The following is a 144179-nucleotide window of genomic DNA, read 5'->3' on the forward strand; positions in this document are numbered from 1 at the left end:
CTTTAAATATAACTTAAGGATCTTCCAGTGAGACTTGGAAGCACTCAATTTGGATTTTTATAGAATTAATTATGAATTTTCAAAGTTGAGCAAAAAGTCTGGAAATTCTGCGTGAACAGTACCCGCGAAGCAAAATTTCCAGATTTGGTATTCTTGAATCTAAGGCCATCTAAAGTGGTCCTAATTGACAAGAAATGGATCTTAAGGATGGGAAATGATAAGATTTGTGTTAGAAAAGTTAGAAAGAAAACCCTAAGACTAAGAGAAAGGGTTGAGGTTCAAGAAAGCTAGTCTTGAACTTTATGTAATCTAGTGGTCCTAATGGATTGTATGATCAATGTGACTATGTTTAGGACCTTTGGAACATCCAAGAGGATGTTTGGTGATGTTGACCGAATGTCCACATGGTTGGAAAGACAAGGGAATTAAAGGAAAAGCAAGGGGAAAGCCGTGTTACAAGGTAGTGAACTTACCTATACTGTGTGCTTGATATGTATGCTTGCATGATGTGATTGTGTTGCCATGATGTGACTAAGCTATGATGAAATGTTTGTAAAGTTATGTTTGCAAGTTTATGTTATGTTTTGCCTTGGCAATATGTTATGGAAGCATGAAATGCTTTAGCTTACTTTCCATGGCATTCATATGTTAATGTTATAACATGTCATGCATGTGCATTATGTCTTGCATGCTTATGGGTAGTGTTTGCTACTGAGATTCTCCCGAATCTCACCCCTCCCTAACCAACCATTTAGGTCAATCAATAATGGGCAATAATGGCATGAGAAGCAAGGAGAAGTAAGCGGAGAATTATTCTTGTTAATGGATGAGACTGTTGAATAATGTATAATTCTACTATTTTGTGAACTATGTTATGGATGCCAATGATGCCATGTATTAATTATAATATTTATGGCATGAATGAAAGTGTATGAGCATGAACGGGAAAGAGTAAGGCCATGTTATGTATACCAAAGAAATAAAAAGAATTAAAGAGATATTAAGGGATAAAACGTAAGTCCTGGAGCAGTGGGTTTGTAGCTCCAGTTTGACCTATCAAACGAGTGAGTTAGGTCATAATATTTGGTAACCAAAGAGATCTGATGTTTCTCTTTAAAATGAGGGGTAGTTTGCCCGATTCCGATAACCGAGCAGAAAGTTATGCCTTTCCAAAGTTAGGCAAAAATACAGTAAAATCCGAAAATGACCAAATAAACAGTAACTTTTTCAAAGGAAATTGAGCTCGAATTTCAAGGCAATCAGTTCAGAAACTATTTTTCCTCAAAATTTTATCTAAATAGCTTTCTATAGAACTTGGAATCACTCAATTTCAATTTTTCTACAATTAGTTACGAATTTTTGAAGTTTGTCACATTTTAAGGTGACAATGAATAGTAACCCGTAAATGAAAATTTTCAAACTTGATTTTTCATCAATTGTAGCCTTCAAAAGTGATTCCAAATGCTTCCGTAAGAAAATTTAATTGATTTAAACATGAGGTGTTACAGCGAACAGAGCACACATGAAGAAGACGGAAGCGCAGGAGGGAGCTGACGGCAAAACCAGCTTGACAGCGCTGGAACACGAGACAACGAGAGCTGAGGCGCGGCGGAAGCGGAACGCGAGGTGGAGACGCTGAATGAGCTTGGAGGCGGAAGTGGAACAAAGGAGGCGGCACATGCGACGTTGAACGAGTTGGGGCGGCGAGCGACACACTCTTCATCATCATCTTCAGCGTCCCTTCATCACCATCGTCTTCATCCCTTCTTCTTCTCAGCGCGACCACAGAACCAGAGGTGAGCAGGAGCTGGACGGCACGAGCATGACAGATTCAGCGTGAACAGTGTTCTTCCATGGGATCTTGTAGCAAAATACTGATTGTGGCATTTTTCATGGCTATGCGTAGCTAGAGCTCTGAAATCCTCTAATTCAACAATAATGGCAGGAGCTCAAATCTTCAAAGGGGAGTTTTAGTTACTTTAATTTCTTGTCTAATAGTTGATTAACAATTCCTAGGTCTTAGGATAGTTATTCTAATTATTAGAAAATTTGTATTGTTAAATCTGATTATTATTTGGAGATTATTGTGACTGAATTATTGTTTAGCATTTGACATTGAGCTGTTTATAGCTTTGATTTCAATTATAATGTTGTGGTTATGACATTTGTATTGATTTTGGAGTTAATATATTGTGATTTTCTAAGGTGGCTTGGAATTTTAGATCATATTGTCTCTTGCTAGCTTTGATTCTGTTTTTTTGGATTTAAGAGTTCTAATTAAGCATTGGTTTTTAGCATCCTTAATCCCATTTTACTATTCTGGTTGCAGTTAGTAAGTTGGGATTTTAGGAAAATATTTTGTGGCAACTTGAGGTGGCTCGGTTGTTGGATTAAAAGCTTAATTATAATTCTAAATTCATTATTTTAACTCCCGTATCTTTTAGAGTGATGATTGCCTGCGTTGTTGAATTGGAGGATTGATTATTATCATTGTTATTCGTGTTTCATTTTCATTTCTTTAATCTTCTTCATTTTAATCACTTTTATATAAAAAAAAAAAAAGTATTTTAATTTCAATTTAATTCAAGGTGTTTACTTAGCAATTATCAAATCAAAAATCCCTTTTTATAATTTAGGTTACTTGCATTTATTTACTAGGATTTAATTTCGTTTTCGGCTCCTCAAAGTGAATACGACCCGGATTGTGCACTATATTGCATTAATTCGGTTAATTTTTGGAGTAACCCCAAAGCGACAAATTAAGGGCAAGTTAAACTTCAAGTGGCGCCGTTGCCAGGGAGCCAAGAAATTGGTTCCCTAGTAATTAAGTGTCAAGTAGCCTTGATTGGGGTTCATATGTTGAGCCTTTTTAGTTTTCATTTTTGTTAGTTTTTGCATTTTCTTTAGTAGTCTGCATTTGTTTCTTTTGATTTTTCATAGCATTTTTTTCCTTTGCATAGAAAAAAAAATTTCAAAAATACAACTAAATATCTTGATTTTTCATTCATTGCATTTTTCATTCTCATACACATACACTCGTATTGCATTGCATTCATCTGTTTTCTTTGCTTAATTGCTTCTGGTTGATTGATTGTTTATGCCAAGAAAGGGTAGGTCTAAAACCCTAGTTCCTTCCAATCTTGAGCTTCAAAGTTCTTTAAGAGAAGTTAGACAAGATCAAAGGGTAGAAAGGACTAGTGAGGTTGAACTAGACAATTTAACTGGTCTAGATTTGGTGGTTGACTTAGGTGACATAATGGAAACAGTTAATAATCCTAATGGTAACAACAATGGTGGTAATGAGAGAGGGGGCAATGGACATAATGGGGAGCATGATAGAGTAGGAGAGAATAATGGAGATAACCCTAGAAGAAGAACCATTAGGGAAGCCACTACTTCTGATGCAAATTATGATCCTTTTAATGTTGCATGCCCTAATGTTGATGTTAATTTTGAGATTAAAGGTCCACTGCTTAATTATTTGCCTAAATTTTATGGTTTGACAGGTGAGGACCCGTACAATCATTTGAAATCTCTCTCTATGGTATGTGCTAGCATGAAGCCAATTGGGGCTAATCTGGATGAGGTTCTTTGGAAGGTATTCCACTTGTCTCTGGAGGGCAAAGTGTGAGAATGGTACATGAGCTTACCTAGTTATATGGCAGATGCCTACCATAACTGGAACAACCTCAGAAAAGCATTCTTGGAGAAGTATTTTCCCTGCTTCCCGGACTTTTACATTGAGAAAAGAGATCTACTCTGCAAAGCAAGATTATGATGAATCACTTTATGACTACTGGAACTGTTTTCAGGACTTGCTTTCTAGATGTCCACACCATCAGATTCCAGATGAGCAGTTAGTCCAATACTTTTATGATGGACTTAAGACCCAAGATAAGGGGATGTTGGATACTGCTTCTGGGGGTTCTCTCATTGATTTAACTACTGAGGAGGCATGGGAATTTATCAAGAAAATGGCATTGAACCATCAACAGTATAGCATCAAGGAGTCTAAAAATATCAATGTAATGCATGCTAATCCTTCTTCAGTCCATGTTCCTTAATTGGACACATTCACTTCTCAAATCGCTGCTTTGACTACACAGTTGAATAAGCTTGCATCTCACACTCCCCCTGTTGACACTCGGACTCCTAATTCTATGGAGATGACTGTACCTAGTTGTGAGCATTGTAATTCTGTTATGCACATCTCTGCTGCTTGCCCTCATAGATATGAGGAAGTTTCTGCCATGTATCACGGAAGGGCCAATCAATCTAAGCAATGGAACCCATACTCAAACACATATAATGAAGGATGGAAAGCTCATCCAAATTTCCGATGGGGAGGAGGTGACAATAGGCAGGTTCAAGAAGGGTTTCAAGGGAATATGGTTCCTCAAGGACAATCTTACTATGGAGGGTTACAAGGAGAATCTTCTAGAGCCATGTCTACCCCCCAGCAATCACAGTCTAAGGATGATGAGCGGTTCTCTCGAATACTCAAGGGCATTAAGGCAATGACTGAGCACATATCTAAGTCTGAAGCTAAATCTGAAGCTAGATTTGCAGCCCTAGAGAATAGGATGGAGCAATGGGAAACTAGAACCTCTAATTTGACTTCTTATGTCACTAAGTTGTCAAATGGTGTGAGTGAACAGCAAGCTAAGGCTAGTGGTTCAATGCCTTCAACACGGTGATAAATCCTAAATCTTTGAATGCAATTACATTGAGAAGCGGTAAGGAAATTGGTGCTAAGACAGTGCAATTCAAAGATGATGAAGAGGGTGAAGAACCGGTTAACGAAGAGATAGAAGTTGAGTCTCCTCCTTCTAAAACCACTCAAGACATTCCCAAGACTACTCAAGAGACCTCCATTCAATCCAAAGAGCCAATAGAGAAAGGATCATCTTCCAAAGGTGATGAGGTAAACATTTCTGACTTGCCTTTTCCTCATTCATATCTCATGAGTAAGAAAGTTGTTGAAAAGAAAGATAATGATGAGCTTTTTGAAGTGTTTAGCAAACTTGAGGTTAATGTGCCATTACTTGATTTGATTAAAAAGATGCCTAAGTGTGCTAAGTTTCTAAAAGATCTATGTACAAACAAGAGGAAGTATAGGCATAGTGAGAGAATCCAACTGGGGTCTAGTGTTAGTGCTATCTTCAAGCCACAACTACCTATTAAGTGTAAAGACTCGGGTTCCTACACTATTCCCTGTACCATAGGCAAAACAAACATTTCACATGCCTTACTAGACTTAGGTGCAGCCATAAATGTTATGCCTACCTCTATCTATGAGAGTTTGGGTATTCATGCCTTGAAAGACACTAGTGTTGTGCTAGGTCTAGCTGATAGGACTGTGAGACATCCTAAGGGCTTTCTTGAGGACGTTCTTGTGCAAGTGAAGGGTCTTGTGTTCCCAGCTGATTTTATGTGCTAGATATGACTGATGAGATTAAACCGATAGCACTTTGATTCTAGGAAGACCTTTTCTTAGAACAGCCCAAACCATAATTAATGTGAAAGACGGGGTCATTACCATGGGCTTTGGGGACCAACAGATTACCTTCAACATTTCTGATGCTATGAGTCAAGGTTATGCAGATTGCTCTTACTTGGGTGTTAATTTGATTGATTGTGCTGTTAATGATGTTGATGATTTGCATGAATCTGAGATGCATGAACATGACTGGTATGGTGAGATTGTTGAGCATGATGATGCATTTACTTGTTTATCTACCCCTTATTCTTCTTCTTTTTGCTCATGTTATGGTGACGTGGTGTGTGTTAACTGTTTAGAAGTTGATCACCTCCTTTCCATCTCTCATGATTTTGATGCATCATCTTGTCTTAACTGTGATTCTGCCTTGAACATTACACTTGATGATAGCCTTGAGAAAGGCGAGTTTGTTGATTCTGCAGGTACGATGATAAAGGAGCTGTTACACAAGCTACACCGGTAGCTTCTCCTTTGAGTGGTGCTGGAACATTAGAAGAGGCTAGCAACAAGATTGCTACTCACTTAGTCACTTCTAATCCCACTCTTCCTTGTGATTTACTTGATGTTTCTGTTGATAAAATTGATACCGATCTTTCTTTTTGTAGGTCATCCAAGAATGGCACTGAGTTGGGAAGTGGAGGACATACACATCATGATGAGCTTATATCTCCTTCCCAAGCCATATGGACATGCCGCTTGCATTGAATGCACTTGACATAAAAAATTAGTTCCTTCTGTTGTGCAACCTCCTGATTTAGAACTAAAACCCCTCCCCTCTAATTTGAAATATGTCTTTCTTGCTGCTGATTCTAAATTGCCTGTTATTATTTCCAGTTCTTTGAGTAGTTCTGAAGAAGAAAGATTGATTTCTGTGTTGAAGAGTCATAAAGGGGCTATAGGATGGTCTTTAGGGGATATTCCAGGAATTAATCCATCAGTTTGCACACACAGGATCCTTTTGAATGAAGGGTCCAAGCCAGTTAGGCAACCACAGAGGAGACTGAATCCTCTCATTCTGGATGTGGTTAAGAAGGAAGTCTCAAAGTTGTTGAGTGCTGGGATCATCTATCCCATATCAGACAGTGAGTGGGTAAGTCCAGTACAAGTAGTACCAAAGAAGAGCGGTATCACAGTAGTGAGAAATGAAAATGATGAACTGATTCCAACTAGGGTTCAAAATGCTTGGAGAGTGTGTAAGACTATAGGAAGTTGAATGATGCTACGAGAAAGGACCACTTTCCATTACCTTTTATAGATCAGATGTTGGAAAGAATTTCAGGAAAGTCTCACTATTGTTTTCTTGACGGTTTTTCTGGCTATTTTCAGGTGCCCATCGCTCCTGAAGATCAGGACAAGACTACCTTTACATGCCCTTTTGGTACCTTTGCTTATCGAAGGATGCCATTTGGGTTGTGTAACGCTCTAGGCACCTTTCAAAGGTGCATGATGGCGATATTTAGTGATCTTCTAGAGCAAAACATGGAAGTTTTTATGGATGACTTCACTGTTTACGGTGAGAGTTTTGATGAGTGCTTGAATAGCCTAGAGCAGGCTCTTGAGAGGTGTATTGATAAGAAATTGGTTTTGAACTTTGAAAAGTGTCATTTCATGGTTGATAAAGGGATAGTCTTAGGTCACCTCATCTCTCAAAAGGGGATTGAGGTTGATAGGGCCAAAATTGAAGTTATTTCATCCCTTCCTTATCCTACTTGTTTAAAGGATTTGAGGTCTTTCTTAGGGCATGTAGGTTTCTATCGGCGCTTTATTAAGGATTTTAGTAAAGTTGCTCTGCCTCTTTCTACCTTATTGAAAAAGGATACTGAATTTAAATTTGATGATAAGTGTAGACATACTTTTGACACTTTGAAATCTATGCTTGTTTCACCTCCTATTCTCACTGCACCTAACTGGAATTTACATTTTGAGTTGTCTTGTGATGCTTCTAACTTTGCAGTAGGTGCCATGCTTGGACAGAAGGAGGAGAAACAGTCTAGAGTCATAGCATATGCCTCCAAGACGCTTGATTCCGCTCAAGTGAATTATACCACTACGGAGAAGGAACTGTTTGCTATTATTTTTGCTTTGGATAAGTTTAGACAGTATCTAATAAACTCTCGAGTGGTTGTCTTTACAGATGATGCAGCGGTTCGATACCTATTTAAGAAGCCTCAGTCTAAACCTAGACTGCTGAGATGGGCTTTGCTGCTACAGGAGTTTGATATCGAGATTAGAGATAGAGCCGGAGCGGAGAATCATGTAGCTGACCACCTTAGTCGGTTACCTGAAGGCACACAGGGAGTTGACTCTTCTGATCTTGTTATTGACTCATTTCCTGATTCTGCACTTTTTGCCTTGGCTGTTCATGAGCCTTGGTACTCTAATATAGTTAATTATCTTGTCACTGACCTTATACCTCCTTCTATGTCTAAATTTCAGATTGATAAGCTGAAGAGGGAGGCAAGATACTATATCTGGGATGCTCCAATCCTGTGGAAGCAATGCAGTGACCAGATCATCAGACGCTGTGTTCCAAATAATGAGATCCACTCTATCCTTACCTTTGCACATTCTTTATCTTGTAGGGGGCATTTTAGTGCTAATAGGACTGCTAGGAGGGTTTTAGAGTGTGGTTTTTATTGGCCTTCTCTATTTAAGGATGCTTATTCTTTCTGCAAGTCTTGTGATAAGTGTCAGAGGTTTGGGAGTTTGGGTAGGAAGCATGAGATGCCTCTAAGACCTATGCATTTTTGTGAAATCTTTGATGTGTGGGGCATGGATTTTATGGGTCCCTTCCCTTCGTCTTTTGGGTTTTCATACATATTACTTGCAGTAGATTATGTGTCTCGATGGGTAGAGGCAGTGCCAACTAGGAAAGATGATGCTTCTACTGTTGCCAAGTTTTTACGTTCTCATATCTTTTGCAGGTATGGCATTCCAAGAGCAATCATCAGTGACCAAGGAACACACTTCTACAACAGGACCATCAAGTCTCTATTGGCTAAACATGGAGTCAATCACAAGTTGGCCACTCCTTATCACCCTCAAACGAATGGGTTAGCTGAAGTCTCTAACCGAGAAGTGAAGCGAATACTTGAGAAGATCGTGAAACCATCACGTAAGGACTGGAGTGAAAGGCTTGAGGAAGCTCTTTGGGCTTACAGGACTGCCTACAAGACCCCTATAGGCATGTCCCCCTTCCGGTTGCTCTATGGCAAGGCTTGCCATCTACCTATGGAGATCGAGCACAAATCTTATTGGGCAATCAAGGCATGTGATGCAGATCTCGAATCTTCACTAGTCAATCGGAAGATACAGCTCCAAGAACTTGAAGAAATGAGACTTGAATCCTATGACAATGCCAGAATCTACAAAGACAAGCTAAAATGATTCATGACAGACAGATTCTGAGGAAGCAGTTTTATGAAGGTGAAAAGGTTCTAAAGTTTAAAGCCCGGTTGAAGCTGATGCCCGGGAAGTTTGTCACCAAGTGGGAAGGTTCGTTTAGAGTTACTAAAGTATATCCCTTTGGCACGGTAGAGCTCGTAGATGAGGAGACTGGTATAACTTCACAAGTCAACGGCCATCTACTGAAGCACTACTATGAGGATCACAGACCTCCCTAATCACCCGGTTGTTCCCTTCCACCCTACTCTTTACTTTCTGTTGTATTGCTGGTGATATCTGTTTGCTGAGATAGTTAGGAGTAAGTGTGGGGGAGGGAACTTTTCCAGTAGTTGTAGTTGTAGCTGTTTATTTCTGTTTAATAGTTGTGTGTCTTGTTTCCTCTTGATTCTGTCATCTCTTCTGATCACTTGATTTATACTTGTCTATTTTCATTTCACATTATCTTATCCTACCTCTCCTTCTCTCTTCCTCATGATAGTGATGTGTTGTGCTTCGATTTCAAATCGGACTTCACAACTTCCACTTCACCCAAGAGTTTAGGTTAAGATAATGTTGTTTTTCTTACATTGAGGATAATGTATTGATCAAGTGTGGGGGAGGGATTATTGTTGGGTTGTTGAGTTGTTTTGAAAAAAAAAAAATTTGCCTTGGATTTGCTCCTGTTTCCTAAGTATTGCTGCTATAATTGCTCTTTTTTACCTTATTGGTTGATTTCTGAATTGCATCGCATGATTTGAGAGTAATTCTTGCTTAGGAATTTTGTTGTTGGTTTCTATGTCCTCTTGCTTTCATTCGCCTCAGTGTTCTGCACTGCTGTATGCGAGTTGTTGTTTCTCTCAATTGTTGAATTTTGACTTTTGTAATCCTTGGGCATCTCTTTTAAAATCCTTTTGCACAATGCTTGTAAATGTTGCACTACTGAGTTTGATTGCACTTGAATTGAGTGATTTCTGTTCTTAGTTGATTAGCATAGTAGAATACTTTTGGTGCAGTGTTATTAACCTTGTTTCATAGCTTGATCCTTAAGGAGGAAACATCTTGGAGAAAAGCCATGATGGAAGGATTGTTGAGCCATATATTCTTTCTCATTTTGTGATTTTCATCTAGTTTTGGTTAACCTCTAGAACTTGTTTAGATTCTTTTTCAAAGCTGCATTAATACCTAGATTTGTGAAGATGATAGGGGCATTCATTTCTAAACCTTTACCCAAACACAAACCACTTCAATTAACCTTTGTTCACCCCTTTGAGCCTTCACTTTCATTCCATTCATCACTTTTTAGCAAGTGTTTTGCATGAGTTACATTTGGCTTTTCATTTTGAAAAGTACATCATTAATGTCTATATCTTTGCCTTCTTGGGTTTGGATGCCAAAAAAAAAAAAAAAAAAAAAAGAAAAAAAAAGAAATAGAAAAAGGCAAGAAAGAGAAGAAAATGTTTAGAAAAAGCCAAAGAAAGAAAGTTATAAAAAAAAAGGAGAGAAAATAAGTTGCAACAAAAGAATAAATTTGAAATAAGGCATTCCATGGTGGTTTGAAGAGCAAGGATTTCTGTCTCAAAAGGTTAAAATCTACACATTGGTGTTGTTTCATGATTGTACTTTAGCTCATTTTGAGTTGATACTTTATTACTCATGCATTTCACTTGTTAGTCCATTCATTCATTTGGTCTTGTTTTTCGACATTACAACCCTTCAAGTCCCCTTGATCATGAGTCTAAGGTATGTTAGTAGTGGAGATATTAGAATTTCTACAAGCTTATGGTAGGTGCTAATCTAGGTGGATTGAGTGAAATTCTTCCCATTAAAGAGATGAGTGAAACACTTGTACCATATGTGAGCTCTATTATGTTTCTCTTCTTTTATCCTGATATGTTTCTTGTGTTAATTTCTTTGCACTGAAGTATTCTATGATTGTTGATTAATTAAGAATAAAGGTTGCTTAAGTTAATTGCACATTCATGCTTAGTTAGTTTTATGTTTTCTTGCATTGAGTCTCTCTATTGAATTCTTCTTTAACGAAGTTTTGCCCAGGAGTGCAAAAGGCTAAGTGTGGGGGAGTTGACAAACTCAATTTTTTTTTATATATTTTGATATCTTTTATATGGGTTTTGTCAACTTAATTGGTCCCTTTTTGCCTTAATTGATTTAATTTATTTTATTTTGAATTATTATTTTATAGGGGCAAAATTGTCATATTTTGGTTTAATTGTGACTAATTGATTTTTGAGGACAATTAATGCTACCTTATCCTTGAATTTTGCTTGCAGGTTCTTGGAAGATTCAAAAATATAAAAAGAAAAAAAAATAAAGAAAAGAAAAAGAAAAGGGAAAATGACAATAAAATACCACTTGAATTCCAAAAAGACAAATAAGGCACCTGAATAAGCAAAATGACAAATAGGGCACTGGGTACCAATCTGGAATTCATATTTTTGGCCAAAAGACCAAAATGCCCTGATGAAATGTGGGAAGACAGATGCTGAAAGTGAGAGAAAAGAGAGAGGAAGACCGACGCAGTGAGAGAAAGGAGAGAGGAAGACCGATGCTGATGAAATGCGGGAAGAAGGAAAGAAGAATGTTGGAAATGCTATTATCTTACTCCTTCGCATCACCATTCTATAGAGATTGTTGATTTTGGTTGTGGGAAAGAGGATTTGTAGTGAGAGAGGGAGTGAACCGAAGCGGAAATCAGAAAACAATGGCAAGCAATTACGTAACATAACTGCTGTCATATGCCTGCTGGTTTTTGGTAAATCCCACTACGTGAATGGTAAATTTCACTATACATGTAGTTAATTATGAAAGTTAATAGTTCAATGTTTATTGTGACGTACTTCAAATGCACGTTCATTGAATGATTTATTTATTCTTATAAGTTGCCTTTCCGGTGAAAACAGGTTTACAAAACCCATTGAAGAAGTAGTCACTTTCACTATAAAAGTTGTAAATCCCAGTATATGTTTTGTAAAATTCAACGTGAAATTTTATTGGTTTTTACAAATAAGTTGCCCATCCCTTGAAAACTGGTTGCAAAAGCCATTTAAGAAGTGGTCATTTTCACTATAAAAGTTGTAAATATCACTGTGTGTTTTGTAAAATTCAGCGTGAAATTTTATTGATTTTTAGAAACAAGTTGCTCATCCCCTGAAAAGAGGTTGCAAAACTCATTTAAGAAGTGGTAATTTTCACTACAAAAGTTGTAAATATCACTCTATGTTTTGTAAAATTCAGTATGGAATTTTATTGGTTTTTACAAACAAGTTATTTATCTCCTGAAAACATGTTGCAAAACCCATTAACAAAGTAGTCACTTTCACTACAAAAGTTGTAAATATCACTGTGTGTTTTGTAAAATTCAGTCTGGAATTTTATTGGTTTTTAGAAACAAGTTGCCCATCCCCTGAAAACTGGTTGCAAAAGCCATTTAAGAAGTGGTCATTTTCACTATAGTGGTTGTAAATTTCACTATACATGTAGTTAATTATGAATTTTACAAAATACATATTGTGATTTACAACTTTTGTAGTGAAAGTGACTACTTTGTTAATGGGTTTTGCAACATGTTTTCAGGAGATAAACAACTTGTTTGTAAAAACCAATAAAATTTCACGTTGAATTTTACAAAACATATACTGGGATTTACAACTTTTATAGTGAAAGTGACTACTTCTTCAATGGGTTTTGTAAACCTGTTTTCACCGGAAAGGCAACTTATAAGCATAAATAAATCATTCAGTGAACGTGCATTTGAAGTACGTCACAATAAATATTGAACTATTAACTTTCATAATTAACTACATGTATAGTGAAATTTACCATTCACGTAGTGGGATTTACCAAAAACCAGCAGGCATATGACAGCAGTTACGTTACGTAATTGCTTGCCATTGTTTTCTGATTTTCGCTTCATCTTTCCCACAGCTTCACATTCTCTGAAAATGGTTTTATGCGAAGAACAGAGACAGAACCAAAATTTTTTAGAGAAATGCTAGGCAATAACATTTTAAGCTGTGGGAACCCATCAAAAATCAGCATCTTCCTCTCTCCTTCCTCTCTTCTTCCCGATTTCATCAGCGTCTTCCTCCTCTCTCCTTCTCGTATTTCATCAGTGTCTTCCTCTCTCCTTTCTCTCACTTTCAGACAGGGCATTTTGGTCTTTTGGCCAAAAATCTGAATTCCAGATTGGTACCCAGTCCCCTATATGTCATTTTGCTTATTCAGGTGCCTTATTTGTCTTTTTGAAATTCAGGTGGTATTTTGTTGTCATTTTCCCAAAAGAAAAAGGAAAGAAAAATAATAATAATTAAGGGGGGCAAAACGTTGCGTTTTGCCCCAACCTAATAATCATCTATTCTTCATCTTCTCCAGGGGGAGGCCGAGCAAGTTTTGGGCGGCGAACAGAGCACACACGAAGAAGACGGAAGCGCAGGAGGGAGCTGACGGCAAAACCAGCTTGACGGCGCTGGAACATGAGACACCGAGAGCTGAGGCGCGGCGGAAGCGGAACGCGAGGTGGAGACGCTGAATGAGCTTGGAGGCGGAAGCAGAACAGAGGAGACGGCACATACGACGCTGAACGAGCTGGGGCGGCGAGCGACACACTCTTCATCATCATCTCCAGCGTCCCTTCATCACCATCGTCTTCATCACTTCTTCTTCTCAGCGCGACCACAGAACCAGAGGTGAGCAGGAGCTGAACAGCATGAGCATGACAGATACAGCGTGAACAGTGTTCTTCTATGGGATCCTGTAGCAAAATACTGATTGTGGCATTTTTCATGGCTATGCGTAGCTAGAGCTCTGAAATTCTCTAATTCAACAATAATGGTAGGAGCTTGAATCTTCAAAGGGGAGTTTTAGTTACTTTAATTTCTTGTCTAATAGTTGATTAACAATTCGTAGGTCTTAGAATAGTTATTCTAATTATTAGAAAATTTGTATTATTAAATCTGATTATTATTTGGAGATTATTGTGACTGAATTATTGTTTAGCATTTGACATTGAGTTGTTTATAGCTTTGATTTCAATTATAATGTTATGGTTATGACATTTGTATTAATTTTGGAGTTAATATATTGTGATTTTCTAAGGTGGCTTGGAATTTTAGATCATATTGTCTCTTGCTAGCTTTGATTCTGTTATTTTGGATTTAAGAGTTCTAATTAAGCATTGATTTTTAGCATCCTTAATCTCATTTTACTATTTTGGTTGCAGTTAGTAAGTTGGGATTTTAGGAAAATATTTTGTGACAACTCGAGGTGACTCGGTTGTTGGATTAAAAGCTTAATTATAATTCTAAATTCATTGTTTTAACTCCGGTATCTTTTAGAGTGATAATTGCCTGTGTTGTTGAATTGGAGGATTGCTTATTATCATTGTTATTCGTGTTTCATTCTTATTTCTTTAATCTTCTTTCATTTTAATCACTTTTATATAAAAACAAAAAAAAAGTATTTTAATTTCAATTTAATTCAAGGTGTTTACTTAGCAATTATCAAATCAAAAATCCCTTTTTATAATTTAGGTTACTTGCATTTATTTACTAGGATTTAATTTCGTTTTTGGCTCCTCAAAGTGAATACGACCCGGATTGTGCACTATATTGCATTAATTCGGTTAATTTTTGGAGTAACCCCAAAGCGACAAATTAAGGGCAAGTTAAACTTCAATGATTTGGTCACCGCATTGCTTTCACAGGATTAAAGCATCCCAAATATAGTATCTTGCCTCCCTTTTCAGCTTATCAATATGAAATTTAGACATAGAAGGAGGCACAAGGTCAGTGACAAGATAATTAACTATATCAGAGTACCAAGGCTCATAAACAGCCAAGGCAAAAAGTGCAGAATTAGGAAATAAGTCAATAACAAGATCAAAAGAGTCAAATCCCTATATGCCTTTAGGTAACCAACTAAGGTGGTCAGCTACATGATTCTCTGCTCTAGCTCTATCTCTGATCTCGATATCAAACTCCTGTAGCAACAAAGCCCATCTCAGTAGTCTAGGTTTAGAATAAAGCTTCTCAAATAGGTAACGAACCACTGCATGATCTGTAAAAACAACCACTCGAGAGTTTATTAGATATTGTCTAAACTTATCCAAAGTAAAAATAATAGCAAACAGTTCCTTCTTTGTGGTGGTATAATTGACTTGAGCAGAATCAAGCATCTTGGAGGCATATGCGATGACTCTAGATTGTTTCTGCTCCTTCTGTCCAAGCATGGCACCTACTGCAAAGTTAGAAGCATCACAAGACAACTCAAAATGTAAATTCCAGTTAGGTGTAGTGAGAATAAGAGGTGAAACAAGCATAGATTTCAAAGTGTCAAAAGTATGTCTACACTTGTCATCAAATTTAAATTCAACATCCTTTTTCAACAAGGTAGAAAGAGGCAAAGCAACTTTACTAAAATCCTTAATAAAGCATCGATAGAAACCTACATGCCCTAAGAAAGACCTTAGATCCTTTAAACAAGTAGGATAAGGAAGGAATGAAATAACTTCACTTTTAGCCCTATCAACCTTAATCCCTTTTTAAGAGATGAGGTGACCTAAGACTATCCCTTTATCAACCATGAAATGACACTTTTTAAAGTTTAAAACCAATTTCTTATTGATACACCTCTCAAGAGCCTGCTCTAAGCTATTCAAGCACTTATCAAAACTCTCACTGTAAATAGTGAAGTCGTCCATAAAAACCTCCATGTTCTACTTTAGAAGATCACTAAATATTGCTATCATGCACCATTGAAAAGTGCCTAGAGCGTTACACAACTCAAATGGCATCTTTTGATAAGCAAAGCTACCAAAAGGGCATGTAAAAGTAGTTTTGTCTTGATCTTCAGAAGCAATGGGCACTTGAAAATAACCAGAAAAATCGTCCAGAAAACAATAGTGAGACTTTCCTGAAATTCTTTCCAACATTTGACCTATAAAAGGTAATGGAAAGCGGCCCTTCCTTGTGGTATCATTCAACTTCCTATAATCTATACACACTCTGCATTTTGAACCCTAGTTGAAATCAATTCATCATTTTCATTCCTCATTACTGTCATACTTCTCTTCTTTGGTACTACTTGTATCAGACTTACCCACTCGTTGTCTGATATGGGATAGATGATCTCAGTACTCAACAGTTTAGAGACTTCCTTCTTAACCACATCCAGAATTAGAGGATTCAGTCTCATCTGTGGTTGCCTAACTAGTCTAGACCCTTTATTCAAAAGGATCCTATATGTGCAAAATGAGGGATTAATCCCTAGAATGTCCCCTAAAGACCATCCTATAGCCCTTTTATGACTCTTCAACACAAAAATCAATCTTTCTTCTTCAAAACTACTCAAAGAACTGTAAATAATAACAGCCAATTTAGAATCAGCAACAAGAAAGACATATTTCAAATTAGAGGGGAGGGGTTTCAGTTCTAAATCAGGAGGTTGCACAACAGAAGGAAATAATTCTTTTATGTCAAGTGCATTCAATGCAAATGGCATGTCCATGTGGGTTGGGTAAGGAGATATAAGCTCATTATGATATGTATGTCCTCCACTTCCCAACTCAGTACCATTCTTGGATGACCTATAAAAAGAAGGATTGGTATCAATTTTATCAATAGAAATATTAAGTAAATCACAAGAAAGAGTGGGATTAGAAGTGACTAAGTCAGTAGCAAGCTTGTTGCTAGCCTCTTCTAATGTTCCAGCACCACTCAAAGGAGAAGCTACCGGTATAGCTTGTGTAACAACTCCTTTATCATCAGTACCTACAAAATCAACAAACTTGCCTTTCTCAAGGCTGTCATCAAGTGTAATGTTCAAGGTAGAATCACAGTTAAGACAAGATGATGCATCAAAATCATGAGAGATGGAAAGGAGGCAATCAACTTCTAAATAGTTAACACACATTACGTCACGATAACATGAGCAAAAAGAAGAAGAATGAGGGGTAGATAAACAAGTAAATGCATCATCATGCTCAACAATCTCATCATACCAGTCATGTTTGTGCATCTCAGATTCATGCAAATCATCAACATCATTAATAGCAAAATCAATCAAATTAACACTAAGTAAGAGCAATCTGCATAACCTTTGACTCATAGCATCAGAAATGTTGAAGATAATTTGCTGGTCCCTAAAGCCCATGGTAATGACCCCGTCTTTGATATTAATTATGGTTTGGGCTATTCTAATAAAAGGTCTTTCTAGAATCAAAGTGCTATCAACTTTAATCTCATCAGTCATATCTAGCACATAGAAGTCAACTGGGAACACAAGACCCTTCACTTGCACAAGAACGTCCTCAAGAAAGCCCTTAGGGTGTCTCACAGTCCTATCGGCTAAACCTAGCATAATACGGGTGTCTTGTAAGGTATGAATTCCCAAACTCTCATAAATAGAGGTAGGTATAATATTTATGACTGTACCTAAGTCTAGTAAGGCGTGTGAAATATTTGTTTTGCCTATAGTATAGGGAATAGTGTAGGAACCCGGGTCTTTACACTTAATAGGTAGCTGTGGCTTGAAGATAGCACTAACATTAGACCCTAGCTGGATTCTCTCACTATGCGTATGCTTCCTCTTACTTGTACATAGATCTTTCATAAACTTAGCATACTTAGGCATCTTTTTAATCAAATCAAGTAATGGCACATTAACCTCAAGTTTGCTAAACATTTCAAAAAGCTCATCATTATCTTTCTTTTCAACAACTTTCTTACTCATGAGATATGAATGAGGAAAAGGCAAGTCAGAAATGTTTACCTCATTACCTTTAGAAGGTGATCCTTTCTCTATTGGCTCTTTGGATTGAATGGAGGTCTCTTGAGTAGCCTTGGGAATGTCTTGAGTGGTTTTAGAAGGAGGAGACTCAACTTCTATCTCTTCATCAATCAGTTCTTCATCTTCTTCATCATCTTTGAATTGCACTTTCTTAGCGCTAATATCCTTACCGCTTCTCAATGTGATCGCATTCAAAGATTTAGGATTTATCACTATGTTGGAAGGCATTGAACCATTAGGCTTAACTTGCTGTTCACTCATACCATTTGACAACTTAGTAGCATAAGAAAGTCAAATTAGAGGTTCTGGTTTCCCATTGCTCCATCCTATTCTCTAAGGTTGCAAATCTAGCTTCAGATTTAGCTTTAGACTTAGATATGTGCTCAGTCATTGCCTTAATGCCCTTTAGTTCATCATTAGACTGTGGTTGCTGTAAGGTAGACATGGCTCTAGAAGATTCTCCTTATAACCCTCTATAGTAAGATTGCCTTTGGAGAACCAGATTCCCTTGAAACCCTTCTTGAACCTGTCTATTATCACCTCCTCCCCATTGAAAATTTGGATGAGCTTTCCACCCTTCATTATATGTATTTGAGTATGGGTTTCATTGCTTAGATTGATTGGCCCTTCCTTGATACATGGTGGAAACTTCCTCATATCTATGAGGGCAAGCAGCAGAGATGTGCATAGCAGAGTTGCAATGCTCACAACTAGGTGTAGTCATCTCCATAGAATTAGGATTCCGAGTGTCAACAGGGGGAGTGTGAGATGCAAGCTTATTCAACTATGTAGTCAAAGCAGTAATTTGAGAAGTAAATGTGTCCAATTGAGGAATGTGGACTAAAGAAGGATTAGTATGCATTGTATTGACAATTTTAGACTCCCTGATGTTATAATGTTGATGGTTCAAGGCCATTTTCTTAATAAGTTCCCATGCCTCCTCAGCAGTTAAATCAATGAGAGAACCCCTAGAAGCAGCATCCAACATCCCCTTGTCTTGGGTCTTAAGTCCATCATAAAAGTATTAGACTAACTGCTCATTTGGAATCTGATGGTGTGTACATCTACAAAGCAAGTCTTGAAAATGGTTCTAGTAGTCATAAAGTGACTCCTCATAGTCTTTGCAGAGTAGATTTCTTTTATCAATGTGGAAGTCCAGAAAGCAGGAAAATACTTCTCTAAGAATGCTTTTTTGAGGTTGTTCTAATTATGGTAAGCATCTGCCATATGCCAAGGCAAGCTCATGTACCATTCTCATGCTTTGCCCTCCAAAGGCAAGCTCATGTACCATTCTTATGCTTTGCCCTCCAAAGACAAGTGGAATACCTTCTAAAGAACCTCATCCAGATTAGCCCCAATCGGCTTCATGCTAGAACATACCATAGAGAGAGATCTCAGATGATTGTACGGGTCCTTACTTATCAAACCATAGAATTTAGGCAAATAATTAAGCAGTGGACCTTTAATCTCAAAATTGACATCAACATTAGGGCATGCAACATTAAAATGATCATAACTTGTATCAGAAGTAGTGGCTTCCCTAATTGTTCTTCTTTTAGGGTTACCTCTATTATTCTCTCCTACTCTATTATATTCCCCATTATGTCCATTATCCCCTCTGTCATTACCACCATTGTTGTTACCATTAGGATTGTTAACAGTTTCCATTATGACACTTAAGTCAACCACCAAATCTAGACCAGCTGAAGTGTCTAGTTCAACCTCAGGATCACAAAACTCACTATATTCAATAGAGGACAAGTCAAACTCGTGTGAAAAATTGTCCTCTTCAATTATAATCTCACTAGTCCTTTCTACCCCTTGGTCTTGTCTAACTTCCCTTAAAGAACTTTGAAGCTCAGGATTGGAAGGAACTAGGGTTTTAGTCCTACCCCTTCTTGACATAAACAATCAATCAACCAGAAGCAAAGTGCAAAATTGACTTACACAACAAGATTCAAACAAAAGCAGATGAATGCAATGAAATGCAAGTGTTTATATATGAGAATAAAAAAGAAAAGATCTAAATGAAAAAAGGAAATGAAATGTGCAACGAATAAAAGGATCTAAAGACTTCTTTTTTTTTTTAAGTTTTCAGTGCAATTATACGATGCTGAGTGCTAAAACTATGCAATACTAACTAAAATGCAAATGAATAAAAAATCAAGACATTTAGTTGTATTTTTTTGAGAAATTTTCTGTGCAAATGAAAGAAATGCTGTGAAAAACCAAAAACAAATGCAAACTACTAAAAAAAATGCAAAAAAAATAACAAAAATGAAAACTAAAAAGGCTCAACAAATGAACCCCAATCAAGCTTACTTGACACTTAAATACTAAGGAACCAATTTTTTTTGGCTCCCCAGCAACGGCGCCACTTGAAATAATTACCCTTAATTTGTCGCTTTGAGGTTACTCCAAAGATTAACTGAATTAATACAATATAGTGCACAATCCGAGTTGTATTCACTTTAAGGAGCCGAAAATAAAATTAAATCCTAGTAAATAAATGCAAGTAACCTAAACTATAAAAAGTATTTTTAATTTGAAAATTGCTAATTAAATGCCATGAATTAAATTGAAATTAAAATACTTTCTTTTTTATTTTTTTAATATGAGAAATAATTAAAATGAATGAAGATGAAAGAAATAGAAATGAAACACACTAATAACAATGATAATAATCAATCCTCTATTTCAACAATACAGGCAATCCTCACTCCAAAAGATATGAGAGTTAAAATAATGAATTTAGAATTATAATTAAGCTTTTAATCCAATAACCAAGCCACATTGAATTGCCACAAAATATTTTCCTAAAATCCCAACTTACTGCAACCAGAATAGTAAAATGGGATTAAGGATGCTAAAACCCAGTGCTTAATTAGAACTCTTAAATCTAAAACAATAGAATTAAAGTTAGTAAGAGACAATATGATCCAAGATTCCGAGCCATCTCTGAAAATCACAATATATTAACTCCAAAATCAATATAAATGTCATAACCACAACTTCATAATTGAAATCAAAGCTATAAACAACTAAATATCAAATACTAAACAATAATCCAGTCATAATAATCTCCAAATATAATCAGATTTAATAATAAAAATTTTCCAATAATCAAAATAACTATCCTAAGATCTAGGAATTGTTCAACAATTATTGGATAGGAAATTAAAGTGACTAAACTCCCCTTTGATGATCCGAGCTCTTGCCATTGTTGTTGAATTAGAGAATTATTAAGTTCTAGCCACAGTTTGCCATCAAAAATGCCACAATCAATACTCTATTGCAAGCTTCTATGGAAGAACACTGTTCACACTGAATTCTTCATGCCGCTGGCACTCTGTTTTCTGTTGCTACTCGTCACTGGTTCTATCACACTAAGGAGAAGAAACAGAGAAGTCGACGATGATAGATGGAGAGGAGGAATACGCCGCTACTCTATTCGTCTACGTCTGCCTCGCTGATTTGGTCCTTCTTGCCGCCAAGCTCCTTCCTCCCTGCACCCACTCTATTCGCATTGCTCAACTCTCTCGTGCCCGCGTCTCTCCACCAAGATGATGATAATAGTAGGTTATTAGTGGTTGCGTTTTGCTCCCCTTTTTTAATTATTTTTTATTATATTTTCTCTTTTTTCTCTTTTTTTTCTCTTTTTATTTTTATTTTTAAATTTTTCAAAACCTGCAAACAAAATTCAAGAATAAGGTAGCATTAATTGTCCTAAAAAATCAATTACTCACAATTAAACCAAAATATGACAATTTTGCCCCTATAAAATAATAATTCAAAATAAAATATGTTAAATTAATTAACAATCAATTAAGGCCAAAAGGACTAATTAAGTTGACAAAACCCATATAAAAGATATCAAAATATATAAAAAAATAATTGAGTTTGTCATGAAGCAAGATTTGCCTCTATTGAAAGCAAGATGGAGCTAATAGAAACCAAGGCCAACAACCTTAATTCTTATGTCACTTAACTAATCTAATGATGTGAGTGACCAACAAGCTCAAAAATCAGGAGCTATGCCTTCTGACACTGTTATTAATCATAAGTCTGTGAATACCATATGTCTACGAAGTTGAAAGAAAGTTGGACCTATTCAAGACTTGAGTGATGACGAAGAGGTGGATGAAGAGATTGAGGTTGAAAATCTACCCAAGAGGTCAGAAAGCTCTAAGGAAATGAAGCTACTAAAAAAGAGTCTACTAAAGAGCATGAAATCAAGGAGAACAAGAACCAACCAGAGACAAGCACTCATGGAACCTTAAGCAATGAGGGTGAGGGGGTAAATCTCAATGAGCTCCCTTTTCCTCACTCTTACTTAAAGAGCATGAAAATTACTAATGAAAAACAAGATAATGAGTTACTTGAAACATTTAGAAAAGTTAAAGTTAATATACCCTTGCTTGAACTGATTAAGAAGATCCCTAAGTATGCTAAATTTTTGAAAGAGTTGTGCACAAATAAGAGGAAGTTTAAACCTAATGAAAGAGTTCAGTTACCTTTAAGTGTGTCTATCTTGTTTAAACCACAACTCCTAATTAAGTGTCAAGACCCTGGTTCCTTTACTATACCTTGTACTGTAGGTAGGACAACCATTCCTAAAGCTTTACTTGATTTAGGTGTTGTAATTAATGTTATGCCTAAATCAATGTATGAGTGTTTACAAATCAAAAGCCTTAAACCTACCACCATGATGCTTCAGTTAGCTGATAGGACTGTGAGGTATCCACATGGCTTCTTAGAGGATATTCTTGTGACGGTAAAAGATTTAGTTATCCTTGCCAACTTCTATGTTTTGGATATGCCTAATGAACAAGGTGGGGATAGGACTCTGATTTTGGGTAGACCCTTTCTTTGAACTGCTAATACCAATATTGACATGCAAAAGGGTTTTATCACTATGTCTGTTGTGGATAAATTTGCATATTTTAATATGTATGAACAAATGAAACAAGCGCATGAAGACTATTCTATGTGTGATGTTAACTTTGTTGATGGGTTGTTCGTAGATAAGCTTAATAATGTTAATGAGATGCATGTTTCATCCCCTATTTTTGATTCTGCTCCCCCTCCCTTTTAAATGGTGGTGACATGGACTGTTTCACTATTCATCAATTAGATTACACCCTTTCTTCTCCATTTGATTATGTTATTATCGATGTTGCACTTGAGAAGTCTTCCACTAACCCTCATGAGCTCGAGAAAGGCTTTGTTTTTGATGATGTTGCAGGTGTTAGTAGAGCTGAAAAGACTTCTAGGGAAAAGAAATATTTCAACCTTTTTAGGGAGTTGCGTGTCCTAAATACTGTGTATGGACCTGTTATAGTTCCAGTTGTTATCCACCCACCATCTCTATACCCTCAAATGAGATAGCTTATCAAGAGATGGTGGTTGCTCCTATGGATAGCAAGAAAGTGGATTATAAGGAAGAGAGCAAAGAGCCTACATCTCTCAAGCTCTGTTCTAAGGAGAAGAAGAAAATTAAGATACCCTCTGCCACTTTCCCTCCTCTCTCCATTGACCACTATAAGGTCACTAATCTAGTTTATGAAGACCCTTTCCTATCAACTCCTGAGGAGGCTGTGAAGATTAAAGCTGGTGTTGAGGTATGGGGTCTACTGTCTACTTATCAAATGCCAAAAGCTGAGAAAAGGGCCAAATGGATGAAGTTCAGTCAACATGCCAGCATGGGAAGGTTGTGATAAAGGATGCTGAAGGCTAGTTCTTCTAAGTCAAAAAGGAGCACCTTCGTTTCTTCAAGGAGAGCTATCAGCCTCCATGACACCTCAGGTCGCTTCTTTGCTTTACCTATCTTGTTTACTATGTTTTGCTTTGTTTTGATTGATTTGATTGTTGCATGTGTTAGTGAGATAAGTATGGGGGGAGGAGCTTACCAGTAGGAAAAAGTAGTGTAGTTTTAGCTTGTAGTTTTTTATTTTAATAATTTCCCCTTTATGTTCTTGTCTTTTGCCTTTCTTCCCTTGTGCTTAATTATCTACTTGGTTAAGCATTGAGGACAATGCTTTGTTCAAGTATGGGGGGAAGGATTTACATTATGGATTGTATTATGACTTGAGTTTTGTTGAAAATTTAGTGTTTTCTTAAAAAAAAAATCCTAAAATTTTGGCTTCTTGTTGTGCTTTATTAGTGATATTTATGCCAATTTTTGTGAAAATTCTTGGCTTAACTCTGTCACTTGAATTTTTGTACTCTCATCTTTTTTAATTTGAAAATATTTTCAACTTTGATATTAATATTCTTGGGAATTTGCATATGTTTTAAGTGGATTGTCATAACTTTATTGATTGTATTCCTTTAGTTAGTATTAGAAGTAGATTGATAAATGCATTGTGATTAATGTTTTATGCATTTGGACTTGTGTATGAGCTCTTGAGATTTTTTGTCACACCTCTTTTTATATACCATTACACATCAATTGGAACTATTATAAGTCGTTTCGTAATATTTTCGGATGGAAAATTTGAAATTCAAGATTTTACTGTTCATTCTGTCCATATACTGTTCATCCGAAAATAGGCCAACTTTGAAAATTCATAACTAAATCTAGAAAACTTGAAACGAAGTGGTTCTAATTTTCACATGAAACTTGCTAAGAGTTCTATGGAGGAAAAATAATCATTAGATCCAATTTCATCTATAATAATTCCAGGAAATTCGTCAAAGTGTACTGTTTATTTGGTAAATTTTCAAATTTTCAGTATTTTTGGCCAACTTTGGAAGGGCATAACTCTTAGCACACAACTCCAAATTTAATGAATTACCTATTTTTTTAAAGATAAAAATGAGATCTATTTTCCTGTAAAATTTCATGTCCAAAATCCAACAATTGCTCATTATTTTATGTGTCATAAGTTTGACACTTTTTAGGAAATTTCTATCCCCTAATTACCATTTTCTTGATTTATTTTCCCTTTTTCCTTTAACCACATTCCTTCCACAATGCCTCAAGCATAATTCCAACATTGGAAAATGGAATAAAAATATAATTTGCATCAAAATGTCATCCATAACTTATCATAAAATCAACATAAAGTTTGGTACACTTGATACAAGTTTCTAACGTAACATAATATTCATAAAGCCATTTCATGCCAAGGCCAATTCTCTACCTTGCTCCATGCTTGGTCTACTTCCTAATTAGGGCATAAAATAACATATGAGGAATGAGATTTCAAAGAAATCTTAATAGCATATGAATTATAATTATCATGTAAATCAATGCAAATTTAATTGTGAAATGTCATGCAATCCAGACCATTCCCAACTCATAGGAATTCACACCAAATATCATGCAAGGAGAGGAACATCATATTATCCAAATTGACATACCACAAGCATTTAGCCAAAGCATAACCAATGTCAATCAAACAATTAAGGTCACCACAAAATTCCTCCAATCCAAATAACAACAATCACAACAAACAAGCAAGATAAACAATCAAATTATAATTCAAAGCTATCTTTGCAAAGCTTGTCCAATTAATTCCTCCAAGGAGCAATGTTTCTCCTTAATTCCTCCTCTCAATGCCTATTAAACCAAGTATAATCATAGGCCATATTAATCACAAAACAACTTAATTCCAATACTTAAACATTAACTCAACAATTTCCCTCATTTTTCTTTGATTTTTAACAAATTGATTCCTTCTTTAGAATCAACCATCTCATGACTTAATCCTACACAATTTTTCATGAGGAATCCAATGGTGAAATCAGATTTTTTGAAAATCACATTCCTTCCCCATGAACTCCTCTTGGCCGAATAGGGGGTATTTATTTTCCAAAAATTCTATTTTTAATTCCAATGATTTTAAACACTTTCCAATAACATATACCTATACAAAAACATGTTTTAAAGCCATTGGAATCATCAAATCAAGCAACATCAATCAGCTCTTGCATGAACAGTACTGGCCGAAATTCTCCTCTTAAACCCTAACCTTGATTTCATCCATCAATCCATACATCACTTAATCTTACTTATTCCACTTGATTATGAAGGTTTCTACCTTTCCTAAGCATCACACATCCCAACCGAATTTTGACAAAATTTTCAGCATTTTTCCAAGCCAAAATCTAGGGATATTGATGCTTAGACATACCTTAGTGTTTTCTTGAAGTAAGTTGGATGATTAATTGCCTAAAACACCTTAGAATTTTCATGCAAGGGTGCTGGATGAACAGTGGTAGAGTCTCCTCTTCTTTTTCCCAATTTTCCAACATTTTTCATTTATTTTCTAGGGGGTATTTATAGAAAAGATCCATATGCCCTCTCCCTCATGATTTGGCTGAATTAAGGGACACCTCAAGACTGTACGTGGCAGCCATCAAGTGTGGGAATGATCATATTTGAACATGTGGCCTTGCACTAGATTTTTCCAAGCATTTTCTCTTGACTTTCACTTTTTATTTAATAAAAATAAAGGAATCTGGAAAGTGCACAAAATTGGGCCTTTGATGGGTCCATTTTGGGCCCCACAAATGATTTGGTCTGGCCTAAAAAGATGGCCCACAAACTAAATCACTATCTCAAACCAATTAGAAACTTTATCAGTTACTATTCACTAGTAACATTCCACAATTTTTTCAGACCTCCCAAAATTTATTTCTCTTCATGATAATTTACCTTTTAATATGAGAATATGATATAAAAATTTTCAGAATTTTTCACCACCTCTAGGCATTTATTTTGAATTTTCTCTGATTAGGCATCTATCAGTGTCACTGTGGGAAAATAAATTCCCTAAAATTAATTCCTAAGTTTTCAAGGCCTAAAACTAATTTTATAAACTCAAATAAACATTTATATGAATTTTCCATCAATCTCCCAAATTTATTGAGGCTTCTAGCTAATTTAAATAATTATTTTCCTTCATTTTGCTAATAATTTCTCGAAAGACCTCTATCTACAGGAAATTCCGTAATAATTTATTTTTACCAAAATTCTACCTTTTGGGCCTCAACCAAGTTTTCAAAACCTCTACTCTACACTTTTCCCATTTTTCAGGGATTTTCTGGAATTTTTCTCAAATTTTTCTATGTTGCCCTTCCTAGGCCGATGATTATGAAAATGTCAGTCTGGACCTCATCGGGGTTTCATATCAAAAGTTGTTTCATCTCCTTGTCTAGTTCCTACATTGACCCTCATCCCAAGTTTTGATCCTTTATCGCTAAATGAAAATTTTTGGGATGTGACAGTTTTAACCCTTGTTGGGAGGTTGATTTGAGCCTTAATTTCTTTTCTTACAGAGTCATCCACTTAGTTCGATTATCCTCCAGAACTTGTTTTGGTTCTTAGTTGAGGCTTTGTATGCATTGTTATAGCCTACATCCCAAACACAAACCCATAATATTAATATCCATTGCTAACCACTTGAGCCTTCTTCTTTTCTCAAAGTTCCAAGCATGCATAGTATATATTTAAGTTTCTAACAACACCTTACTAGTACATGTGTGAAGTTGATATTTTTTTTCTACATGGGTTTAGAATTGCCAAAGTTTATTGGGAAAAAAAAGAGAGAGAAAAGAAATAAAAAAAGGGCAAAGAAAAAGATGAAAATGTTGAGAAAAGCCAAGAAGAAGAAGAAGAAGGCTAGAAATAAAAATGATACCAAGGAATAAAATTTTGAAATAAGGCAATTCATTGGTAGTTTTGAAGATCAAAGTTTATGATTGAAGAGAAATTAAGTGTTAGTTTGAAAATCATCTTTGAATGCTTGGTGCTTTGTCATTTATTTCATTCTACGTTCATCCCATTTAGGCCTTTTATCCATCACTTCACCCTTTAAATCCCTCTTGACTCACTACATCTTAGCATGTGTAGTGGAGATTTTAGAACTTCAACAAGCCTATGGTAAGATGTTGACTGAGTGGATTTGAGAGAAATTAACCCCAATTTGGTAAGTTGAGTGAAGCAGTTCAATCCTTTGAGAACTCTCTCTTTTGCTCATCCACATTATCTCAATTGTATTCTATGTTAATTTCTTTGCATTGTCTTTACCACTACTTTGCTTTCTTAAGAGATTTGATTAATGGGATTATGACCGTTCATTTGAAATATGTATGGATTCTCATTTGTCTTAATACTATTCTTGATTTTATTGTCTTTCTCTTTGTCCAGGAGTAAAAAGGTTTAAGTGTGCAGGAGTTGATCTAACCCATTTATTATATATTGTATTATATCATTTCATGGGTTATTATGGGTTATTATGAGCATAATTGTGCATATTTGTGTATGATATAGTTTAGATGCCTTTGCATAGAGTAATGTCTTTTGGGTCAAAATTGTCATAATTAGTGATTAATTATTATTAATTAATTTCTAGGACAATTGGTACTTTATTTAGACTGATTTTGATTGCATGACACAAGAAAAATGGAGCCAAGATCAAAGAATAAAGAACAACACAGCACTAAATGGAGGAAATATGATTTTGTAAAATCCGCCGTGGCAGATAGACAAATCCGCTGTGGCGCCTGGCATGTTTTTGAACCTGTGCATTTTACTTATAAGATCTGACTCTAAACGGTTTATCCACTCAAAATCCAACCTAGACCCGGCCAGAACACCTGAAGAATAAGGAATTTTTCAAAAACCTAGCCACATTCACTTATACACAACCTCTCCCATTCATTTTCTCTCGTCCTCTTCACTCTCCTTCACAAAATCTCCATCTTTTTCCATTTCTCCTTCATTTTCCACCATGGGTAGCCCGAAATTACTACTGGTTGTGGTGCTTCTTGTTCCAATACATGGCTAAGTGTCTGCTCTCTTGAAGATGGGTCGATTGGCATGAGTTCCAAGAGCTTTAAAGGGGAGTTAGCTTTATCCATAGTTCTAGTTGTTTATTTATGAATTCCTAGGTCTTAGGATTTGTAAATTGGGGATGAACTATTTTGATTATAGTTGTAATCAATTTTGAATGATTATCTTGTGTATTGGATTAATTAATGTTCAATTTGAACTTCAATATATGTGGTTACATATATGTTTCTATGCAACTCTTTTGAAACCCTCTTTTTTTCATGGTATTGTTTGATTGTTGAGTTAATCTGGGCTTGTATTGAACCAAGCGCATTAATTAATCCTAATACACTCACTAAGCGAGCTTAATAGGATCTTATGAGATGAGTGGCTATTGATTAAGATCCTAGATTTAAAAGGTTCTTTAAGGTTTTTCCTTTAGAAAACTTGGTGATTTTTACTTCCAAAATCATTTTAAACTATGATTGCCAAAGGTCCATTTTCAAGAGGTTCTATCACATGTTTCAACACTTGTTTCCCATCCATTCCATCCTAATTTCCCAAAAATCCAAAATATATTTACATTGCATTCTATTTCAATTAATAGTTTTAATGAAAACCCCCAACTTTTCCTTAGTCAATTTGTATTTTCATGGCATTTAGTTAACTTAGGATCAATAATTAAGGCTCCAACAAGTGAAACAACTTGAAGTTGTGCCTATAGTACAATCCTTGGTTTTAATTTTGAATTTGACCCCAAGCAAGACATGTCATATTTCAATGTGTAATTAATAATGATACTTTAGACAATGAATTATAAATTTGGAAAATGAAGTAAATTGAGATATTATATTTAATACTAGATCTAATCTCCAACTAACGATTATATTAAGTATCGAGGGTAGTGTGTGTGTGTATGTATGGTCCCTAGGCACCCTTCGCATAAGCATGAGCACATAATTTCTTTATTATACATTCAAAATCAAAAGAACACATGTTTGAGCACTATTACAGTCGAGGTAAAATTAAAGAGATTAACATTAAAAAATTTAAAAATAATCTGAGTAACAGATGGTACCCTCCTTGGTTGATTAGCATAAAGAATCTATCAAATTTGCAATATTTTAAACATAAATCAGTTTGATTATAAATGTTTTTCGTGGATTTTCATCTTATTCAAACATCCACGCTCAAGTATATTTTTCATCCTATCAAATTCAAACAGAGCTTGTCATAAACTGTACGCGTGCCAACAGTATTTCATTTGTCTTCATCCAAGAAAATACGCTTGAGGAGATTCAAGCATTTGAGGATTTCAAATTAAAGAGATCTATTGTTTAGATGTTAAAGAGATCTATAATTAAAACTTGTACTTTAATGTGTGTGGATGTCTACGTATGACATTTAATAAATTCAGCACAAAATTAAACAAAGTTATATTTGAAATTTTCAATTTCCATTTTTAAATTATGTATAATCACTTTTAAATTTTAAATTATATAATATACATAAAAATTTTAAAATTATAATTCTTAAATAATTTTTTTCATATATACTTCAATATTTTCACAAATCTCTCCTGAAAAAAAAAATTCACGTATATTAAAAAATGTTTAGAGTTAAGTTGGATTTCTACTTCTATATTATTTTCAAGCGAAATGGTCAGCTTCAATTTTTTCCCCCATTAGTGAATAAAAAATTATACATAAGACCTTAAAAGATTACATATAGTTGACTAATTAAAAAAAATCATTAACAATTAAACTTAAACTGACTAGTATGCATCTATATCTACCACTCTGTGTGTAAGTCACTTGTAGGAGAAATGTTTATTCCTAAATAAGTCATTTGTTCGGTAATTAATCACTTTTTTTTTCCAATTTCACCTTTATTCAATACAATAAAAAAATATGTGAGAGAAAATGTACAGCATATATTTTATACCCTATCTTTAATGCGGACAATGTGGAAAATTTTATCAATTTAATACATTCCATTGTATGGGAGAATGGGGTACAAGTGACTTACATACCACTAAATTTGTTCCTATATACAAGTCATTTGTAGGAAAAAAATTGTTCCTAACTATAAGTCTCTTGTAGGGTAATTAATGATCTTTTTTCAAATTCAGTCCTATTAAATACAATAAAGAAAATAGGTTAGAGAAAATGTACAACGCATTTTTTCAACACCATTTTTCTTTAATGGAGGCTAAGTGTGTGAAAATTGTATCAATTTAATGCGTTATTAACAAGAATGAGATACTAATGAGTTATGTCTATGGGAGTAGAGTGGTCCTCCCTCTAGTCCTTATTATAAGAAATCAGCAAATTAATTCACTTATACTAACAAAACTAATTAAAAGTATTAAATTTGTCATAAAATTTAAGTAATTTTCAATATTACTCTCATTAATTGTATTAGATTAATTTTTATTCTCCACTATACCCATGTTAAATACAAGCATATAAAAAAATTATTTAATACTCGTTCAAACTATTAAAAGGTCTTATGTAAAAATGATCAAGAATTTCTTTTAGAAGGGCTTCTATAATAAGCGCAAGAGGGAGCGCGTTAATTAAAAGACCACAATAACCTATTCCTATGTATCTATAGATAGATCTACGGCATTTAAGACTTCGAGCAAACGACGAAGCCGACATTAAAATTAAAACTGATTTAATTTAATGATTTGACCGCTATTTTTTGACCCTCATTTTGTATGATTCCAGTGTACATTATTTCTTTTAAGTGAGCTGCTTATTAACTATTTTCAGCTAATAAGCTTCATATATTAAGTTTGTCAGATAGGGGTTTGATTTTGAGGTAAGCCATGACAGTTAGATAGACTTGCAGGTATCGTGGGATACGTGTTAGATTATGATTTACAAACGTGTATATATATATATATATATGTATGTATACGTATATATAGGAATGAAGTATTTTCTACTTTCACTTTTTCTTGCATTTGTTTCCTTCCCAAGTACCTATCAAGCTACCGAACTGTCAACTTTCCATGGAGAAAAGAAATCCTTGCATCATCATGGTTCCATGTCCAGGGTTTAGTCATTTAATACCTCTGACTGAGTTTGCAAAACGACTCGTTGTTCACCTCCCTCATTTCCACTTCACTTTCCTTGTCCCCACACTCGGTCCTCCCTCCCATCTGCACTTTCCATCCTCCAATCTCTTCCACCGCGCATAGACTTCACTATTCTTGAACATGTCGACCAAAACGACATCCCTCGAAACACCCTGCACCCACCAACAAAAATGCATGACTGTAAAACTCGCTCTTCTGTCACTTTGTCAAGCTTTGAGCTCATTGAGTTTCCATGCTCAGCTTGTTGCTCTCATTGCCAATGTATTCTCAGTGGATGCCTTAGAGATTGCAAAGCAGTTCAACCTCAAATCATACGTTTACTTTCCCATGTCTGTTACTTCCTTGTGTTTCTGCATCAAGTTTCCCGAACTTGATGAGGATCAAGAGATGGTTTCTGCTGGATTTCGAGACTTATCACAACCTTTGAAACTTCCAGGTTACCAATCTTCTTGTTCTTGTTTAATTTCTTTTTTTCCTTTTGCCTCTTTGATTCTTGTGAACTTTAGTTCTGTGAATTGGTTGGGTGAATGAAAAATGTAAAAGGAATGTTAAAGAGCTAATAATTACTTCATTCAGGTTGCGTACCATTAAATGGTAAGGATCTGTTCGACACAGTTCAAGAAAGATCAAGTGAATCCTACAAAACAGCTCTTTATAAATGTAAGCGATTGCATTTAGCAGATGGTATGATAGTGAATAGCTTCCTAGATCTGGAACAAGGGGCAATAACATCACTACAAGAAAGTAATCATAAATAACCTCCCATTTATCCAGTGGGGCCCATTTGGAAGACTGAGTCAATTACCATAAACGAGTCAACCTCAAAGTGTTTAAAATGGTTAGACTATCAGCAGAAGAACTCTGTTTTGCATGTCTCTTTTGGGAGTGGAGGAACACTAACACATGACCAGCTTCCCGAGCTAGCCTTCGGGTTAGAAATGAGTGGCCACAAGTTTTTGTGGGTTGTGAGGGCTCCAAGCGGGTCTACTAGTTCGGCTTATTTAAATTCACAAAATGAGAACCCTCTTGACCATATGCCAAAAGGGTTCATTGAAAGAACCAAAGGCCCCACAAATCGAAATTTTGAGACACTGCTCTACCAGTGGGTTTTTGACTCATTGTAGTTGGAACTCCACATTAGAGAGTGTGCTCTATCAAATTTGCAATATTCTAAACATAAATCAGTTTGATTATAAATGCTTTTCATGGATTGTCGTCTTATTCAAACACATGTAGTACACGCAAGTGTATTTTTCATCCTATCAAATTCTAACAGAGCTTGTCATAAACTGTACGTGTGCCAACAGTATTGGCAAAGTGCATGGGGCAGGTGGTTTGTTAATCCTTGCTTAGGTAAGAGGTAACCATTTTCCAATCCTTTATACATGCTATCATGGTATTATGAGTAGTTTTGTTATTTTCTCACTCTGAGTAACAATTTATCATCTAAATGTATTTTATACATTAAAAAGAAAAATTTATCTTATGGGGTTTTGTTTGATGTTGAATGTTTTGGGAAATTTGGAAGTTATGCCACCTATTTAAGTACTTTTAAGATGTGGACTTACTCTTTGGTAAAATGCTTTAGCATGATTCATGTGTTGGGAAATGGTAAGAGACATGGTTAATACTACCATGTGGTAAAGCCTCTACTAATGCATGATGGTTGGTTTTTTACGTCTCCCATAGTGAGGGATAGGCCTTTTGCCTCCTTATGTCCCCTATAGTGAGGGATAGGCTGTTTGCGGCTCTTGAAAATCTCCCAAAGTGAGGGATATGGTTGATGGGTTACATCATTGCACTTGCATGAGTTTTGTGGCTGACGTTTATGAGATTACATGTTAATTGCCCCACTTAACACCTCACAAGTACCTACTAGTCTGTACTTTGAATTGGAAATCTTAGTTATTGGGACTTTAGTCTTACCTTATGGTTTAAAATGTTTTCAGGTAAAGGTTATAGGCATACACCGCCAAGAAGGGATGCAGAGGCTTAAGGTACTTTAGCAGTAATTCCTCTGGCATGTGCACTATGTATTGTTGGACTATATATCGCTACTCATAGGGCCATTTGGAAAATGTTTTTTTTGATATAGTAGTAATGTAAACTGGAGACACTTTTGATTCCTTATTTGGTTGGCCAGAGCTCATTTCTTATCTTTTATGAAACTTTGGTTTATGTTATTGGAAAACAATTGGATGGGCTCATGTTTCATATCTTTTGTTACCTAAGCCGGAGGCTCGAAGGCCCAATAGATTCAAATGAATGGTTTGGTTGCATGCAATAGATTTTTGGGTTTCAGCCTACAGGTTTTGATGTCAGTTTCAAATGTATGTGAATTTCTTTTCTACTATGGTATTTTTTTAGGATGGTTTTCCTTTTCTACCATAATAGTGGTTTTATGACGAGTTTTATACACGTATTTGAGAGGGAAGTTTACAAATTGGTACTAAAAAAAGTCCTTTCCACTTTTGCTCATATTAACTCTTTTCAATCATTTTGTTCTTCTAGTGGCAATATATATACTTCATACATACCTTCCTTGTTTATTTGTGTTTTCTTTCTTTCCTGTACTAATGAGGGCTTCCATCCTTAGTTGGGAAGAGGAAGAATGGTAAGGACACGCTAGACGAACCTAGGTGGTAGCAAGCCGCCTCAAGAAAATGAGGCCTTTTTGAGGCAAATGAGAGAGATGATGACGGCGGTCGTAGATGAAAGATTAGGAAAGTTTGAAGAGGACTTCATGAGGAATCAATAAGAGTCAGTCAATAAGGAGGACCAAGGAAATGATGTGACTATAGAGGCACACGGTGAAAGAGGACCAAGAGAAGGCGAAAAGGGGCTTAGAGGTGGTGACCGAGTTGGAGACATACCTTATAAGGAGGAGATACTTCAAAGGGAGTGATATGCCCTCCACTACTAAATGACATCACCAAGGCATGGAGAGAGGTGCATCGTCATGATCCTCTAAAATTCGAGGAAACTTTAGAATCATCAAATACAGAGAAATAGATCAAGCAGATGGAGACCATTTTTACTGTCATTCCTTGTCTTTCTCCACTCATGGTACAAGTAGAGGTAACCTATCTTATAGAGCAAGCAAGGCATTGGTGGGATAGTACAAGACCTTTTGATATATCTCAGTTAGATTGGGATACCTTCAAGCAGATGTTCTATGATCACTTCTTTCTAAAGGAGTTGCGGATGGAAAAGCAATTCTTGTTTTACTCCTTGAAACAGGAAGAGATGCATGAGGATCAGTTTATCACGAGGTTTATTGATATGGCAAAGTATGTGCCCAGGCGGACAAGAGATCATTCATTCTGGCTAGCTCAACAGTTGATGAACTACACAAGGCCAAAGCTGAAACAGCAATTAGCCCTATTGGAAGTCAATACTTTTAAAGAGATGTGTGTGAAGTTGCGAATTATAGCTGGATAGACTAGAGAGGTGGTAGAGGAAAGGAGGGCTGAAAACCAAGCTAGAGCTACCCGTTATCCTGAACCCACTAGAGGAGTGGGAAAAAGACATTAGTTTAGCTCAGGTAGCTTGGGAAACTCAAGAAGGAACAAGAATCAAGGACAGAATCAGAGATCAAATGCCCGGAGGGGTTTTATGCAGAGGCGTCAGAATCAGAATAATCAGGCTAGTGGGGGACAGAGCACCTGTTAGGATTCTTTAGTGACCACCCCAAGTGTTACTGGATCATGCCCCAAATACAGGGGTAGGCACGTGGGGTAGTGCTGGGAGTGCTTCCGGTGCCACAGATGGGCACATATTGCCAGAAACTATCCAGAGAGCTAGCCAATACCTCTAGTTGGTCATTCTACTGTTCCAGGACTCGTTTACGCCATGACCAATGAAGAGGCTTCTGCATACACAAACTTGATTTGAGGTAACATTCTACTCTAGGAACATGTTATTTCTGCTTTATTTGACTCGGGTGCTACACATTCCTTTATTTCTATAGATTGTGTATAGAAGTTGAAATTGCCTATGGTTGAGGCACTGTATGATTTGAGAGTATCTACTACTGTGGGAGTCACTGTCGTAACTACAAAAGCGTGCCTAAGGCTTGCAATTCAATTTGAAAATCAAGATCTAACATAGATTTGTTTTGTCTACCTTTAAAAGGTATTGATGTGATTATTGGCATGAATTGGTTAATGGACAATGGTGCAATTCTCAATTGTAAAAGGAGGTTAGTGATGATTCCAGTAGGTGTGCTATGAAACATCCTACCTTTAACCCCTCAGAGTACTCGTTTGGAAGCGTTGTGGTTCAAGCGATTCACAAAATAAGTCCATAGATTCAACTTTATGATTGCTCAAAGTTGGACTAAAAATCTACAATTTACCAGTAAACAGCAAAAAGTGTCACACCTCTCTTTATAACCCATTATACATCAATTAGAACTAGTATAAGTCATTTTGTAACACGTCTGGTTGAAAAATTTAAAATTTAGGATTCACTGTTCATCCTGTCCGTACACTGTTCATCGGCAAATAGGCTAACTTTAAAAATTCATAACTAATTCTAGAAAACTCAAAACAATGTGGTTCCAATTTTCACACAAAGCTTATGAAGAGTTCTATGGAGGAAAAATAATCCCTAGGTCCAAATCCATCCATAATAATTCCAGGAAATTTGTCAAGGTGCACTATTCATTTGGTAAATTTTTGAATTTCCAGTATTTTTGCCCAACTTTGGAAGGGCATAACTCTTAGCACAAAATTCCAAATTTAATAAATTACCACTTATTTTAAAGCTAAAAATGAGATCTATTTTCCTGTAAACTTTTATGCTCAAACTCTAACAATTGCGCATTATTTTATGTGCCACAATTTTGACACTTTTTATAGAATTTCTATCCCCTAATTACCATTTTCTTGATTTATTTCCTCTTTTTCCTTCAACCACATTCCTTCCACAATGCCTCAAGTATAATTCTAACATAGGAACATGGAATAACAATATGATTTACATCAAAATATCATCCATAACTTAATACAACCATAACATAAAGTTCATTACACATTGCATAACAATTCACCATAATACAATGTTCATAAAACTCCTTTATCCTAAGATCAACTTCTTTCCTTGCTCTATACTTGGTCCACTTCCTAATTAGTGCATAAAATAACATAGGAGGAATGAGATTTCAAAGAAATCTCAGTAGCATATGAATTATAATTATCATGTAAATCAATGCAAGTTTAATTGTGACATGTCATGCAATACAAACCATTCCCAACTCATAGGAATTAACACCAAATAATATGCAAGGAGAGGAACATTATGTTATCCACATTGACATATCACAAAGCATTTGGCTAGAGCATAACCAATGTCAATTAAACAATCAAATCACCACGTAGTTTCTCCAATCCAAGCAAGTAACAAATCACAACAAATAAGCAAGATAAACAATCAAATTATAATTCAAAGCTACCTTTGTAAAGCTTGTCCAATTAATTCCTCCAATGAGCAATGCTTCTCTTTAATTCCTCATCTCAATTCCTATTAAACCAAGCATAAACATAGGCCATATTAATCACAAAACAACTTGGTTCCAACACTTTAACATTAACTTAACAATTTTCCCCCCTTTTTCTTTGATTTTTAACAAATTGATTCCTTCTTTAGAATTAATAATCTCATGACTCAATCCTACATAATTTTTCATGAGGAATCCAATGGTGTAATCAGATTTTTAAAAATCACACTCCTTCCCCAGGAACTCCTCTTGGCAGAATGGGGGTATTTATTTTTAAAAAATTCTGTTTTTGATTCCAATGATTTTAAACACTTTCCAACAACATATCCCTACACAAAAACATGTTTTAAAGCCATTGGAATCATCAAATCAATGAAAAAATAATTAGCTCCTGCATGAACAGTGCTGGCCAAAATTTTCTCTTTAAACCCTAACCTTGATTTCATCCAAAAATCAATCCATACATCACTTAATCTTGCTTATTCCACTTGATTATTAAGGTTTCTATCCTTTTCTAAGCATCACATATCCCAACCAAATTTTGGCAGAATTTCCAGCATTTTTCCAAGCCAATATCTTAATCCAATCAATGTAAAACTTAGGGATAATGATGCTTAGACATACCTTAATGTTTTCTTGAAGTAAGTTGGATTATTCCTTGCCTAAAACACCTTAAGATTTTTGAAAAATAGAGCTGGATGAATAGTGATAGAGTCTCCCCTTATTTTCTCAATTTTCTAACATTTTTTTGTATTTTCTAAGGACGTATATATGGAAAATTCAAGTCTACCCCTTCCCCTTTAATTTGACAAAAGTGGACACCTAATAAGGTGTATGTGGCAGCCATCAAGTGTCCAAAATATTCAGATCACTCCATGTGGCTTTTCTTTAGATTTTTCCACAAAAATATCTCTTAATTTCACATTTTATTTAATAAAAATGGAAGGACATGAAAGGTGCACGAAATTGGGCCTTTAATGAGTCCATTGTGGGTCCCACAAATGGTTTAGGCTGGCCCAAAAAGCTGGCCTGCAAACCAAATCATTATCCCAAACCAATTTGAAACTTTATCGGTTAATGTTCACTAGAACTAGAACATTCCATAATTTTTTCAGGCCTCCAAAAATTTATTTCTCTTCATGATAATTCACCTTTTAATATGAGAATATGATGTGAAAATTTTCAGAATTTTTCGCCACCTCTAGGTATTTATTCTGAATTTTTTCTGATTAGGCCTTTATTGGTGTTACTGTGGGAAAATAAATTCCCTAAAATTGATTCCTGAAATTTTAAGGCCTAAAACTAATTTTATAAATTCCAAAAAAAATTTATATGATTTATCCATCAATCTCCCAAATTTATTGAGGCCTCTAACTAATTAAAATAATTATTTTCCTTCAATTTCCCAATAATTTCCTGAAAAACTTCCGTTTACGGGAAATTCCATAATAATTCATGTTCACCGAAATTCTACCCTTTGGGCCTCAACCAAGTTTCCAAAACTTCCAATTTACACTTTTCCCATTTTTCAGGAATTTTCTAGAATTTTTCTCAAATTTTCCCGTTTTGCTCTTCCTAGACCAATCATTACAAAAGCCAGCCCAGACCTTATCGAGGTTTCACATAAAAGGTTGTTTCATTTTTCCTTCTAGCTCCTATATTGACCCTCATCCCAATTTTTGATTCCCTATAACCAGGTGAAAATTCTTGGGATATGACAATGCTATGTGTTGAGATGTCTGGTGGTCCAGTTCTTTTATCTGTTGCCCAAGTGGATAAGGTAGTGAAAAAGGGATGTCAGGCTTTCATTGTCTTCTTTTCGATTAGTGGGGATGAAGCAAGAGGATATGGTGAGGTAATACCCAGAGGTGTTTCTAGATGAGGTTGCAAGATTACCTCCAAAGCAGGAGGTGGAGTTCTCTATAGATTTAGTCTCGGGAACCATCCCAATTTCAAAGGCTCCATATAGAATGACTCCTTCAGAATTGGTAGAATTGAAAATTTGGAAAAGGGATTTATCCAACCAAGTGTGTTGCTGTGGGGATCACCAGTTTTGTTTGTAAGAAAGAAAGATGGTAACTTGAGGCTGTGTATTGACTACCAGCAATTAAATAAGGTTATGATCAAGAACAAGTACCCGTTGTCTAGAGTTGATGATTTGTTGGACCAACTAGTTAGAGCATCAGTTTTCTCTAAGATTGACCTGAGGTCAGGATACCATCAGTCGAGGGTGTAAGCAGAGGACATTCCAAAAATGTCCTTTTGGACTCGTTATGGACACTATGAGTTTTGGTGATGCCTTTTGGACTAACAAATGCTATAGCCATCTTTACGGACTAGATGAATCAGATCTTTCAACCCTATTTGGACAGATTTGTGGTAGTGTTCATCGACGACATATTGATTTATTCTAAAAGTGAAGAAGAACATTGAGAGCATCTCCACATCGCACTACAGATTTTAAGGGACCATCAGTTGTATGCTAAACTATCAAAGTATGAGTTTTGGCTAAAGAAAGTGAAGTTCTTAGGTTATATGGTGTCGGCTCAGGGAGTAGCATTGGATCTCGACAAAGTAGACATATGACTTAAGTGGGAAGTCCCTAGATTAGTAACTGAGGTGCGGAGCTTTATAAGATTAGCTAGCTACTATTGAAGGTTTATTCAAGGTTTTTCTTAAATTGTTATGCCATAGACTAAGTTAACCAAAAAGGATCAACCATTTGTTTGGACAGAGAAATGTGAAGCAACATTGCAAGAGTTGAAGACCAGGTTAACTATGGCCCCAGTGCTTACTCTTCCAACCCTCGAAGTACCGTATGTTCCATACACCGATACATCACTAAAGGGATTAGGTTATGTGCTAATGCAAAACAATAACGTACTGGTATACGCTAGCAGGAGTGGTTTTTGCACTAAAGATTTGGAGGCATTATCTGTATGGCTCCTAGTTCGAAGTTTTCTGCGACTATAAAAGTTTGAAGTACTTGGTGGATCAAAAAGAGTTGAACAACAAGCAGCACCGTTGGATAGAGTTCTTGAAAGACTATGATTTTAAAATTAAATACCATCCTAGAAAGGTTAATGTGGTAGTAGATGCTTTGAGCAGAAAAGTGGTGCATGTGTTCCGTATATGAGTTTAAAGGAACTGTTCTTGCTTAAGGAATTATTAGATATTGCAATTTTGCCGTCGGGATAGGCTACTCTATGTGCAGTGCTTAGGGATTATGAATTCTATCAGGACTTTCGAGCAACTCAATAGGAAGACGATTAGCTAGTAAGGATTCGGGTTGAACTGGAAAATAGCCCAGTGCAGGACTATGAATTTGGAGATATGGGCATCCTTAAGTATAAGAACTGGATTTGTGTTCCCTATGATGAGAATATTAAGTGAACTATCCTAGAGGTGGCTCATTGAAGACGTTACGCCATCCACTCTGGTGTAACCAAGATGTACCATGACCTGAAGCAGTAGCATTTGTGGCCCAACATGAAGAAAGAGGTAGCTAACTTTGTACTTCAATGTTTGACTTGTCAGAAAGTCAAAATAGAGCATAAAAGGCCTGAAGGTTTGTTGCAAGGTTAGAAATCCCTCAATGGAAGTGGGACAGCATCTCTATGGATTTTATTGTAGGTTTATCGAGGACACCTGATGGTTATGACCCTATTTGGGTAGTGGTGGATAGACTGACGAAATCTGCTCACTTTTTACCATATAACGTCAATTATACTTTGGAGAGGATGGCCAAGTTGTATGTGGATAAGATTGTCAGGCTTTATGGGGTTATATTGAGTGTAGTCTCAGACCGAGATCCGCACTTTACTTCTAACTTTTGGAAATCGGTGAATACGGCTTTGGGTACTGAGTTGAAGTTCAGCACGACATACCACCTGCAGACTGATGGATAGACAGAGCGAACAATTCAGATATTGGAGGATATGTTAAGGGCTTGTGCCATCGAATTTAAGGGAAGCTGGATTGATCACCTACCCTTAGCCGAGTTTGCCTATAATAGTAGTTACCACTTTAGTATCCAAGGGGCCCCTTAAAAGCACTCTACAGCTGGAAGTGTCGATTACCTCTTTGCTGGACGAAACTGAGTGAAAGGACGGTGTTAGGACCATAGTTAGTGGATGCCACCATGAAGAAAATCGAGATCATTAAGCAGAAATTACTGACAGCTCAAAGTCAGCAAAAGAGTTATACTGATCAGAGGAGGTGACAGTTGGAATTTGGAGAAGATGACTATGTGTTTTTTAGGGTCACGCCTACTACCTGTATTGGGAGGTCCATTAAAGCAAAGAAGTTATCTCCTAGATTCCTTGGGCCCTTTGAAATTTTGGAGGGAATCGGAGAAGTAGCCTATCGGGTTACTTTACCTCCGTACTTATCCAATGTGCATAATGTATTCCATGTGTCCCAACTAAAGAAGTACTACCCTGATCTATCTCACATCCTAGAACCTGAGGCGGTGGAGTTGCATGACAATCTCACTTACTAGGCAGAATCAGAAAGAATTCTTGGTGTGAAGGACAAACAGTTGAGGAATAAGACCATTCAGCTGGTGAAAGTTTTATGAAAGGGGATGAGTCCTGGTGATGCCACCTGGGAGACGAAGGAGCAGATGTAATGCAAGTACCCCCTTTTGTTTTCTTAGTAAGTGTTTGGTGTTTGTTTATGTGGTTTCTTGTGTGCTTGCTTGAATTTTGGGGACAAAATTCCTTAGTTGGGGAGAATTGTAATGTCCTGAGTTTTATTTTGAGTTTTAGTAGCCCTTTAACTATGATTTTTGAGGATAGTTAGTGTTTAAACTTGAATCTTGTTGTTTGGTTTAGGATTAAAGTAAGTTGGAGGACTAGATGAACAATTCCTCTTGGGATTTGTTCGCCACAACAAACTAAGGAGTTTAGGGAGAGTTTCTTCTCAGGAAGCTTTTGCCATGGCAAAGTTAAAGGGACGTCGTGGTGAAGTTGTTCTAGTGAGCGATGTTTCTCTCTCAGGAAGGTCTCCCTGCGGTGAAGGTTGTCTATGAGCAAGAGTTTCCTCTTGCTACAGCGAAGATAGGAGTTTGCTGCCCCAAAGTTTGGTTTTCGTTCAAGTAAATCCCTCTGGGAATTAATTTGCTGCGGTGAAAGTCCCCGTGTATAAATTAGTAGAAGGGGGTCTTATACGTGAAAATTTAAATTTCTTAAGGTAGGAGTTGGAGCTGTGCTAGGGTTTCAAATTTTTAGCTTAGAGGAAGTGCTTCTAAGGGTCCATTGCCTCAAGTAAGTGATTTTAACATCTAATCTACTTTTTCTCTTGGAATTTTTAAGGATTCTATAGTGAAACCCTAAAGCTTTTCTAGGTTTTGTTGGAATTGAGGTTTTTGATCGATTATTTTGAGTTTGAATGATTGTTATGGGTTAGTCTAAGTGTTTAATTGCTGTAGTTTTCTTGGGCTTGGAGATTTTAAAGTTTTAAAGTTAGGGTTTATAAAAAAAAATAGAGGTTTATGGTTGAGGATGATAATACGGAGGTTGAATTTGAGTTTTGTGATTTAGGCTATGATAATGTGGGTTAAATTGAATGTTTAATTGGTTTAGAATGTTGTTAGGACTTGATTTATTCTCTTTGGACATTTGGGAGTGAAATTCCTAGAGTGGATCTTTGAGGTTTTGAATTCTAATTGATGCTTGGAAGGGAAGTAATGTTATAATGGACTCTTATGACTTTGGAGAGTTGCTATGATGGTTAGGCCTTTTGGAGTTGGGTAGAGTTTTGGTTGAGGCTAGGAATTTTGTATTCTCAAGTGTTGTTTTGGCCACATTATTAGTTTAAAAACTAATACATGGTGGTTGTGTGTTTGTGTGCTTGTGTAGAGTAGTTACAAGTCTTGTTGGTGCACAAGGCATTGTTAGTGGTTTGTTAATCCTTGCTCAAGCGAGGCGTAACCACTTTTCAATCCTTTATACATGCTATCATGATATTGTGAGTAGTTTTGTTATTTTCTCACTCCAAGTAACAATTTATGATCTAAATGTATTTTATATATTGAAAAGGAAAATTTGCTTTATAGGGTTTTGGTTTGATGTTGAATGTTTTGGGAAATTTGGAAGTTATGCCACCTAATGAAGTACTTTTAAGATGTGGACTTAATCTTTGGCAAAATGCTTTAGCATGATTCATGTGTTGGGAAATAGTAAGAGACATGGTTGATACTATCACATGTTAAGGCCTCCATTAATGCATGATGGTTGGCTCTTTATGTCCCCTACAGTAAGGGATAGGCTTTTTGGCTCCTTATATCTCCCATAGTAAGGGATAGGCGGTTACGGCTCTTGAAAATCCCCTAAAGTGAGGGGTATGGTTGATGTGTTGCATCGTTGCACTTCATGAGTTTTGCAAATAACGTTTATGAGATTACATGTTAATTGTCCCACTTAATGCCTCACGAGCACCTACTAATCCGTACTTTGAATTGGAAATCTTGGTTACTGGGACTTTAGTCTCACCTCGTGGTTTAAAATGTTTTTAGGTGAAGGTTCTAGGCGTGTGTCACCAGGAAGGAACGCAGAGGTTTGAGCTACTTTAGTAGTAATGCCTCTGGCCTATGCACTATGTATTGTTGCACTGTATATTGCCACTCATAGGGCCATTTTGAAAATATTTTTTTGATATAGTGGTAGTGTAAATTAGAGAGACTTTTGATTCCTTATTTAGTCGGCCGGAGGCCATTCTTATGTTTTATGAAACTTTGGTTTATGTTATAGGAAAACAATTGGATGGGCTCATGTTGATATCTTTTGTTACCCAAGCTGGCGGTTCAGAGGCATAATAGATTTAAATGAATGGTTTGGTTGCATGCAACAGATTTTTGGGTTTTGGCCCATGGGTTTCAATGTTAGTTTCAAATGTATATGAATTTCTTTTCTAGCTACTATTGTAGTTTATTGTAACGGTTTTCCTTTTCTACCATAGTAGTGGTTTTATGATGAGTTTTATACACATATTTGAGAGGGAAGTTTACACTGGATATACAAGTGGCCTAGGATTGGATAACTCTACTTGAGAAGATTGTTCAAATTCTCGAGTGTTCGTTGAAATACTTGAGTAAGAGGTAGCATCGAACTCATAATTTGAATGCTTTCTTGCTTGTTTAAATATGTTTGTTAATTGATTTATGTTGCTATGATATGATTGAGCAAATTATGTGACTGTTTCTTATAATAAATGATGGAGGGAGTATTTATCTATCTATCATTTTTTTTTTTCAAAATGCTTTCATATAAAAGTAATGTAAGACAGTGAAGGGGAAAGGAGAGGGGGAAGAATAGCAGACATACAAAGAATCAAAGAGAAACTCCAAGAGAAAGAAATTCAATGTTTAATTCTATTTCATATAAAGGTGTACAAAATGATATGTGTTGAGAATTATTTATAGCCTCAATCCTAATTTTAGCAATTAAATGTAAAATATTCTAAAAATTTCAAAAATTAAATGCCAAGGTTCTAACATATTCTAGGCTGAAAAAAGATAACAGTATCCTAAAAAGATAATAATAAGTAAAACGAATACAAGAAATAAAAAAGAACATTGTAGATTCCCTAAACTCCCCAAACTCCTCCTTATGGAGGAATATTTACATAACAATATATATATATATATATATACATATACATACACATTTATATCTTCCATCTAGAATAGCAAAATACAGTAAGTATATTTAAACAAAATACATAAGAAATCCCTCAACCTCTTCTAGCTTTAAGCTTTACCAATCACAACTCCCTTGCCCTTAGAAATACTTGCTTTTGCTGTATACCATGAAAGAAGGGGTTGTTAGTGGCAATCTCACCCAAGAGGGGAGTGAATTAGGTGAGTTATAAAAATTTTGTGAATTAAAAATAGTAAGCTAAACAGAAACAGAGAGCGTAAGTTAGAGCAATTTCATCATAGAGAGTAGACACAAAATTTATACTAGTTTGGTCTCAACAACTTAACCTATGTCCAGTCCTCAGAATACCTCTAAGTATTTCACTAAGTTCCAAGATTAATCGGGCTCTTGGTGCCATAGTACATCAATTGATTCGCTCAATCACTCCCCCTTACTGCCTGTAAGGTTACAGACCCACTCAAGAGTCCACACTCTTGAGTTTCACTCAGAAAGTGGTTAAAGATTATATGTAAAACTCTCTCACAGAGTAAATGGATGAGAAACACTGAAGCCCAGAATAAACAAGAACAGAGTATTGAATGCAACAGTAAGTTATTTGCAAAAGGTAGCTCACGTATTCAATTTTATGCATTCAATACTTCTTCGTGCCTTTTATAGTTGAGGAAGTTTAATAACTGTTAGACGGAAAAGCTTCTAGCTGTTGAGGGTTCAGTTACATGTTTTCCCAGTTGCAATAGTATTCTCCATTTAATGCTTCTGACATGGTAGGCTACAAGCTACTGAATAACCATTGGATAACGATTGAACTTTCTTTGTAATCTGTAACAATACTTCAGTCTAATAAGTTTTTCCTTCAAAATGATATTCAGGAATATAACTAATAAAATGATAGTAATATTATTATGTTAAGAGAGAAGTAAATCAATCAGACATCAGATCCAATAACTAGAAACTAAACAACCTTGATTGAAGAGATGTTCGATAACTAGTTTATCGATTACGTTATCAATTAATTAAGATGAAAGATTTGAGACAGATAACTATATTTATCGATCATGTTATGGATTAACAAATGATCGATCCAGTGATCGATAAATGGGTAGATTAACTTCGGAAAGAACATGCAGAAGTGTCCATTATGGATTAACAAATGATCAATCCAATGATCGATAAATACTTACCAAAACTTATGTCCATTATCTGTCAGTTGTTCGATCATTAGATCATCGATCAATTGATTGATAACTTTCTACAAGTTTCTTCACAAGATAGTGTTAACAATGATCGATTGATCAACACCTTTAAATAGATTTATCTATCAAGTTATTGATTAATATTTCTGCAAAGTTATCAGTTCACATATGAACTTTATCTATCAAGTGATTGATAAATCCTTGATCGATCAGGTGATCAATCAATTTACTAAAACATAAATTCCTTAATTTGTTATCATCAAAACCTTAAATCTAGCATTCTCCTCCTTTTTGATGATGACAAAACATAGGTGTAAAATTAATCATATATCATCAGTTAACAGTGTAATTCTAATCACAAAATCGGTAAAATTTGCAACAGATAAGAAAACTAACAGAAATACACTACTGATAATGGATAACAGGTAAATACCAGAATTCAAATACTGGAATTCAGATTACATATTAGAGGTACACGAATCATAACATAGCAGAAAGCATAAAGACATGAAGCACAAATAATAACTAAACAGATTAAAGACATGAAACACAAATAATAACTAAACAGATTTCTTCTCTCTTTTTTTGTCAGTAGCAGAAGGTAGGTAAGGCAAGGTGATTGAGATGGGAAGGGGGGAAGCTGAGTAAATAGAGAGACAGTTTAAGGAATGGATGGGAGTAGACTGAGGGACCGTGATAAGAGCTAAGGTAGTAGGAGGAGGAGTGGGAGAGGTGGAAGGTGTAGATGGTGAAGAAGAAATAGGAGAAGTGGATATAGGTGATGTAGGTGGTTTTGGTTGAGGATGAGGAGGAGATGGTGGGTGTGAAAGTAGGTCTTCAAAATTGAAGGAAGTGCTTGGTGCTGAGAAATTGTTGCAGAGAGAGGTCACCATCTGTTTTAAGTCTCTGTTTTCTCTTTCAACATAATCAAACCTCTGTGAGACTTTTTTTTCCAAAACTACCATGGCTTGGCGATGAAGATCCAAAATTTTAGAAAGGCCATCAAATTTCTTGTCTCATATTTCCCCAAAGTCCTTGGTCGTGGCATGTAATCCTTTCTCATACTCTTATAGCTCAGTTTGGAAAATATTTCGAATAGAGCTGCCATAAAATGAGGGACTTGAGGTTTGAGAGGGCTCTGTAGAGGATTTAGCTTCATCTTGGCCCTTTGAAGCACTTGTCATTGGTTGTTTTCCTTTGTCCTTTCTTGCCAATTTCTGGGAAGATAAAAAAGGCACAAGAATCTTCATCTTGTTGAACTGGTTAATTCCAAATGCAGGAACTTTTACTTTAACTTCCCCAGGCTCGAATGGTGCAATGTTGTGTGCTTAGAGAAAGTTTGTTACCAGTTGAGGATAGGGGATGGGAGTGGATTTGGATTTATTAAGGGTAAAATCCTTCATCTCACTGTAAATCAAGGCTCCAATGATCTTCTCTCCACTGATTATCCTGGCTAACAGTAGGTAGTCATCCTGATTTAGGTGTGAGAAATTGCCAGACTTATTCACCATGCTCCTCGAATAAATATAGTGCATTATTTTATAATAATCACACATTTATTTCGGAGGGAAGTTCAGCTCTCCTGGGAAACTATCACTCTGCATCAAAACCTTATATGCTTTTATGTCATTCATATCCCCTCTTCTGACAGATTCAGGATTTCCCAGGAGCTCATTTATCTTGGCAGAAGTGAGGGTAATGGTTCTGCCTCTAAGTCGTGTTGTGAGATAATTATTCACTAAATTATCTTGGTCATCATACTCTTTTATAGAGTCCATATTGCAATAAAATCTTTTGACCACCTCAGGGCAGTATTCACCACCAATACTCAACCAGTTAGAATAGTGTGCCAGAGGGTTACTCAAGTCTAACTTAATTTTCTCATTCCTTTTCAAATTGTCCAAATCTACTGAGACCACAAGACAGAACTTTCTAGTTGTGAAATCAGCTTTGAATTTTCATAAGCTCACATCTTGGTCTAAGTTTCCAACCAATAACTCAGATGCTTCAGAATGTATACCTTGGCTAGAAGATTGTTGAGGCACACTCTCATCCGTTCTCTATTTCTTGTGCCTTAGTTGTTTAGGTATAGGAGCTCATAATGCAGCCTCCACAACTTTCTGAACTAAAGCTTCATCATCAAATTCTGTTTCTGAATCTTCAGTCAGAGCTGTTAGTTTGGACTTTGAGCGTAGAGACCATCTCTGTGGTGTAGGTTGCCCAGCTCCTTCGACTTGGCCCTCTCTTATTCTCAGTACCCCCTTTTTCTTCGAATGATCTTGCCTTACTTTGGGTCTATATCTTTTCTTCGTTCCAGGAGTGGCAATATCTCTGGACTGGGTTTGCTTTTCTGTGTTTTCTTCTTGGTTACTTCCAGGCTATTTGACTCTCACCATTTCTTATTGTACCAAGGGATTCTAAGGATTTGATCGGTGAAAAGAGTGTTTGAAGGGTACAGTGGAGAACAAGGAAGCTTAAGGAGTGATTTCAAGTGGAAAGGGAACATCAATTAAATAGAATAGTGAGTTTTAGACCGTTATGTAAGAACAGGGGAACGATTTATCGAGCTAGGGTTGTGATAGCTGACGGGGTTTTTTCAAAAATTGAACATTATAAACACTAAATTTATTGATTAAGTTATCAATTAATGAATGATTGATCATGTGTTCAATAAATAATAAGAATATAGAAGAATACTAAAGGCAATTATCGATCAAGTTATCAAGCAATGAATCATTGATTCGATAAATGTTAAGTAAAAATGCGTATCTGGCTTGCTTTATCGATCATTTAATTGATTAACAATTTATCGATCAGCTTTTCAATAATTCTTACCCATTTATTGGAACTGTGATTTTACGTTGTTGTTGATTGATGTGTTGATCAATAATTGAGTGATCAATAAGCTTATCGATGACATTCCTTCCAACTTCTTCCTTTTGCTTTATATACCTCATTTATCGATCAGTTGATCAATGAATCAACCCTTCCTTGTAGCATGATTATCGATGTCTTCATCGATCATTCCATTGTTTCCCTCTATTGTTCTTTGACGAAACAAAGCTTCCTACAAAACAAATTTCTATACACTCTGATACTTAAGTTAGTCTCTTAATCATCAAAAACTTTAAATCTAAAGACTTAAATTAGAGAGATAATGAGAAATTTCTTACAGCTCATTGGGATTTACCATTCCTCATTCTCTTCTGAAGTAATTGAACTTCTGTTGATCAAGGGGCTTCATAAAAATGTTTGCTATTTGATACTTAGTGGGGATAAATTCTACTTTTACATCTTTCTTTTGAACATGGTCCCGAATAAAATGATGTCTGATATCAATATGCTTGGTTCGAGCATGGTGAACTGGATTCTTAGATAGGCTTATTGTGCTCGTGCTGTCACACAGAATTGGAATCTCCTTCAAGTTGATTCCCAAATCTTTTAGTTGCTACTTTAGCCATAGAATTTGTCCACAACAACTAGCAATGGCAACATATTCAGATTCTGTAGAGGATATTGCCACAGTGTTCTGCTTTTTTCTCGACCACGAGACGAGGCATCCTCCCAGGAATTGACATTGTCCACTGGTACTTTTTCTGTCTGTCTTATAACCTCTATGATCAGCATCTGAGTATCCCATTAGATATTTTGCTCCTTCTTTGGATACCAGATTCCCAAATTTTGTGTTCTGACAAGATATCTGAGGATTTGCTTGACGGCTTCTTCATGTGATTTCTTGGGAGCTGATTGATATCTTACACACATTCCCATACTAAATTGAATATCTGGTCTACTTGCCGTGAGATAGAGCAATGACCTAATCATTCCTCTATACTTGGTTAGATTTACGTCCTTACCATTCTCATCTGCGTCTAGTGAAATGGTTAAGCTCATAGGAGTCTTTACACTTTTAGCATTTTCTAATCCATATTTCTTTAGTAACTCCTTGAGATACTTCATATGGGATATGAATATGCCATTTTTCTTTTGCTTGGTTTGCAATCCCAGAAAGAAATTTAGTTCTCCTATCATCGACATTTCAAACTCACCCTGCATTAACTTAGCTCCAAAAATAATGTCATCCACGTAAATTTGAACAATAAAAAGTTCCTTTCTACTTCTTTTAATGAAAAGTATAGCATCCACTTTGCCTCTTTGAAAGCCTTTTTCTATCAGGAAATTGCTAAGGCATTCGTACCACACTTTAGGAGCTTGTTTTAAACCATATAAAGCCTTTTTCAATTTGTAAACGTGATCAGGAAAGTTTGAATCTTTGAAAATAGGAGGCTATTTGATAAAAACTTCTTCCAAAATATAACTGTTCAAAAATGCACTTTTAGCATCCATTTGGTATAGTTTAAAATTCTTGATGCAAGCAAAGGTTAAGAGTACTCCTATGGCCTCCAACCTAGCTAGTGAAGCATATGTTTCCTCATAATCAATTCCTTCTTCCTGATTGTAGCCTTTAGCTACTAATCTGGCTCTGTTCCTGATGATTTGTGCAAATTCATCGAGTTTATTTTTGAATACCTATTTGGTGCTTATAACCAGATGGTCAGTAGGTCTGGGTACCAATTCCCATATTTGATTCCTCTCAAATTGGTTAAGTTCTTCTTGCATTACGACTATCCAGAATTCATCAGATAGAGCCTTGTCAACATTGGTTGGTTCAATATGTAAAATGAATGCAAAGAAATGCACTTCATTAAATACTTGTCTCCCGGTTTTGACCCCTTTATTGACTTTACCAATGACTTATTCTAAAGGGTGATTCCTATTATGTCTCCAAACTTTAGGCTGTTCTCAATTTTCTTGTGAAAGAGGTTCATTTGAATCAACCTTGTTTTCTAAACACTCTTCTGAAAGTACTTCATTTAAAGATTTGTTCAAATTCAAGTTTTCAAAATTTTGAACGATCTCAGCATCATCATCTAAAGGCTTTAAAATCAACTCAGTTTCAGTAAACACAGCATGTATTGACTCTTCAATAGTGAATGTATGTTTGTTAAAAGCTCTATAAGCTTTGCTATGATTAGAGTAACCAAGAAATAAACCTTCATCAGCTTTAGGATCGAATTTACCAAGGTTTTCTTTATTGTTTTTGTGAATGTAGCACCTACTACCGCAGATCTTTAGATGAGCCAGATTAGGCTTTCTTCCTTTATATAGTTCGTACGGAGTTTTTCTGAGAAGTGTTCTGATGTAAGCTCTGTTGGAGATGTAGCATGTCGTGCTCATTGCTTTAGCCCAGAACACTTGTGAAATTCCTTTCTCATTTAGCATTGCTTTTTCCATTTCCGTGAGCACTCTGTTCTTTCTTTCCACTACTCCATTTTCTTGGGGAGTTCTAGATGCTGAGAAGTTGTGATCAATCCCATGCTCTTCACAATAGTCCATGAATTCATTATTCTCGAATTCTCCTCCACAGTCAGACTTGATTGACATGATAGAAATAACTTTCTCATTTTGGACCTTTTTGGCAAAAATGATAAATGCATTAAATATCTCATCTTTAGAGGAAAGAAACAGAGTCCAAGTGAATCTCAAATAGTCATCAACTATCACAAGAGTATACAAGTTTCCATCGAAACTTTTGACTCTTGACGGACCAACCAAATCCATATGAAGCATTTAGAGTGGCCTTTCGGTTGAGACTATCTTCTTTAATTTAAATGAGGACTTTGTTTGTTTACCCTTCTGACAAGCATCGCAAATAATATCATGTTCATATTGAATTTTAGGTAAACTAATGACTAAGTCCCTTTTTGTTAATTTTGAAAGTTGATTCATGTTAACATGTGCAAGTTGTTTATGCCAAAGCCAACTTTCTTCATTTTTGCTAATAAAACAATTTTCATAAGATTTTGAATCAATTTGAATAGCATAACGATTACCATCCCTTGGAGCTTTCAACTTTACGTTCAATTCTTCCTTCTTTAGTGGCAAGTCATCTTTGCTTATGACTAAGCATTCCTCTGAATCGAAGATTACCCAGTTGTTTTTGTCGGTACTTTGACTTACACTGAGCAGGTTATGACATAAGCCTTCTACGTAGTAGACATCTTCAACCTTCATTCCTTTGCCACTTCCTATTTTTCCAATTCCAGCAATTCTCCCAGATTGATTGCCACTAAAGCTCTCTTTGCCTCCTTCCCTTGGTTTGAGTGATGTGAACTTCTCGATATCAGGTGTTATATGTCTGGAGCATTCACTGTTGATGTACCATTTGTTTGTTCTGGATGCTTTGAGACATACCTGCAATAACACAATCATGTTTTAAGCACTCATATCTTCTTGGGTCCTTTTTGGTTAGTATGAATTGTCCTAGGCATATAAGTACCTTTGGGCACCCATTTTAATGTCCTATAGGTTCCGTTCTTCTTGTGATAGCAAGAAGAGATTGTATGACCTTTACGGTTGCAATAAGAACATAATGCAAAAGGGTTAGAGGAATGAATAGCACTTTTAAAGAATGTAAGATACAATCGACCACCACTTTTCTTCTTTCCTTTCATCTTATCTTGAACAGGATCATATCTTATTCTGGTTTTATCCATTGAACACCATTGAGCTCCCAGAATCACCTTGAGCATTTCACTGCCCTTAGTGAATTTTTCCAAGGTTCTTGTGAAGTCCTCGGCTTTTCTTCTATTTTGCTCACATTCCGTACATACTGGAGGTGGAGTTGTGCTATCTTTCTGCTTCGTTTGCTGTTCCTCCAGAAGCTTTATTTTTTTCTTGTAGCTTACCAACTCCTTTACAATTCTTACTAATTCTGAATGTAATGCATTGTATTCAGATTGAAATTCATCATATGAGGGTTTAGAAGTGATTGCCTCACCTGTCTCTGTATCTTCATCTTCCTGAGCCACAAGACAAATGTTGGTGGTTTCTTCATTGTCTCTTTCTTCTTCTTTTGAGGAACTATCTCCCTAGATTGACGTGACAAAGGCTTTCTTCTTTTAGAACTTTTCTTTCTTTTTTTCTTTGTCCTTTATCTTGGATAGCTGAGGACACTCTGCTTTGATGTGCCCCGGCTTTTTGTATTCGAAGCAGATGATTGGTTCCTTTAGCTCATTATGAGATGTGGATGTTTTGCGTTTTGATTGAAACCTCTTTCTGGCTTTGTTTCTGTAGAATTTCTTGAACCTTCTGCCGATAAGACCCATTTCGTCATCTTCCAAGTCCTCTTCATCATCATCTTCACTCTCTTGAGTTCTGAGAGTAATGCCTTTGTGATTCTTCTCATTCATTTCCTTTTTGTATTTTTGCTTGCTCTCATACTCTACCAGACTCCCAAACAGAGCTGTGACAGAGCCAATTGATTCTCCCTTTATTTCCTTGATGGCTGTTATTTTTTGCTCCCATTCTTTGGTGAGACCACTTAAGATTTTTCTCACTTGATCCTCTTGACTACCGAGTGCAGTAAGATGATTGATAAGGTGTGAAAATCTGACTTCTATGTCTCGGATGCTTTCTCTATCCTTCATTTTGAATAATTCAAACTCCGTGGTGAGAGTGTTGATTCTACTTTGTTTGACGCCTGTTATTATTTTGTGAGCAATCTCCAATGCCTCCCACATTTCTTTTGCAATTTCTAGACTGGAAACTCGAAAATACTCCCTTTGGTTTAGCGCACAGGTTGGTATATTGATAGCTTTATCATTCAGTGTCACTAGCCTCTTGTCTTCTTCATCAAACTCACTGGGACTCTTATGAACTTGTTGACCATCTATGGTTTTCATTGGGATGTAATTCCCATGTTCAATCATATCACACAATCTGTATTCTGTAGCTTTGATAAAGATTTTCATCCTCATCTTCTAGAAGGTGTAGTTTTCTCCATTAAAGCCAGATAGCTTTGACATTGAACATCCTTCGGGTAGCACGCTGTCTCCAAAACCTACCATTAGATTTCTCTTCGAACTGTTAAGTCTTTGCTGAAGAGACCTGCTCTAATACCAAATGTTAGTGGCAGTCTCACCCAAGAGGGGGTGAATTGGGTGAGTTATAAAAATTTTACGAATTAAAAACAGTAAGCTAAATAGAAACAAAGAGTGTAAGTTAGAGCGATTTAACCGTAGAGAGTAGACACAGAATTTATACCGGTTCGGTCTCAACTACTTGACGTATGTCTCGTCCCCAGAACACCTCTGAGTATTTCACTAAGTTCCAAGATTAATCGGGCTCTTGGTGCTGCAGTACAGCAATTGATTCGCTCAATCACTCCCCCTTACTACCCGTAAGGTTACAGACCCACTCAAGAGTCCACACTCTTGAGTTTCACTCAAAAAGTGATTAAAGATGATATGTAAAACTCTCTCACAGAGTAAATGGATGAGAAACACTAAAGCCCAGTATAAACAAGAACATAGTATTGAATGTAACAGTAAGTTATTTGCAAGAAGGTAGCTCGCGCATTCAATTCTATCTATTCAATGCTTCTTCGTGCCTTTTATAGTTGAGGAAGTTTAATAACCATTAGACGAAAGAGCTTCTAGCTGTTGAGGGTTTGGTTGCGTGTTTTCCCAATTGCAACGGTATTCGCCATTTAATACTTCTCACATGGTAGGCTGTAATTGTTCGATAACTGTTGAACTTTCTTTATAATCTATAACAATACTTTAATCTAATAAGTTTTTCCTGTAGAATGATATTCAGGAACTGATAAAATGATAGTAATATTCTTATGTTAAGAGAGAAGTAAATTAATCAAACATCAGATCCAATAACTAGAAACTGAACAACCTTGATCGAAGACATGTTCGATAACTGGTTTATCGATTACATTATCGATTAATTAAGATGAAAGATTTAAGACAGATAACTGTATTTATTGATCATGTTATGGATTAACAAATGATCGATCCAGTGATCGATAAATGGGCAAATTAACTTTGGAAAGAACATGTAGGAAAAAAATGGCTCAAGGTCATCTATGATTTTGAAACTCTTAAAATAGAGTATTAAGATAATCATCAAGGCTGAGAAAAGCTCGAAGAGAAATATTCAGAATATTCTTAAATCTCACTGTTGCCTCTGTTATGAAAAGAGCTAGATTATTGATCAAGTAAGTGATTGGAAAGTATTTGATTGATCAATTTATCGATAGAGGTAAGTAAGAGAGAATTTGATTTTCAAAGTATATTGATTGAATAATTTATCAATAAATGGATGATAGTAAAGTTGATCGATAAAATGTAGTTTGACAAAGATTTCCATAAAGAGCATAAATCCTAAAATGATCAAGTGAGTGATCGATCAGGTGATCGATAATGATGTAGTGGAGAAGTTCAGTTCAAAATCCTAGAAGCAAGTTTGATCAATCACGTTATGTGAAAGCAGAAAATTCAGTGGAGTGGATGATCGATCAGTTTATTGATAAATTGATGATCGATCAAGTGATCGAATAAAGACTTAGATAATTTCAATCAATGAAAAGTCACTGATAGATCATTTGATCGATAAATCATTGATCAATCAATTTATCGATAAATTAAACTCTAAAAAATATCAATAAGCAAGTGAAATATTATGCAATGTTAGAATAGGTTATCAATAAAGCGGTGATCGATAAAGCAATCGATAAATGGTGATTAAACAAAATACAACAAGAGTGGGAAGTTTTACCATTTATCTGTCTTCTCATCAATAACTCATTTATCGATCAAGTGATCGATAAATGCTTACCAAAACTTGTGTCCATTATCTGTCAATTGTTTGATCATTAGATTTTTGATCAATTGATCGATAACTTTCTGCAAGCTTCTTCACAAGATAGTGTTAACGATGATCGATCAACACATTCAAATAGATTTATCTATCAAGTTATCGATTAACATTTCTGCAAAGTTATCAATTTACATATGAACTTTATCTATCGAGTGATCGATAAATCCTTGATCGATCAATTTACTAAAACATATATTTCTTAATTTGTTATCATCAAAACCTTAACAGGGGTGAGATTCTAAAGAATTATTCGCTATTTAGCTTAACCATGAGCATAAAGGTCACAAGTAGTGTAAAAAGTGTCGTTCCCTCTGAGATTAAGGACAGACAAGTTAAAAATCAAAATTGTGTTCATGATTAGGTTAAGTGAAATTAAGGTATAGATATAGTTGTTTAGTTAAGTACTTGAAAATAAAGATAAAAAATCAAAGTTAAAAACTTGACTTTGGGACAAATGAGGTTATTTCTCACTATTGTGTTTGCTATTTAGCTTAACCGCAGGTGCACGAGTCATAAATAGTATAAAAAGTATCATTCTCTCAAAGACTAAGGCCAAATGAGTTAAAAATCATCATGATTAGGTTAAGTGAAATTAGTGTATAAATGAAATCATTTAAGGAAAGTACTTTGAAAACAATAGTTAATATCCAAGTTAATAACCTGATTTTGAGACAAATAAGGATCTAGGTTTATTTCTCACTATTATACTTCATAAAAATTGATTAGAAACTTCTCATCTAATGTTTTAATGATAAATTAAGTCAGCTAAAGGTTCACAAATATTAATTAAGCTTTTTTAAGTCAAAATCAAATTTTGTAATCTTAATAAAATTTCACAATCTCTTACTTTTATTGAAAAGATTACACTTTGAAAACTAAAATCCTTTTTAGACAATGCTAGGTCAATAGATATATCTCTATTCTATCAACAAACCATCCATTTAATAGCATAAAATTCCGGTCTAGCATATTTTTACCCAAGTTTAAAGATTGATTTAACTTTCTCAAGCTTCAACTAATCAAACAAATCACTATAAGTGGTAGCCAATCACAAGAAAGCACTAAGGTCAAAGTAAAAACAATACAACATTATCATTAATACTAAAGAGAGAGTTAAAACAAGTCTTAACCCATACAATAAATCAAAATAATCCTAGCATGACTACTCTAGCCACACATGTTCAGCAAAGAGCCACAAATACGAGGGTATTTCATAGCCATTGCAGAAACAAAGGAAAAGAGAAGAAGAAAACCAAGGAAAATGAGAAAAGAAGCTCCAAATCTCTTGTAAACTTCAAGTCTAAAACTCCTAAGTCTCAAAACCTTAAAACCCTAACAGAGAATCCTCCAAACAAGTCCCCAAATCAACGTCTGGCTAAGAATCTCGAGTTTCTGCTTTTATATGCACTAAATTTTTAGTTACAATGCAAAATGCATCATTACATAGGGACAGGCACCGTGGCGGATTGGCTTACCTACTGTGGCGGGTTACATATAGAGGGAAAATCTTTGAAAGGGATTATGCGTTGCGGTGTATTTAGCTAGGCGTTACAGTGCCTAGTACAGAATGCCTCTCATTTCTTTCTCCTTTAGAGGCTACGTGAATTGCTTTAGGCGTCACGGCAGATCAATTGTTCTTGGCCTTCTTCACTTGGTTCTTTGATTCTTGCTTGCTTTGCGTCCATGATCTTCCTCTGATCAACCAAAGGAGGTCAAATATTACTCCTTGTTGTTCATCTTCCAGCTCTCGCTACTTCCTACACCAAGAATTTTAGAAGCAATGCACAAATAATCCCCAAATGTTAAAACAAATCAAACTCATATTTTCAAGTCACATTTTCCAACTTTAAGGGAACAACCCTGAACAGTTAGCTTCCAGAACCAAAAAAAAGATGTTAAAATAAGCTAAATTGGTCAGAATCTTTAGAGGTAATCATATTGTACTTCATAAACCTTGATTAGAAAATTTTCATTTAGTGTTTTAATGATACGTTAAGTTAGTCAAAGTTTCACAAACTTTGATTAAGCTTTCTCAAGTCAAAACCAAGTTTTGTAATTTTAATAAAACTTCACAATCTCTTGCTTTTGTTGAAAAGATTACACTTTGAAAGCCAAAACCCTTTCTGGACAATGTTAGATCAATAGATATATTTCTATTCTATCAACAAACCATCCATTTAATAGAATAAACTTCTGGTCTAGCATGTTTTTACCCAAGTTCAAATATCAATTTAACTTTCTCAAGTTTCAACCAATCAAACAAATCACTCCAAGTGGTGGCCAATCATAAGAAAGCACTAAACTCAAGGTAAAAACAACATAACATTCTTGTTAAATTACAATATAAATCTGTCATTTTCTAGTATTTGAATAACAAAAAAATCACACACACACACATGCACATATCGAATGATAAATCAATGTTTGCATTTCTAATGGGAAAGGTACCCATATTTGGTATTTAACAGTATGTCAAACTGGACTACTTCCAATGAAAGAATATCTATGCCTAACAAAATATTGGTATCTTAGCTCCTTTATTGGTTTTAGGTAGTTGGTCGCCTTATAATAGGAATATATATAAAGTAGGGTTAAGGTGCATCTAGCAGCTCAAAATATTTTTTCAGGTGCATCCAGTACCTCAAAGTATTTTGTAGTGCATCCAGCACCTCAAAGTAATTTTTAGGTACGTCTAGCATCTTAAAAAAAAATTTTTGCCTTAGTATTAAATGCACAAAAAAGTATTTTTTGAGTGCTCGATGTACCTAAAATAATACTTTTGAGATGCTGGATACACCAAAAAAAATATTTTATGGCACTGATTCATATAAAAAATACTTCAGGATGCTGGATGTACCACAAAATATTTTAGGGTGCTAGATGCATCCGAGAAAATATTTTGAGGTGCCGTATACGCCTTAGCCTTATAAAGCATCCTACAATCAGATAAAATGTTTTCTTGTATTGTAAAGCAAGCAATTATTGATGATTTTTCAACATCACTATCACCTATATCAACCAAATTTAATAATCAAAACAAGATAGAATATATCAATTCCAACCGAAGAAAAAAAACAAAGAAAGAAAGTCATGATAATGCATTAATATATGTTCAAAATATTTTTGATAGAATTTGTCAATTTTTCCAATAACAAATTATGAATGCCATGGGCCTTCCCTAGCATTAAAGACAAAAGATGTTAGCATAAAACATGAGTGCCATCAAATTGCAATTTATAAATCAAACAACTCATAGTATAATTCAACAATTTTAAAGTACTAATTGAGATAAAGAAAACTATATTTGCATAAATTACTCCTATAAATAAAAGTATTTAAGAGGAAGTAAGTGAAACAACATCCAGATCATCAACCATCCATAGAGAAAAGAAATCCTTGCGTTCTATATCCTTGCTTTGGCCATCTCGTCCTAGTCACAGAGCTTGCAAAATGACTTGTCATTCATCATCCTCACTTCCATGTCAATCTCTTGATCCCAACACTTAGCCCTCTCTCCCCAATCACCTATTCAATCCTCTAATCTTTTCCCTCTCACATAGACTTCACTATTCGCTTACAAGTGAATCAAAACAACATCCCTCAAAGTGCAGTCCACTCAGTAACACAAATGCATGATACTTTCATGCTCTACTCATTAAAATCTTGAGATCATCACTTTGTTGCTATGATTGCTTCTTCTCGGTGGATGCATTACAAATTGTGAAGCAATTCAACCTCAAATCATTCGTCTATTATGCTTTAAGAGCAACTTCACTATGTTTCTACCTCAATTTTCCCTAACTAGACAACGATCATGACACTATTTCCATAGGGTTTTGAGAACTATCACAACCCCTGAAACTCTTAGGTTTCATAGCTTTTTTCTTTTGATTTAAGGAAACTAATAATATCTATTAGAAATTAAACTAATGGAACTTCCTTTCAGGCTGCATAGCTTTTCTTGGCAAAGATCTTCCTCACACAGTTCAAGAAAGATCGAGTGAATCCTATAAAACAATTCTGCACATCTGTAAACAGTTTCATTTTGCTGATGGTATCATAGTGAATAGCTTCCAAGAATTGGAACAAGAGGTAATAACATCTTTGCAAGAAAGTAATAATAAATACCCAGTCGTTTATCCATTGGGCCCTATTTTAAAAACTGAATTAACTAGCAAAAATGAGTCAGATTCGAAGTGTTTAGTATGGTTGGACAATCAACCACAAAACTCACTTCTATATGTCTCTTTTAGGAGTGGCAGAACACCGTCACTTGAACAACTTCATGAACTTGCCCTAAGGTTAGAGATGAGTGGCCACAAGTTCTTATGGGTAGTGAGAGCCCTAAGTGAGTTTGCTTCTTTGGATTATTTGAGTGCAAAAAAGGAGGGCCCACTTGATTATTTGCCTAAAGGTTTCATTGAAAGAAGCAAAGACTAAGGCCTTGTGGTCCCATTATGAGCCCTACAAATCCAAGTCCTAAAACATGAGGCCATCTATGGGTTTTTGACTCATTATGATTGGAACTCGACGCTTGAGAGTGTGTTCTATGGTAAGCCAGTGATTGCGTGGGCACTATTTGTAGAGCAAAGAATGAACGTAGTGATGATAACTGAGGAGTTGAAGATTGCTTTGTTGCCGAAGAAAGAGAATGATAATAACAATGGAATTATGGGGAAGGAGGAAGTTTATAGGATTATGAAGAGACTAATGGCAGGTGATGAAGGCAAAGAAATCAATAGAAGAATTCAGGTCTACAATGATACTGTTGTAAAAGTGCTTAGTGAATATGGTTCCTGAACTAATACCCTCTCTTGCTTATAATATGGTCTCTTGAATGGAAAATGATTTAATTCAAATGATCGAGTTGTGCCAATAAAAATGCTTGAGTTTAATTTGTGTATGTATTATATACAGACATTGTATGCATCACACCTCTCTTTATAACCTATTATACATTAATTGGAACTATTATAACGTGTTTCACAACGTTTCCGGATGAAAATTTCCAACTTTAAAATTTCACCTTTAATTCTGTCCGTACACTATTCATCTAAAAATGGCCAAATTTGAAAATTCATAACTAATTCTAAAAAAATTGAAACAAGGTGGTTCTAATTTTTACACGAAGCTTGCTAAGAGTTCTATAGAGAAAAAATATTCATTGGGCTAAATTCCATCCAAAACAGTACCAGAAAAATTGACAAAATGCACTGTTTATATGGTAAATTTTTGAATTTTCAATATTTTTTACCCAACTTTGGAAGGGCATAAATCTTAGCACAAAACTCCAAATTTTATTGTTTGCCACTTGATTTAAAGCTAAGAATGAGATCTATAAGCATGCCAAGTTTCAGATTCAGATTCATCTAATTACTCAAAATCACGTTGGTCAAACTTTGCTTCCAAAAAGTCAACCTTTATCCCTTTTTCATACCATTCTTGCCTTTTCTTTTCCTTTTCCTTTTCCTTTCATCTAGCTTTTCTAATCATATGACACATACTTAATTATGATTCCTTAACCAATTATTCACACATAAGGCACCCTTATCACTGATACAACAATTCAATATAATTTCATATACACACATAACAATATATATAATTACATAGTATTATTTTAACAACAATAAACTTTCTCCTCTTCCAAGTAAATCCCTTTTCTTTCTCCTTGCTCTCAGTGACACCACTTGGAATTCCTATTATTGTTTATACATTGAGGGGAGTGAGATTTCATAGAAATTTCCATAGCAATGAATCATAATTATCATGTCAATCTAGCTCAACAAAATGTGACATGTTACAATGCATAATAATCAATTTCAAGACCATGAATGGCACATTATTCCATCAAGGAAATTAGTACATATTCATATTTCATATCAATGTGCATTTGGCCAAAGCATATCAAATATCAAAAAGCGTTCCATATAGTATAAATCAATCAATGCATAGAAACATAAAGCAAGGAACATATGCACATTAAGTAAGCAAGATAAACAATCAAATTAGATTCAACGCTACCTCTTTTATACTTGAACCAACTCAGCCTCTTCAATTCCTTTGAGTCCCTTCTTATTTTCTTGAACAATGCCTATCAATTCATACATAAACACATTTCAATTTATCAATGATTCAAGCATAAACACTAATGCTTGACATTAAACTCAATTAAACCCCTTTTTCATTGATTTTTAACAAAATGATTCCTCCTTTAGAATCAATAACCTCTTGACTCATTCTTCTACAATTTTTCATGAGAAATTCAAATATGGAATCAGATTTTTGAAAATCAAACTCCTCCCCCATGAATTCATCTTGGTCGAACAGGGGCATATAACTTCCAAAAATTCTATTTTTGATTCCAATGATTTTAAACACTTTCCAATAGTATATCCCTACACAAAAACATGTTTTAAACCCATTGGAATCATCAAATCAAGCCAAAACAATCTGCTTCTACATGAACAATGCTAGGCTGAATTGAAGCTCTAAAACCCTAGGTGGATTTTCTTTTAAAAACCAATCCATACACCACTTAATCTTGCTTATTCCACTTGATATTTAAGGTTTCTATCCTTCCCTAAACCTTTCATGAACGAACCAAAATTTGGCAACATCACACTTGAATTTTTCAACTCAAAAACTCAACTAAAACTACCTTAAAGCTTAGGGATAGGAAGGCTCAAGCATACCTTGATGTTTCCTTGATGTAATTTGGAAGATTCCTTGTCCAAATCCCTTATCAAATTCATTTTTTAGCTCAAAAATGAAATGGGTAGCACCTCCCCTTATATTTTCCAATTTTCTAACATTTTTCCTTAGTATTTTAGGGGGTATTTATAAGCAAACAATTCTGCCACTTCTTCCCCCATTTTGCACTACCAAAGGCCACCTAGGGGGATTATTTGGCAGCCATCCAATGCAAGAAAGGTTCAGATTCATCCATGTGTCCCAATTCTAGATTTTTCCAACAATTATCCCTTAATTCTGCATTTTATTTAATTAAAAACAGAGCTGTCCAGAAGCTGCAAGAAATTGGCCTTGAATTGGGCCTAATGTGGGCCCCACAAATGGTTTAGTCTGGCCCAAAAAGATGGCCCACAATCTAAATCAAAATCCCAAACCATTCCGAAACTTTATCAGTTACTATTCACTAGTAACATTCCATAATTTTTTTAGACCTCCAAAAATTCATTTCTATTGATGAAAATTCACCTTTTAATATTATAACATGATCTGAAAATTTTCAAAATTTTTTGCTACCTCTAGATATTTATTTTGAATTTTCCCTGATTAGGCTTCTATCAGTGTCACTGTGGGAAAATAAATTCCCTAAAATTAATTCCTGTGCTTCCAAGGCTTGAAACCAATTTTATAAATTCCCACAAATATTTATATACTTAATCCATATTTTTTTTTGAGAATTATTGAGGCCTCTAGCTATTTAAAATAATTATTTTTCTATGATTTCCCACTAATTTTTTGAAAAACCTCCGTTTACAGGAAATTCCGTAACAATTTATTTTCACAATAATTCCACCTTCCAGACCTCAACTAAGTTTCCAAAACTTCAAATTTATATTGTTCCCATTTTTTGGGAATTTTCTAGAATTTTTCTCAACTTTTCCCGTTTTGCCCTTCCTAAACCGATAAATTTGAAAATGTCGATTTGGACTCTTTTTGGGTTTCACATTATGCTTAGTTTTCTTAGTCAATCTTCTTTCCCTATTGGCCCTTAAGCAAATTTTTTATTCCTTCTATTAATGCTAAATATGGCGGGATGTGACAGTATGTATGTGTGGGCGAGTTCTCATGCTAATGGCCAAGATTTTAGAGTTATGTACGTGTGTGTGTATGGAACTAATTGTATAAGTTTTATTGTTGCTAAAATTATTGATTGAACTTCATTAAGATCTATTACCTCTCCTTCCTCCAGTTCCATATAATTCTGGTCGTTGAACCAGGCGTATCCTCGCAATTCAATGCTTTTGTGTGTGTTTAAGTTTACAGTAATAGTTAAGAAAAGGTTTAAAGTGAAAAATACCCATGAAACTATACAAAAGAACTTTCTTTGAGTTCAAATCTACCAATCCAAGTTTAAAAAGAGCTCAATAATGTCGGCATCATTAAAATTAACTAACGTCTGTTCTCTTGGTTGTGGGACCCATATTTTTTTAATAAAAGTATCAAAATACCCCAATTAAAATAAAAAATGTTAAGGATAAAAATACTCATGAATTTATACTGAAAATTCACCAAACACCGTATAATTTTTATGAAAGTACCAAAATATCTTATAAATCTTGTAAGGAAGCCATTTTATTTAATAGTTATGCCAATAAATCTCGTAATCTCGTAATGAACATGTAGGAATACTTTTTTTTGGTTCTATTTACAAAGTAAAGAGAGAATACTCTATCCGTCTCGTCTATAGTATAAGTCATTTCTAAAAGAATGACTTGTTCTAAAATATAAGCCACTTAAAGAGTAGTTAATGTTTATTTGTTAATTTTATCCATATAATTAATGTTTAATTATAACTTGTATTTTTCCTCTATCCTTCATAATCCTATTTAATATGGGTAAAGTTGAAAAAAATTCAATTTAAAACATATTTGAGGAATTAATTACCATTTTTTTAATATTGATGAATAAGTTAAAATGACTTATATTGTAGACCAGAATGAGTATAAATTTTGATTCTATACATAAGACACCTGATGTAATTTTTCATGTAAATGTACAAATTTTTCCTTATTAAATTAATGGCACTTGTTAATTTATCCCTCAATTTTGTCTTCTTCCCATCCCATGGCATTACTTATTCTTATCTCTTCCACTACCTCCCTCCCATCTCTCATAAGCGTTGGCGTTTTGCCAACCCACTAAGGGTAGCCTACACCATATAACCGGTAGGCTGTGACAGGCTAGCCCCCAACCCATTAAACCCACCACTTTTTTTTATAATTTTTCACATAAACAATATGTTATTATATTTTTAAAAAATTTCTTTCATTTATAGTTCAATTTTCATGTTACATGTCTAAACAAAAAATATTTTAAAAAATAAGCATATTGTATTTGTGATAAAAATTTAACAATTACAATCAAACATAAGACAATATTTATTACGGCAAAAAAGTGTTTTAGAGAAACATGGTGAATGAACTTTTAAAGAGCATGATGTTTGTTGAGAATTAAGAAAGTTGGGAAGCTGGAGAAGTACTAATTTGTTGGTCATCAAGTTTATTTTGGATGTTCTATTTATATTTTGTTAGCCATGTGAGGCTATGCTTTCATACATAATTATATATAATTATGTAAAGTACTTATAGGTTGTATTTACCTCGATAAAGAGGAAAGTAATGGCTCTATTGCTAGTAGGTAAGTGCCATCACCTTTAATGGCTGTATAACGGTAGGTAAATATTTAGCTATTGATATGGCATTAAATATTAACGGTTTAGAAGCAGCTCATCGATATCTGAGCTAGGAATTATTAGATGTTTGAATTACTAAACAAGTAATTCTATAAGTTATTTCAAAAACTTTAAAATTTTTTAGAAAATCAAATTCCTAATACAGGATTGATCCCCTATGTTTTAGAGAAGTTTTAATAAAGTTTAAGAAAAATATTCTTTTCTCCCAAGATCAAACTTGGCTTAGTGGTTCAACAGCTAACTAGTTCACATTTATGATATAGTTGAAGTTGGTGTTACAATTACTTTTATAATTAATTATTTAGATGATTGGTATGATATTATTTTACATTGCAAAGCTGCCTCTGGTAACAACAACAAAAACTACAAAGCCGCCATTTTTTGATGATTTTTTTAGTCTTACCTCGTCTTATATTCGCCTTCATTTATAAGGAACTCTTTCAAAATTATGCTTCGTTGAGGATAGATTCGTCACAGCATTACTTTAAACATTGATGGATTGGTTCACTGTCTTTAAAATTAAAAATAATTGGTTGATAAAGGTGCATAATAATGCATTTCACTTCCTTTTTATTGGCGTTTGTCTGTGCCCAGTGAATTGTATTTATTTACTTCCATCCATCAATAAATGCAAATAGTATTTTCAGTATTTTTATTTTTAAAGCATTAAATAGTAAAATCGAAAAGTTTTTAAATTTTAAGGCAAAGTATTACAAATTCCTCTTAAATAGCATGGGAGGAGTAAAAGTGAAACATCCTTACTTTAACCCCTTAGAGTATGCATTTGGAAGCGTTATGGTTCAAGCGATTCACAAAATAAGCCTATAGATTGAACTTTGTGATTGGTTCTCGGGTTACTATTTACTGATTAAATTTCAGATTTTTCAGTGCAACTTTGAGAATTCGTATCTCTTAGTATACACATCTAATTACATATTGCTCCACTATCCCAATACCAATTCCTTGCCTTGATCCATGCTTGGTCTACTTCCTAATTAGTGCATAAAATGACATAGGAGGAATGAGATTTCAAAGAAATCTCAGTAGCATATGAATTATAATTATCATGTAAATCATTGCAAGTTAAATTGTGATATGTCATGCAATCCAATTCATTCCCAACTCATAGGAATTCATGCCAAATATAATGCAAGGAGAGGAACATTATATCATCCACATTGACATATCACAGTATTTGGCCAAAGCATAACCAATGTCAATCAACAATCAAAGTCACCACAAAATTCCTCCAAATCCAAGCAACAACAAATCACAACAAACAAGCAAGATAAACAATCAAATTATAATTCAAAGCTACCTTTGCAAAGCTTGTCCAACTAATTCCTCCAAGGAGCAATGCTTCTTCTTAATTCCTCCTCTCAATGCCTATTAAACCAAGCATAAACATAGGCCATATTAATCACAAGACAACTTAGTTTTAACACTTTAACATTACTTAACAATTTCCCCCCTTTTGTCTTTTTCCACATCCATTCCATAATGTACCATGCATAATTCCAACATTAGGGCATGAGAATAAAGTATAATACACATCATAACATCATTCATAACTAGATACAACCATTACATGCAATTCATCAATACAATGATTGACATTGCTAATTATGTAATTAATGTTGTTATGTTATGTTGTGTAAGGTATCAATAGCAAAATGAAACATCCTTACTTTAACCCCTCAGAGTATGCATTTGGAAGCGTTACGGTTCAAGCGGATCACGACACAAGCCCGTGGATTTAAAATTTCAACATAATTACTTAGGTTACTATTCATTTGGTAAAATCTGGAACTTTCCGATTCCGTGCCTTATTTTGAAAATTCGTATCTCCTTGTGTACACATCCAATTGAGGTGTTCTACCTATCATTTTAAAGCTTGGGATGTGTACAACATGTCTACCAAACTTCATGGCTTAACTCTTTCATTTGATAGGTCAAACTGGAGCTGGAAGTTAACTGCTCCCGTACCTATATTTTATTCATTAGACAATTCTTACTTTAATTCTCCCTTCATTTAAACATGCAACAACTAGCCTTATGGATTCCCATTCATTCATATATCTTTCCAGTCATGCCATAAACATTCTAAACAAATACATTATATCATTGGCATTCATATACATAATTTACACAATAGGAGAATTATACATTAACCAATAGCTTCAATCATTGACATGAATAATTCTCCACTTTCTTCTCCTTGCTTCTCATACTCTCCTTCATGCATGCCTTCTCTTTATCATTTAACCTACTATGGTTGGTTAAGAGAGGGTGAGATTCGGGAGAATCTTAGTAGCAAATAATAACCACCCAAACATACATGGCAAGCTTGGCATATATAATATGCTTGCAACTTAACATCTTTATAACGTAATGACATGTTTGGCAATCATCATGTATTTATCATAAAACACATAGGCCTATGGCATATTTCAAACACATTCACAATCACAACACACATGAGTTCATAAAATCATATAATATAGAAACATGTCATACATACAAGCAAATACCAAGCACATAAGAGTAAGGTCAAGTTTGCTACCTTATGTCCTTAAGCTTTCTTATTACTTCTTTTTTGTTTCCAACCATTAAGGTTGCTTCCTCAACCACATCTAAACCTTGTCTTAGATGCCTCAAGATCCTAATCATAGCCACAAGGATCATATTACTCATTAGGACCAAGAATTACCCAACATGGAAGACTTGTGTCCTTAAACTTAATCCCTTTTTCCTTAATTTATCATGTAATGTTTTAGCTTTGTAAAAATTGTTCCCTTAAGCCAATCCTACACAATTTTGCCCAAAGAATCAAAATATGAGCTTAGATTCATCAAACTCCAATTCCTTCCCCTGGTTCTAGGCCAAAAACGAAATCTGCCACTAAATTTTTAGTTTTGATTCCAATGCTTCCAACTTCATTCTTTCATCTTATCCCTACACAATTTTTCATTTTAAACACATCAGAAGCATGAAAATCATCAAAATCACACCCTAAGAACAAGAACCAGGTCTTGCCAAAACATTTCCCCAAGTTACACAATCATGAAATTCAACCAATTTCAGCATAAGCCCACTTGATTCGTATTTCTTTCAAGCCTTTAAACATCATTCTAACATCAATTTCATCTCCCCTCACACTTAACAATTTCGTGCAGCTTTCAAGCTCCCAAAAATCATTAAAATCTATAATTAAGCTCAACAACAACAAGAGTAGTGAAAACTACATCAAAAACCATGAACATATCTTGTTTTAGAGCTTATTCTTGCATGAGACCACTTGGCCTTTCCTTCTCCCTCTTCTTTCTCTCTCTAGAAACCATTTTTCCAGAGCTTCCCCAAGGTTTCCATGAGCTTAGGATGAAATGAGAGGGAGGGGAGGGGTATTTATAGAAAACAAGACCGAATCTAGGCCGTTGATCTTAAAAATGTGCGGCTTGATCTGGACTGTCCATTTTCTCTTATAATCTTATGGTGACAAGTGTCCTTTAACATCATGCTTACCTCATTATGATGACATCATGCTTACATCATCAATCCACATGCTTTTAATCCAACCGTACACGTGTCTTGCATCTAGCCGTACACGTAATACCTTCTTTTCCTATCACACCGTACACTTGTCTCTTCCATTAAGTAATATAAATTCGTGCAAAATACAACCCTTAGGCATTTCTCCACCTATCTTGTCATTCTGCACCGTGTAGGGTACTTTTTGGGATCCTGCTTTCCCGAAGACTATTGGGACATGTTGTGGCACCATTTTCTCTCCTCAAATAAATCCACATGGCATTATATAACATGCTCAAAGAGAGAGTGATGCTCTTCCCTTGTTCTTCCATTAAAATAATTAAAATAATTAATAATATTTATTTCGGAGTGATCTTGACCGAATTCTTTCTACCGATCCACAACTCCAAGAATCTATCTCCGGGTACCAATACTATTCATTCATCACAGGGAATTCGTCTAATTTTTCTTAAGTCAAAAGTCAACCTCTAGACATTTGACTTTGACTTTCCCTGGATAGTATATAAATAGGCTTTAAATTCCATTAAAGCCAATCTCTTTGCTTTCTAGGGACGGAATTATTTTTAAAACCTGTCATAATTCCTCAAGTATTTTCCCCCGTTTTGTTCCAATTATCTGAGGCCTCCCTATACTTTAAATAATTTATTTTTAATAATATTCAAAATCAGTCAAAACCCTGGAATTCCACAAATTCCTTCTAGTGGCATTTTCGTCATTTTTAGCCTCATACAGACCTCTGAACCTTATTCCTATTTTTCTGGAATTTTTATGAAGTGTTCAGCCTTAACCTATCATTTTCCATTTTCTGGGATTTTTCTGAGATTTTCGGCATAATTTTAGTTTTACCCCTACCAACCCGAAACTTTACGAAATTACAATTTTGTCCCTAGTTTGGCTTAGCCTCAAAATTCACCTCATTGAGGCCTCCAACATAACTTTTGACCTACATTTATCTCTATTTCTCATTCCTGGGCCCTGAGATTTCTTCTAAGTCTCTAACTTCCTCTTTTCTTAGTCTCAGAAAATTTTCTTTTGCGATTTAGTCCCTAGGAATCCCTTTGTCCGTCTAGGAAACCTCTAGGACCTCTGCCAAAAGGGGTATGGTAGTCTACCCAATTCAGGCTAATTTTAGTGCTTTTAGACCCAAAATTCGGGATGTTACAAAAAGCATTTATTGGATGAAATTTCATTGACTAATTTATAGTTGACACTTTTAGTGCCTCATAATAAATGGCATACGAAATACTCCTTCTTGTCCTTATTATAAGAGTCCTTCTAGAGGAAATTTTTTATAAGACCCTATGATAGTTTCAATGAATATTAAATTTTTTTATATACCCATATTTAATAAGGGTAGTGAGAGAATATAAATTAATCTGATGTTAGAATTTAGTATAATTAACAAGAAAAATATTAAAAATTACTTGAATTTTATGACATTCATTGATTTTAACTAATTGAATGGGTATGTGTGAATTAGTTAAAAGGTTCTTATGATATGCACTAAAGGGAGCATTTTTAGTTTCAGTTGAAAAAACAATTAAGGATTTATATTTCCAACTCCATCACATCCGCATGCACCTACCATCTATACTAACTTTTCTTTGAGAAGCCTAGGAAATTGTCTTGACTTATTTAAACAGATAACTGATGATATTAGCAAATGACATTATAAACCACGCGGTTTATTTAATAATTATTCTTATGGTCTTATTTATAAATTACTTTTAAGCTATTGGTATGTTACTTAAATCAATAAAAAAAATCTTAAACCTCATTAACTAATCAGCTTTAAAATTTAACAACTTTCATGAAAGAAATTTAATAATATGATTATTTAATTTGATTAAATAAAATCTTTCCTATCTGCCTTATACTAATAGGATATAAGAGTATGCCTATAAACCTCATAATATTGTAATGATTTTGTTTTAACCATATCATTTGCTGATATTATCAGTTACATCCAATTTCTCTCCTATTTAATTAAGTCAACAATTTACTAGAGGCTTCTCGAAGAAAAGCGGATAAATGTTCACCAACAATATACTAGTAATGCAAAAAGGAACAAAAGCATTTAATGGGTATAATGAATATGAAGTTTCATCCAGCAATGCATAAGTAAGACTAAGAGTTAGCGGAAAAAAGTGAGAGTTTTAAATAAAATATAAATTATGGAATATTTTCCGTTTCAGCTGAAAACAATAAAGGATTTATATTTCCAATCCCACCACTAACTTTTCTTCAAGAAGCCTAGGAAATTGTTGACTGATTTAAAGAGAAATTGAATATAACTGATGATATTAGCAAGTGATGACATCGTATTACAAGATTTATAGGCATAGTAACTGTTAAACGGCTCATTACAAGATTTATAAAATAAAATAAGATAATTCTAAAGAAAACTATATTTTCATTAATTTACCAGATAACTCCTATATTTAAAATTACATATATTGGTCTCGAAGTTAAGAGGAAGCATATGAAAGAATCCATAGACCATCAACTATCGATGGAGAAAAGAAATCCCAGCATCGCCGTGGTTCCATGTCTAGGCTTCGACCATCTAATCCCACTCATAGAGCTTGCAAAACGACTTGTCATTCATCTTCCTCATGTCCATGTCAATCTCTTCATCCCAACCCTTGGCCCTCCCTCCACAACCACCTATTCCATCCTTCAATCACTTCCTCCCCACATAGATTACACTATTCTTCCACAAGTGAATCAAAACGACATCCCTCATACTGCCATCCATCCAGCTACACAAATGCATCATACCGTCATGCTATCTCTTTGTTCACTTCATGATGCTTTGAGCTCATTAAAATCTCAAACTCGAATTGTTGCTATGATTGCCGATTTCTTCCCAATGGATATATTACAAATTGTGAATCAGTTCAACCTCAAATCATATATTTACTATTTTGGAGGAGCTAGGACATTGTGTTTCTACCTTAATTTTCCCCAACTTGACAACGATCACGACACTGTTTCCACAGGTTTTCAAGAACTATCACAACCTTTGAAACTCCCAGGTTATAAAGCTCTCTCTTCTTCTTTAATGGAACTAATTAATAGCTTTATTAGAGATTTTTTTAAAGCCTGAAATCTATCAGAAGTTAACTGATGGGACTTCTTTTCAGGTTGCATAGCTTTTCATGGAAAGGATCTTCCTGACACAGTTCAGGAAAGATCAAGTGAATCTTACAAAACAGTTCTCCACATATGTAAACGGTTTGATTTTGCTAATGGGATCATAGTGAATAGCTTCCAAGAATTGGAGCGAGAGGTAATAACGGCTCTACAAGAAAGTAATATTAAACTCCCACCTGTTTATCCATTGGGCCCTATTTTGCGAATCGAAGTAACTAAGCAAAACGAGTCAGACTCGAAGTGTTTAACATGGTTGGACAATCAACCATGAAACTCAGTTCTATACGCCTCTTTTGGAAGTGGTGGAACACTGTCAGTTAAACAACTTCACGAACTTGCTTTAGGGTTGGAGATGAGTGGCCACAAGTTCTTGTGGGTAGTGAGAGCTCCAAGCGAGTCTGTTTCTTTGGATTATTTAACTGTAAAAAAGGAGGGCCCGCTTGATTATTTGCCAAAATGGTTTATTGAAAGAACCAAAGATCAAGGGCTTGTGGTCCCATCATGGACCCCACAGATCCAAGTCTTGAGACATGAGTCCACTGGTGGGTTTTTGACTCAGTGGTTGGAACTCCACCCCTGAAAGTATATTCTATAGGAAGCCAAAGATTGCATGGCCACTATCTGCAGAGTAAAGAATGAACGTTGTATTTATAACTGAGGAGTTGGAGATTGCTTTAAGGCCAAAAGAGAATGAAAATAATAATGGAATTGTGGAGTAAGAGGAAGTTTGTAAAATTGTGAAGAGACTAATGGAAGGTGAGGAAGGGAAAGAAATGGGCAGAAGAATTCAGGTTCACAAGGATGCTGCTGTTAAAGCTCTTAGTGAAGATGGTTCCTCTGCTAAGACCCTCGTTTTCCTATCTCTTAAATGGAAAAGTTAGGAGTGGCAAGTGGAAAAATACGAGCCTGGAATGATTTTAATGATCACTTTGAGCAGTACGAGGTTTCTGTTTTATCTTTTACTGCATCTTTTTTCTGGAAATATTCATATAAAGTCAAGAGTTATGTCAACTTGGCCAGACGGAAATGATTTAATTCGAATGATCATAGCCCCTTATCTTGGATGTATGGGTGGTATTGCTATATATGTACTAAATGCCATAGCCTCTTATCTTGGAATAAAAAGGGACTATATATTAAATTCTTAATTTTCTTCTATTACTTACTGATGATCGAGCTTCATTAAAATCCATTCCCACTCCTTCCTTCTCTTCCATGTAATCTTTTCGCCTTTAAATTCGTTGAACAAAATTTATCTTACAAGCCATCGCAATGGTGGTTTTTGGACATGGAAGCTTTGTTTTTTTTTTTTTATGGGTTAATATAAATTTTGGTTCTTCAAGTTCTCATGAACTGTGGCTTTAGTCCATCAAGTTTCAAATTATAGGTTTTGGTCCTTTAAAAGGTAAAATGGTCCAAGTCTTTACTAAATTATATGGATAAATGTTTAAAATAAAAAGAAACTTGAGTGACCAAAATTTATGATTTAAAACTTAAGAGACCAAAATCAAAATGAGGACAAACTTATGGAACCAAAAATTATATTAACTCTTTTTTTTTCCTATCCTCTTCTGCAGCTTAAATTTGTCACACTTCTCTAATGTTTTTTTTTTCCCCTTCTTATTTTGTTATGATCAAATTCTACATAAAAAGAATGAAATTTTGATATCTTTTGGGAAAAGAATAGTATCATCAGTTTTATTTTTTTTTTTCAAAGTAAAAATACTCCAAAGATTGGTGACGTGTTCCTTTTAATTTAGATGCAAATTCCTTGGACCATGAAAAAAATCGAAAAATGCTTCAATTTTTGCTCATCAGATATCAAATTTTCTCTTATTTTACATAGAATCTAATAATAAAAAGAAATTTAAAAAAATATGGAAAGGAGGAGAAAATTGAGGAGCAGCAGACACCCCAAACCGGTGGATTTTGATGTGTTTATGGTCATCTGCCCCCACCATCGATGGCGACGTGATGGTTCACGGTGGCTGCGCATATCGCATAATTCATCAGTACCCGTCAAAGCAATTAGACAAAATAAAGCGAAACAAAACAAGAAACAAAGAATGGAAGAAAGTAATGAAGGGTCCAATAATGCTACAATTGGAGGCATTCTGCTGATAAAGTAGAGATGCTTGTATATTTGTCATTTATTAATCGGGAAGGAATATCTATCATATCTTCACTTGTTGCAATATTATATTGGTCAAGTAATAAGGAACAACTCCCGGCTCACGAGCTTCACATATCGGGAAAGCTCGAAGTCCATAGTACTGATATGATATTAATTAATATGATTTTGATGGCCTTTCACAAACCGACATAACAATCAACATCAACTAGCAATTTTTACATTGAAATACTCTTACTAATTAAGCAAGCTTAGAAGAATACTAATTGAGATAGTTAATAGTACCTCTTCTTAATATAATATATATTTAACTAATTTATGTAGATTAAATAAAGTAGTTAAATTAGTTATTTATCAAAAATATGTGTTAGTTTTCTTAAAAAAATACCCTCTCAAATCATTTGGATTGAAACTATCCTTTGATTCAAACTCCCTTAACATGTATGCAATCAATAGACTTAGTTTAGATAAATAAGGGAAGACAAAATGGATTGGGATCTTATATTTAAAACCAAATTTAATTCCCTATTAGCTCTTATATTAAGGACAAATATAATAATAAAAACTAGGGTTAATATAATCTTTGGTCCCTCAAATTTGTTCTCATTTTGGTTTTAGTCCATCAAATTTCAAACCATAGGTTTTGGTCCTTCAAGAGATAAAATGGTCCAAGTCTTTATTGGATTATGGAGACTAATGTTTTAAATGAAAAGAAATTTAAGGGGCCAAAACTTACTATTTGAAACTTCAAAGACCAAAATCAAAATGAGGATAAACTTGAAAAACTAAATTTTGTATTAACCCTAAAAGCTATATTTACAACAATTTCCCAGTTGAACCATATGTGTAAAGGTGTATATAATGTAGAGTCTCAAAGTTAAAAAGAAGCACTCTGTGATGAAGCAACCAGCTGATTATCGATCTTCCATGGAGAAAAGAAGTCCTTGCATTGCCATGGTTCCATCCCTAGGTTTGGGCCGTCTAATCCCACTCGTACAGCTTGCAAAATGACTTGTCGTTCACCTTGCTCGCTTCCATGTCACTCTCTTCATCCCAACACTTGGGCCTCCCTCCAAAACTATGTATTCCATCCTTCAATCTCTCCCTCCTCATATAGATTTCACTATTCTTCCACAAGTGAATAAAATGACATCCCTGAAAGTGCCGTCCATCCAACAACACAAATCCATCATACCATGATGCTGTCTCTTCCATCACTTTAAGATGTTTTGAGCTCTTTGAATTCTTGAACTCACCTTGTTGCTATGATCACAGATTTGCTGTCAGTGGATGCGTTAGAAATTTCCAAGCAATTCAACCTCAAGTCACATGTTTACTATGCTTCGAGAGCAACTTCATTGTGTCTCTGCTCAATTTCCCCAACATGACCAAGATCACAAAAAGGTTTCTACGGGCTTCCGAGAGCTATCACAACCTTTGAAACTCCCAAGTCACAAAGCTTTCTTTTTCTTTCCTGCTTTAATTAAACTAAATAACTATCAAAAATTAACTCATGGAACTTCATTTCTACAGGTTGCATAGCCTTTCATGGCAAGGATCTCCCTGACATAGTTCAAGAAAGATCAAGTGAATCCTACAAAACAATTCTTCACATTTGTAAACGATTCAATTTTGTAGATGGTATCATAGTGAATAGCTTCTTAGAACTAGAATGAGAGGTAATAACCATTCTGCAAGAAAATTATAATCATAAATACCCTACAGTTTATCCTTTGGGGCCCATTTTATAGATAGAATTGGCAACCACAAATGTGTTAACCACAGATTGCTTAACATGGTTAAACAATCAGCCACAAAACTTAGTTCTATATGTTTCTTTTGGGAGTGTTGGAACACTGTCACATGACCAACTTCACCAACTCGCCTTAGGATTAGAGATGAGTGGGCACAAGTTCTTGTGCGTTGTGAGAGCACCAAGTGAGTTTGCTTCTTCAGTTTATTTTGAGGGCAAAATAGGAGGACCCACTTGATTACTTGCCAAAAGGTTTTATTCAAAGAACCAAGGATCAAGGTTTTGTGGTCCCATCATGGGCCCCACAAATCCAAGTCTTGAGACACAAGTCTGTTGGTGGGTTTTTGACTCAGGTTGGAACTGCATGCTTAACGGTGTTTTCTATGGCAAGCCCATGATTGCACGGCCACTATTTGCAGAGCAGAAAATGAACGCATTGTTGTTAGCCGAAGAATTGAAGATTGCTGTGAGGCCAAAGGAGAATGAAAATAATGGTGGTGGTGGTGGTGGTGGTGTCTAGAATTGTGAAGTGTGTGATGGAAGGTGATGAAGGTAAAGAAATGGATGCTGCTGTTAAAGCAATGGGAGAAGATGGTTCTTCTAAGAGGATGCTCAACAGTTTAGCGTTCGAAATTTTGAATTGAATAATCTTAATTAGTAGCAAAAGTAGAAAAATGTAAGTCTTTAATTTTAATGTATTTTATTGTTAATTACATATTTTTGCTTAGTGGCGTAAAGATAAGGCTTTCTCATATAAGTAAGACTTGTGTCAGTCTCCAACAAAGTTGTAAGATTATATATACATTGCCCCCAGAGCTACTTAACTAATTTGAGTAGATTAAAAAAATTAGTTAAGTTAGTTATTTGTAACAAATATAAGTTAATTTTTCTAAACTGCACTTTTAATCATGACTACCTTGGGATGAAAATCCCTTGACATGTGTATTTAATAAGGATACTTTAGAGAATAAATTACAAATTTGGAAAATGAAGTATATTAAGATAAAACCAAATCTAATCTCCAAGCAACGATTATATTAAGTATCGAGGGTAGCATGTGTATATGTGTATGGTCCCCAGGCACCCTTCGCATAAGCATGCGCACATAATTTCTTTATTCTACATTCAAAATCAAAAGAACACATGTTTGAGCACTGTTACAGTTGAGGTAAAATTAAAGAGATTAATATTAAAAAAATTTAAAAATAATCTGAGTAATAGGTGGTAGCCTCCTTGGTTGATTAGCATAAAGAATCCATCAAATTTGCAATATTTTAAACCATAAGTCAGTTTGATTATAAATGTTTTTCGTGGATTGTCATCTTATTCAAACATTCATGCGCAAGTATATTTTTCATCCTATCAAATTCGAACAGAGCTTGTCATAAACTGTGCGCGTGCCAACAGTATTTCATTTTTCTTCATCCAAGAACATACGCTTGAGGAAATTCAAGCATTTGATGATTTCAAATTAAAGAGATCCATTGTTTAGATGTTAAAGAGATCTATAATTAAAACTTATACTTTAATGTGTGTGTATGTCTATGTATGACATTTAATAAATTCACCACAAAATTAAACAAAGTTATATTTGAAATTTTCAATTTTGATTTTTAAATATGTATAATCACTTTTAAATTTTAAATTATATAATATACATAAAAATTTTAAAATTATAATTCTTAAATAATGTTTAGAGTTAAGTTGGATTTCTACTTCTATATTATTTTTAAGCGAAATGGTCAGCTTCAGTTTTTTCCCCCCATTAGTGAATAAAAAAATTATACATAAGGCCCTAAAAGATTACATATAGTTGACTAATTAAAAAAATCATTAACAATTAAACTCAAACCGACTAGTATGCATCTATATCTACCACTCTGTGTGTAAGTCACTTGTAGGAGAAATGTTTATTCTTAAATAAGTCATTTGTTCGGTAATTAATCGCTTTTTTTTTTTCAATTTCACCTTTATTCGATACAATAAAAAACATGTGAGAGAAAATGTACAGCACATATTTTATACCCTATCTTTAATACGGAAAATGTGGAAAATTTTATCAATTTAATACATTCCGTTGTATGGGAGAATGGGGTACAAGTGACTTACATACTGCAACACCTAACTTTTTAATACTAATAGGGTCATTTTAACGTCTGTGAATCACAAACGCCAGGTTTCCGACCAAGGAAAAAACAGGGAAGTTTTTTTTTCCCCTTCAATATTAGAATCCGTCGATCAAACGTTTCAAACCTTTAGAATAACTGACGAGTGATCCACAATCAACCCTGCTTTCAACTTAATCTATTATTACCTAGAATGATTTCATACTGTGCAATCTCATAATATTATATTAAAAAATATAGCAACCATCTTGGTTGACAGCACATACTTGCATATGGCAGTGCTCTCCTCTTTATGAAATATACAAAATAATATTTACATAATGTAAGTAATGGTTACTTGCCCATATAAGATATATAATAGAATAAATAATAACTTATCAAGATATTTTGCTGCATAGGTACAGAATATAATAGGCATCTCTGCTCTTCAACCAGCTCACCTTCTTCTTAAATAACCTTCTTATCCTTTAAGCTACTAGCCTTCATTGTTCATCATAAATGGAAGGGTGAGATTCTAAAGAATTCCTGTAGTAGTAATTTTTATCAAACAAATGTGCAGATTACATAAAGCATGCAAAACAAGCCAAAGTGGAACATAACCTTGTAAGCTAATGTAGTTAAGCATTTATGCACATGACAAATAGACAAGCTGAATAAATAATACGCAAATAATTGGCTAATACTGCCCCATGTCTATCAGCTACATGTGATCACGGCTAAATAATCTATGCAAGGAAATAAGGATTACATGTTCTCATGCTTTAAACAGCAATATGGCACAAACAGATATGCAGCAATCATGCACAAGTGTAAGGTAGAAAAGAACTATTACCGGGTCTGCTTCCCTCCAAATAAAACCTTACCATTCTCCTTTGTTTCTGCTTCTTGGTAAGCTTGAGCATATATCAAGACCTATCATGTTTGTAAGGGTAGATCAATATTTGATCCAACTGTAATTCATAAATTCAATAACTCTCTTTAAATCCCAAATCTTCTTTAATCTCTACCCTTACATAACAGTTGGTCATCCTAGACCATTTTTCTTATTCAAACTATTCTCTTTGGAACACTTCCTTCCTTAATTATCTCAACCCATACAATTACTTTACTTAGTAACTGGTCATCTTGGTCAAATATAATATATATATATATATTATACACATATAATCACTCCAATTGATTTTATTTCATTTTTCCAAAATAATACTATAAGCTCTCTAAGCTTTTATTCACAACTAACTTAATACTTATTTAAATCCAAGCTAAGCAATTCAACCTCTATACATCCTTCAATCTCCTTAATTTTAAATTTACAGTCCTTAAACAACCATTCTCATAAATTCTATTAATTACAACTTTTATCCCATATTAATCATTGGCTGTGTCATTAAAAGTTTTCCTGATGTGTACCTTTGAAATAATTTATAAATATCATGGTTATTAATCTACCTGTTAAAAATTTCCAACCACCATTTGGAAACCTCAATCAAACCTCAAATCAACAATATGAAGTCCCTATTTAAATAACCTAAAATCATAACTAATTATAAACCATATTTTTAATCCCTTTATTCTCCTTCAATTTCATTCTTAATCTCTTTATAATTCAAACACCTAAACCAATATTACATCAACAATCCAAGCTTGTCACCCTATCTTGATCTCTCATTTTCTCTTTCCCATAAGCATCTAAATATTTCATTTGCTCATATTTATTCAAAACCAAACAGTGACTCTTTAGCTAATCAAACACCTAAACCAATATTACATCAACAATCCAAGCTTGTCATCCTATCTTGATCTCTCATTTTCTCTTTCCCATAAGCATCTAAATATTTCATTTGCTCATATTTATTCAAAACCAAACAGTGACTCTTTAGCTAATTAACTCACCCTTTCTTCCCTATTTAAATGTCATTCCATGAACCCATAACTCTATTCTTCTTTAATCTCCCTCGGTCTCAAATCCATTTCACCCATACCACCTCCTATTTCCACTATCTTACATGCTATACTCTCAAGTGTCATAACAGCTAACATCCACCGGTATATATATATATATATATATATATATATATATGTATATATATGTAAGTTTCAGTTTGTTCTTCCCTTTTTATTCGGCCACCGCCTAGCCTATAAATATATCAATAATAACTCCACGGTTACAACCTTTCCTCAATTACTTTCAGACCCAAAACACCTATACCCGTGGACACACACACATATATATAAAATCATGCCTAAACTTCCTCCCAAATAACCATTTCAATTTCAATGTTTTCCACTCCATAATTCTCACGGCTTTCCCATACACACACACACACACACTCCAAAATCTCTGTTCCGCCTAACCAAAAATTAAGCACTCACTCTTATGCAACAACAAATAATGCAACTACATGCTTCTACCTAAATAACACAGCGTCTCCACCAACAACCATAGTCTGTGTTTTTGACAGCAATAACAGAGGAAGAACAAAGCATATATAACTACCAAAAACATACTCCTATAACTAAGTGCCTGTTTGGCAGAGCTTATTTTAGACAATAAGCAGCTTATTTTGAGGAAAAGCTCGATTGAAAAATTTCATCCTGTTTGGCACAGCTTGTAAGGCATCGAGCTTGAGGGTCAAAAGCTATGGAAACGTACGATTGAAAATAAGCTCAGGAAGGGAGCTTATTTGAAGAAGCTTATGGACCGTTATTCTCTTTTTATTTTTCTCTCTGATAACCAAAAAATATCTCTGATGCTAAGACCCTAGGATGTCGTCAGAAATCTTCATTGTGCCACCATTGGAAATCTGAGGATGAGAATCTTGATTTTGTTGATGATACTCCCAAAGACAGCGACGAGAGCAAGAGTCACAACACTCCATTTGCAAAAGTTGTTGGCTATAGAAACGGATTGAACCCCTGCAAGAGATGGAGAAGCAATCTGAAAATCGTTGATTCTGCGAATTACAAGAACTCCCAAAGCAATCGTTGATTAGAGTCTTCTTCGTACTCAGATGAACTTCCATGGTTACTTCGGACGCAAAAGAAAATTAGAGAGAGAGAGAAGAGAGGGGAACTGGAACCGAAGCAGGAGGATATGATCGAACAAATTTTTTTTTTTATGTTTTATTTTAGTTTTGGATTTTCTTATGTTTGTTATGATTACAATAATTTTTTATAATTTTTTAAATGTTTTAAAATTTAATTTATTTATTAAATTTCACTTCTTCAAATTAAATTAATTTAAATTCATTATATTATCTTATTTTATTTTTATCATATATTGGTTATATTTAAAATATTTTTTATGATTTCTTTGAAATTTCAAAATTTAATTCACTCATTAAATTTCACTTCTTTATATTAAATTAATTTAAATTTATTGTATTATGTAAAATTATTTTCTTAATAATATTTCATTATTGATCAAAACTCATACCCATTTTAGTAATTTTACAGACAAACTTACTTTTACTCAATTATAATCCAAACAACCTTTTACCAATCTCACTTTTACAAACTAACTTTTTTAAATTTCAATCTAAACACAATTAAGCTTATCTAATTTAGCTTTTACCCAACTTCACTTCTCCATAAGCTACTTTTTCAATAAGCTATTTTTCTAATCGCTGATCCAAACGGACCCTAAATAAACTAGGAACCAAAGCTTAGCTTTGTAGAGATGAACGCCCCTATTCGGTAAACTTAAAAAACAGAGCAACCATTCGGGTATATATATGATTACATATACATACCTACATACACCTACTCCCTCTCACTAGTTTCATAACTTGACAGCACGGAGGACTAGTCAAGCATTTGACCTTGAAAAATCACCACCCAGATTTGGACACACACACAAACCGAATAGGAATGCAGAGGCAAAGAAAGGGACATGCAAGCTCAAAAACTACCACTACCCACTTCAGTCTTGTCGTGGAATAAGAGTTCACCGGTCCTCTTCCTCTTTTCTTCACTTTCTCTCACTACCCACACTTTCTTACTCAACCATCGCAGCTAAATCTAAAGACAGATGGAAAGAAATAAAGATGGAAGAGTAATTAGGAGGTTTACCCAAGCTCAAAACAGTGATTGCATGTCAGGTTCTTGATCTCCTGTGGTCTCTCGCCGGTGACGCACCCCTGGTCCCTGTCACTCGCGCTTTCTCTCTATTCTCTACGGAAAGCAGAAATGAACTAAAGGAGGTGCATGAGTGATCTGATGGTTAAAAGGGCAAGGCACACGTGTGAGGTGTGGGAGATTCTTGGACCAGTTTGCCCCTATATCATATTTATTCCTCAAAGTTTATCCTTCTCCTATTTTTCTGAAATATAAAATATATCCAGAAATTAAACCAAAATATCTTATATGGATTTTCCTTATCCATTAGCTTCTTTGACCCATATAATAGATTTTCTAAAAATTCTGGATCAAAAGTCAATTCCTAATTATTTTTCTTGAATTTTTCAAGAAAATAGCCATTCACTCTAGAAATTAATCCTTAACCCATTTTAAGGATTTTATGCCTCAAATAACTCCTTTACCTTCACAACTGGTTATCCTAAAATTTTCAGATTAAATATAAATCTCTAAGCATTTTTCCATAATTTTCTGAGAAAATAAGCCATTTTCCTCTTAAAATTATCTATTAAAATTATTTAAGCCATTTTTGGGGAAATAACTTTTCCAAAATATCTCTAAACTTGAAAATCAATATTCCATAATTTTTCCCAATTTTATTTGGCTATTAAATAATTTTAATAAATTTTCTCTTTTCTGCTCACTTGAGTCAGAAAATTCGGCATGTTACACATACCACTAAATTTGTTCCTATATACAAGTCACTTGTAAAAAAAAATTGCTCCTAAATATAAGTCACTTGTAGGGTAATTAATGACCTTTTTTCAAATTCAGTCCTATTAAATACAATAAAGAAAATAGGTTAGAGAAAATGGCCAACGCATTTTTTCAACACCATTTTTCTTTAACGGAGGCTAAGTGTGTGAAAATGGTATCAACTTAATGCATTATTAACAAGAATGAGATACTAATGAGTTATATCTATGGGAGTAGAGTAGTCCTCCCTCTAGTCCTTATTATAAGAATCAGCAAATTAATTCACTTATAATAACAAAACTAATTAAAAGTATTAAATTTGTCATAAAATTTAAGTAATTTTCAATATTACTCTCATTAATTATATTATATTAATTTTTATTCTCCACTATATCCATGTTAAATATAAGCATATTAAAAAAAATTATTTAATACTCGTTCAAACCATTGAAAATTTTTATATAAAAATGATCAAGAATTTCTTTTAGAAGGGCTTCTATATTAAGTACAAGAGGGAGCACGTTAATTAAAAGACCACAATAACCTATTCCTATGTATCTATAGATAGATCTACGGCATTTAAGACTTCGTGCAAAGGACGAAGCCTACACTAAAAACTGATTTAATTTAATGATTTGACCGCTATTTTTTAACCCTCATTTTGTATGATTCCAGTGTACATTCTTTCTTTTAAGTGAGCTGCTTATTAACTATTTTCAGCTAATAAGCTTCATATATTAAGTTTGTCAGATAGGAGTTTGATTTTAAGGTAAGCCATGACAGTTAGATAAACTTGCAGATATCGTGGCACACGTGTTAGATTATGATTTACAAACGTGTATATATATATATATATGTATACGTATATATAGCAATGAAGTGTTTTCATACTTTCACTTTTTCTTCTTTCATTTGTTTCCACCTCACTTTCCTTGTCCCCATACTCGGTCCTCCCTCCCATCTGCCCTTTCCATCCTCCAATCTCTTCCACCGCACATAGACTTCACTATTCTTCAACATGTTGACTAAAACGACATCCCTCGAAACGCCTTGCACCCAGCAACAAAAATGCATCAGACTGTAAAACTCTCTTCCGTCACTTCGTCAAGCTTTGAGCTCGTGAGTTTCCATGCTTAGCTTGTTGCTCTCATTGCCAATGTATTCTCAGTGGATGCCTTAGAGATTGCAAAGCAGTTCAACCTCAAATCATACGTTTACTTTCCCATGTCTGTTACTTCCTTGTGTTTCTGCCTCAAGTTTCCCGCACTCGATGAGGATCATGAGATTTCTACTGGATTTGGAGACTTATCACAACCTTTGAAACTTCCAGGTTACCAATCTTCTTGTTCTTGTTTAATTTCTTTTTTTTCCTTTTGCCTCTTTGATTCTTGAGAACTTTAGTTCTGTGAACTGGTTGGGTAAATGAAAAATGTAAAATGAATGTTAAAGAGCTAATAATTACTTCATTAGGTTGCGTACCATTAAATGGCAAGGATCTGTTCGACACAGTTCAAGAAAGATCAAGTGAATCCTACAAAACAGTTCTTTATATATGTAAGCGATTGCATTTAGTAGATGGTATGTGTGAGATATATCTCTAACCTCTTAGAGTTAAGTTTGTTACAGATAGTTAACGGATCCAGCTAATGACAGCTCATTGTACACGTGTCCCCTAAGTCTTGAACTAGTCAAGTCTATATATAATCGTGTCCTGTACTCAGTCTCATTAATCAAGAATACAAGAACCAGAATTATCTCTATTTTAATGACTGACCTTTTGGCATGGTATCAGAGCTACTGTCATTGACAGTGCTCCAATCACAAAGCCACAGTACAGCCATCACCGTTGATTGATCTCCAGCTTTTTGGATCGATCGATTGACAAAACGATGGCACACTCCTCTAGTTCACAGCCTGGTGCGGCGGTCACTATGGCGGATTCCGTGATGGGATCGACCATTCCCAACTTCACCAACAAGAAAATCAGCGTGAAATTGGATGAATCTAACTACCTTTTATGGAAGCAACAGGTGGCTTTCATGGTTAAGCAACATCGTCTCAAGAACTACCTTATGGGGACAGCAAAGATTCCGCCGCCGAAGGTTCGAGATTCAGAAGGCTCAAAAATTGATAATCCTGAGTTCGAGGCATATGAAGCACTAGATTCTGCCTTGGCGTCGTGGCTCCTCTCCTCTGTAAGTCAATCGATTCTACCTGAGCTTGTCGGTCTAGAGTCATCCTCTCAGATTTGGTCAAAGCTTAATCACATCTACTCCAGTAAATCTGCTTCAAAGGTTCTTTACTACAAGAACTTGCTTTCGAATCTCAAGAAAGGGGAAATGTCAATGAGAGACTATTTAGCCTCTGTTAAATCTATGTGCGATCATCTTGCCATGTTAGGAGAACCAATTCCACACTCGTCTCAGATTTCCTATATCCTTAATGGATTAATAGCTGAGTTCGAACCAGTAATCGCTGTTATAAATGCATCTCCTAGCAACTTTGACTTAGACACTGTTCATTCATTGTTGATTGATTCTGAAGCTCATCAAAAGGCTTTTGTTCATAACACAATTGCTCATGCCAACTACACCACAAAACTACCTTGGGATTCTGGAGTCGATGAGCAACCTCAATTATACGCATCACAAGCTCCTTACACGTCTCATAGCAATGGCGGTCGTGGTCCGCCTCGAGCTTCATTTCCACCAAATTCATTTTTTGGACCAGGACGTGGTCGCAGAAGAACTTTTCAACCGATCCGAGTGTCCTGTCAAATCTGCAATTGCATAGGGCATACAGCTGACCGATGCTACTATAGGTATGATTTCTCTCAGAATCATTCTCAAGGACATTCTGCTAATGCCTATCATGCTGATTATGGAACACAAAACTTTGATGATATTGCCTATTACTCTGTTCCTGTAACTAATCATTCCAATGGCCATGAGTATTCAAACACTACTTCAATGCCTACTCCTGTATCTACTGTTCCTACTGTTCCACCAAGTCAGTCCTCCGAATCTGTTAGTTCACCTTCCCCTGCATCTGCTCAAGCCTTTATTGCAACACCAAATATGATTACTGATGATGCTTGGTATGCTGATTCAGGAGCAACTCAACATGTTGCCAAAAACACAAATGGACTACAACAAACAATCTCTGGCAATAATGGTAAGGTCATGGTAGGAAATGGTTTTGGTTTGGATATTACTCACAAAGGACATATGCAACTTACATCTTCTAATTCTCAGTTATATATGCATAATGTCCTGTGTGTTCCTGCAATGAAGAAGAATTTACTGTCTGTTGCTCAAACGGCACAAGAGAATGGCATTTCAATTGAATTTTTTCCTCATGCTTGTTTTGTCAACGACCTGAGGACAAAAAGAATACTGATGGATGGTATTGAAATCAATCGCATGTACAAAATGGGAGCTGCACCCCTTGTACGCCAGTTATCTGCCTCTGCTGATGAATCTCCTATGTGCAACAATTGATGACTTCTAACTCTCTGACTGTGTGGCACCATCGACTTGGACACCCGGCCACAGACACTGTTAAGACTGTTCTGAAGAATGCCTCTATTCCCTTTAATAGTAATACATCAATTCCATTGTGTTCTGCTTGTCAACTTGGGAAAGCTCATAAGCTTCCTTTTTCTGCTTCTACAACTGTATATGAGAAGCCTTTGGAATTAATAACACTAGACCTTTGGGGACCAGCCCCTGTTCCCTCTCATGGTTTTAATTACTATCTTGCTATTGTTGATGCTTATAGCAGATTCACTTGGATTTTTCCAATGCATAAAAAATCAGAAGCGTTACAAAAGTTTAAAGAGTTTAAGACACAAGTTGAAAACAAATGGAATACCAAAATCAAAGTTATACAGTCAGACAATGGGGATGAATTTCTGAGTTTTAAACAGTTTGTCACTGCTTGTGGGCTAGAACATCGATTTACATGTCCATACACTTCAGAACAGAACAACTTAGTTGAGAGGAGGCACAGGTTGATTGTTGAAACTGGATTATCAATGTTGGCTCATGCAGCCTTACCAATTTTTTATTGGTCAGATGCCTTTTGTACCGCAGTATTCCTACTTAATCGCTTACCTAGTACTGCCATCAATGGGCTAACACCATTTGAGAAGATATATAAGTCTAAGCCAGATTATTCTATCTTGCGAGTCTTTGGTTGTGAATGCTTCCCTCTGTTGAGACCTTACAACAAACACAAACTAGATTTTCGCTCTACTCAATGCATTTTTCTGGGATATAGCCCTCAGCACAAAGGATACAATTGTCTAGATGTTCAAACTGGACGTATCTTTGTCTCTCGACATGTTCAATTCAATGAGACTGTTTTTCCAAAAATTTCGCAGGTGAATGTTAAGCGATTGGCTGCAAATAATTGTGCAGATGAGTTCATCTCTTCCCTCTGTCCTATAGCCAAAACCACAGCACTACAACCGATACCCACCTTGGTGCCCACTTCCTCTCAATCAACTCCATCGACTACCTCACCACTTTTGACCTCTTCTCCACCACCCACATCAACAATTTCACCACTCTCGACCTCTAACCCAACCACACCATCAAACTCCTCTTCATCTGCCCCACCCACTGAACCAATTCTGGACAGTACTGCCCTAAGCATTCCTATTTCGGCCTTAGACCAATCCCCTCCACCTTCTCTTGACTACATACCAAATAACACTCATCCCATGGTCACTAGAGGAAAAAATGGAATTTTCAAACCTAAGGTGTTTCTGGCTATAGATGATCTAGCTCCTCCAAATTCCATTCAAGAGGCCCTAAATGATCCTCTCTGGAAGCAAGCTGCTGAGGAGGAATTCAATGCTTTGCTTAAATTTGGCACATGGGAACTTACTGAGCTGCCACCTGAACGAAAGCCTATTGGGTGTAAATGGCTGTTCAAAACCAAAATGCATGCTGATGGGACACTCGCTAAAAGGAAAGGCAGATTAGTTGCCAAAGGATATGTGCAAGAAGCTGGGATAGATTACACAGAAACCTTTAGTCCTGTGGTTAAAGCCATCACAGTGAGAATTATACTCACTATAGCTATTACAAATGGTTGGAAACTTCATCAAGTAGACTTCAACAATGCATTTTTGAACGGTAATTTGCAGGAGGAGGTCTTCATGGAACAACCTCCAGGATTTGAAAAAACTGGTTCATGCGACCAACCAATGGTATGCAAGCTGAAGAAGGCTATATATGGACTCAAACAAGCCCCTCGTGCCTGGTTTCAGAAACTTCACTCTGCCCTTGAGTCACTTGGATTTCATGCCTCTAAAGCAGATTCATGCCTCTTCGTTAAACATGATGGTAATGACATTATATATTTACTTGCTTATGTTGATGATTTAGTTATCTCTGGAAGTTCAGAGGCAGCAGTGCAAAAATTAATTGTTCAAATGAGTGATATTTTCTCTCTCAAGGATCTCGGTGAATTATCCTTTTTTCTTGGGATTGAGTTTACACGTACTCCATCTGGCCTATTGCTCACTCAACGAAAATACATTGATCAACTATTATAAAAGACAAATCTGTGGCTTACTACTTCCTACTCCACTCCAATGGCAGTAAACATGCACTTAAAATTGGGTTACAGTGCGTTATTTTCTGATCCATCACTATACAGAAGTGTTCTTGGTACACTTCAATATGTCTATTATACCAGACCAGATATAGCTTTCACTGTCAATAAACTGAGTCAGTTCATGCATGAACCAACTGTCAAGCAGTGGCAGTGTGTCGAAAGGTTACTCAGGTATCTCAAAGGAACACATGCCCATGGGCTACTCATCAAGCCAGCTCACAATCTACGAGTTCAAGCCTTTGCAGATGCAGATTGGGGTGGAAATCGCTCAGATAGAAGGTCTACCAGTGGCTTCTGTACATACCTCGATCCAAATCCAATTACTTGGATGTCTCGCAAACAACCAGTGGTATCTCGTTCGGCCATTGAATCTAAATATCAAAGTGTCGCTGATGCTGTAGCTGATGTTATCTGGGTAATGGCTTTACTTAAAGACATGAACATTACTGTTGTAAATAAGCCTACCATCTGGTGTGACAACTCTGGAACTGTGGCACTCTCTGCCAATCCAGTACTTCACAATAAATCCAAACATGTGGAGCTTGATCTTCACTTTATTAGAGAGAAGGTTGCTGCAGGCATTGTTCAAGTGGGCTATGTCCCATCGTTTGACCAAGTAGCGGATGTCCTGACAAAAGCACAGTCTAGTGCTTTATTTTTCTACTGCAGAAACAAACTCAACATTATCTCTTTGGAAACGTCAGATGTTTTCACTGGGCCTCACGCAACTGCTGCTATCAATGATGACGAGGACATTTGAAATTCTTGTTTTTTTTTATTCTGGTTCTTTCTTAAGCCTAGGTCTCTATTGGTAGGGGGAATGTGAGATATATCTCTAACCTCTTAGAGTTAAGTTTGTTACAGATAGTTAACGGATCCAGCTAATGACAGCTCATTGTACACGTGTCCCCTAAGTCTTGAACTAGTCAAGTCTATATATAATCATGTCCTGTACTCAGTCTCATTAATCAAGAATACAAGAACCAGAATTATCTCTATTTTTATGACTGACCTTTTGGCAGTATGATGGTGAATAGCTTCCTAGATCTTGAACGAGGGGCAATAACATCACTACAAGAAAATAATCATAAATACCCCTCCCATTTATCCAGTGGGGCACATTTGGAAGACCGAGTCAACTACCATAAACGAGTCAACCACCATAAACGAGTCAACCTCAAAAGTGTTTAAAATGGTTAGACAATCAGCAGAAGAACTCTATTTTGTATGTCTCTTTAGGGAGTGGAGGAACACTAACACATGACCAGCTTCACGAGCTAGCCTTTGGGTTAGAAATGAGTGGCCATAAGTTCTTGTGGGTTGTGAGGGCTCCAAGCGGGTCTACTAGTTCGGCTTATTTAAATTCACAAAATGCGAACCCTCTCGACCACGTACCAAAAGGGTTTATTGAAAGAACCAAAGGCCAAGGCTTTGTGGTCCCATCATGGGCCCCACAAATCGAAATTTTGAGACACTACTCTATCGGTGGGTTTTTGACTCATTGTGGTTGGAACTCCATATAACATTCTGAATTTTTTGACTCAAGATGAGCAAAAAAGAGAAAATTCATTAAGATTATTTAATAGCCCAATTACAATTGGAGAAAATTATAGAATATTTATTTGCAAGGTTTAGAAATATTTTGAAAAATTTCATTTCCCAAAAAGTGGCTTAAATAATTTTAAAGCTATTTTCATAGTAAAATGGGTTATTTCTTAGAAAATTCTAAGAAAAATATTTAGAGTTTTCTAATTAACTAGAAAATTTTAGGAAAATTATTTTATGAGGTAAAGAAGTTATTTGAGGCATAAAATCCTTAAAATGGGTTAATGATTAATTTTTGGAATTAAGAGTTATTTTCTTAGAAAATTCAAGGAAAATAGTTATGAGTTTATTTTTGACCCAAAATTTTTAGGGAAATTATTTCAAGGGTCACAAAAGCTAATGGATAAGGAAAATCCATATAAAACATGGTGGAGTAATTTCTGTGTTTATTCTCTAGGTTCAGAAAAATATAGAAAGGATCAAAGTGAAGATAAGGTTTATTGTGAAGGGCAAAATGGTCAAGACAATCAGCCACATGCACACCCACGTGTTGCTTCCCATCCTTGTAACCATCAGAATTCATTTTCTTTCCCATTTCATTACTGCCCGAGTCTTGAAACAGAGAGAGAAGGAGGGCGAGGCAAGCAGAGCATGGCGGGGCTGGAGGAGCGATCGGAGGTGTTTGAGTTACATGCAAGCCGATTAATCAAGCAAGGTGAGTCTCCTAATCACTCTTCCATTGTTGTTTTCTGCATTTGGTGGCTGAATATGAAGTTGATGATGGATTTGCGTTCGGGTTTAGAGAGAGAAAGTGGAGAGTTGTGGTATCAAGTTGCAGAAATTGTATACTAGGACTAGAATGGAGTGTGTAGTTGTGATTTTAAGGTCTTCATGTCCCTCTCTACACCTCTGTCATGTGACTCCGAAACTGCGGCTGAGTTTTTGAAGCTACGGATGTCGGGTTCTAAAGTTCTAGGAAGAAAGAGATTTGATGTTGATATATATGCATGTAAATGAGGCTGCTTTAGTTTGCATGGTGTTTTTTTGGTCTGCATGTGCTGATTTCTACTGCATGTTGATCTTTGCTTCGGGTTTTTGGCTATCCGAATCTGGGTTGTCAAAGAATTTTAAGGATAGGAAGGAAAATGGTTGGAAGTTGTTAGAAGCTTGAATATAGTTGTCATGGGATTGCATGTCATGTTTTCTGCACGTTAAATATTAAGTTCCTCTGTTTTTCAAGGCTGAAACAGGTAATAATAGATGAATGGCCATCGGGTTATATATTTATAATTTGCAAATTTTAATAGTTTATTTGTGGCGCTTTTGAAGCGAGAATTTTGGGGGTTATATAAGTGAATATGTATGAATTTGATTGTTGTGTGTGCTGACCGTGGAAGTTGGGGATGGAGAATGTTGAATCTGAAATTGTTTTTCACGAGGAGGTTAGGCTGTGGGGTTTAATGGAAGGAGTGATTAAAACATAATTGATATATTTATATATGTTTGTTACGTGTGTTTGTGTGTCGACTGGAGATACATAGAAATCTGGAAGCTCTAGATTGAGAACATAATTATATTGAGCGTTTTTGGGAGTTAAATGATAGCTAGGAATTTAGGTGTTAATAAAGTTATTGAGAATGTTACTGAGGCTATGGGAAGCTTAGAGATTAAATGATTGAATTTAGTATTTATTGCGATATCCAGTTACTAAGTAAAGTAATACTATATGTTCATATAAGGAAGGAGGTGTTCCAAAGAGAATAGTTTAAATAAGAAAAATTGTCCAGGATGACCAACTATTATGTAAGGGTAGAGATTAAAGAAGATTTGGGATTTAAAGAGAGTAATTTAATTTATGAATTATAGTTGGATCGAATATTGATCTACCCTTACGAATATGATAGGTTTTGATATATGCTCAAACTCACAAAGGAAACAAAAGACGAAGAAATTTGTAAGGTTTGGTTTGGAGGGAAGCTGACCAGGTAGTAGTTCTTTCCTACCTTACACTTGTGTATGATTGCTGCATTTCTGTTTGTGCCATATTGCTGTTTAAAGCATAAGAACATGTAATCCTCATTTCCTTGCATAGATTATTTAGCCGTGATCACATATAGCTGATAGACATGGGGCAATATATGCCAATTATTTGCGCATTATTTATTCAGCTTGTCTATCAGTCATTACGCATAAATACTTAACTGCGTTAGCTTGCAAGGTTATGTTCCACTTTGGCTTGTTTTGCATGCTTTGTGTAATCTACACATTTGTTTGATGGAAATTACTACTACCGGAATTCTTTAGAATCTCACCCTCCCCATTCATGATGAATAGCAAAGGCTAGTAGCCCGAAGGATAAGAAGGATGTTTAAGAAGAAGGTGAGCTGGTTGAAGAGCAGAGATGCCTGCTATATTATGTACTTATGAAGTAGAATATTTTGATAAGTTAATATTTGTACTATTGTATATGTTATATGGGCAAGTAACTCTACTTGCTTTATGCAAATATTATTTTGTATACTTTATAAGTAGGCAAGCACTGCCTGGTGCAAGCATGTGCTATCAACCAAGATAGTTGCTATATTTTTAATATAATATTATAAGATTGCACAGTATGAAATCATTCTATGTGATAATAGATTAAGTTAAAAGTAGGGTTGATTGTGGATCAGTCGTCAGTTATTCTAAAGGTTTGAAATGTTTGATTGACAGATTCCAATATTGAAGGGGAAAAAAATTTTCCTGTCTTTTCCCAGGTCAAAAACTTGGCATTAATTATTCACAAACGTTAAAATGATCCTATTAGTATATAGAAAGTTAGGTGTTACACTCCACATTAGAGAGCGTGCTCTATGGAAAGCCAAAGATTGTTTGGCCATTATTTGCAGAGCAGAGAATGAATGCACTGTTGCTAACTGAGAAGTTTAAGGTTGCCATGTGGCCGAAAGTTGATGAGAATAAGAATGGGATTATAATGAAAGAGGAAGTTGCAAGGGTTGTGAAGTTGATAATGGAAGATGATCAGGAAGGCAATGAAATTCGTAGAAGAGTTCAAGTGTTTCAGGACGCTGCTGCTAAAGCACTTGGTGAAGATGGTTCATTTGCTCGAACAATCTCTAAGTTAGCTCATGAGTTGAAATATATGGGTGACATGTAGAAAACTAATGACTTTTCACTAATGTCACCCAAAATTTATATGCTTGCTATTGTGGTTTTTCCAAAAAAGGGGTATTTACTCCATTAGATATTGAACAATTTCATGTTTTTGATAGATGATAATAAAGTTAGGAAAGAGTTGTTTGGGTAAATTAAACAATTTATAAGGCTTCAGAAGACAAATCAAGACTAGATCACTGGTCACTCAAAACGGTAGATCATTGGTCACTCAAAACGGCAGAGGAGGAGATGGCTATATTTAACCATTCATTTTTCTCCTTCTTCAACCATTAACTCTCTCTCTTCCCCTTCACACGGGGACCCGTTGGATTTAATATTTTCCTATTTTTTATTTTTTAAAATAATTAATTTTATGGGTATAGAATCTAAAATAAAAATAATCTCTTAACTATCACTTTATTAAAAAATAATTTTATTTATTCAGACATAATTAATTAAAAAATATCATATGGACTCTTCAAATTTAAACGGTCCTGCATTAGAGGATAAGCTTTGGATGCTCATCCTGAAGATGAGCACTCTAAATCAGTTCCTTTCACACCTATCTCCTATTCTCATGCGGTAATAATAGATCCTACGTAATTAGTTAATGTGCTGTCATCATGGTGAATTTTCCTATATTCAAACAAAATCTAGGCTTGTTATAATACCAGATCCCATGACTAATATTAACATTCAGTTCGTTTTGCTATTTTATATGAGGCTAAAAATTATCCGTTCCCTCAAAACAAATTCCCAAAACTTCCAAAATGCGTTATTATTATCTATCACAAATACGACGTTTACCAATTCAACTCTCTTTATCTATTTTTGGCTTCCTTTGCCAAAAATATTCATACCCCTCTCTCTATATATACTTATGATACTCCATTCATCAATTCCACTGGTGATTGATTAATTAAAAAGCTCCCATACTCGAAGCAGAAAGATATGGAAAATTCAATAAAGCTGATGTTGTTTCTGTCTTTCTGCTTCGTTTCAAACCAAGCTTTGCTTGCAAATGCCTCTGTGCCAGCATTGTATGTGTTTGGTGATTCCCATCTTGATCCTGGAAACAACATGCATTTGAACACACCAGCAAAGCCTAATAGATGGCCTTATGCAATTGATTTTCATAATATAAGGGGTCGTTTCACCAATGGAAGAAATATGGCTGACTTTATCGGTATGTTTCTTGATTAATTTGTGGTTTAAATACTTTTTCTCAGTTATAATTTGCCTCAACTTTGAATCAGATCCATGTAGTTTATTTTGTTTAAACCGGGCCTTCAATAGTTTGATCCGTTATGGGCATCCATCTTTGAGTTTGAAAACCGTTGATTGAGATAGACTATACGACCTGCGGATTAATTGTTTCTTTAGTTAATTATTAACATGTTTTGAACTATTGTAAACAACTCAAATTAAATTCTCTCTATCTTTTGGTTATGATCATGCATTTTTTTAAAAGAGAGGGCTATAATAATGAAAAGATAATCATGTGCCGAGCTCTTACATCTTATGTCTTCGAATGAATTGAATAAGCCACTAGCTAGGTTCTAATGTTGTCAAGAGAATTGAACCATGAGTATTTTCATAATAGCCAGTATTTGTTTGTAATTGTTGCAAATTTCCTCTTAGTATTAATACAAACATATATATAGTTGAAACATTGGCCTAGATATAATAATTATTTCAATGTTTTTAACCTTTAATTGCGTATATTATCCAAATATAGAACACTTATCATGTTTGTATTTATCCATACAGCATCTTACTTGGACTTACCATTTCCTCCTGCATACTTAAACCTCTCGGATTCTGAAAGAAGTCAGACTACAACAGGAATATCTTATGCATCTGCATCATGCGGGATCTTAAACACAACTGGAGCGGTAAGAAATTAAATTGAAATGACTATTCTTATTTCATTACCAATTTTAATATTATATATCTATATAGTAAAGAACAGTCTCCTTATATTTATTAGATCAAGTTCATAAGTAAATTTATAAGTGCACATGTGCATTCAAACAACTAATCATAGTAAAATAACAAGTGTGATTGGGAAACCTGATCTAACAAATATGAGTAACTTGATCTAATTTTTGTCGTATATTAAATGTCCTTTAATAATGATTTTTTTTTCCCCATGTTGAAGGGAGAATGCTTAACATTAGCAAAACAAGTAGGATGCTTCACATCAACTGTGAAAAATGATCTTCCACTAGCAATAAAGGATCAAGAGAAGTTGCAAGATCACTTGGCCAATTCCCTATACCTTGTCTTTATTGGGAATAACGATTACCACGATGCTATGAGTCACAACGTCAGCAACAAATTCAGTCCAGACAAGTATGCAGATATCCTTCTTGATGAAGTCACAAAACATATCAAGGTAAACTAATTATAAGTTATCTTGATTTTTGCTTTATGGAAAATATTAGAGTTTATTAAACTTTAATAACTTTTGTATTATTATGCAAACAGCAAAAGTGCACTTTAGTTCTTTAAATTTATACAAAGTTTAGTTTTAATTTATCCTCTTAATTTTAAAAATGTATTTTCAGTCCTCTAATTCTAACATTGTTAGTTTCCAGTGATATGTCAGCATTGAACTTAATATACCAGCATAATCTAATAATGCTTTTGTTAATATTTAAACTTTCAATGTCTGCATTTTTTGTTAACATTGTTAGGGTTAAAGGACTTAAAAGACACTTTATGCATAAAATTAAGGGATCAAAATAAAAGATTATTATGTGAAGTTTAAGGATTAAAGGTGCGCTTTTGCCTTATGCAAACATTGATGTTGTATACCTGTATCGTTAGATTCCAAGTTATTGTTTATATACAACATGACTCAAATTTCATTTGAATGTCTATTCACAGACACTTTACGATCTGGGAGCAAGAAAATTTGTAGTTTCGGGCATTTCAAGTTGCCAGCCTCATAATTATACAAAAGATTGCAAATCAAGATACTTCGCAGACAAACTTCCTCAAAGGTTGCAAGAGTTACGTTGTACACTCTCCGGTTCACTATTTACAGTATACGATGTCGTCAATGTGTACAAAAAGATCACTGATAATCCACAAAAATATGGTAAGCATAGTTATTTTATTTAAGGCTTGCTATCATTTTTAATCTCTAAAATTTGATCTCCTTTCAGTTTTAGTCCCTAAAACTTGAAACCAGTGGTTTTGGTGCTTGAAACCAGAAGCCGAAAATCAGCAGGCAGATCAAAATGAAGTCAAATTTCAAGGACTAAAACTATTGGTTTTATGTTTTATGAACTGAAATCAAAATGAGATCAAATTTTAGTAACTAAAAATTATGTTAACCCTTTATTTAATTAGACCGTTATTTAGATGCTGAACTCCTTTTACAATATAAAATACTCTTCTTTGAATTGTTTCACAGGGTTCACAAACATTCAGGATCCTTGTTACCCGGAAGGTGGATCTCTCTGTAAAGATAGGAAAAAGTATCTCAGATTTGATCAATATAGCCATCAAACTGAAGCCGCATATGAGATTGCTTCAAAGGATTGCTTCTATGGACAAGCTTGTTCTCCTTACAGTATTTTGGAGCTAGCCAAGGCACCAATCATCAGTCACCATTAATAAATTGAGATTGTAACAATGTCATTCAACATTATTGAAAGTGTTCTTTTCGATTTTTCAGCTGGTTTGAAATGTGAATGCAATTTTCTGAACTTTCTGAATTTTTCAAAATTATGCTTATATTATAAGTTAAGAGTTCATGAAATTCATGGAGAAGCATTACGTAAGGAAAAGTAGCATTATACATTAGATAATATATATAACATGATACGTTCTATTAAAAAGAGTTCTGACTAAATCAATTATAATAATTGAAAGTTTTAGTGGTCCCCTATCAACCAGAGAGTTGAATTTTACACGAATACAACTTATGAAGTCATGAAAAGATATCAAATTAGTTTGTCTAGTTTGGTAAAAAAAAATTGGCTCATAATCTATAAGGTTGTGAGGTTAAATTCCTATACTAATGTGAAAATCTTGTTGATGGATTATTTGTAAGTATATATCAAAAAGCTCTATTTAAGTCCTGAGGCATATCTTAATCCTGGGAGCTCTCAGGAATTAATTCACCTTTTTTTTTGTTTTTACTAAACACAGATATCCTTCTATTAAAGATAATTTTATTTGAGATGCAATATATCTAGAAGGAAAAAAAAATACACCAAGTTAATTGGATCAATTGAATAGTGTTATCATAAGTATTCATATGGTACCCAATGAAACAGCTTAATGTTAATGCGGGCTTGGATTGTGAAGATGGTACTAATGGACCGTATTTACTTTGGACTTAGAATGGAGGGATAAGGCCCAAAAAAAGACATATGAACACATAAATGTCTAACAATTCTGTGACTAACCCCACGTTTATGTTTCCCGTTCTTAATTCTTTAGCTTTAATTTGGAGTTAATTTTGTAAGATAATTACACATGGCATGGACATCATTTTTATTAAAATTGATCAATTTTCTTAAAAAATCATACAATAAGTTTTTTAGCTTTTGGAAATTAAATTTATTTTAATTAGAAGAATCTAATTTAATTTCAAAGTTAACTTTTTTATCTTGATCATATGATACGTGGTTTGAATGGACGTTTCTGTCTTTTATTTTATATGCAAATTACAAGGGTAATTAAAAGGAGTTAGTAAATAAAAAGTGGAATATGTCACTTATTCGAGAACACCGAACCACTTTCCCTTGGTAATTTTGTTTCATTACTTGTTTGCAAGAAATGGTTTGACTTCTGTTGCTTTGGAAATTTCTGTGACAATTGATATGTAAGATGTGGGACTGAGTTTTCTTGGCAAATGAATAACTCAAAACATTAAAAAGTATGCTGCTTCATGCAACCTCCAACACTTTTATTACCATTAGATCGGATCAAAATATAATTTATTTCATTCATTCATAAGGTTCAAATAATTAACTAGGCACAAGTATAATTCTGTTTGAGACACTTTCAGGCATTAAATGTAGGTATTTTTTTTAATGGAGATTTGAAATGTAGGTATTTTTTTTAGCAGAGATTTGAACCTTGTTTCATTATATTGTGAGAAACTAACTATTTCTACTAAACCCAACCTCATTGGTAAATAATTAGCCTTTAATCAAACATTCAAACATTTAACTTGTTACTTATATGTATGGAGATTCAAACATTTAGATTGCAACTATTTTTCCATGATAGTGAACTAAGGAAAATAGCAAGGACATTAATTAACAATTAAAATAACCCTTCAAATTTATAAGTTGTTGGGTACGAAGGTAAATTGCAAAAGCAAAGCCTATAATAAAAGGATAATAATGTATCACATACTAAAAAAAAGGAAAATTTGAGGACAAATCCCCATTTAACAAATTAATTGGGGTATGTGATCTGAAATGCATGAAGCCTTGAGGTCCTTGAGAGACAATAATTTTGAGGGGGTCCTAAGGAGCAAATTAACATTAGGAAGGTGAGTTGCACATTTGGGAAGATCAGTTGCATATTAAGAATTTGCACATTAGGAAATGTGAGTTGCATATTACAGAAAGTCACTTGCATATCAGAAAGGTGAGTTGCATATGAGAAAGGTCACTTGAATATCGGGAAGGGTTCTTACCTATTTGGGGAAGGTCACTTGCATATTAGGAATTTTCACAGTAGGGATGCTGCGTTGCCTGTATGAGAAGGTCACTTGCATATTGGAATTTGCACATTAGGAAAGGTGAGTTGCATATTTACAAAGGTCATTTGCATATTATATTTGGGAAGGTTATTTGCATATCTAGGAAGGTCACTTACATAATGGGGATTTGCACAATAGTAAAGATGAGGTGCATATGTGGGAAGGTCATCAACAAACTCCCAACATGCAAGTGACTTTTCCAAATATGCAACATACCTTCCCTAATGTAATTTGATCCTTTCCTCTTTCAAACTTATTGTCACTAAAGATCTCCCAATTAATTTGTCAAATGGGAATTTATCTCTAATTTTCCCCCAAAAAAAAGTCATATTGATTGTCTTGTGTCAAGTTGACTTTTGAGAAAAATACAAAGTATAAAAAATGTAAAATTCTACTTTATTATATTGTAACTATAAGTTTTAGGTGTTAAAAGTTATTCGGTATATAACATTCAAGAAAGGAAAAATAAACAGACGAATAAAGAAACAATGTAACAAACACATGCACTTATATACGGAAATTCCATACAGGACTTGTCCATACATGTGTAGATTTGAAAGTAGTGACCAGTGATTATTTAATAATGGCTAATTATGAAATACTATTTAATTATATTTAAGGGTCAATACCATCTTCAATCCCTAAACTTTGAATTTGTTTTGGCTTTGAGAACAGCAGTTTTAGTCCTTAAAATTTGACTATTTTGGTCCCCAAAACAAGGTTTAAATGACCAAAACCATTAGTTTGTTTCGAAATTCACATACATGTCAAATTTTAAAGACTAAAGACAATATTCGCTCTATATATATTCAATTATGATTGATGATTGGCCTAAACCTCTTGCACCACATGGGTTTGTCATTCATGATGAACTTAGCTTCATTCTGATTCCCCAACACTGCCACTGGAATGTACGAATACATGAATATGACTTTGGCATACTTTGGTCGATTCTCATCAACATTTCGCGGATGAAACACCCTCTCAATGCATGGACCAAACCTGCTGAAGATTGATTGCCACAGAATGCAACAAACACAAATAATTAATAGAATTCATCATATTTGTTTTAATTACTTTCTAATCAATATATATGGTGAAAATTCGGGGCCACTGCCAATCATAGCATATCAAACTTCTCGTGGACAAGAAATTCCCACAAAGTCATTGTGCAAGAATTTTTCAAAACAGACTACTACGGAAAAATATAGCTGTGGCGTGCTTATTTCGTTTAAGGTTGTAGCGTTTCAAAAACGCTATATACTTTTCTTTGCTACGAAAAAAAGATGTAGCGCTTTATAATATGGAGGTTGGAAATGGGAGGGGAATTAACTTTTGTAGGGACAGGCGTTTGGAATACATGAACTGCTCTGTGAATGAAATGGGGAGCTTAAATAATGGAGATCGGAATTTTGCGAGCTTTAGACTCTAATTTCTGAGGAAAGAAGAGAGCTCAGCATTAAAAGCGGTTCTCCCACCAAATGAGAAGAATGGAAAGGATCAAGTTAATTAAATGGGGATGTGATATGGAAGAAGATATGCAGATGGAAGGGTCCTAGAAGGATACAAGAACTCATGAGGCTTGCAGAACACGACAGACTACTTGACAGATGAAAGAAGTCATTTGTTGGGGGATCTGGTTTGGGTGCTCAATCCTGAGGTGAGATCTGGACTGTTGACCATCCAAGAATAATTTTAACGGTTCAGATTTAAAATTTTCAACTGATGACAATAAAATCTATTTTTTTAAAAAAAAACCAACAGTTAAGTGATTGTTTTTATTTTAGACTATGTACCCAATAAAATAATTTTTTCAAAAGGATTTTAAAAAAAGAAATCTAAATGGTTTAAATTGGATCTAAATCGTGTAAGTGATGAGTACCGAAACTCAATCCAATCCTGGTTCAGGTACTTGTTTTAGATGTAGTAGAGGAGAAGAGGAGAAACTACTAAACGTTCTAGGAGATTGCGGCTCAGATTTCTATCAAATTCAAGGGCTGGATTGGTTCAGGTGGAATCTCTGCCAGAATGATGAAGTATCGGACACTTCATAAGTTTTAGTATCTCTTATAAATAAAAACACATTGTCACGAAAAAATTTTGTTATATTCAGGACGGGAGGAAGTAATATTTTGGATAAAAATATATGTAACTTCATTCTGTATTTCAATTTTTTATTTTAAGAAGTCGACGGCATCTTCACACCAAAAAGGTGGATATATGTTACTCCATTGCAGATAACACAAATGGAGAAATAGGATTTTATCTTTTCTTGCTTGTGTGTTTTGAAATCTTTGTCCTTCCTGTACAGAATCTAAATCACAAGCATCACTATGTTACTGCTATATAAAAGAGTGAAGAAATGAGACTACAAAAAGGGAAAATTAGAGGAAATTAATTAAAAGAAGCACTTACAGATTGAAGAACTGTAAAATCTCATGTTCAGAGAGAGGAAGGCCTTGAGCAAAAGTCAGAAAAAGACCCCTCTCTTCCTCAGGTGCTCGATCCCTCACTGGATCCCATTCTCTTGCGAAAGGATTCAATTTGGAACCTGCAACCCCATTTCTGGGTTTTGCATGAGAAATTTCACCCTGGTTCGCTTTCTTGGATCGCAAACCAACTGAATTCATCATCATTTCCAGTCTGGTTTTGGCCTTTTCTGAGTGTGTGTGTGTGTGAGAGAGAGAGAGAGAGAGAGAGAGAGAGTTGATGGGGAAAATGGAAATGAGCTAGGGTTTATATTGAAACAGTAACGAGTTGGGAGAACGAATTAAATGATAAAATTTTCAATTTCTATTCACATTATAAATGCATTCATTGAACAGAAAACCAGTGGCGTCTGCTTTTACTATACTGCTGGCTGTTTTAGGTTTTTTTTTTTTTTGGGTGGGGGGATTTTAGGCTTTAATTTGAATGCGCTAATTTGACATCTGTATGTAATATAAAAACTCTAATAAGTTATACTAGTCATAAAATAGTTCAGCTCATTTTAGCTTACATATAACATGGAAAACCATCTTAGTTTTTTCTACCAAGTTTGGTTAACTCATCAGTGTTTGTCAATTACAATAAGAATAGCTTTTTAATTTCCCCTTGGCCATAGGGTTAGTTATAATATGGCTTGCACTTTTAACATTGTATAGATTTGAAGGTTTTTTTTTCCTTGTTTTACACAACTAATGCAAGTTCCAAGTTAAATATGAAATCTTAAAAAAAAAAAATAGACCATGTTCATGCCTAATAAATAATGTTACTTGTTAGGATTTTATATTACACATAAATATATTATATAAAGAAAAATAACCTCCTTATAGTCATTTAGTTTTGTTAGTTTTGTTACGTTTTTAGACATCATGAACGTTTAAAGTTAATCAGCATGTTTAATTACAACAAGATCACAACTTGAATGAGTTGTAAATTATTCAGTAATATTAATTATATGAGTCACATGTATATGATCATCAAACAAAAGAACTATCAGATAATATACATAGCCATCAGAAATATTGATGTAATTCTCGCACTTAATTAATTGCCCTCACTTCATTACCTAAATAACTCTGATGGTATGACTTACTTTAAGAACAATAAATTAGTTTTATGACTTCAAATCAATGAGTAATAAATGATATATATGCATACAGCTCAAGATTTATAAAAATTATACGCAATTTAACACTTACAATACAATATCATTTTGGTTAATTAGTTACATATGAATTTATAATTTGGATAGTCCATCCATCCCTATGTACAGGTACATTTGTAAATTTTATTTTAGAAAATTTTGAATATTCAAAATATAAGTCACTTCATAAAATTTAGGTACTAACATACACAATTCGTTCCAATTCTTTTTTGTCAAGTAAGAGGTGATGATGAAGAAAAATATTATATGAGATATAACTAAGAGGTGATTACAATTTTAATTTTAAAAATTAAAGTAATGGCAATTTTTTGAAAATTGTAAGAATATCAATAAATTTTAATAAAATTTCCTGATATGTGTAATTTTGTCTCTATATTCTTGTGATCTGCGCGCAATCTTCCCTCTGAAACAAGTGGCAGGGTAACTTGTCTTGTTGTAACTCATCTTTTCTCTTCAAAAGCATGTTCATGAATCATGACACTGGTGGAGTTAGATATCATTAATTGCTTGGGATACCAAGCCAATAGGTATAAGGAAAATTAATTCCAATAACTCTTCCATGCTCCAATTCTACATTTATTAAAGTATATAAATGCTTTCAATGCATGTTGGAAAAAAAAATAAATGATTTCAATGCAGAGTAATTCTTCTTGTCCTCTTATAAGATGGAGTATTTCTCTGTTGATATTGTTACTTGCTTAGGATACCGAGCCAATAGATGTCAAGAAAATTAATTCCAATAACTCCTTCATGTTACTCTTTCTAGAATCACTATACTCCCTCCAATCCTATTTATAGACTTCAAATTCGGAAAGGGATGTAACCCATTTTATAAACTTCAATTTGGGTTTGTTTTAATATTTAATGCATTTTTCTAATGTTATCCTTAATTATTTCTCCTTTATCATATTTTCCCACATATTCTCTTTACCCTTTTTCTCATTTATTATAAGAATATACTCATCTAGTCCTATTTATAAGGCACTTCCAATATGTTTCACACAGACCAAGGAAAACCTTAAACTTCATTAACTCTCATTTAAAATTTAATGACTTTCCAACTTTATTCTTATTTGATATACATTATACTTCATATAAACAAAATCAATACAGTAATAAATGAAAAGTAAAATTATACATCCATACAAAAATTTTCTCTTAGTGCCCTATAAATAAGACCAAAAAATACCTTCTCTCTTTGTCCTATAAATAAGACCAAAGGAGTATTTGAAAATAAAAATATATTTCTAATCTATTTATTGTTTTAAACTAATTTTAACTAATTCCATGTCATTTGTGAATTAATTATGTGTAGCTTATAATAAGAATCGAAGGGACTATAAGAAATGAGAGAGAAGTTGGTGAAGGTCCAAATTATAAGTCTCATGTAATAAATGTGAAATGTCTCAAATATTAATTTTTTTTGTTCGAATGTTGCCCATCAATAATTACTCTACTTAATTAATGATCATTAATATAGTGGTATAATTTTAATCATTAAATGAGGGGGTGCTTTTGAAAAAATACTACCTCTTGTCCTTAATATAAAACCCATTTGACCAATTTAAGAAGATCAAAGAAGTTATTAAATTACTTAATTGTAGCATATGTTATATGAATATGTGATCTCTCTAAAATACTTATATTAATTATCAAATTCTATATCAATTTATAAGTGAGGCAAATTAGTTTGGAGATAAACAATAAATATAAATAGCTTAAAGTAATTTAGTTATTTTTTTAATTTTCTCAAATTAGTCAACTAGCTAGATTTTATATTAAGGACTGGAGATAATATTAATTAGTGACAAATTTAATCAGTTTAATTGTCTTAATTATTTTTAATCTCGGTGGCGTAGTCACATAAGTAATGGTGCCCTATAGTCGAGGAGCTCAGATGTACTCTTTCTGGTTCAAACTATAAAATTCAAATAACTAAATTATCCAACTCAAAAGGTTGATTAAAATTAATGTAAGACAATCAATATGTAAAAACTGTAATTTATTTTTCTAAAACACTCTTATCTATTAGTATAGTGATGGTGAGAGGGAGGGAGGGTATAAATGGGGGGGGAAAAAAGAGAGAGATGACAGACTTAGACTTATAATCAATTACGAGTAAAAATGAAAAAAACCAATCATAATGTAATTCCTCTTATATGTGTTATTACAAAGTCTTTCTTTTTTTTTCTTGTGTAAACTCACACTATCCCCAAGTCACTTTAGATTTGAAACTAATCTTTGTCGGGTTGAGAGTTTTAAGGTTAAAATCCTCTCAATAAGTGTGCTTTTCATTATTCGAACCTATATTCCTCTACTTAGAGAGTGAAACCACTCATCATCTTAATCAATAGCTTGTGGGTTGCTAGGTCTTTTATCTACTCAAATCTTATTATAAAACTTCTTTGTAAGTTATCTGAATTATTAATTATGTTTCTCTAAATATCCTTTATTTTGATACTTCCTACTAAATTTCCTAAAAAGCAAGCTCTCCACATATAATGAGTTTCATTCAATAAAATTTTGGTGAATTTTCAAAGTATGTTGGCAAATTTTAAAAAATTAACTAATTTTAACTAAGTATATTACAATTTAATTATGTAAAGTTGCTAATTAATTAGTGTTTTTATTTAAGATCAAAAAGAATATTTAGCAGAAAAATGACAGCAGATTGAATGAGAGTAACCGTAAGATGGAGACCACATTCACAGTCATATTTGCTAGTGTTGGCTTTTTTATCTCTCGGAATTTGTGAACGGGGGATATGTCTAATTCTTTTTTGACCATCCGGATATTTCTAATTTAATCTATAGGGTTTTATGACTAAAAATAAAATCTTTTTTCTGGCATAAATAAAATTAATTCTATAGGCTGCACTCTCTCTCTAGTCCCTCATCCACCCGTTGCCTGTATTGAAACCTCATTTCCATCAGTTTATAAACATCTCTTTTTATCCAAAATGATAATTTTTTTTGGTTGGCCAAAAAAGTGATGTACTACTACCAGTTTTCAATATAAAATCTAATTTACAGTTCAAATTGAATTATTGCAAACTAAATCTTATATCAAGAATCAAAGTTAGTTTTTAGTATTATTTAATAAGAGTTGAACAGTCAACTACCATATGCAGTAAGGTCAAAAATTTATGGACTGAAATAAATAGTGGTTTTAATGCTTACCTGAATGCATGAAACCCTCTTTTCCAGCTATTTATACATATCTCTTCAGCCTGCTCTTATCCTCCCTGGGATTTCATTTGAATCTCTTGAAATTTTCTTCTCATGTTCTTCAATTGAGTCTCTCCAATCTCTTATTCTGGAATTTTCTTCCCCTGCTTTTCCCCCTACTACTTCATCGATGGCTGAGAAGATTCCTTATATCCCAACTTTAGCAGAACAAATGTCGGGGAAATTTATGCAACCCCAGGTGGTGAATAAAGATCAAATTGAACAAATTTCTGAAAATCTGAAAGAGCAAATCTCCGTATGTGGATTTTTTTCCCCTCAATTATTATTTGATTCTCGTTTAGATTCATATTCTGATGCTAAATATTGTCGATTCTGATTATGCGGGTAAGTTGATGTTTGTTAGTACTTGTAATATAACAATTAAGCTACTATATCAGTATAAGCTGATATTGTTTGGTCTCTCATAAGCAAAATTTTTAGCTATAATGCAATCCTGCTAAACCTAGCTAGTTAGTTTTGCACTTCTTTGATTTTGTTTAGTGATTGTAATAATTTTTTTTAAAATCAAATTAATCTAGAAATCAATCAAAGATATGAAGGTGTTGAGCAAGGAAGAAAATTCTGAATCAGGTCATGCACATTTTGCTGTGCCAATATCCGCTATACCACCTCAAGAAGTTAATGCTGCACTTGATGAAGTAAGTTTGTTCTTAATGTTTATTGATTTTAGTTGAACATCTGAAACCATTAAAACTAGAGTGTTACAATGCCAACAGTATTTCGCTCTTCTATATGATTTGTTTCATATTATGGGTCTAAATTGGTCATATTTGCCCATTTGATTTTTTTCCCCTTGTGTATATAATCTGGTTTCATTGTTCTCACTGTATAATCAGCCCTGTATTAGATCTGGTTTATTTGTTATGCCCATAGTAATTACTTATGCAATGATCTGGTTTTGTTGTTCCTATTTCCCACCACAAAATTTCGTTTCTTGGTTTTGATCTGGTTTTGTTGTTCCTATTTCCCACCACAAAATTTTGTTTCTTGGATTTGATATGGTTTTATTGAGCCCACATATACGTATTAAATATTATATGGCTTTATTATTACCCCAATATTTGCCTTGTGTATTCTCTACTGCTATTGTGCCAACAATATTCTTTTAACGCTTGATCTAGTTTTGTTGTATCAACAGTCATTATCTCTTGTATATTATCTAGTTTAATTGTGTTTTGTCCACAGAGATGGTCTCCTGTATTTCATCTAGTTTTGTTTGTACCAATAGTGTCAATTTCCTAAATGTTTGATATGGTTTTGGTGTACCAACAGCATTTGTCTCCTGTATTTGATCTAGTTTTTTATGCTCATAATATGTCTCTTGCTTAATTTTACTTTAGGGTCAAAATGTAAATCTATCCATGAAGTATTTCGTCATGAGTATATCTAATTAACACCATAAACTTCTATTGGATTCAAAAGTATTTGTCTTTATTTTTTTTTAATTAGATTGTGTTATAATATTTGCATACCTGTTGTTTATTATTCTCATTTTGCCACGCCCATTACTTATCATGACTTCTATAATGGGAATCTATATTCATTTTCCCCAAAAGTATAAACAAGATCAACTAAGGATATGTATATAAAATAGAGACATAATAGGGAAAAATGGAGTGACATTAAATTAAACTAGGATTAAGATGTAAACTTACCTAAAAAAATTTTCACTTAGGAGTACCGCCCACCCAAAAAATTTTTTAATGCAAATTTGTGCTAAAAATTTAAACTCATAACAATGTTGCCCCTATTATTAAAAAACTAACGTTGATCATTAAAATAGTAAAGTTAACCATCAATATTTTTAACCATAGAGAGCAACATTACTATGATTTTAAACTTTTGAGGTAAATTTGCACCTAAAAAAATTTTTGGGTGACCAATACTCCTAAGTAAAAACTTTTGAGGCAAAATTTGCATCTTAACCCATTAAAATATAAACCAACAATATTTTAAATAAAATTTTCATTCACTTGATATGTGTGTCTTTTGTTTTCTTCAATTCAAATTTAATACATACTATTTGCATGAGCTTATAAGTGTTTTTTCTGCTTTACAAAACTCATTTTATATATATTTATCACATATAGCGCAAAGTCATTTCTCCACAACTAATCCAGATGGCATATTAAACGCGTTCTTAAAAGGGAGTTGCTCATCTTCATTTATACTAAACAACATCGACGATAATGTTTATTCATAACTAATTTCCATTGGATTTGTTTGCAGAATCCGAAGAAGAGAGGGAAAAAAGCAACTACAAAAGTGGTAGGGCAATTCTCTATCTCATATGAGGTTCCTCATATCTGCATTCAAAACAACTTTGACTTAGATAATGTATGTTATTGGTCTGGATCTCACCATTCATATATATTAAATTTTCCTTCTCTACGTATACATATCTTTAGATATAAAGTAATACACTATAATCTCTATTCACCAAAAATAATTGTAGAAAATCTTCGTGACAAATTTATTATATGCAGTCACTTTTATATGGTGAAAGTGCAAGCAACACCAAGAAGGATAATCAATTTTCCTTCATTCAAAGGCTTCAAAATTGGACTCTTCAGCAAAGGGAACGTTCCAATGGGATGCGTGATGTTGTAAGTTACTACCTCTAATTTTTAATATAAAAACTAGTTGCTTAATTTGAGTAGATAAAAAAAGTTTGTTAAATTATTTATGTGTAGCAAATATGAGTTAAATTCCCTAGAATATCCATGCTAATCATGTATATTAGCTAGAACTACTATTTAATAAAATATTTAACATGTGCAACTAGTATAAGGATTACTTTGAAAATAAATAAATATGAGAGACAAAGTGTATTGGGTCTTATATTTAAGATCAAATTAAAAGTCAAACTAGCTCTTATATTAAGGACTGGAGGTAGTATTTACTTTCTATGATATAAAAAGAATTTGTAACTTATTTTTTATAAAAAATAAATTTGATAATATTCATTAAGTTAATGCAATATTTATATAGGCGAATGACGTGCGTTTCTGTTGTCAATGAGTTTTTTTCTTTTTTTGGTCAAGATGTTGTCCATGAGTTTGAAACCGATTCTCATATAACAATTTTATATCATTTCTTTTATATACAAGGAGTTATATATTTGCTTATCTAAAGTGTGCAAGTATATTTATGTGTGTATTTGTTTCACGCAGTATTATAATCATATGATATCTGGAAGCTCATTTAGATCAATGAAGGAAGTTGTGAACTTCATGATCTACGAAAAGTATCCATCAAAGCCAAACAACCAAAAAGATGAGAAGCTTGAAGTTTTGGTGAGAAATTTCCCTTTTATTTTTTCAAGGAAAAATTAATTCTTTAGTTCTTGTAATTTTATTAATATTATTATATTAATCAGGTTTTAATAAAAAAATTTCTTTTTATTGGGTATTTACGTACAATTTCCTCAATTATAAGTCGAAGTCCCTTTTATAATATGTTAATTAGGGTTAATGAAAATGCTAATTAAGTGACATGCATGTAATTAAGTTGTTACAAAGTACAAAATAAATAGCTTTTTCCAAGAATAAAACGAGCGATCGGAATACCACCTTACCCCAAAAAAAAAAATAGTGAATAAAATTTATTTTATTATCAATATAAAAATAATAAATATTATACTCATAACCATATCTTTGCATCTATATAATCTGTAATTTGACTGATTTGGTTCTATTTAAATCCATGTAGCAAAATTAATTCAAGTGCAAACGCCATTTCTTTTACGAATTAACAAATTATGAGTATATGAACCAACACATATAATTGAGGAAACTATAAAGATCTAATAAAAAAAGAAGTATATAAGACTTAACTAAAAATAAGATAAAATTATAGGGACTTGCATATCGATTTTTCTGTCTTTTAAAAAGCATTTATGGTGTAATCTGGTGAAATCTTGTAACAGTTTTTCTTAGCATCATAAAATGAAGTTGCAAAATGGGCAAAAAAAGATCTTGAGATAGATACATCTCACTAAAGCTACAACATGCACTAGATAGCTTAGGGGTGATGATCAATTAGGGATGACTAAACAAGAGTTGAAATAAGGATTTTGATAAGCTTTAATTATCTGAGATGTTCCTGTGTTTTTTAGGAAGCGACTGCTGCAAGCAATGAATCACTGCGCAAAGAGAAGCGAAAGGCTGGAGATGAGGAAATATAAATCAGCTATGAATATGGAAAATGAAGCTCTTCAAGTTGCTTATCACTGAATCATCCAAGTCAGGGGATATTTTTGCTTTAAATTATAATATACGATGAAGAATGAAGGTTGAAGAAAGCTTAAAGATGGAATAACATCATATTTTTCTGAAAAAAGTGTGAGAAATAATTTCAGACAAAATAACTGAACCTTATCGAGGACGTTATCGATAACTTACTTTATTGAAAAGGTTATTGATAATTGAGGTAGATTTTCATATTCATTTTAAACATCTGTATCGAAAAGCTTATCAAAATGATAGTTTAAATCAAGTTTATCGAAGAGCTTTTAGAAAAGGCTCTTAAAAAGAGATTAGGTAGAAATAACGAGAAAGAAAAAGTGACTTTTATCTATAAGGTATTCGATAAATATATTTATCGAGGAAGTTATCGATAAATGAATTTATGATAAGGTTATTAATAAATTTCACTACTGAAAATATAACTTTTATAACATAAAGGGTTTATCAAAAATTCTTTCGAAAAGCAGAAGTAATTCAGTAAAACTTTAGAAGAACAATGCTTACTTATTTTTTTATCATGTTTTTGAGAATTATAGAGTTCGATAAACACATCAATAAGCCAATACACATTAACAGTTTGTAGTATAGAGAAACTTACCCATTTATTAAGAAGTTTTCAAAAACCTTATTTATCGATAAGGGTATCGATAAATGCTTAACAGTAAAGGTAAATGTAAAGAAACAAAAAAACTTACTTTGTCATCATCAAAACTTTAAATCTAAGATTCTCCCTCTTTTTGATGATGACAAAATAGAGAGTGCAAAATTAACTTAAAAAGAACAAATAAGATTAGTAGAATGAAAAAAAAACTTTTTCAATTAAACCAATAGTTCAATCAACAGCAACATAAAAGATAAACTCGTAACATAACCTTAAAAAAAACTTCATTTAACATCCACATCATCTAGAGGACTCTTCTCCCCCTTTTTGTTATTATTAGAAACTGATGGGATAGAGACTATGGAAGAAGTGGATACAGTGAAGGGAATGAGCAGAGGAGGAAGTTAAGTGACTTGAGAGAGAGCATGAGAGATAGGTGGAAAAAGTGAAAAAGAAATGATGGCAAGAGGGATTGTGGCAAAGGGTGAGGATGAAGTTGAAGCAAACATAGTAGAAGTAGGAGCTCAAGGAGGAACCGAAGAAGGACTGGCTTTCTAGTACTAGTACAGGAGGATGAGAGAACAGGTCATCAAAAGAGAAAGAAGTCCCAAGAGCAGAGAAGTTAGCTGCAAGTGAATTTACTAGGCTCTTGAGATCTTGAACTTGCTTTTCCAAAGCATCAAACCTCTAAGTAACTCCTTGTTCCAGTACTGCCATTTCTCATCTATGAAGAGATAACACAGTGTAGAGCACTTCAAACTTCTTATCTATCACTTCCCTGAGTTCTTTGGTAGTAGTATACAATTTGGTTTCAAATGCCTAAAGCTCAGCATGAAACATGTTTTAAATAGATGCTCCAAGAAATAAGGGGGCAGAGGCTTGAGTTGGATCTACAGAGGATTCAATTTCATCGTGACTCTTGGATGCACTGGCTAATAGCAAGTTGCTTTCCTTTCCCTTTTTCAGTTTTCTTTTGTGTTGGTTGGAAAGGAAGAGGAATTTTCATCTTGTTGAGCTAATTTGTGCCAAAGCCAAGAATTTTCTCCTTTTTGTCTCCTTGCTCTAAATGACAATGTTGTGTAATTGGAGAAAGTAGGAGACCAGCTAAGGATAAGGTATTGGAGTTGCTCTGGACTTGAATAAAGTGAAGTTCCTTATTTCACTATAGATCATTGCTCCAATATTGATCTTTTCTCCACTGATAATCCTAGCTAATAAGATGTAATCTTCTTGAGTCAAGTGAGAGAAGCCTCCAGACTTGTTTAGCATGCTCCCGGAGTAGATGTAGTGGATTATTCTGAAATAATCACACATCAGGCTTAGAGGAAAGCTTAATTCTCCAAGATAGGTATCACTCTGCATTAGGATCTTGTAGGCCTTAACATGGGTCATCTCAAGTCTTTGCATATGATCATGAGTGCCTAGAAACACATTGATCATTTCAAAGTCTAGCTTAATTGATCTACCCATGAGTTTAGTGGTGATATAGCTCTTGGTTAGATTTCCTTCCTTATCAAAGGTATCATATACTTCCATGTTACAATAAAATCTTCTCACCACTTATGGACTATAGGCTTCTTCAATTCTCAGCCAATTCTCATAGTGCTTTCATGGGTTCTAAAAGATCTAATATAATTTCGCATGAGTCCTTAACCGGTCTAAATCCACATATACCACAGGACAAAATTTTCTTAAAACAAAATCTGCTTTATATTTTCCCAAGTCTACTTCTTTATTTAAAGGGTTAAGGTGCAATTTTAACAACAAAGTTTTCTCGAAAGAGCACTAGGCACCATAAAGTTTATTTGGGTGCAAAAATATACATGAAGTTGCCAAAAGGGAGCATCTGGCACCATGCCGTTAATGTCTGTCAGTTTGCCGTTAGAGGGGCCCACAAAGTCAGTTTTAAGGTGCATTTTTAACAACAAAGTTTGCATCAAGGGGCATTAGGCACCATGAAATTTATTTGGGTGTAAAAATATACATGAACTTTGTAAAAGGAAAAAAATAACAAAATTCTTCAACCTCCATAAACATCCATTAATTTTATTCTTTTTGGTCTCACCAAATGCTATATTTTCTTTCTGTAAATTTCCACTTCCAAGCCAATCCATCTTTCTCTCATCATAGTCAACACCCACACTCTCTCTGTCATGTTGTTTTTTGAGCCTCCAAGCCTTTTATATGTATTTAAGCAAAACACATCTTTCCCTTCTAGGATATGAGGTTTATTGCTTGCATCCAAGTACTACCTCCAGTCCTTAATATAGGATGCAATGGACTAATTTGAGGAGATTAAAAATAAATAAATAAATTACTTTAAAATATTATATTTATTGTTTTTTCTCCAAATTAATTTTCTTGGCTTGTAAACTAATATATAATTTAATGATGCATATAAATATTTTAGAGAGATCATGTACTATATGCTATTGCGTCAAATAAATAAATAATATAATATTTAAAGTAATTTATTTATTTATTTTAATCTCCTCAAACTAGTCCATTGGATCGTATATTAAGGACTGGAGGTAGTACTCGGGTGCAAGGAATGAACCTCATATCCTAGAAGGGAAAGATGTGTTTTGCTTAAATACATATAAAAGGCTTGGAGGCTCAGAAAACAACATGACAGAGAGAGTATGCGTGTTGACTATGATGAGAGAAAGATGGATCGGCTTGAAAGTAAAAATTTACAGAGAGAAAATATAGCATTTGGTGAGACCAAAAAGAGTAAAATTAATGGATGTTTATGGAGGTTGAAGAATTTTGTTATTTTTTTCCTTTTACAAAGTTCATGTATATTTTTACACCCAAATAAATTTCATGGTGCCTAATGCCCCTTGATGGAAACTTTGTTGTTAAAAATGCACCTTAAAACTAACTTTGTGGGCCCCTCTAACGGCAAACTGATGGACATTAACGGCATGGTGCCAGATGCTCCCTTTTGACAACTTCATGTATATTTTTGCACCCAAATAAACTTTATGGTGCCCAGTGCTCTTTTGGGAAAACTTTGTTGTTAAAATTGCACCTTAACCCTTATTTAAATTGCCTTCTAAGAATTTCCCAGCTAATGTTTGAGAAGGATTACCTTGAAATGGAGCTTGATGAGATGCTTATTCACTTGCCTTCTGCTTCTTCTACCTTGGTTGTTTAGGGATTGCCAATCCCAGAGCTACATCCACAGCTTTCTGAACTGAGATGCCTTCGTCTGACTCACTTTCTGATCCTTCAAAAACTATAGGAAGCTTAAAGGTTGAGCATGTCTTCCTCTTGCTTGGTCTCTCTTGAGATAAGCCTTAGGTTTGGCTTTCTTAGATTTTCAGAGTCCCATTCTTCGATGATTTCTCTTGTTGAACTTTTGGTCGATAATTAGTCTTGGCACTGTAGAAGTAGGTTTCTTAATCTAAGCACGCTTCCCTGAGCTTTCTTCCTCATGCTTACTGGAACTAGATTGCTGCCTTTGTTTATCTATATACTTATTGAAAATTTCATTTTTTTTATAAGGTTATCGATAAATATTTCTTGTGGAGCCTTTTCTCCTTTTTCCATGATTTCTTTAGTAATCTTATCGATAGTTTTCGATAAGGTGGATTTTTGAAACTGTTATCTATATTTCTTTGAAGCTATTTTCCAGATGTTTCCTTTTCAATAATGATATCAAAAAATCCCATTATCGATTAAACCATCAATAAATGCAATAATTTCTTGAGAACCTTCTTAAACAATTATCAATATTTTTTCAAAAATTTGCTCCTTTATTTATCTCTGTTTTTTAATGTCATAACAGAGTATCCTGCAAAACAAATTTCTATCTACTCTGATGCTTAAATTAGCTCACATCAAAACATTAAATTTAAATAACCAAAATAAAGAGATTAAGTAAGATTCCCTATAATTCATTAGAATTTACCATTCCTAATTCTCACCTAAAGAAATTGAACTTTTGTTGATCGAGGGGTTTTGTGAAGATGCCTACCACTTGACGTTTAGTAGGAATGAATTCTACTTTCACATCCTTCTTTTGAACATGATCCCGAATGAAGTGATGTCATACATCGATATGCTTGGTTCGGGCATTATGAACTGAATTCTTTGATAAGCTGATTGTGCTTGTATTGTCACAAAGAATTGGAATTTCCTTTAACTTGATTCATAAATCTTGTAATTGTTATTTTAACCATAATATCTTAGCACACACTACAACAAAATGTGTTATTTACCTCCCTCGTTTATGTCTGTTTTGCAAAACAGAAGAGAATTCATGTCTGTTTTAAACAAAACAGACGTGAATTCACGTCCGTTGACCCAAAACAGACGTGAATTCACGTCCGTTGACCCAAAACAGACGTGGATTCACATCCGTTTACGTAAACAGATGTGAATTCACGTCTGTTTCTCTATAACAGACGTTAATTCACGTCTGTTTATAAGAAACAGACGTGAATTCACGTCTGTTGACGTGAATTCACGTCTGTTTCGGGGCTTCATTTTTAAAAAAAATTTGCTTCAGCGCAGCTCGCATCAGCTAGTTATCTTCAGATCTGCATATACCGCCGCGTGCGATCGAAGAACTCCAGCTCGCAGCTATCTCGCACCCAACTTTCAGTTTCGATCGGTCTCTCCCTCTCATTTTCCTCTTGTCCGTGAAGTAGTCGTGAGCTATTTCAACTTGTTTCGGTCTCTCCCCCTGGTTTCAGCTCTTCAAGGCCGTAGGCGGACTCCCTCCATTGCGTCGCGCATTCTGCAGTAGCCGTGTTGTAGCAGCTCGCCGTTGAAGCGGTGAAGCTCACACGCACAGCAGCTCACCGTCGTCGTCCTCTTGTAGGCCGTTGATTCGAAGGCACGCCAGAACGGTGAAGGTAAGTTCATTCAACCGTTGCATTGTGGGTTTAGTGTGTTGTACGGTGGGTTTGAGTAGCTTGAGGAGTTTTGAATTGGTTTCTGAGGTTGCTGTTTAAATTTTTACTGAAGAATTGTGTTTAGATAGTTTTAAATTTGTATATATTGATTGGGTAGAAATTTTAATGATTTCAAGCCTTGTTAATCTTGTTAGAAAAATAATGCATACAAGGTGTTTGTTAAAATGCCTAAGAGGGATTGCATTAGATAGTTTGCTATATGTGTTGAATTTAGATTAAGGATTGGGTATACATTAAATGATTAATGAAAAAATTGCATTTAGATAAGTTAAAATTTGTTTACATTGATTGGGTAATAGATTTGAAGTTTGAAATCATTTGCTTGGAATTGGCATGATTTATGTTGTAATTGGAATGAATCGGATTCAATTGATATCATTAGTTTTGAATTTGGTTAATGTTTATTGGGACTGTGCTGAATGGAATTAAATTGTTTATAATTCCTTAGGTAGTAACAGAATGGATCATAGTTGGATGAATGCTTTGAGAACAAGTGATGAATATGAGAACGGAGTAGAACGATTTATTGAATTTGCTAAACAGAATGCTCGTAGCAATAACGGAATGTATTTTTGTCCCTGTGTCAAGTGTTTAAATGAGAGGCGACTAAGTGTTGATGATATTAGAGATCACCTGCTTTGTGATGGTATAAATCTTCGATATACAAAATGGATATGGCATGGTGAAGTAGGAACAAGTTCAATACTCGAAGAAGAGGAAGATATGGATGATGTAAATGATAGAATGAGCGATATGATTCGTGATGTAGGGGTAGAGTTCTTTGTGCAATCACATGCAAATGATAACTTGAAGAGTGATGCAGAGATGCCTTTGTACCCTGGGTGTTCTAAGTATACACGATTGACAGCTGTATTGAAATTGTTCAGTTTAAAAGCAAATAATGGGTGGACTGACAAAAGTTTCACAGAGTTGCTTCAATTGATTAGTGATATGCTTCCAATTGATAACGTTCTTCCAAATCGTGTGTATGAAGCAAAGAAAATCTTGTCTCGGATGGGTATGGGCTATGAAAAGATACACGCTTGTCCTAATGACTGTGTATTATATAGAAAAGAGTATGCTGGTCTACGTGAGTGCCCAAAATGTAAAACTTCACGATACAAGGTGAAAAAGAACATGGACTGTGCTGGTAACTATGATGGTGACGAGACAAGTAAAGGGCAACCTTTGAAGGTGTTATGGTATCTTCCGATAATACCACGATTTAAGCGCTTATTTGCTAATGCAACAGAAGCGAAGAAGTTAAGATGGCATTTTGATGAGAGAATATCAGATGGAAGATATCTTCGGCACCCTGCTGATTCTCCTCAATGGCAGAAAATAGATGAAATGTTTCCAGAATTTGGTCTTGAACCAAGAAATCTTCGCCTTGGGCTTTGTACAGATGGAATCAACCCTTACGGTACTCTTAATAGCACACATAGTGCATGGCCAGTACTGTTGGTGATTTACAACCTACCTCCCTGGTTATGTATGAAGCGCAAGTACATGATGCTTTCTATGATGATTTCAGGACCGAAACAACCAGGAAACAATATCGATATCTACTTGGCACCTTTAATTGAAGATTTGAAGATGTTGTGGGAAGAAGGCGTGGATGTGTTTGATGCATACAAGCAGGAGTCCTTTAAGTTGCGTGCCATGATCTTTACAACGATAAATGACTTTCCTGCATATGGAAATCTATCAGGATACAGTGTGAAGGGGCATAAAGCATGTCCTATATGTGAAGCAGACACATACTTCCACCAACTTAAGCACGGAAGGAAGACAGTTTACCTCGGTCACAGGAGGTTTCTTGATCGGTTCCACCCATACCGGAGATTGAAAAAGGTTTTTAATGGCTCACCAGAGCATGGCATGGCTCCGAAGGCATTAACTGGAGAGGAAGTTTACCAGCGAGTTGAAAGAATCAATGTCATTTTCGGTAAGACTCAAAAAGCTGCAAGTGAGAAAAACATATGGAAGAAGAGGTCTATTTTCTTTGATCTTCCATATTGGCGCAGTCTTGATGTAAGACACAGTATCGATGTGATGCATGTGGAAAAAAATGTGTGTGATAGTCTTATCGATACTCTTTTGCACATACCTGGAAAAACTAAAGACGGAATTAATGCAAGACTTGATCTGGCTGAAATGGGCATTCGAGAGCGCTTACATCCACAATTGAGAGAGGGTGGTAAGCGGGCTTATATGGAACCTGCGGCCCACACATTGTCTAAAGTCGAAAAAACAAGCTTGTGTCGGTGTTTGCATGACATCAAGGTGCCCCAGGGGTATTCTTCTAATGTGAAAAGGCTTGTCTCAATGCATGATTTGAAGTTAGTGGGAATGAAGTCTCATGATTATCATGTACTGATGCAACAACTATTACCCGTAGCTATTCGAGGCACAATGAGAGATGATGTGAGGAGCACTATAACTAGATTATGTATCTTCTTCAATGCTATTTGTAGCAAAGTCATTGACATAGAGAAATTGGATGAATTGGAAAATGAGGGTTATGTTATCTTGTCTCAACTAGAAATGCACTTTCCCCCAGCATTTTTTGACATCATGGTGCATTTGATCATTCATTTAGTGAGGGAGATAAGGCTTTGCGGTCCTATTTTTCTAAGATGGATGTATCCATTTGAGAGGTACATGAAAGTCTTAAAAAATTATTCTAAAAATCCTTATCGACCTGAAGCATCAATTGTTGAAAGGTATGTAGCGGAAGAGGCTATGGAATTTTGCAAAACATATCTATCTATAGCTAAGACACCATCTCGGCATGAAAACGGTACAAGTAAAGGAATCAGGGGGTTGAAGGTAAAGAGTATGGGTCGTGAAGAAGTGTTACAAGCGCACTTATACATATTGAATAATATGGAAGAAGTGCAGTCGTATTTAGATGATCACAAAAAAAGTTTAAAAGAGAAGTATCCAAAGAAAAGTGATATGCAGATAGCAAATGAGCATAACAAAACATTTATAACATGGTTCAGTGAAAAAGTTTTGAGAGAGGCCAATGTATCTGATACAATAAAATGGTTAGCTTGGGGTCCTTGTTTTGAAGTTATCACTTGGAGTGGATACGACATAAATGGATATTCCTTCTACACAAAAGCTCAAGATGACAAAAGTACTGTGCAGAATAGTGGGGTAATGGTGGTTGCTGAAGCGATGCATTTTTCGAGTTCGAAAGATAAAAACCCCAAATTGGCATCTATGGCTTATTATGGAGTTATTGAAGAGATATGGGAGGTAAACTACACCAATTTCAAGATTCCTGTCTTCAAATGTAAATGGGTCAACAACAACAGTATTGAAATAGATCAACAATTTGGATTTACATTAGTTGATCTTGGCAGGGTTGGTTATGCAGATGAGCCTTTCATTTTAGCAAGCCAGGCAAAACAAGTATTTTATGTTACTGATCCAGCAAATAAAAAATTGTCTATTGTCCTTCAAAGTAAAAAGCAGAAGGACAGTGATCCTACCATGAATCTTGATGAGACACCACCTTTTGCTTCAAATCCGCCTAGACCAAGTGAAGTAGAATTGGTAGATAATGATGAATATGCTGCAAGAGATGATCATTGTGAAGGGATATGGGACAATGCATAAAGTCAGATTAAGTAATGTAATTTTGCAACGTACCTTGTGTTATTTTCTTTCATTTATTTCATTGCAATGTACTTGATATTATTTATATATTAATACATTTCACTATAATTTACTTATTTATCTAATTTTGGTTTTTCAACAGGCACATGGAGGAGGATTTTGATGCCAATATGGAGGAGGATTTTGATGAATATGGAGGAGGATTATGACATCGATGATGTCAATCAGCCGGAAGGAAGGAAGGTTAGAGGTAGTACAAGGCTACCAAAGTTAGCAGTACGTCATGGTCGTATTCAGAAGAAGCATGTGGATTTTGATGCCAATATGAATCCAATTGGTGAAGAGAAGGACAGATTCATTAGCTATATAGGCTCCGTTGCCCGAAGCAAAGTCAATATTCTATGGCCTAATTGGAAGTCAATTTCTAAGGAGACGAAGGATAGGATTTGGGAATATATTTTGGTATGTCACTTTCTAATTTTATTTCATTTGTTTTATTGTAAATATAGTTATAACTAAGATCTTAAACTCAAACATATATATTTTTCTTTGCAGCAAACGTATGACATCCCTCGTACTGAGCAAATGAAAAAGCATTTGTTGCAGCAAGTTCGTCAGCGCTGGAAAGATTTTAAGCACACACTCACGAGCCAGTATGTGCGAGGGCCTAGAAAGATGATGATCCGTGCGAAAAATACTCCTTCCTTGATCCAGATGATTGGAGGAGGTTTGTGGCATCACGGCATGATCCTAAATTTCAGGTACATTGCCTTATAAAGCAAAGTCATTGATTTAATTTACTTCACTTACTCAATTTACTTTGTTTTCTTTTCCACAGGAATTAAGTGCGATGAATAAAGAAAGGCAAGCTAAAAATTTATATCCGCACTATTTATCCCGTGGAGGTTACAAGATGCTTGAGGAGAGGATCATGCAGGATGACTTTAAGGCGATGCAGGAAGCTGCAAAATCTGATCCTAGTATCGTTGTTCAGACCCCACCTCCTCCTCCACGTCATAGAAAATGGAAGGAAGCAAGGATGAAGAAGGGTCAATATATTAATCCAGCAGTTGCTGAGATTGCTAAAAAAATTGTAAGTTGTATACATCAAATAACTTTAACTTATGGTAATATTCCTTATATTTTATCATTAATTTTCTATTATACTGTCATTAATTTTTTATCATACTTAAAATGTTATAGGAGGTACTTGAAGAGCAAAGCAGTGAAGGTTCATTTAGTCCGAGTGGAAGGATGGACATTTTAGCGACAGCGATTGGGAAGCCTGATCACCCCGGACGCGTTAGAGGAGAAGGGAGGACAGTTGGTCTTACCCAATATTTTGGACAAACTTCACGAGCTTCTCTACGAAGTCAACCCACTGATGAGATGATAGCTAAACTTCGAGACCAAGTTCGTGATGAGCTCCAATCTGAGCTAGAGGTCAAGATTGAGGCCCAGTTACGCCAGTCACTTCGAAAAGAGCTTATGGCTGAGCTTCGTGATGAGATGAAATCTATGGTCTCTAGCATGCAAATTGGGACAGTTCAACAACAATGCACACCCCAGGTTTGTAATCAATTTCACTTAAATTAATGTTGAGTTTTACCAACGTTTTTTTAATTTAATTTAATACTTGCATTTCTCTCATTTAGGATTCCCCCGTCTTTCCTAGCACTAAAAACAGTTGTAATCCACCGGGGGCATTGGGAGAGCATGATCCTAGTAGTCCCACGCCGGACTTTGGACAACCTTGTTGTCTTCGTTTAGAGGTCCCAAGGATGCGTGTTGTTGCTGACGCTCTCCTCTACAATCAAGGGAGCACTATCCATCACCAACATATTCAAGAGGACCAAGCGAGGGTTACAGTTACGACTGTTCGAGAGGGAGAGACAGGTGCGGATGTGCCATTCCCGACTGCTGAAGTTGTGAAGTTAGGTCAGGCAATTGGAACTTTCATTCTTTGGCCTAGACACCTTGTTGATGAGGAGATAATACCTGTGATGGTAAGAAAATGTTATTCTATATTGTGTGCATTTTTTTAACATAATACTTATAATACTTATTATGTTTATTTGATGTTTCATTAGGACCAGGAAGATGTTAATAGATATCCCTGCTTGGCACAATTATATGAGGAATATAAAACAATTAACAAGGTCGACATAAAGATGCCTGTAGGGATTGTGGGTGAAGAAAAATCATATTTCTTTGGACTTGACAACAAAGACATCAGGGATTTCTTATCCTTGAAGGAGTTGGACATAGCATGGGTTCAATTAGCAATCATGTAAGTTTACTTTTTCATTTCTAACTTAAATTTCTAATTTCTTACTTTCACATACTAATAATTATCTTATTTCAATTCAATGATAGCTTCTTCCATAACAAATGCATGTCATCAATGGAGAAGAGAAATTTGTATGGATATTTATGCCCTGCAAGTGTCCAGAAGAAGTACAACCCACTAGATAGGAGAATCAGATATGTGGGCAATACGATTGGAGACACTAAATTACCTTGTTATTTGGCACCAATTATTGAAGGGCAAGTAGCTTAATTATATTTATTTATACATACTTAAATTGTTAAGAATTATTGTGATATCCAGTAATGTATAAGTCTTACTCTATGATGCAGTTGTCATTGGAGTTTGTGTGTTTCTTGTCCCATTGACAATGTCATCTACTGGTTTGATCCCTTGGGTCGTCGTCCAAGCAGTGAGATGAGGGGCGTTTTCAACACGTAAGTACCTTAATGTAGATCAATAATTTTGTTTTCAATATAAATTATTTAACTTGTGCTTTCATTTGCTTATAGGGCTTTAAAGACTTATTATATAACCGGTGGGAAGCGTTCCGGGAAAAATGGCTCAACAACTTGGGTATATCCTAGTGTGAGTACTTTAAATTGAAGTTCTTTCATTGATGGCAGTTATTTTATATATGAATTTGGATTATCATTTCCTTGTGATTTGCAGTGTGCTAAGCAACAAGGGCCAACAGAGTGCGGATATTACATTATCCGTTATATGTTTGAGATTATTGAGAGCGGATGTATTACAAAATTTGATGAGGTAAGTAAATATAATTTTAGTTTTGTAATAGTTGAATTTTTAAATTGAATTGTTACTTATTTTATTTTCTTCCTATGTTTAAATTTGTTCATTTGTCAATTTACAGATTTTTGATAATGATTGTTCATATACTATTGATGACATTAACTTCATCCGAGACCTTTTGGCACAGCAACTGCTTCAAGAATTGTGGTCCAGGGATTGAGCAAGTTTATGTTTAGAGACAATAGGATCAATATTGACTTTTGTAATTTGTTCTTCTTTTTTGACTAGTTAGTTAATTAATGTGTCTATATAGATGAAGTTATGATGTTGATATGTCTTGGCTGAAAATATTGACTGGTTCATACTATTTCAACTTGCTGGAAAGTGGCTATTATGGCTATTGTGGCTGTAGGAGAAGCAGTATATACGAACTGAATCTTTTTTTAAAAAAAACAGAGCACATTCACGTCTGTTCAGCGAAAAACAGACGTGAATTCACGTCTGTTTCTTCTAAAACAGACGTGAATTCACGTCTGTTTACCAAAAACAGACGTGAATTCTCGTCCGTTCCAAACAGAAGTAAAAAGGGGGTACTTTTTATGTCCCTTCTTTTCATGTCCCCTGCAAAACAGACGTAAAAAGTCATGCAAAACAGAAGTAAAAAGTCTTCATTGTAGTAGTGACAACAACTTGCAGTGGCAACATACTCTGACTCAATAGAGGATATAGCTACCGTTTTTTGCTTTTTACTTGGCCATGAGACTAGACATCCTCCAAGGAATTGACATTGTCCACTTGTGCTTTTTCTATCAGTTTTATATCCATCATGGTCAGCATCTGAGTAACCCAGTAAGTATTCTGCTCCTCTTTTCGAATAGCATATCCCCAGATTTGGTGTTCTGGCAAGATACCTGAGCATTCTCTTGATAGTGTTTTCATGTGATTCCTTAGGAGCTGACTGATATATAGCACACATTTCTACATTAAATTAAATGTCTGGTTTGCTTGCTGTGAGATAGAGTAGTGATCCAATCATTCCTCGATATCTTGTTAAACTTACATTCTTGCCTTTTTCATCTGCATCCAGAGATATCATTGAGCTTATTAGTGTGTTTGCACCTTTTACCTGATCCAATCCATATCTTTTTAGAAGTTCTCTTGGGTATTTCATTCATGATATAACTATACCATTCTTCCTCTGTTTGATTTGCAATCCCAAAAAGAAATTTAGCTATCCCATCATCAACATCTCGAATTCTCCCTACATCAACTTAGCAAACTCTTTACAAAGATCTTCATTAGTAGCCCCAAATATAATATCATGTATATAAATTTGCACTATTAAGAGTTCTTTTTTTTTAAAAATAAAGTGTTGCATCAACCTTGCTTCTTTCAAAACCTTTTCTATCAGAAATTGCTAAGGCATTCATACCAGGCTCTAGGTTCTTGTTTCAAACCATGTAATGCCTTTTTCAATTTATAAACATGATCAAGAAGGCTGGGATCTTTAAAGCGAAGGGGTTGTTGATAAATACTTCTTTCATTATGTAACCGTTTAAAAAGACACTTTTAACGTCCATTTGATATAATTTGAAATCTTTTATACAAGCAAAGGCTAGGGGTACTCGTATGGCTTCTAATGTAGTTACTAGAGCACATGCCTCATAATCAATACCTTCCTCTTGCTTATAGCCTTTTGCAACCAATAGAGCCTTGTTCCTGACAATTTATGTAGATTTATCAACCTTATTCTTAAATACCCATTTAGTGCCTATGACTGGATGGTTATTAGGTTGGGGTATGTCATACCTTATTATTGAATCCACTTAGGGTTTAATTAAAATCATTTTAGACCACCTTGGATGGTCTTGGGCTCCAAAATCCATGAAAAACGCTGATTTTCGGATTTTTATTGTTCATTAGGTAAAAATCCAGTTTTCTGACCCAAATTCAAAAATTCATAACTTAATCTAGAAAAATCAAAATGGAGTGATTCAAAATTATATAAAAAGATTTTTGAATTCTCTTTCAAGAAAAAATAATCTTATGAACAATTTCATTTGAAAAAGTGTCAGGTTTTTGTGAAAGTCACTTTTGTCCATTTGGCAAAAATCCTTTTTCCAGATTCTGAACCTTAATTTTGAAAAATCATTAAAAATCGTGTAGTTAGTCATTTTTAACATGCTGCCTACCGATTTGAAGGTCATGATGTCAAATTTAAGCACATAAAATTTTGTGCAGAAATTTGTTCAGTAACTTAATAAAATGTAGCTCTAATTTGGCGTCCTGCTTAGAGATTACAGCTCCAACCATACATGCTTATACATAACCAAATATAAATATTTCCTCATGGCTCATCACCATATTTATCCTTGGATTTGCAGCCTCCCTTTTGATGATTCAGTCCCTAGAATATTAGGTTACATATGGGGGATGAGATTTCAATGAAATCCCAGTAGCAAGATTAATCAACCAAAACATCAACATGCATCAATTACAAGCATTCCAACCTTTTGCTATTAATAGGGAACTACTTTACCTCATACATGTAGCACTCTAACATGCAATAGCTAAGGCATATAAAGCAAGGAGTATAGCTACACAATCATCATCATTATCATTTAGCTCAATCATATAATAGCACATGAAATTGCATAGCAATCAATGCAACACTCAACATTAAGGTCAATTAAATCTTACTACCTTAATCCAATGCTCTTGATTCTTTGACCTTCTTCCTCTTCTCGACAATTAACAAACCCTAATCATGATATATCACAAAAAGGGCAGCAAGGGTACCAACCATTTCATATAAAATTAATAACATAATTCAAGTAACTCCTAAACCCCTTAAAGCTTCCATCTTTGTTCTTGAATTTTTAGAGTTTATTTCCTTAACCCTAAAAATTCCCTCTTGGCTCATTCCTACATGATTTTTCATGTAGATTCCAAATATCTACTTAGATTTAAGAAAATAAAACTTCCTCTTCCAGTTTCAGCCTGGCCAAACCACTATGGTTCATTTTCCAAAAATTACAACTTTGATTTTATGGCTTCCAACACTTATTCTTTAGGTTTATCCTACACCATTTTCCATTTTGAACACAATGGAAGCCTCAAAAATTTGAAAAACACATCCTAGGGTCTAGTTCTTACTTTGCCCGAAATGGTCCTCATGCAACATAACAAAGAAAACACACCAAAATCAACCTACAACCACTTGTAACTACTAGGATCTATCATGCTTTGAAGTGTTATAGTAAGATTTAGCAACCAAACTTCCTTTCCCACTCAATAAACATTTCGGCCAGCTCATGAAAAAGGGGAGAGCCAGAAATTCTAACCATACAACTCAAGCAAACAAGGCAAGGAACAACTTAGAACCAAAAACTAACCTTGGATCTTAGTTGGATGATCAAAGTTGCTCCATTTCTCTTGATTTCTCCATCAAGCTCTCTTTTTTTTCCTCTCTTCTTGCCTTGGCCAAAACACTAATCAGATTTTAGGGGGAGGAAGAGCTCAATTAATGCACCAAAATATCCCAACCACCATCATAAATAAGTTGCCAAGTGTCACCTTCCTACTTAGTCTTGAAATTTCTCTCTTAATTAAGTAAATCATAATGTAATTTAATTCCAAAGTCAAGATCCTCTCCACTTAATGCTTGACACTTGGAAAGCTTTAATTACCATCCATTAGGGGCTTGAAAAGTGGCAACTTGTGGGCCAAGTAAAGTGTAAGACTCTAGTTTTCACTCTATCGGTGCACTTTTACTCCGAGTTTGATTTCTTTTCTATAATTACAGTGCTCTAGCTTCTGTAATTATTTTTTGTCAGATCCATAAATTATTCTCCTCATTTTTATCTTCCCAAATTACCCTCTTTGTCTCAAATTTAATTTCCCAATAATAAATAAAAAAGAAAACTAATTTCCTTCTTTTTAGTGATTTTTCCAATTTTCAAAGAAACTGGGAAAAATGTTGGATACTTGAGGATCTTCTTTTAATTCCATAATCTCTTATAATTTCTTGGGATATCATAGGAATTTTCTTGGGATTTTATTCTCCTTCCAAATATTTATTTGGAATTTTCCAAATAAAAGGCCTTAAATTCCTTTGTAATTTCTCTAAGAGTAATTTGGTCATAAAACCAATTTTATAATCCCATATAACTCTCAAAGGATATCATCCTTATTTTTTCTTAATTTTTTGAGGCTTGGAAATATTTTTTCATAATTATTCTTGACTAATTTTCCTTGATTAATCAAACTTTTCATAATTGGCTTGGAAAACTATAATAATTATTTTCCACTAAAATTCTTCTATTTCTCCTTGTCATTTTTTACCCTTAATTATTTAGGAATATCCCTATTCCTAAATGTCATATTACTGGATGTGACAGGGTACCAAGTCCCAAACTTGATTCCTCTCATATCGATTCAACTCTTCCTACATGGCCCCTATCCAAAATTCATCTGATAGAGCCTTATCAACATTGGTTGATTCAATGTTTGAAATAAGTACATAGAAACACACTTCATTAAACACTTGTATCTAGGTCTTAACTCCTTCATTGACTTCACCAATGATTTGGTCTAGAGGGTGGTCTTTGTTATGTCTCTAAGAAGTGGGTTGTTCTAAATTATCCTGAGAAAACATTTCATTTGATTTGTCTTTTTTTTTCATTTTTTCATTTGATGACTTGCCTAGATTCAATTTTTCTAGACCTTGAACAATCTCAGCATCATCATCATCTAGAGGTTTTGAGGTTGACTCAGTTTCAACAAACACAACATAAATTGATTTTTGTATAGTAAAAGTTCTTTTATTAAAAACCCTATAAGCTTTACTACAGTTAGAATATCCTAAAAATAAACCTTAATCAGCTTTAGGATCGACTTTATCAAGATTTTCTTTATTATTGTTGTGAATGTAGCATTTGCTTCCAAGATCCTCAGATAATCTAGATTTGGCTTCCTTTCTTTGTACAGCTCATAGGGAGTCTTTTCAAGCAATGTTTTAATGTATGCTCTGTTAAAGATATAGCATGCCGTACTCGTGGCTTCTACCTAAAACACTTGAGATATTCCTTTTTCATTTAATATTGCTCTGACCATCTTTGTGAGAACCCTGTTCTTTTGTTCCATAACTCCATTTTGTTGAGGCGTTCTTAGTGCTGACAAATTGTGATCAATGCCATGTTCATCGCAATAGTCAGCAAAATCATTATTCTCAAATTTTCCTCTGTCATCAATCCTAATTGACACAATAGACATACCTTTCTCATTTTGGACCTTTTTTACAAAAATAATGAATGCATTAAAAGTCTCATCTTTTAAGGAGAGAAACAGTGTCCAAGTAAATCTTGAATAGTTATCAACTATCACTAGAGTATATAAGTTTCCACCAAAACTTTTAACTCTTGATGGACCAATCAAATCCATATAAAGTAATTGGAGTGGTCTCTTAGTTGAGACTGACTTCTTTGATTTAAAGGAGGACTTTGTTTGCTTTACTTTCTGCAAGCATCATAAATAATGTCACGTTCACAATGAATTTTAGGTAAACCAATAACTAAATCTTTTTTTGATTAATTTTGAAAGTTGATTCATATTTACATAAGCAAGATGTTTATGCCAAACTTAGCTCTCATCATTTTTACTCACAAAACAATTTTTAGAAAACTTTGACTCTATTTGGATAGTATAGCAGTTACCGTCCCTTGGAACTCTCAATTTCACATTCAATTCTTCCTTCTTAAGTAGTAGGTCATCCTTGCTGATGATCATGCATCCTTCTGAATTGAAGATATCCAGTTGTTCTTATCAGCACTTTGACTGACACTGAGTAGGTTGTGACATAATCCTTCAATGTAATAAACATCTTCTACTTTTATTCCTTTGTCACTTCCTATTTCTCTAATTTTCAGCTATTCTACTGGATCGATTTCCTCCAAAACTTACTTTACCACCTTCCTTGGGTTTGAATGTGAAGAACTTGTCAGTATCATTCATCATATATCTTGAACACCCACTATTGATATACCATTTTGTTTGTTCTGGATGCCTTAAGATAAACCTGCAATAGAAAAATCAAGCTTTAGGTATCCATAGTTTCTTAGGTCCTTTTCTGGTTAGTATGGATTGTTCGTGATATATAAGTATCTTTGGGCACCTACTGTAATATCCTATAAGTTCTTTTCTTCTTGTGATAATAAGAAGATGTAGTATGACCCTTACAGTTGCAGTAAGAACAATGCACGAAGGGATTAGACGAATGAGCTCTTAGTATTACTTTGAGTATTTCACTGTCCTTTGTGAATTTTTCAGTAGTCTTTGTGAGCTCTTCGTTTTTCCCTTTGGTTTGCTCACACTCTGCACAGATTGGTAGGTTGACTTGCTTTTGCTTCAATTGTTCATCCAAACTCTTGATTTTCTTTTTGGAGCTTACTAACTCCTTACACTACAAAAAAAAAACATCAAATTAGCAACAGAATTTAGTGATGGAATTTTTATCACTAATCAAAATTAGTGACAGATTAGTGACGGAATTTAGTTAGCGACGAAATTTTTTCCGTCACTAATTTCATCATCATTAAATAATTAGTGACTGAATTTAAAATTCCATCACTGATTAGCGACGGATTAGTGACGAAAATTTTCTGCCACTAATCCATCACTAATTAGTGACAGATATCCTACAAAAATTCTGTCACAAAATAGTAATGGATTTGTAATGGAAAATCTCGTCACTAATCCGTCGCTAAATTTTTTATTTTGAAAATTTCAAAATGCCATATGGCAACCATTGATTGCCGCCACGTGTCATGTCTATGACTACCACCTCATCACCAGTTACCACCTCATATTCTCCTCTCTCTACCATGCTGCCATGCCATCTCCTCATCCATATCATCACCATGTGTCTATCACTATGAGCTGCCATGTCATCAATGACTGCTAGCTCACCAACTCCTCTCTCTCCCATGTAGCCACATCATCATAGTGTCCACGTCATTGCCACGGGTCCATCATTGTGATCCACCATGTCATCACTAGACACCACCTCAACTCCTCCTTTCTCTCATACAGCCATGTCATCATAGCGTCCACGTCATCGCCACATGTCCATCATTATGAGCCGCCACGTCATTGCCTTGTCCACATCATCACCACATCACAAATTGAGCCAAAATTGAGCCAATTTGTGAAGAAGTGTTGGTTCATGTAACATCCAGACTTTTAGGCCTAGAAGTTCTAGAAATAGCCTAAATTAAATAGGTTACCAGACCCCTGTGAGCAGAAGTCCCAAAGATGAAAAAGGAAGTTAAAGCAGTTTCAGGGACTACACTGCAAAGTAAAAGTTTTCAGGAGCTCGGGTATAATTAAGGTTAGAGGCTCCAGTAAAGTCTCGAAGGCCCAAAAAGAGAAAAGAGGCTAGATACAGGCTAAAGGTTAAGCTAGAAGCCACAAAGAGAGGATTATATGAAGCTAAGTCCAAAAAGGGACTAAACTGTAAATTCAGAAAGTTATGACCAACAGGGGTAAAAATGGAAGAGTACGCAGAAATTTCCAAGAAAATCCTAGAAAATTGGAAATAATATTCTAAGGCTCTTCTATGAAGAGAAAAGATGAAAATACCCCTGAGGCAGCTTCAACGGAATTTATGAGGTTATTACCGGTAAAAAGTATACCATGTGAGGTAATTATTTAAAATAGCAAGAGACCTCAAAAATGTATACAAAAATGAGGTTAAATGGTTGAAAGGTTGTACTACTTTATAAAATTAGTCCCGCAACCAAAAGGCCAGTGGAGTGGCTTTAATAAATTAAAGAGCCGATTTTACCGATAAAAGGGTATTTTGGTAAATGAATTTTTATGCAAGGTTTAAAGGGAGTTTTATGGCCTAAGAAAATTCATAGATATTCTCTAGAATTAAAGAGAATTTATAAAGTAGATAGAATAATTTTGTGAGCTCCGAAAGGCCATAAAGAAAGCCGGAGAAACGTGGGCCAAGTAAATTCGGAGGAAGCTTATGAAACAAGTTTGATCCAACGGTTAGGATCTAATCTCCCATCTCCTCCACCACTTTCATGACACTTGGCATCTTCTAGAAGGTTGAGGTAAGCATGATGTAATAAGATGATGCAATGATGATGCAAAAGTCCACTTGAACTTCCAAATTTGCCCTTACCCTTTCTATTAGCCACCAAGGGCATTTTGGTCCATTCAAGCCAACTTTTTTGGCTATAAATAGAGCCTCTTCCCCTTCATATTTTCAGCCAACATGAGTTTAAGAGGGGAAACTCTGCCAAAATTTAGAGAGAAAAACGTAGGGGTGAAGGCCAAGAAGAAGGAACAAAGTTCAAGCTTCAGGATCAAGGTATGCGGTGGCTGTAGCATCTGATTTGATACCTATTTCGAATTAGTTACTGTACGTATCTGATTCTGAAATTTTGCATGCTTAAAGTACACTATGTGAGCTTTAAATCCATGGGTATAACACTCCATTTGGATATGTGTACGATTTATGGTGATTTTTTCAAATTTAGGGTTTGAAATCTGGAAACAGTGTTGAACTTTTGAGAGATTGTCGATTTCCGTACAATTCTGGTACTGTTCGGCATAGAATTGGTTCCTGAAACTATTTTTACTTTAAATTTAACTTAATTATCTTTCAGTGAGACTTGGAAGCACTCAATTTGGATTTTTCTAGATTTAATTATGAATTTTGAAAGTTGATCAAAAATTCTGGAGATTCTGCGTGAACAGTACCCGCGAACCAAATTTTCCAGATTTGATATTCTTGAATCTAAAGCCATCTAAAGTGGTCCTAATTGACAAGAAATGAATCATAAGGATGGAAAATTATGAGATTTATGTTAGAAAAGCTAGAAAGAAAACCCTAAGACTAAGAGAAAGGGTTGAGGTTCAAGAAAGCTAGTCTTGAACTTTATGTAATCTCTTAGTCCTAATGGGTTGTGTGACCAATGTGATTATGTTTAGGATCTTGAAACATCTAAGAGGATGTTTGATGATGTTGGGCTAAAGCTACCATGGTTGGAAAGTCAAGGGAGTCAAAGGAAAAGTAAGAGGAAGGCTTGAGGTGCAAGGTAGTGAACTTACCTATTGTCATTGCTTGATATGGTATGCTTGTGTGTTGCCGTGTACATGTTATTTGCATGTTGTTGTGACATGTTTTAGCTGCTGTAATTGCTATTCGTGATGAGTAGATTATGTCTCCATGGCCATGCATCAAGAAGTTAGCTTTAAGCATGCTGGTATGTCACTAATTAACAAGAGAATAAACAAGTTGCGTGTAGTGCATGAGCATCCATCTAGCATGATTAATATGGTATTGTTTGCTACTGAGATTCCCCTGAATCTCACCCCCTCCCTAACCAACCATTTAGGTTAATCAATGATGGGCACTAATGGCATGAGAAGCAAGGAGAAGAAGTGGAGAATTATTAATGCAAATGAATGATATTAATATTCAATGTATAATTCTCCTATGCTGTAAATTATGTTATGAATGCCATTACTTCAATGTATATGCTTAGGATGTTTATGGCATGAATGAAAGTATATGAGTATGAATGAGAAAGATTAAGCCCATGCTATGTATGTCAAAGAAATAAAAAGAATTAAAGTAAGGAGATATTAAAGGATAAAACGCAGGTCCTGAAGCAGTTAGTTTTGAGCTTCAGTTTGACCTATCAAATGAATGCGTTAAATCACGAGATTTGGGAAACTTATAGTGCACATCCCAAGCTTCAAAATGAGTGGTAAATCACCTCATTTGGATGTGTATACAAAGAGATATGAGTTTTCAAAGTTAAGGCGCAGAATCTGGAGAATCCAGATTTTACCAAACAAATAGTAATCTTAATCCAATAAACTGTACGAATTGGGCAAGAATAAGTCCAATTGAATATTTTTTCCTTAGAGAGCATTGAAAGAGCTTTTCGTAGAATTTTGGAACACCTCCATACGAGTTTTCTAGAATTAGTTATGATTTTTCAAAGTTGGACCTGTAATCTAAAAACTGGACAGTAAACAGTAATTTTCCGAAAATTAACATCCAAATTGAAATTTTTAAGCTTAAGACCATCCAAAGTGGTCTAGAATGGTTCTAAATAAATGCTAAGGTATTATATAAGTAAGGTGTGACAGTTCAAACCCAAGACCTCCTGTGTGATGAAACCTTTGCCAGTTGAGGTGAGAAGCACCTCTGAAATTTTTATACAAAACTAAATAAATGTAATATTTCTAATAACAAATACAAATATATATAATAGGTATTATATACATAATTTAATATATATATTATATAATTAAATATATTATTATTTATTTGCATTTAATTTTTATATTTTAGAAAAAAATTTCTAATAATTTGTATTTTTATTCAAATATTTAACAAAATAACATGTTATTTATTTTTATTTTTATTTTATTTTATAATATTTGTGTTTTTTCATTTTTATATAATATATTATTTAAAAATTATGGTATATTATATTTTTATTTTAATAATAAGTTTAAAAACTAATTCTTATATATTTATATTAATTTTTTTGTAACAGATTAGTGATAGAATTATGATGAAAATTAGTGACGGAAAAATTCTGTGTTACATTCTAAAAATTTTCATTTGGCAATAAAGGATCAAAATTGGGATGAGGGTCAATGTAGGAACTAGACAGGGAGATGAAATAACTTTTGATATGAAACCCCGAAAAGGTCCGGGTTGGCATTTTCGTAATTATCGGTCTAGGAAGGAAAATTTGAGAAAAATTTCAGAAAATCCCTGAAAAATAGAAAAATTATAAAGTAGAGGTTTTAAAAATGCAGTTGAGGTCCAAAAAGTGAAATTTCGGTGAAAATGAATTATTACGAAATTTCCCATAAACGGAGGTTTTTCAGAAAATTATTGGAAAAATGAAGAAAATAATTATTTTGATAAGTTAGAGGCCTCAATAAATTTGGGAGATTGATGGAAAATTCATTTAAATAAGTTTTTGAATTTATAAAATTGGTTTTAGGCCTTGGAGCCTCAGGAATTAATTTTAGGGAATTTATTTTCCCTCAGATTTATCGATAAAAGCCTAATCAGAGAAAATTCAAAATAAATACCTAGAGGTGGTGAAAAATTCTGAAAATTTTAAAATAATGTTCCCATATTAAAAGGTGAATTATAATGGAGAGAAATAAATTTTCAGAGGTCTGAAAAAATTATGGAATGTTACAGTGAATAGTAACCGATAAAGTTTCAAATCAGTTTGGGATAGTGATTTGGTTTGTCGGTCATATTTTTAGGCCAGCCCAAACCATTTTTGGGGCCCACAGTGGACCCATTAAGGACTCAATTTCGTGTACTTTCCAGATTCCACCATTTTTATTAAATAAAATGTGAAATTAAGAGATATTTTTGTGGAAAAATCTAGAGAAATGCCACATGGAGTGATTTGAATATTTTGGACACTTGATGACTGCCACATACACCTCCTTAGGTGTCCAATTTCATGAAAATCAGGAGGGAGAGGGCAAATGGATTTTTTTTCTATAAATACCCCTTGAAAATACAAGAAAAATGTGAGAAAATTGGGAAAAATAAGGGGAAACTCTGTCACTGTTCATCCAGACACCCTTGCACGAAATTTTGAGGTGTTTTAGGCAAGGAATCATCCAACTTACTTCAAGGAAACACTAAGGTATGTCCAAGCATCAATATCTCTAAGTTTTACATTGATTAAACAAGGATTTTTGCTTGGGAAAATGCTAAAAAAATGCTGGAAATTTCTGAGAAATTTGGTTGAGATGTGTGATGATTAGGGAAGGATAGAAACCTTAATAATTAAGTGGAATAAGGAAGATTAAGTGATGTATGGATTGATTTTTGGATGAAAACAAAGTTAGGGTTTAAGGGAAGGAATTTCGTTCAGCACTGTTCATAAAGAAGCAATTTGATTTTGCTTGATTTGATGTTTCCAATGGCTTTAAAACATGTTTTTGTGTAGGGATATAATGTTGGAAAGTATTTAAAACCATTGGAATCAAAAACAAAATTTTTAGAAGCATATAGCCCCCTAGTCGGCCAAGAGGAGTTCATGGGGAAGGAGTTTGAATTTTAAAAATATGATTGCACCATTGGATTCCTCATGAAAAATTGTGTAGGATTGATTCATGAGATGGTTGATTCTAAAGGAGGAATCAATTTGTTGAAAATCAAAGGCAAAAGGGGGGAAATTGTTAAGTAATGTTAAAGTGTTGGAACTAAGTTGTCTTGTGATTAATACGGCCTACGTTTATGCTTGGTTTAATAGGCATTGAGAGGAGGAATTAAAGAGAAGCATTGCTCCTTGGAGGAATTAGTCAGACAAGCTTTGCAAAGGTAGCTTTGAATTATAATTTGATTGTTTATCTTGCTTGTTTGTTGTGATTTGTTGTTGGTTGGATTTGGAGGAATTTTGTGGTGACTTTGATTGTTGATTGACATTGGTTATGCTTTGGCCAAATGCTTTGTGATATGTCAATATGGATAATATGATGTTCCTCTCCTTGTATGATATTTGGTATGAATTCTTATGAGTTGAGAATGGTTTGGATTACATGACATATCACAATTTAACTTGCAATGATTTACATGATAATTATAATTCATATACTACTGAGATTTCTTTGAAATCTCATTCCTCCTATGTCATTTTTTGTACTAATTAGGAAGTGGACCAAGCATGGATCAAGGCAAGGAATTGGTATTGGGATAGTGGAGCAATATGTAATTGATGTTGTTATGTTATGTTGTGTAAGGTACCATTGAACTTTATGTAATGGTTGTATATAGTTATGGATGATGTTATGATGTGTATTATATTTTATTCTCATGCCCTAATGTTGGAATTATGCATGGTACATTATGGAATGGATATGGAAAAAGAAAAAGGGGAAATAAATTAAAGAAAGTGGCAATTAGGGGATAGAAATTCCCTAAAAAGTGTCAAACTTGTAGCACATAAAATAATGAGTAATTGTTGGAGTTTGGACGTGAAATTTCACAGCCAAATAGATCTCATTTTTAGCTTTAAAAGAAGTGTTAACTTGTTAAATTTGGATTTGTGTACTAAGAGTTATGCCCTTCCAAAGTTGGGCAAAAATACTAGAAAATCAAAAATTTACCAAATGAACAGTACACTTTAATGAATTTCGTGGAAATTTTCTGGATCGAATTGGACCTAATGATCATTTTTCCTCCATAGACCTCTTAGCAAGCTTCGTGTGAAAATCGGAACCACTTCGTTTTGATTTTTCTAAATTTAGTTATGAATTTTAAAAGTTAGCCCATTGTTGGATGAAAGTGTACAGACAAGATGAACTGTGAAGTTCCTGAAATTCAAAATTTTTCATCCGGAAACATTACGAAACAACTTATATTGGTTCTAATTGACATATAATGGATTATAAAGAGAGGTGTGACATTCTGTCACTAATTTCCATCACAAAATGAGAGTTAGTGATGGATTAGTGACCAAAAATCACTAATCATTTAAAACAGAATTAACGACAAACTTGTAACAGAATTTAGTAACTGAATAAAATTCTGTTACTAATCCCTCTCTAATTTAGTGACGGAATAAAATTCCGTCACTAATCCTTCACTAATTTAGTGATGAAAATTTTTCATCACTAAACTCTGTCATTAATTTTAGAGACAGAATTTATGAGGGATTGGTGATAGATTAGCAACAGAATACAATTCCGTCGCTAATGCCTTGTTTTTTTTGTAGTGTTAGCTATTCTTACTAATTTATAATGTAAAGCATGATATTTTGACTGTAATTCATCATAGGAGGGTTCATAAATGATTAGCTCATTAGTCTTTGAATCTTCATCTTCTTATGCTACGAGACAAATGTTGGCTGTCTCTTCATCGTCACTATCATCGTCTTCTGATGAGCTATCTCCCCATATTGAGGTGACGAAGGCCTTCTTCGTCCTGAATTTTTTCTTCTATCTTTGTCCTTTGATCTGGATAATTGAGGATAGTATGCTTTGATGTGTCCAGGTTTCTTGCTTTCAAAGTAGATGATTGGTTCTTTAGGTTCCGTCTGAGACGTAGAGTCATTTCGCTTTGGTTGAGACATAGAGGTATTTCGCCTTGGTTGAAATCTCTTTTTGGCTTTGTTCTTGTAGAATTTTTTGAATCTCTTGATTATGAGAGCACAAGTGAGCATATTAATCGCTTTGTCATTCAGCAGAATAAGCCTTTTATCCTCATCGTCAAATTCACTTGGATTCTTAGGAACCTGTTGATTATTCTCTGTCTTCTAGGGAACATAATTGTATTGTTCTATTACGTCTCATAATCCATATTTTGAAGCCTTGATGAAGATTTTTATTCTCATCTTCCAAAAAGTAAAATTTTTTCTGTTGAAACTTGTTGGTTTTATTATAGAGCATCTTTAAGGTAACATGCTATCACCAACTCCTACCATTAGGATCTCTCTTGAGACGGTTAAGTCTTATTTAAAGAGACATACTCTGATACCAAATGTTAGTATAGTAATTTCACCCAAGAGGTCGTGAATTGGGTGATGAAAAAATTGCTTTCAAATTTAAATAACTGAATCAAGAAGAATAGATAAGGTTAGAGAGATTTCACTAAAGGAGAGTCAAAGAAGAAAATCACGTAAGACTTTATACTGATTCGGTCTTAACCACTTGACTTATGTCTAGTTCTCAAAACACCTCTGAGTTTCTTCACAAAATTCTAAGATTTAATGGGTTTTAGTGCCATGGTACAGTAACTAAATTCTCTCAATCACTCCCCTTTACTTTTTGTAAAGATACAATCCTCTCAAGAATCCCACACTCTTGAGTCACCCACTAATTGAGTGTAAAAAGATTTTTATGGACTCTCTTCAAGAGTGTATATAAGATAAATACTAAAGCTTAGACTTTAAAAGATAGTATTGAATGCAAGGAATTAATACAACAAATGGTAGCTGAAGTTCGTTAATTGCTTCATTCAATGCTCTCACATTTTATATTTTGAGAATCTTAGTTATCCGTTAGAGACAAGGGCTTGTATCCGTTGAAGAGTGTTTGAGTAGGTTGGTAGTTGCAACAGTTGATTCACATTTAACGTGTTTCTGATAGGTAGTTTAAAGCTACAACAATTTTTGGTTGAGCCTCATAACCTGTAGAAATATCTTTGCAATAAATACAATAAGTTGATTTATTAGAAAATACAAACAATTAAATAAAGAAATGATCAACGTTTGATGTTGTCTTAAGAATTGAAATTCATAGATCAGAGAACAAAAAATCATAGAATTATTTCTTCAAAGAACTTATCGATAAATAGTCTTATCAATAAGGTTATCAACTAATCAGAAAATGAGAATTTGAAAACAAGACTTATTTATTAAAGTCAATATCGATCAAAATATTTATCGAAAAGGTTATCGATAAAGAGTGAAATATAAAACAAAGTGACTTATCATGAGGATTCTTCAAAAACTAAGTGAAAAGATTTGTAACTTGAATCCCATATAAGTCATGGGATATTTTTGCTTTAAGTAATAATATAAGGTGAAGAATGAAGGTTGAAGAAAGCTTAAAGATAGAATAATATCATATTTTTTTGAAAATAGTGTGAGAAACAATTTCAAACAAAATAACTAAACCTTATTGAGGACGTTATCGATAACTTACTTTATTGAAAAGGTTATCGATCATTGAGGTAGATTTTCAAATTCATTTTAAACAACTTTATCAAAAAGCTTATCAAAATGATGGTTTAAATCAAGTTTATCGAGGAGCTTTTAGAAAAGGCTTTTAAAAAGAGATTAGGCCGAAATAACAAGAGGAAGAAAAAGTGACTTTTTATCGATCAGGTATTTGATAAATATATTTATCGATGAAATTATCGATAAATGAATTTATTGATAAGGTTATCAATAAATTTTACTACTAAAAATATAACTTTTAAAACATAAATAGTTTTATCGAAAATTCTTTTGGAAAACATAAATGATTCAATAAAACTTTAGAAGAGCAATGCTTAGTCATTTTTTGATCATGTTATTGAGAATTATAGAGTTCGATAGACACATCGATAAGCCAATACGCATTAACAGTTTGTATTATAGAGAAACTTACCCATTTATCAAAGAAGTTTTCAAAAAACTTATTTATCGATAAGGTCATCGATAAATGCTTAACAGTAAAGGTAAATATCGAAAAACAAAACAATTTACTTTGTCATCATCAAACCTTTAAATTTAGCATATATTTGTTCTTTAACTTTATGTAAAATCTTAGTTTGATCACTAATAACTTTTCTTAAAACTATTTGTATTTTTTTATTGTAAAATTTTTAGTCTTAAATATTTTGTTGTAACAATTATTGTTGTTTTGAAAAGTAAACTCAATATGTTAGCATTTAAAAATGTTTTGGTAACATTTAAGATCTCGACATGATTTTTTTATTAACGTTTTTGGGATTAGAGAATTAAAAATATACTCTTTAAAATTAATGATTTAAAATAAAATATTATATTAAATTAAAGGGTTAAGGTGCAATTTTAACAAAAAAGTTTACTGTAAGGAGCACTGGGCACCATAAAGTTTATTTGGGTGCAAAATTATACATGAAGTTGTCAAAAGGAAGCATCTGGCACCATGCCGTTAACGTCCATCAATTTACCATTAGAGGGGCCCAGAAAGTCAGGTTTAAGGTGCATTTTTAACAACAAAGTTTGCATCAAGGGGCATTAGGCACCATGAAATTTACTTGGGTGTAAAAATATAAAGGGTTAAGGTGCAATTTTAACAACAAAGTTTTCCCAAAAGAGCACTGGGCACCATAAAGTTTATTTGGGTGCAAAAATATACATGAAGTTGTCAAAAGGGAGCATCTGGCACCATGCCGTTAACGTCCGTCAGTTTACCGTTAGAGGGGCCCACAAAGTCAGTTTTAAGGTGCATTTTTAACAACAAAGTTTGCATCAAGGGCATTAGGCACCATGAAATTTATTTGGGTGTAAAAATATACATGAACTTTGTAAAAGGAAAAAAATAACAAAATTCTTCAACCTCCATAAACATCCATTAATTTTATTTTTTTTTGGTCTCACCAAATGCTATATTTTCTTTCTGTAAATTTCCACTTCCAAGCCGATCCATCTTTCTCTCATCATAGTCAACACACACACTCTCTCTGTCATGTTGTTTTTTGAGCCTCCAAGCCTTTTATATGTATTTAAGCAAAACACATCTTTCCCTTCTAGGATATGAGGTTTATTGCTTGCATCCAAGTACTACCTCCAGTCCTTAATATAGGATGCAATGGACTAATTTGAGGAGATTAAAAATAAATAAATAAATTACTTTAAAATATTATATTTATTGTTTTTTCTCCAAATTAATTTTCTTGGCTTGTAAACTAATATATAATTTAATGATATATAAATATTTTAGAGAGATCATGTACTATATGCTATTGCGTCAAATAAATAAATAATATAATATTTAAAGTAATTTATTTATTTATTTTAATCTCCTCAAATTAGTCCATTGGATCGTATATTAAGGACTGGAGGTAGTACTCGGGTGCAAGGAATGAACCTCATATCCTAGAAGGGAAATATGTGTTTTGCTTAAATACATATAAAAGGCTTGGAGGCTCAGAAAACAACATGACAGAGAGAGTATGCGTGTTGACTATGATGAGAGAAAGATGGATCGGCTTGGAAGTAAAAATTTACAGAGAGAAAATATAGCATTTGGTGAGACCAAAAAGAATAAAATTAATGGATGTTTATAGAGGTTGAAGAATTTTGTTATTTTTTTCCTTTTACAAAGTTCATGTATATTTTTACACCCAAATAAATTTCATGGTGCCTAATGCCCCTTGATGCAAACTTTGTTGTTAAAAATGCACCTTAAAACTGACTTTGTGGGCCCCTCTAACGGCAAACTGACGGACATTAACGGTATGGTGCCAGATGCTCCCTTTTGACAACTTCATGTATATTTTTGCACCTAAATAAACTTTATGGTGCCCAGTGCTCTTTCGAGAAAACTTTATTGTTAAAATTGCACCTTAACCCAAATATAAATGAACTTTGTAAAAGGAAAAAAATAACAAAATTCTTCAACTTTCATAAACATCTATTAATTTTATTCTTTTCGGTCTCACCAAATGCTATATTTTCTCTCTATAAATTTCCACTTCCAAGCCAATCCATCCTTCTCTCATCATAGTCAACACACACCCACACACTCTCTGTCATGTCGTTTTCTGAGCCTCCAAACCTTTTATATGTATTTAAGCAAAACACATCTTTCCCTTCTAGGATATGAGGTTTATTGCTTGCATCCAAGTATTACCTCCAGTCCTTAATATAAGATGCAATGGACTAATTTGAGGAGATTAAAAATAAATAAATAAATTACTATAAATATTATATTATTTATTTATTTGACGCAATAGCATATATTACATGATTTCTCTAAAATATTTATATGCATCATTAAATTATATATTAGTTTACAAGCCAAGAAAATTAATTTGGAGAAAAAACAATAAATATAATATTTCAAAGGGAAAGATGTGTTTTGCTTAAATACATATAAAAGGCTTGGAGGCTCAAAAAACGACATGACAGAGAGTGTGTGGGTGTGTGTTGACTATGATGAGAGAAAGATGGATCGGCTTGGAAGTGGAAATTTATAGAGAGAAAATATAGCATTTGGTGAGACCGAAAAGAATAAAATTAATGGATGTTTATGGAAGTTGAAGAATTTTGTTATTTTTTTCCTTTTACAAAGTTCATTTACATTTTTACACCCAAGTAAATTTCATGGTGCCTAATGCCCCTTGATGCAAACTTTGTTGTTAAAAATGCACCTTAAAACTGACTTTCTGGGCCCCTCTAACGGTAAACTGACGGACGTTAATGGCATGGTACCAGATGCTTCCTTTTGACAACTTCATGTATATTTTTGCACCCAAATAAACTTTATGATGCCCACTGCTCCTTACGGTAAACTTTTTTGTTAAAATTACACCTTAACCCTAAATTAAAAGACTAAATTAATAAAGTACTTTTTCCATTTTTAAAAGTACCCATTTTAATATTTGTATTGGAAAAGTACCCAGTTTAATATTTGTATTGGAGTTTAGAAACTAACTAGAAATTTTTCCCCCGTGCGATGCACGGACTAAAATATTTAATTAATTTTAAATTCAAATAAATTGTATTATTTAAGATAGCTCAAGATTTATTTTTTATAGAAGTGTGTTTTTTTGATTCCTTCATATTGTATTCAAATTAAAGATGTGAAATTTAGGGGAAATATATGAAAATTTAAAATTATTTATTTATCTCTCCATTTAAACCCCAATTGACATATTATTTTATGGTACTTCTCATTTAATTTAATATATTCAAATCTCAATTAAAATATTATTAAAATTCAAAATTAATTATTAATTTCTTCATTTGAGTCTCCATTAAAATCTCATTTAATAATGATACTCCTCATTTAATTCAATATATCAAATCCCAATCAAAATATTATTCAGATCTTATTATTAATTGAATATATTCGGATATTATAATATCATACCCGACCCGTTTTCAGCGAATCAGATATTACAAGTTTTCAAGAATATAATTGATTGATTGATTTACCACTAGGAATAAAATGACTCCTCCAAAAATCTCTTACGGGAAAAAAAACAGATGGAGTGATAAACTAAGAAAGCCAGGCATTTTTGTAACCAAAAAAGAAGAATTATAATAACATACTAAGAAAGAGATTTAATTATCCGAAAGTCTATTAACCAAAAAACATCAATGACAAGTTTCAGGGTAGAACATGATAACAGGCTCATCTGAACACTTGTCATTGAAATTTTTTGGTAATTAAATTTTTTTTTAGATCCCAGGATAATTCTAAAAAAGAAAGAGAAGTATCAAATCATTATCTCCGTTTGTTCGCTTTTAAACTTTTGGGCTTCCGAAAAAACAACATGGGTTTGCGTCGCAAAAAAATCAATACTTCATTTAGGGGGTGTTTTTGGTCCAAAAAAATATACGAGCTGTTTGGTATAATTAAAAAACTTTTTTAAAAATTGCTTTTATGCAAAATAAGAAAAAAAATTTTATTATATACTTATTTTATATACCATAAAATCATTTTTAAAATTATAGTCTAATTTTTACCTAAATACCCTTTTAAATAAACTATCAATTTCATTTATTTGGCGAGAATATTGGCATCGGTCCAATAATCCGGACTGATTCCCCTTGAAATAGCAGGTTGTGCAAGCAGACTGGCAGTTTACTTTAGGTCTAAGTCACCTATGTGTGCGGTTACGCCCGATCATGGGCAGTCTTGAGCTTTCAACAACATTATTGTTACTGTACAACATATTCTCATGGATGCATTAGATTTTTTATTTGAAAATTTTCAACAAAAAAAAACCTTTAAAATTTTAGAATCCCAACTCAAGAATAACTATAAAAGTATTATAAATAAAAAAGGAATAGAGAAAAATAATAGAGAAGAAGAGAGGATAAACCAGAGAAAGTATTTCTCATTCCATTTTAGGGTACTCAATACATTATACATGTCCTCTATTCATAGGCATAACTTTACATCTTTGATAGAATCTACAGATTACATAATAATATGGGATAATTGTGGGATATAGAGATAATAGGAGATATTGAAGATTATAGGAGATATAGGAGATAATGGGAGATATATAGACATCTACAAAGATATTATTATATTCATAACACTCCCCGTTGAATATCCAATATATATGAATGTGCCTAATTAAAAAACTTCAACTAGAAAAAACCCTATGGGACAAAAACCTAACAAAAGAAAAAGAATATATCATTCATTGATACATTCCACAATGCTACCTTATTAAAAACCTTGCTAAGAAAACCCAATGAGACAAAATCATAGATAAGAAAAAAAGAGTATAGCATGTATCAACTCCCCATCTTGGCAACATCAATTGACATCTTCAAGCCTGCAAAGTCTGATATAACAAATAAGCCTTCCAAATATTGTAGTGAGATAAAAACGTCAAATATGAATTTCTAAAAATGTCAAATAATCTTCTAAAAATCATGAGGCAAATAATTCTTTTATGGTTTACCTACACGTGGATCATATTGTGATCTCTCAATATGAGGATCAAACAAAAATACTTTATCTATATACTGGTAAGATTAGTCTTGGATGCCTTCAGATAAAATAATATTACCTCTACAATACCCTTAAAGTAATAAAGAATATTTTTAACTTTATTCTAACATCTTCATATTGATAAAGAACTATATTATGCTAATTAGTAAATGATAGATGAGGTTTTGTATGGCTAGATAGATATATAAGTGCTTCAGTGATACTAAGATATGGTATTTAAGGACCATGTGTTTATTTATCACCTTCTGGAGGTCTAAATTGATCTTTAGTCCATATCTAAAGATCTTGCAACAATCAAAACATATAATAGATGTGACTTATCTACATAATGGATATGACTTATCCATATTTATTCTTCACAAAGCTTTCATTTCAATTTTTTTCTTAAAGTAATTTGCAGCTTTTGAAAACTCATCAGGAGTTTCGATGCTATTATCATAAATAGTATTGATAACAAATTTGTTTTGAATCTTTTCACAAATAGACAAGTTGAAATTTGTTTACATAATTCCTTCTGTCGATATTAAAAACATATACCTCATATAGGGACTTAATTAAGCAGTGCTCTTGAGAACATAATTGTATACTTCTAGAAACTTGAATCCTTCGAGGATTTTCATACATTATGATCCAAATCTGTTCATGTATTGGATCGTTTGAATTTACATAAGGATTGGAATCCTTCTAGGACTCACATATAATTTTACTATATAGTGAGTCATACGTTATAGTTATATATTTCCATGACATACATGAAAAGACTTCATTTATTACCAGACTGCCAAATTGATAAGACATGTAAGTTAATCATAAGACTTTATTTCTCTTTTTATTGTACAAATGCCTATTTACATGATATTAGCATTA

At 34.3% G+C, this 144179-nt stretch overlaps 3 protein-coding genes across 3 annotated transcripts; all 3 read left to right on the plus strand.

The window, feature by feature from the left end:
- The first annotated feature begins 31746 nt into the window (after positions 1 to 31746).
- On the plus strand, positions 31747 to 75615 carry LOC114754243 (hydroquinone glucosyltransferase-like). The gene is made up of 2 exons (XM_028943032.1): positions 31747 to 32008; positions 75470 to 75615. Exons 1-2 carry the CDS (start codon positions 31747 to 31749, stop codon positions 75610 to 75612), a joined length of 405 nt encoding a protein of 134 aa, XP_028798865.1. The 3' UTR covers positions 75613 to 75615.
- An 18313-nt stretch (positions 75616 to 93928) lies between these two features.
- On the plus strand, positions 93929 to 96604 carry LOC114754244 (GDSL esterase/lipase At2g04020-like). Its single transcript, XM_028943033.1, has 5 exons — positions 93929 to 94163; positions 94748 to 94872; positions 95139 to 95375; positions 95870 to 96083; positions 96402 to 96604. Exons 1-5 carry the CDS (start codon positions 93929 to 93931, stop codon positions 96602 to 96604), a joined length of 1014 nt encoding a protein of 337 aa, XP_028798866.1.
- Positions 96605 to 120073: 23469 nt separating this feature from the next.
- On the plus strand, positions 120074 to 121006 carry LOC114754245 (uncharacterized). Its single transcript, XM_028943034.1, has 4 exons — positions 120074 to 120104; positions 120215 to 120580; positions 120667 to 120907; positions 120984 to 121006. The coding sequence occupies exons 2-4, from the start codon at positions 120266 to 120268 to the stop codon at positions 121004 to 121006; spliced, it is 579 nt and encodes a 192-aa protein (XP_028798867.1). The 5' UTR covers positions 120074 to 120104; positions 120215 to 120265.
- The last annotated feature ends 23173 nt before the right edge of the window (positions 121007 to 144179 follow it).

This window comes from Neltuma alba, unplaced genomic scaffold, assembly GCF_004799145.2.
Source record: "Neltuma alba isolate B1F8T4 unplaced genomic scaffold, ASM479914v2 tig00010124_pilon, whole genome shotgun sequence".
In the NCBI taxonomy this organism is placed as follows: domain Eukaryota; kingdom Viridiplantae; phylum Streptophyta; class Magnoliopsida; order Fabales; family Fabaceae; genus Neltuma; species Neltuma alba.

Excerpts from the sequence above, each read along its gene's own strand:
- LOC114754244 (XM_028943033.1), top strand. The coding sequence starts at position 93,929 with ATGGAAAATTCAATAAAGCTGATGTTGTTTCTGTCTTTCTGCTTCGTT. Across the intron at positions 94,164-94,747 it reads AAATATGGCTGACTTTATCG|CATCTTACTTGGACTTACCA; the intron begins GTATGTTTCTTG and ends TTATCCATACAG. Across the intron at positions 94,873-95,138 it reads TCTTAAACACAACTGGAGCG|GGAGAATGCTTAACATTAGC; the intron begins GTAAGAAATTAA and ends CCCATGTTGAAG.
- LOC114754245 (XM_028943034.1), top strand. The coding sequence starts at position 120,266 with ATGGACATTTTAGCGACAGCGATTGGGAAGCCTGATCACCCCGGACGC. Across the intron at positions 120,581-120,666 it reads AACAACAATGCACACCCCAG|GATTCCCCCGTCTTTCCTAG; the intron begins GTTTGTAATCAA and ends TCTCTCATTTAG. Across the intron at positions 120,908-120,983 it reads TGTTCGAGAGGGAGAGACAG|ACACCTTGTTGATGAGGAGA; the intron begins GTGCGGATGTGC and ends TCTTTGGCCTAG.
- LOC114754243 (XM_028943032.1), top strand. The coding sequence starts at position 31,747 with ATGACTGTAAAACTCGCTCTTCTGTCACTTTGTCAAGCTTTGAGCTCA. Across the intron at positions 32,009-75,469 it reads ACAACCTTTGAAACTTCCAG|GTTGCATAGCCTTTCATGGC; the intron begins GTTACCAATCTT and ends TCATTTCTACAG.